The sequence below is a fragment of the Sesamum indicum genome, linkage group LG13 (genome assembly GCF_026168435.1).
Source record: "Sesamum indicum cultivar Baizhima isolate 11 linkage group LG13, ASM2616843v1, whole genome shotgun sequence".
Classification (NCBI taxonomy): Eukaryota; Viridiplantae; Streptophyta; class Magnoliopsida; order Lamiales; family Pedaliaceae; genus Sesamum; species Sesamum indicum.
The window spans coordinates 1,365,801-1,498,253 of record NC_142669.1 but is presented as its reverse complement, the minus strand read 5'-3'; the positions used below and the strand labels follow the sequence as shown (position 1 = coordinate 1,498,253).

The window sequence follows — 132,453 nt, the reverse complement described above, 5'->3', positions numbered from 1 at the left end:
CGAGGCGCGTCTTCAAGTGTTGCAAGATCGTCCGGTTCGTCACCTCGGTCTGTCCGTTCGCCTGAGGGTTCGCGACTGCCGTGAAGTGCTGTGCGATCTTTAGCTCCTTGCACCATTCCGTGATCTTTCTGCCTTGGAACTGTGTGCCATTATCGGATATCAATATTCGGGGTATACCGAATCTGCATATGATGTTTTTCCAAATAAAGTTGATGACTTCCTTCTCAGATATTTTGGCTACTGCTTCTGCTTCGACCCACTTGGAGAAATATTCGACCGCCACAATAATGAATTTCTTTTGAGATTGCACGGGTGAAAAGGGTCCTACGATGTCGATTCCCCACTGATCGAATGGACATGCTATTCTGATCGGTTCCATCGGGGTCGCGGGCTGATGTATTAAGGAGGCATACCTCTGGCAGCTTTCACATTTTCTCACTAAATTCTTCGAGTCTTCGACTAGGGTGGGCCAGAAATATCCTTGTCGCATCACTTTTTAAGCCAGCGATCTCGCACTTGAATGATTGCCACAACTTCCCTCATGTATTTCACGCATCACGTAAAGGGCTCTCTCTTCATCCAGGCATTTCAAGAGAGGGCCGTCCACTGTCCGTTTGTAGAGCTGGCCCTCCAACAACGTGAATCAAGCGGCTCGAAATTTGACTCTTTTCGCCGCCACTGGATCGCTAGGCAAGGTACCGTCCTCGAGGTACCTTACGATTTCGTTCATCCAAGACCCTGCCTCTGAGACGACCTGGACTTCCATTCTACTCGCAAGGGCCGACTGCTCGCGTACCAAGGCTGTGATTTTGCAATCTCGGATTCCATCCATTGCCGCTCCAAACTTCGACAGAGCATCCGCTTTGTCGTTCTCTACTTTGGGGACCTGCAAAACTGAGCATCTACCGAACTTCCCCATCAATCGTTGCATGATCTCTTTATATTGGGTCATTGTTCTCTCTCTCGTCTCGTATGTTCCTTCGATTTGCATAGCAATCAACTGTGAGTCGGTAAAAACTTCCAGATCTCGAGCACCTGCTTCATATGCCAGCTCCAGTCCCAATACCAATGCCTCATACTCCGCCTCATTGTTTGTCACCGGGAATGATAGGTGAGCGGCAACTTCGATCTCGACTCCCTCTGGTCCTTGGATCAATATGCCTGCTCCTCCATTATTCGCGTTAGAGGACCCATCGACATGCAGCATCCATTTCGAACAAAGGCTGTTCGACTATTCCGGGCTCTTTTTGATCGCTAACTCTATCATGAAACTGCTAGCACCTGCGCTTTCTGGGCTGTTCTGGGCTGATACTCAATATCGTACTGCCCCAATTCTACTGCCACTTAATCAATCTTCTGGAAGCTTCGGGACGCGACATCACGTGTTTAAGGGGGTGGTTCGTCAGCACCACCACTTTGTGCGATTGGAAATATGGTCGCATTTTTCGTGCTGTTACAACTAAGGCGAGAGCGAGTTTTTCCATCTCTGAATATCGTGATTCGGCCCCCTGGAGCATTTTACTGACATAGTAGACTGGATTTTGATTGCTAGCTTCTTCCCTTACCAACACCGAGCTGACCGCATTTTCGGACACCCCTAGATACAAAAACAATGTCTCCCCTTCCTTCGGGTTCGCGAGCAGTGGAGGCTTTGTGAGATATTCCTTCAACTCCTGTAAAGCCTGATCGCACTCCGGTGTCCACGTGAAGTTCTTAGGTTTCCTTAAGATTTTAAAAAACGGCAAGCTCCTATCTGCCGATCGAGATATAAATCTGCTTAAGGATGCGATCTTTCCCGTAAGCTTCTGCACCTCTTTGATCGAATTGGGCGACCTCGGACCCATTATGGCTTGAATCTTTTCTGGGTTCGCCTCTATTCCACGTCACTGATCATGTACCCCAGAAACTTTCCCCCGGTCACTCCAAAGGTACATTTGTCCGGATTGAGCTTCATTCCGTGCGACCTCATTATGCTGAACGTCTGAGAGAGATCTTCCAAGTGATCCTGCGACCTCCTGCTCTTCACTAGTATATCATCCACGTATACTTCCATAGTCTTTCCCAAGAGATCTCCGAACATTTGATTTACTAGCCGCTGATATGTGGCGCCCGCGTTCTTCAGCCCAAATGGCATCATGTTATAGCAATAGATCCCTTTTTTCGTGATAAACGAGGTCTTGTCTCGGTCTTCTTTCGCCATGTGGATTTGGTGATATCCTTGGTAAGCATCCATCATCGAGAACATTTCGAACCCGGCTGTGGAGTCGACCATCAAGTCAATTCTTGGCAAGGGATACGGATCCTTCAGGCAGGCTTTGTTCAAGTCTGTGAAATCAATGCACATACGCCATTTTCCCGAGGATTTGGGAACTAACACGACGTTTGAGAGCCAATCGGTATACTGAATCTCGGACACGTACCCGGCTCTTAACAGTTTTTCGACCTCTTGTCTGATTATCTCGTTCTTGTCATTTCCGAATGATCACTTTTTTTGCTGTACCGGTCGAACTTTCGGGTCGACGTTAAGGCGATGAACGATAACTCCGGGATCGATCCCTGTGAAGTCTGAGGGGCTCCACGCGAATACATCAACATTCTTCTTCAGAAATTCTATCATGGCCAGCTCCCCTTCCATGTTCGCCCCTATCTGGGTGGTTTTGTCATGCTCATCTGGGACTAGCTGCACCTTTTTGTATTCGCCACTGGGCTTCACTTGTTCTGCTTCGTATGGTCGGGGCTCTGCGTCCTCCCTGACCTTCCTCCTCTTCTGTCCGGGTTCTCCTCTGAGTGAGAGGTTGTAACATTTGCGCGCCTACCTCTGGTCGCTGACCAGTTCTCCTGTTCCATTCTCTGTTGGGAACTTCATCTTCATATGATTAGTGGAGATCACTGCCCTGAACAGATTTAAACCTGGTCTTCCTAGTATTACATTGTATGCGAAAGGTGTATCGACCACTAGGAACCTGACCATCAACGTTTTCCGCCTGGGTATTTCTCCCATTGACACTGGCAGCTCAATCGTTCACAACGAAGCGACCTCACTGCCTCCAAATCCCACCAAAGTGGTCCTCATCGGCTCGAGGCGGGCATTCTCCAAACCCATTTTATCGATCACATTCTTGAAGATGATATCAGCCGAACTCCCACTGTCGACCAATACCTTGTGGACTGTGAAGTTGGCGATGTCCAGTTTAACGACCATGGGATCGTTCATGTCCTCGATCTCCTTCGGTCTGTCTGAATCATCGAAAGAGATAGCCTCTTCTGTTTCTACTTTCAACACGAATTCTCTTTCTCGGTTCGAAACGGTTATTCGAGCACATCTCTTCCGCGTTCGGCTCGAATCTCCCACGGTCGGTCCTCCTGCGATCGTGTATATGACACCCTTGGTGGGTGCATTGTTTCCGGCCGTCGGGGCCCTGTCGGTTTTTGATGGGCCCGGGTTTCTATCCCGATCGCGGCTTCTCGATCTGCTTCTCCTCCCTTCCCCACCGATTTTACAATTTGGGGGCACGCAATCTTGAAAATACCCCTGCCTAACGAGCCTTTCGATCTCGTCCTTCAGCTGATAGCATTCCTCGGTATTGTGTCCCCTCTCCCGATGGAAACGGCAGTATTTGTTAGAAGTTTTCTTGGTGGGGGTGTACCTCGTATGTCTGGGCCACTTCAACACGTCAACATTCTCAACCATCATCAGGGCCTTCTCTCGCGACATGGCTAAAGGAGTGTAGTTGTGGTACTTCGGGATGTACTTGGGTTCCTTCCGCTTCTTCGTTTTAGGCTTGTCACTTCCTCCTCCCCTGCCCTCTTGAGGTCGCCTAGGGATGTAATCTCGCTCTCTTCGTTCTGAATCTTTCATTGCGTTCATCTCCTCTTCGTCGATATACTTCTGTGCTAATGCCATTAATTGTTCGACGTCCACGGGCGGGTCTCGCGCGAGGGCGGATGCGAAAGAACTCTTCCTGAGCCCGTGAATGAGGATGCTCACGAGCATGTCAATCCTTAACTCTTGCACCTCCAGGGTTTCGTTGTTGAACCGGCCCATGAAATTTTTCAAAGTTTCATCTTCTCTCTGCCGGATGTTGAATAGATGGGTGGCGGATCTCTTCTGCTTCTTCTTGCTCGCGAAGTGGAAGTTGAATTTTTGCACGAGCTACTCATAGGATTCAATGCTCCCTCGAGGCAGGTTTGTAAACCACTCCTGAGCTTTCCACGTGAGTGTGGTCGCAAATAGTTTCGCCATTATTGGGGCTGATTGTCCGTAGAGGTTCATCACCATTTCAAATGCCGCCACATGCTCCTGCGGATCTCTCATCCCATCATATCTCTTCAAGTCAGGTACTCTGAACCGTGGTTCAACTGTTTGAATCAGGATGTCGTTGCAGAAAGGAGAATTTTTGTTCTGTGAAACGATCTCCCCTCGCTTCTTCAACTCGTCGATCTGTTTGTTCAAGCTGTTTATCTGCTTACCCACACTTTCTACCTCCGCACGGGATATCACGGGCTCCCTTCTTTTCGTACGACCGTGGCTACTAGAGCCTGCATCAGATGACGCTGGTCGTTTGCTGCGATGCTCTTGTTCACCTTGCACTCTCGATTCTCTTAACGGCTCCACATTCTCGAATAACTGCCTCCTCGCCATTTCCTTGACCAAAGGGGTCGCAGTTCTTCTTTCATATTCTACAATCGCTTTTCGACTTGCCTCCTCTATCATCTTTTGCAACTCGTCAGGAGTTAGTTGAATGGTTGCTCCTGTTCCTTTTCTTGGTGTCTCTTCTTCCCCGGTGTTTCTCCTCGATGAACCTTTCATTATGCTAAGGAATTCTCAGATGTTCCCACAGACGGCGCCAACTGATCCGGGTCAAATTATTCGATCTCTTGAGACGATCTCACTGCAGATTGACTAACTCTTCCGAATCAAATTTTGGATCCCCTGAGAATGAAACACGAACCGTGAGCTCGTCGGGCACGTCCCCGACAATGACCCTCCGACGCTCAAGTTAGGTTGATCGAGTGAAATGTATGCGATCTCAAAGTTCGATCTCAATTAATGCATATCAGTTACCACATTTATGGCGTATCGGGGTCTATTTATAGAACACAGCTGTACGTCAAGTACTGGACCACGTGGCCTTATCTTATCGGCGTGTGTTCTGAACGAACGTCTGTCATTGTCCGGGTCTTCGATCAGTCTGTGCGATCCGGGTCGGGTCTTCCGCGACCCGCCCGCTATAAAACACGCGGATCCTGATCGCGTAATGAATAAAATACCCTTAATGAAGGTTAGTTTGGTCTTTTTCGCAGGGGTAACATGCGTATACCCATCACGATTCAAGAACAAGGTTTAGGCCCTGAATCCGAATCCGTAGAAAAAAATCAGGAAGTTACTTTAAATTCAAAGATTGTAAACCACTTACTTTTTAAATTCATAAATCACATTTGTTCATATTATTTCTTCTCTTGTATTTATTTTTGCAGATAAATAGTTTGTGTGAACACCGATCACCTAAACCAAAAGAGAACTAGAATTGATAAAATTTTAAAATACAGAACTAAATTATAAAAAATTAATTGGTACAGAATAAAAATTGCCACTTATTAAATAATAGGATTAGAATTGAATTTTTCCCATTCTGTTTGTGTGTGTTGGGGAGGGGGGGGGGTTCATGACTTGGTCCTTTTCAAATCATGTGGATATCAACAAAAATTCAATTAAATTAACCAAATTTTGAGAAGCTTGATCAGCTGAACAAGAAACATTAATTTGCAACATGAATGCCAAGAAAATATTCAGTAAAAACTAAATACTAAGTTTGACCACTACATTGCTGAAAATAATATAGACTAGTTGTATTGATCCGGCTCGATTTATATATGTGACCTTGATTGACGATTTCAATCTCGGCCACGTTACCTCCCCGGATCTATGATAGGCCTGGGAACAAAACAAATAAGTTAAGGTAGTCGAGTTCGTCCTTAACGATGACCCTCCGATACTTAAGTTAATTTGTGGTCAAAAGAAAATAATACAATCTCAAATTATAAATTAAATTAACAAAAGTAAAATTACCCCTTTCAGTGCGGCTTGAGGTATTTATAAGACCTAACTAGGTCTGACACTCCGACACATGCCATCTTCTTGACCTTGTATGCTTTGACTAGGCATTACCCGAACGTTCCAAGCGTCAGGGTCGGCTTATGGGTCGGGTCCGTATAACCTGACCCGACTACTAACACTCTGACCCGATTCGACCAGCGACTTCATCTTCGACCTTGGACGAAATCTCCATTCTACCCTTAAAGGAAGGTTTTTCTTGTATTTTTGGCAATGTCTGTATATAAAAAATTTAAAATAATTAAATATTATTTATTATTTCTTTTGTTGTGGAAAAAATTAATTATTATAAAAAAATAAAATAATTTTGAAAGAGAATATTTAGAGTACGTAGGAGAAAGAGAAAAAAATATTAACTAAAAATAAATAACTATTTTAAAAAATAAGTTTTATTACTTATAGATAAATAAAAAAAATGAAAGTTAGTGGATGAAAAAAGAGAAAAAAAATAGCTTACCAAAAATAAGAGAGACACCAAAGAGGTGCTCTCTCTTTAGTGTGTGTGGCACATCAGAATTTGTGTGCAATTAATTTAAAATATTAAGATATAATTATTATATTTTTAAATTATATATTTTAGTTAAATAAACAAAAAATACTAATAAATAGAGGTTGTGAGTAGTTAATTACAAAAAAGTAAGGAAGAAAAAACATGAAAGTTGAGAGGGAGAACAAAATGGAGTTTGAAGAAAAAAAAAACAGTTGAAATAATTAAAAAAATAAAAAAAGAGAGGGGCGCCAATTAGGTGCTCTCTCTTAATATAAAGGTATAGATAGACGCATTGACCTTTTTAATCCGACGGGACTAAATATTTAAGTATAAGACAATCGAACCCTAGAAATAAGTCAAATTACAATACAAATACAAAAAGGATGAGTCGAGCCAGCTCGCGAATTTGTTGAGCTGGCTCGACTAAAGCTTAGCTCCAGTTGAGTCTGCTCAAACTTAAGCTCCTTAATAAGTTGAGCTTGAGCCAACATGTTTCTTTTTGAAGCTTGCTAGCTTTTTTTACTTTTTATTTTTTTATAAATATTTTTATATATTTGATTACGCATATAATAGTATATAAGGTAATGAACAAAATATTTGTGATATATTAAAATTATATTCAAGCAATATCTCATATTAGTCTAATACCATCATAAAAAATATGGTAATTTTATCTCATAATATAGAAATATAGTAAAAATAATATGAAGTTATATATTTCTAATATTATATTAATTTCATGTAAACATATGCTTTTTAATTTTATAATAAATTATTATTATTATCATCATCATTTTAAATTATCTAACGGTTAAAGAAAATTAGAAATATATTTTTATTAGATGGAAAATAATTTGGCTTGCCAGCCTAACATAATTAATAAATATTCTAAAATAATTATTATTTTAACTATTAATAAAAAAATTAACAAGCTCGAGTTTGAGCTCAAAATCATAAGCTCTAGCTAAATTTTGTCAAGCTCGAGTCGATTTTGTCTTGTTTACACCCCTAAGTACCACTACAAAAAGATACACTTTTTGTAACGGATTGGACGAGCTGACGTTATTGAGGGGGTAATAAAAATATATTTATTTTGTAACGGCCATAACCGTTACTAACGTTGTTACAAATAGATGGTGTACGTAAAACTGTTATAATTTATTAGTTGTTACTAATTTGCTACGGTTTTTGTAACGGCTCGATTTTTTTTGTAACAGCTTTTAGGTAAAATAAGGAGCGGAAAAAAGCGCAGAAAAATATACAAAAAAACGGTATTACCAAAACTATGACAATTGGAATGAATTTTTTATCAGAGGCCATTACAAAGTCGTGACAAAATAACAGAACATGAAGAGTTTCAAAGGTCGTTACAAAAGCCGCTATAAAATAATTTAATCTCTAAAACGGCCAAACTAATAAGAAACTGTTACAATGACCATTCCAAATGATAGGCGAAAAGATAATAGAAAATGGTATTTGTAACGGCCAAACTATATATAACCGTTACAAAAAAAAGCCGTTACAAATTAATATTTTTGAAATCGAAATAAAAAAAATGGTGGAAATTCTAAATTCGATTAGCCGTTACAAATACTGTTACAAAGGTAAATTACACCGGCGATTACAGAAACAGTTACAAAAAATGAGCCATTTAAAAATTCAGATTGAAAAATATAATATCTTTACATCTGGCCATCCGATTCATATCAAATTTAAATGTATACAAGAAGATGTCCATTAAGTTATATCAGAGGGTATGGTTTTAAATCACATAGCCTGATTTAAAAATACACCGATTTGAATGATTACTATTAAGTTCCATGAACAATATATCGAATAAGGCTACAACTTAGCAAAATGGATTCTTTCATAAGTTTGATCATATCTGACGGTTGGATCATAATTTTGAAAATTCGATTAACCCATGCAGTTCAACACGGTAAGATGATAGTTACATCAATATAATAGTAACATTTATGAATATACAAATTTATTGCAAATTGCATACATGTATCAATATCATATAAAAATATTTATTCTTTTAATTTATTTTAATTATATTGTTCCACTATAATGGTACGTTTCCACAACACTAAATCGTCAAAAACGACAACTTATTGTTTTAAAATAATTAATTATTTTGGAATTCTCTTTATAACGATTTTTGTAATGACAATGAACAAAATGACGTCGTATCAATATATTGTAACGACTTTTTACACGACTATATTTTTATAATTCCTTTTGCAATGGCTTTTAAAATATCGTAACCTTCATTGTAACGGCTTTTGAAATGATCATTATATAAAAACCTTACTTGGCTGATTTTTTCCCTTCTTCTCCCTCTCCCTCTCATTCAAGCCGGCGCCTCATCCCCCCCACGTCTGCCCCCCACCAAAAACCCCATCCACCACCAGCCACTCATTCTCTCTCCTTCTCTCTCTCTCTCACTTCCTCCGCCTCCACTTTTCTCCTCTCTCCGCTTCGGTGTGGGATTGAATATTTTGGTTAATGATGGCACAGAGATGCCTTGGATTTTTTTTCTCCTCCCACTTTTTATTCTATAAATAGCTTATGAATGTGCTTGCTTAATTATTGGTTTGGATTTTGCATGGTCCTCTTCTCCTACAGGATCGAATAATAGAATATTGGGGATGTCCCTGTGATATACTAAAATGTGTTTATGCCCAAACCGTTCTTTCCTATAGGTGGTTAGTAGGAACGAGTGACTTGGGGGTCTCACTAAAATAACAAGTCTAAGTGACTCTTACTCTGCAAGCTTGAATATCAAGTAGCCTATGTTTGCGATATATGCTTATTGTAAGAGAAAAGTGTTAGTAAAATAATGTGGCTACCAACACCTAAGTATGCATTCAGCAAGATAAGGCGTATAGTTACTTGTTGATTCTAGCTAAGTAAGAATATATTTGCTAGAGCTTGCCAAGTAGTATTCTTAGCCTGTAAAAGTAGTTGTACACTTCTCCTTGCAGATCGAGTAGGTCGGTCATCATCCTCCTGCTATCAATAGGGTGAGTTTTCCTTCCTCCATGCTTGCTCCAAGACCTATGTAGCATACGCTTTGAGCTTGACTAGCAGATATTAGGCATGCGCCGGGGAGGCACATTGGAGGGCAGTCAAGACAATACTTAAGTACCTGAAAAGGACTAAAGATAGCTTCCAGTCGGACGATGATGATGACAAGTCTCAATCAGGTTCTGTATTCAAGCTGAATGGTGGTGTGGTTGCTTGAAAAAGTTCCAAGCAGGATACCACAGCGGATTCCACCATGGAAGTTGAATACATAGTGGCTTTGGAAGCAGCTAAGGGGCGGTTTGGATGAAAAACAACATCCAAAAGTTGGATGTAGTGCCTAGCATTGCTGAGCCCGTAGTTATCTCATGCGATAACAATGGGGGCGATAGCACAAGAAAAGGAACCAAGATCTCATCACCGTTCCAAACAAATCCTTAGACGCTACCATCTACATAGAGAGATGGTGAGCAGAGGTGACATCAGGATGGACTGAGTCGGCTCAGTTGAAAACACAAGGGATCCACTTACTAAGCCGATGTCGCAAATTGCCCATGCTCGGCATCTGGATAAGATGGGTTTCAGATCGACGGGTGATTGGCTTTAGGTCAAGTGGGAGATTGTTAGAATAGGTGACCTGAAAGTCAATTCGATTGGCATACTTGTAATCTATTCTGACAGTAACTCGATTTTATGTAATATTATTCAATGAATAAAATGAGTATTCTCTATTGGCTTTTCATTCATTGTACTCATTACATTTATATTTGTATTTATTTCAAACATCAGAACAAACGCCACAGACCATTTTAACAACCATGCAACAGTTGGACTGCGCATTGGATGGCGGTCATGAAGCCAGCTGTCTAGGTTTGGGTCTGAAATATTCCAAATTGAGGACCTCGAGAATGGCCATCAAGTGTCCTATGGAGACTTGCATTAAGAGTCACATTAATTTGATGGGTCTCGTGTTTCATCTACAACAGACGTGGGACATCTACGCGATCCTAATGGGTCGATAGGCTAGGTGTCGAATCGGCTGAACTGACTCGCGGGGATCGTTATATGAAAGCTTTGGAGGCTTGGTCGGTATACCACGAATTCCCTACTCCAATAGTACGGGAGTAGTCCTCAAACTTGAGTAATCATGGTAGTCACGAGCATGTGATGACTGTATCTTGGATTTGTACGAGAGATGATCGTGTCCCAAACATGGTCATCATAAGCCTTGTCCAGTACGGTCAAAGCATGTAGCGAGGACGGTGAGTTCCAAGAAGAGGATCCGTCCCTTGTCAAAATGTGACAGAGGAATCTCATATGCTTGGAGATGTGTTTACACTGTATAAACCTATGGCCAAAGTCATTGGCCGAATAAGAAAAAGAGGTTCCTATGTCGAGCAAGTTAGCGTAACGTGATCTCAAGTATTAAACATAGACGCCTAGTCCAAGATGGAAATCGATACCTAATTTCATGCCCTGATCTAAGGCTGTGAGACAATAGATGAAAGGACCGTACCCGTATAAACTCAAGAACCTAAAAGTTCACATGAATATTTGCCTAGTCTCTAGTACTATGGACAGTTGTAGACGGCCACCCATGGTGATGGGCTTTCTTAATCAAGGGTCGATCGAGAATTGTTAATGAAATTAGATTCAATTAATAATAGTATTTGATACTAGCTCAAGTCTAGTTGGAAGGTGAACCTAAAGAGTCACACACAAATCACCGAGAAGGAATGAGGAATTAATTGAGAATTAATTCTATAAGTAATTGGATTACTTATAAATGAGAGGGATCCAGTGGATGAAGTAGCCCAAGAATAAATTAATGACATTAATTTATATTGGCTTTGCCCTTATTATTGAATAAATTGGACTTATTAATAAAAGCTAATTGGACTCATATATTTAATTGGATTAAATATATGATGGGCTTAATTAGGTGGGCATTAATTAAATTGAATATAATTAAAATTATTGGACCTTGTATTTTATTTATTAAAATCGGTCCAAGCACCCCTTAATTAAATTGTTGGAAAATGCTAAGAAAGGAAATTATTAACAATTTTACTTTTGGAAAGTGCCATTTTAGTAATCTTTTATTTGGAATAAAGAATTTTATTACCTTATGGATGATATAATGAACCTAGATGCATTATAATACATCCATACAAGGTATATGTATATATATTAGTTATTTGGAATAACTAATGAATACATAGCACACAACACAAAATAATTTCCTCTTCCTAGCTCCCCATTCGGCCGCCCCCTCTCCAATACTCAGTTGGTGTGTTCTTTCTCCCTAATTTTTTTCTAGTAAAGAGGATTGAGTGATCCCAAATTTCAGTGTGGTATGCACACAACTTTAGAGGGTTTCTATGTTGAAGCCTTGCATGAATGGTATCAAATGAAGGAGGTTTAAAGTAAATCAAATCAAAGAGGTAATTCTTGATTTATGATTTATGTACCTCTCATTTTTTATTCAACCATTAGCCTCATTTAATTTTATTAACATTATTATTAACTACATTGAATGTCCGAAAACTCCAAGGGTGCACTCCTTGAAATTATGATTTTATTGCATTTTGTTTTAATTTACGTAATTTCATATTACTGCTTCTGCTTGCAAGTTCCCAAGTCGATCCACTTGCACTTTCTGGTGCCTTTCAAAAAGCACCTAAAATGTCATAAATACACCAAAAAACAAGCATCATATCACAAGAATATAGGGACATTAACAGAAAAATATATCATATAATTTGCCTAATCATTCGCCAAAGTGGATTCATGTCTTGACAATATTAACTCACAGGTCTCTCGAATTCTTCACGTATCAAATGTTGACTTTGAATGATTTCTGTGACGAATGTTTTAATTTTGCTTTCAAAGCTGTGGATTTTTCTTCATTTTCACTTGAGAGGATTTGGGACTTCTTGAATGCTCTCTTGCTTCTATCATCGATTGTCTCTTCAATTCTACGCGGGTCGAATTATTAGAGAACACCCCTATTTATAATGGTAGGTTCGGAAACTTTTTCATTTTAACTTGAGGTGACGCGATTTGATTGGCCCTTCACAAATTTGTTTGACATTTGCTTCCATATTTACAAGATGCGAATTTTCATTTTCAAATTGACTTGTACTTACTTGATTTGGAAGATATGATTCATTTGACGAGAATATGAAATTTGACACTTAGCATTATTTGATTGGCCAAAAAATAAATATTAATATCAATCAATTAACTATTTACATTAGGAATTAAATTTTGTTAAATTCCCAGAATATAAATAAAAATTAATATCTAATATATTATTTTCACGCGGCGCAATTTTATTGAACATAAATTTAATTCATCTACACGTGTCTTTAACTGATGTGCTAAGTGCTTCAAACTTGTAAGAGACCAAGTGGATGATCACAAAACCTAGCTATAGTACTCTGGACCCCAAAGAAAACGAAATAGACCACTACCAAGAATCGAAACTAAGAAAATACAACAACTCTATCTGACCCGCTAAACACAACAAATAACTGGGAAACAACACACAAAACGCATCAAGAAACAACTAAAAAGAAACCCTAGAAAAATCATGCAAACCCTAGTCTGAACTTATAAGGAAAAAAAACATAAACCATAAACTAGCTCCTAAACAAACAGGGGAAACACCAAAGAAGCCCAAGCTCTTGACCAGTAATGCCCCCCGCTCTTGTGGTCCGGCCCGAAACCTCCTCGGGTCTACGATGATTGAACATGAGATATCAGGAGGGTAAATTACATTTTTGATCCCATAATTGGACTTGTTTTCAATTTTGGTCTCACACGTAAATGTGCGAATCGGCCTGTGTGTGTGACCAAAATTGAAAATAGGTCCACTTATGGGACCAAAAATATAATTTATCCTTATTTTGATTGTATTGACTAACGGAGAGAGCAGCTGCCGTTATCAATTGGACGAAAATCTCTTAATGGTCCTCAAATTGAAAAAATAAATAAATAAATAAATAAATATGGGACTCAATGTGCGAATTGATCTGAGTGTAGGACCAAAATTGAAAATATGTCCACTTATGGGACTAAAAATATAATTTACCCTTATTTTGATTGTAGTGACCAACGAAGAGAGCAGTTACCGTTATCAATTGAACAGAAATCCCTCAATGGTCCTCAAATTGAAAAAAAAAACACAAATATGGAACTCAATATGCGAATTGACCTGAGTGTGGGATCAAAATTGAAAACAGGTCCACTTATGGGACAAAAAATATAATTTACTCTTATTTTGATTGTATTAACTAACAGAGAGAGCAACTGCCATTATCAATTGGACGGAAATTCCTCAATGGTCCTCAAATTGAAAAAAAAAAAACCACATATGAGATTCAATATGCGAATTCACCTAAGTGTGGGATAAAAATTAAAAACAAATCCATTTATGGGACCAAAAATATAATTTACCCGATATCAAGGCATAGGAAAAAACTAAAACTCTTATGCACGAGACCAAGTAGATTCCTACTCATTCCTATTGTACACTCATTTTTTATCCCAATCAAATAAACTCTAAATGAAAATAAACGAGCAATTTTTGGCGGATAAGCAAGAATATCAGATCCAATCATTAAAGAATAGGGTCTAAGTACGTATATATTGTTATTATTAAAATTATTACATATTATTTAATATGTATCATCACATGTAATTCTAACTACCACAAAATTATCGTGGATATTACTTTTTCTTGTGGTGTAAATGCAATTAGATGAACTTAATTTTAAGCAATCAATACCTTTCATGATAATCATTGACTGTAGTAAAAAAATTCGTTTTGATGGATGCAAGCCTTCCTATATACTTATCAGTACAAATTAAAGAGTTATCTTATTAGAATAAAATAATAGTATGATTATGATGTAGGCAAACATTTTAAATTAATTACGAATGAGTAGTCTATGTTGTTTATAAGTTTCACTGTTTTTTATTTAATTTAGATTTTTTTTAGGATAAAATTGTAAGACTCATACAAAGTTAGAGCGAATAATACTTTGCACAACGGGCTACTGATTGGGTCGCAAACCACATCATTTGGCATGATGAACGAGGTTATGTGTCCGTCAAAGTCCCTAGTCTGGGAGCTGATAATTTAGATAAGCATCTCACATTGGTTGCGAATGAGAAGTTTAAGGAGCCTTTTTATATGGGGTTTATATGAAACTAAAGCGGACAATGGGACACCGATCGCATTCCTAGAGGCATTGTTTATAATAGATGTATAACCATCATTGAAAAAAAGGAATGATAATGACACTAATAACAATATTAATTAATTTTATTAATGCCTTAGAAACTATATGCAAAAGTTACAAAAACATCTATTTTGTTATTATAATGATTTTTATAATTTGAAAAATAGTAATTATTAATGTGTAAAAACTTATTACCAACAATGAGTTGGAACAAAAATGTTATGCATAAGATTGTCATTAAAATATATTACTAACTAACAATAGTTATAACTTATACAAATTCTTGTCATGAAGAATTACTTTGAAAATTATTTTGTGATAAAAATAAAATTATTGTCGCTTAATATACCTATTTCGTGCTAATTTTTGAATCATCGTTTAATTTTTTGTTACCAAATGATTTTTCAAAAAAAAATCAACTTTTTTTTGCCTCAGGAAAAAAATGAATGAGATGGCATAAGTACTAAACTTTTTTTTCAAGATAGAAATGCATGGTTATTTTATATGTTTACACTAATATTAATAAACTGATAAATAAATTAATTTAATTAATAAAGACATAGTACAATATACTAATATTAAATAGGGAAAAATAATGCCGTCCTTTTCTAAGAATTTGATGTAATTACATGTAAACTTCTTGTTGTTTGAAAGGTTATATCTAGCACTTAGTAAGAATAAACTGAATCTGCTCATATTGGCAAAAAAAAATAAATAAATATGTATATTTACAGCTGATTGATTATTACAGGTCAAACAAATATTTTCTATTATCAAACTACACCTTATACATTTTCACATATTAACGCCATGAGAAGATGAAATTATCCTTTACGATAAACACAAATGAGATAAATATTTATTATAATAAACTTATATTAAGTGAAATCAATATCCATATGTCTAACGGGACTCGAAACTTATTCATAAAATTTCAACTATACCCAATAAATTAAAACATCAAGAGTGTATATATACAACACTTAATTATGCTTCTTTGGCAGCCAAGTAATGAACCTCATCTACTTTATATATATCATAATATATAATAATAGTAATAATCACTGTGCCATCATAGTTGTGATTCTATCTTGCAGAGACAGCAAAGATGCATCCTCAAACAAATAAAATTAAATAAATATACATGTATATATAGGGAAAAAAAAATTTAGTGCGTTAAGTATGTCCAATTTTAGTTTTAATCCTATAAGTATATTCATTCTTTATTAACTCCAAAAACTTGCAAAATTGATTAGATTTAGTCCGTTTGAGGGTTTTCTACTTTTTTTTGGGCCAAAATTTTAAATTTACCCGAAACTTGCCAATGTGTAAATCAGTTGGTCCAATTTTCGGCCAATTAACCACATATCATGCCACATGGGAGGGTACGTGGCTTGTATGCTGACTTGACAGACCCTTCTCTCTACAAAACTAAATTCATTTAAAAAATCCAAAAATAATGATTAGGAAAAAAAATGAGCTTATTACCTTGTAATCTTAACAGAAATGGAACCTCCTTCGTGAATTTTGATTAGTTCAAAAAGTTCGAACCATTGCTTCCTTTCCGCAGTAGCAAAAAAGTGGTCCTTCGATGGAAAAAGACATTGGAGCCGAGAGATAAGGGGGAGAAATGGATTTGTGCAAGCTTGGAGAGAAGAAAATATATTGTTGGTTAGAAAAAGTATTTTGGAGGGAAAAGTCAACTTTTTTCCCTCCAAAAGATGGCCAACTTGTCTTTCACATCATGATTTTAGCCACATAGGATTATAAATCAACAAAAGCGCATCTAGGTGTCCAGTCATATCACTTTTTCAAGTGCAAATTATAAATTCAATCCATCGGAGGACTAAATGTAATCAATTTTGCAAGATACTGGAGTTAATAAAAAATAGGCATACTTATAAGACTAAAACTCAAATTAGACATACTTAACGGACTAAAAAAATATTTTTTCCATATATATATATACTTTGTTTGGTTCATAATTGCAATTAATAAATTATCACTTTGTCACCTAATTAGCAGTTTGATCTAATTAATTACAAGTACTCTCTGCTGTTTTTCACAACATTGATACTTCCAATCAGTGCCGTACGTAAAGTTTAATGGCTTCATACAAAACGACTCTCCGTTTTCTATTTATTTTTTTATCTCAAATTTTGCATATATCGCTGTCAAAAAGAGAATATCAGCCAGAGCAATATTAATATTATCGACAATTATATGTATTAAGTGATAATAATTTTTTAATTTTATAGTAACAACTCTTGTGTATTTTAATAATTAATAATAATAATTAATGACAAAAAGTTGCAAGTAAAACTATCACCAGAAATAATTCGTCAGGTAAATATCGACAATAAATAGATCTAATTGTCGTATATTTATATTGGGATTAAATGCAATTTTGGTCCTCTAACTATAGCCAAATCTCATTTTAGTCCTTTAACTTGTTAGAGTTTGGATTTGGTCCTCTATGTATTTTAATTGCTCAATTTTGGGACTTTTTTTGCCGGAAAAGTATCCAATTCGCCGGAAAATCAATCCATTTTTGCACTACTTTCACCGCCACCTTCTTTCTAAAAATCTACCACCGTCACTCAAAATTGCCGAGAGCTACATATATCGTTCAACTCTCAACTCAAGATGAACAAAACCCCTTAATCAATTTTAGGTTTCGATCACCATAAAAACTGGGCTTTCACCTTCACCGCCGCAGCCTCTTCGTGTCAATTCGCCGCGGTCCGTATGAACGGCGATCGCGGACTACCACAGTTCGACTCGCCTCTTCCTTGTGAGTCTAACGAGATAAGTCCCAGCCATTTTCATTAACGTGGTGCGGAGATCCAAGGATTTGAAGTTCACTGTCATCTTTTCCAGCGGATTGGATATTTTTCGGCAAAAAAATGTCCTAAAATAGAGCAATTAAAATACATAGAGAACCAAATTCAAGCCCTAATAAGTTAAAGAACTAAAACAGGATTTGACTATAATTAGAGGACCAAAATTGCATTTAATCCTTTATATTGTCATTGAATTATAAATATAGCAATTAGTAATATATGCATAGTAACAATTCAACAACAACAAACAGAGTTCTCACTAAATTGTCGATCTTTGTAAAAATGCCTCATTGATTGTTTGTAGTTAAAACTTATACAAAACACGTAATGTAAAAACTTTCGTAATACTTTATTTTAAACTATAACCCTACAAAAAATTTAAAAAAAAAAAGCATATTTTGTGATAAAAAAATGATAATTTTAATATTGTTACTAATTATATCTATTAAATGGCAAAAAAATTATTTTACGACCATTTCATAATTTTAGCATTGGCCATTTCTTTACTTTGTAAAGATTGTTACCAGTTAAGAAACAGTGATAGAAAATTTGTCTATAAAATTATCACTAAAAATAATTAGTTAATTATATGAATACATGAATGACCTATTGACAATAAATAATTATTGTGTAAGCAATTATTTATAATGATAAATTTGTTTAAAATTTTGTCACTAATAATTATATCGTGACAAATTAGATCAATTAAATTACTGTCAACATATATATTTAATTTTTGCAATAATTTGGTTACTAAAGTTAAATGCAATTAGGACATATAATACACATAATTATTCCCAATTCTAACCAATTCCGTGCACGTACGTACACCTAAACATTTCTGTATTCCCAACCACTTCGTCAAAGTATACGATCAAAACCACAGGTTCAGTACAGTAATTAACAATCACATTATATATATATATATCCTGCAGGCCCTCTTGTCTGAATCAGTTTGAGCTGGAAACATAGGAAGAATATATAGTCAGCAGAAACCTGAAGAGGGTTTTGTGTTGATTTTTGTCTTAGAAATGGAGAAAGTAGGGTATAATTGTAGGATTCTGACATTGGTTATTACTGTAATAGGTGTGGTGCTGCTGGTTGGCAGTTGTTGCGCTGATTTAGAGATGGATTTCTACGCAGAATCGTGTCCGAAAGCTGAGCAGATCGTGTATGACTATGTCAATCACCACATCCCTAATGCTCCTTCTCTTGCAGCTTCCCTCATAAGAATGCATTTCCATGATTGCTTTGTTAGGGTATGTTAGTGGGGTTAAATGCATTTTAATCCCCTGTGTTATATGAAATGAGAAAATACCCCCGTAGTGAAAAAGGAATTACCGAGTTACATCTGTGTTTCAAAAAATGAAGCGAATTATCACCTCTTAATGATTTACATAGGGTGTAATTTGCTTCTTTTTTCGAAATACAGGAGATGATTTACTATTTTATTTTTCACAGAGGGCTTTTTTCTGATTTCTAATATTACAAGGGGTAAACTTGCAATTTCCCCCTAATTTATGTCGATTTGTGTCCATGATGTTACGTATTTGTATTTTATTTATTTATTTTTGTTTATTGGAAACTTGACATATAGGGATGTGATGCATCGGTGCTGCTGGACTTCACGCCAGCCACCAAAAACCAGACGGAAAAGGTTGCGACCCCTAATCAAACGGTCAGGGGGTTCGACTTTATCAACAGGGTGAAGAACCTGCTGGAGGACGAATGCCCTGGCGTCGTCTCCTGCGCCGATATCATCACATTGATTGCAAGAGATGCCATTGTTGCAATTGTGAGCAAATTCCAATAAAGAAAAGAAAAAAACCCACTATATGAATTCCTAATTAATTCTTTAAACTATTTTGAATATTTAATATCATATATACCTTAGTATATAATTATTTTTTCCTAATTCGGTTATTAATTATTTATTTAAATATATAGGGAGGTCCTTTCTGGAGAGTGCCGACAGGGCGTAGAGATGGGGTGATATCAAATGCTTCAGAAGCATTAGACCAAATTCCAGCTCCATCCAGTGACTTCTCCACCCTCTACGCACATTTTGCTAATAAGGGTCTTAATCTAAAAGACCTTGTTTTGTTATCTGGTGAGCTCAATATTAATAGCAACTATTCTGAACCTTTTATATATATATATATATATATATATATATCACAATGTCAAAGTTTATTAAATATAATCAACAATATATATGTTTTGTCATAAATCTATATGAAAAATATTAGGGATAATTACATTCCCCTCCTTAAAGATTTGGTGTAATTACACGTAAACCTCTGTGATTTGAAAAACTACATCTAGTACACCTGAGGTTTGCTTATGTCTAACAAATAAGTCACCCCATTAGTCAAAATTCACTAAATTTGTTGATATTAACAGCAAAAATTGAATGAAAATTGATATTTACCATCAATTGGTTTATTACTGATTTATTGTAGGCCAAATAATTTTTTTGGATTAAACTACCCTTATAACGGTGAAATATACCTCCGCACATGCATTAACGCGTGAATACATATCAGGGTAATTTGGTCATAAGAAGAATTATTTGACCAGTAATAAATCAGTTGGGCTTAAATATAGATTTTTTTTTTCAATTTTTTTTCTTAACATCAACAAATTCGGTGAATTTCGTCCAACGAAGGGACTTATTTGTTAGATGAAAGCAAACCTTAAGGATACTAGATATAATTTCTCAAACAACAGAGGTCTACGTATCATTACACCAAATTTCAAAGAAGGGAAGTGTAATTATCCCAAAATATTATTAGTTGCAAAGTAAAGCTTAGCTTTATAATTATCAGAAAGTACCTCCAATTTAATATATTATAAACATTTTCTGATATTTTTCTTAAGGGGAAATATTATTTTCGTATTAGATCCAATTCAATTTCATCCTATTAGTTACGATATTCTGATTAGTGCCCCATAAATTACAAAAGAGAATTTTATTTTTAGTTATTTCATCAGATTCTATTAATATTTTGATGAATAATAGTCATTAACTTTTTAGCCACTTCCAGTCATGTGCTAATTAGCACTTTTAGTCCCATCAATTACGAGATTTTCATTAATAATCTCATAAATTATTAAAAAACTCACTCTTAATAATTTTATCAGATTCTGTTAGTATTTTCGATAATGGTCATGTACTTTACGCGTGCATTTTCTATCAAAATACTAACAAAATCTTATGAAAGAACTAAAAATAATAATCTTTTGTAACTTATAAAATCATTAATGATAATCCCATAACCAATGAAATAAAAATTATATTAACTCTAAAATATGGGATGAAAAATAAAACTTTCCATTTTCTTAATAGTTATAAAAATGACAACCAATTGGCATTACAAGTAAAGAAGAATTCATTTTTGTCCAATCGTACAACAGAAGTGCGTTCGAAAAAGCTCGAACAAGTTTTAGTAGAATCAATCATGAGCTGATCAAAATAATCTGATATTTTTATGCATATTTTATTATTTTTTTCATTAACATAGACTCGTCTAAGCTTGAACGCAAAGTAAAATTATTTTCACGTTGGATTTGTTACATTTAACAAAAGTATTGGAGCCAAATAAAATAAGCTCTCCATTGATTGATTTTCAATTGAGTTGATCGAGCAATTTGATTTATTTATTTATTTTATTTTATTTTTTTCGATACTAAGAAAAAGTGTTCATTTTTTAATCTAGATATATAGCATTGTAATATATCAAAATATAATATTAATTTTTTTAGGTGCTCATACTATTGGTATTTCGCATTGCCCGTCGTTCGCAAACCGTCTCTACAATTTCACGGGCGTGGGGGACGGGGATCCGTCGCTAGACAGTGAGTATGCAGCCAATCTCAAAGCCAAGAAATGCAAATCCATCAATTCCACGACGAAAGTGGAGATGGATCCAGGAAGTTTTAGGACGTTCGACCTTAGCTACTACACACTTGTGCTTAAGCGAAGGGGTTTATTCGAGTCCGATGCAGCACTGCTGACTGACCCCAGAACGAGATCAATTATTACTCAACTCGTGCAGGGATCTATCGAGAATTTCTATCAAGAATTTGCAAGTTCGATGGAGAAAATGGGTAAAATTGAGGTTAAAACTGGTAGTTTTGGTGAAATTCGGAAACATTGTGCTGTCGTAAATTAATTATTAGGAGTATTTGGTTTAATTTTTCAAGATTGTCAGTTTCTAATTTCTGGGTGGAAAAATGTGTTTTTGTTTTTAAATTATATTTTGCATGAAAATGAAAATGTGTTGGGATATATATTTCCACTAATTGAGTGAAACTTGATAGTCTGTTTGTTTTAGGGTTTTTTCGTGGTGTTATATTGATGCATTATTTTTGAGAAAAGGTAAATTTTATAGATGTGAATAAAGATATAATATAACAGTGCTCAAGTGCTAGTTTCTCTCTCGACAGGCCAAGAGATACGCCATAATCTATAAAGTGCACTAGTACTTACAGAACTCGACAAGTTAATACTAAGAATACGTAATCTGACATCCTCAATAATGACACTAGCGACTATAGTCGGAGATCTCTCAATGTTCTTGAATCGTTTCAAGTTGCGCTCCCTCCAAATGTGGTAAACACAAGCACCAAGTAATGCACGATAGGCCACATTAATGATGTGTTTTCCTCTCTATTTCCTAGTGGCCCATTCGATGTCGGTGAGCCACTCTCTGTTAGGCCAAATAAAACGTACATTGATACATAATTAATATATATGTATAGGGTGATTAGCAATTTACCCCTCCGTGATATTAAAAAAATGAGCATATTATTCCCCTATGAAAAAAATATAGCAATTTAGCCCCCTGTACTTTTTAAACTGAAGCAATTTATCTCCTTATACAGGGAGGTAAATTGCTTCAATTTAAAAAGCATAGGGTGGTAAATAGTTGTATTTTAAAAAACAGAGAGGTAAATAGTTATTTATTTTTTTATAAGGGGGTAATTTTCTCATTTGCGATATCACAAGGGGGTTGTTTGTATTTTTTCCTATATGTATACATATTTAAACTGATGATGTATTTATATATGTAAAAAGAAAAATAATGATTCAGGTGAGAGCAAACAAATTATGAACCCATTTGGCACGCATAAGCTTCCCATATAGCTTCAATTGGAGCCTTTTGCAGGTTACTATACTAATTATTTTCAATGAATAAATATGTCGTGTCTATGATTAATTCAATCATTCATATTTGCAGCATTTTTTTCTGTTGTTAATTAAATAAAGCTGAGTAATTAATTATTATAAAGAATAAATTACGAGAATTACAACATTTAAATACGGTTAATTGTCATAGTTAATAACAAATAGCTGTAGTAAATAATTATTAACCACGAACACACAATGGTTGTTGGCCGTGATTTATGCGAGAGTGGCTAAAACATTTGCCATGACAAATAATTTTTTCATGGTGGAAAAATTATATTTAACCGTAGTTAATAGTAGTCGTTTACCGTGGTTTTCAGCCATAGAGGATGAATATGACTCAACTTTTGCATAGTTAATTACCAAAACACACAACAACAAAATATCAAAATTATCACTAAAAATATGAAAAAAACGCAAGCAACCTCCTTGTGATATCGCAAATGAGCAAATTACCCCCTTATGAAAAAACAAATAGCGATTTACCTCCCTATATTTTTTAAAATACAACAATTTACCCCCATATTATTTTTAAAATGAAGCAATTTTACCTCCCTGTATAAGGAGCTAAATTGCTTCATTTTAAAAAGTACAAGGGGGTAAATTGCTATATCTTTTTCATAGGGGGTTAAAGAGCTCATTTTCAATATCACAGGGGTATAAATTGCTATTCACCTCTAAAAATATATAATAAGTTACGATAAGTTTGATTTGGTCATTATATAATTATTAGTGATATTGCTTAGTTGTGTATAAAACTGTCACTATATACCAACAATTCAACAAAAAATTTTATTTTTTGTTGTAACTATATATGTATTACTAATTATTTATAATGATAATTTTATGAATAAATTTTCTCACTATTTCTTGGTAATTAATAATAACTTTCTCGAAAATAATTGCCATTAGCCAAAAATTCAAATTTTAACTATTACATGACACAGATAAATAAAATTGAATGACTGAAAAGTAAGTATATTTCGAATTCAAATGCCTCCATTAATCAAAAATTATTTTGGATTAATTTGCTCGTCAGACATTCTTATCACCATAATACAATTTTGCTTTGTGTTGTATGTAGTGAGTTGTGTTTTGTGTGTTATTGTTGTTAGGAGTGATAAAAAAAATTAAAATTGCATGAATTGAATCGAATTGAGCCATTTCTTTTAGGATTAAAGACAATTTTCGTCCCCTAACTTCAGGCCATTCTCGTTTTGTTTCCTAAGTTACTAGGATTTCATTTTGATCCCGTAAAACTGAAAACATCTCAATTTTAGTACAAATTTGATCGAAAAATTGAGTCACTTGTCGGAAAAAATCACATGCCAGGCATTATGATTGTTCCTTTTATTTATTTTCCAAACTGTAATTCTAAATTTAAAATAAAACCGCACGTTTCGTTTTTTGTCTTTGTTCCTTTTGACATCTTGTCCAATGGTCGCTACACGGGATGAGTGTAAATATCAAAGTGTTTATGATAGTTTTTAAATCCAAGATGCAGTTTAAGATTTTGTTATCCTGATCATTACTATACTTTTTGGAGAGCATCGAATGGAATTTTTATTAGTAAATATGATGGAATAGGTGATGAAGAGATTGATTGTTTTTTATTCGTTAATTTTTATCAAAGTAATATTGAATTGCTGAATACGGTAAAATTCATTAATTTAGCATTGTGTTTTTGTTGTGCTTACCACTTACATTAAATAGGATTTCAATACCACAACAAAATGCTGATAGACCGAAAGCTTAAACCCGTAGAATTGGGTTGCGCAAAAATTTGCTAGCTATAGAACCAACTCTTAAGGGTCAGTTTGAAATATTTTAAATCGAGGATCTCGAGACAGGGCTCCGAATGTCCTACAGAAACTTGCACTAAGTATTACAGTCGTACTTCATTGGGAGGAGTTGACAGGATAGTCGACTAATTGAACAAACTCGTAAAAAACATCATATGGAAGCCTTGAGGAGTCGGTATGACTGGGATTCCCGATTCCGATAGCAGGAGATTAATTTTCAAACTTAAGGAATCATGACAGTCACATGCATACAAAGACTATATCTTGCACATAACAAACGGTGGCTATATCGTGTGGCATACTCATTATAAGTCTTATCCAATGCAATTGGGGTATGTGGCGAGCATGATGGATTCCAAGATAGAATTTGTCCCCTATCAGTATTGTGACAAGTATGTCTATACGCTCTGAGACCTATTTATGCCTTCAAAATCTGTGGCCATAGTGATTGAATGAATGTAATTAGTTTCTCTATTCAATCAATAGGGTAAATGAGAACTCAAGTTATAAGTATAGATGCCTAGTCTAGAATGGTAGTCGATGCTCAATTCCGTACCCTACATTAAGGTTGGGAGATGGTTGATAGAAGGACCGTACTATAATTTAATTAATTGTGTTGGTCATACATACCTAAATCTAGCTGAGGGTGAATCTGAAGAATCACACACTTTCCACTAAAACGGGATGGAATTAATTTTGAATTAATTTTAGAAGAGTTGAATTAATTTAATTGGGTTAAATTAATTATTATTGGTTGTTGGTTTGAATTTGTATATGAATAAATATTATTTTTAGTATTTTTTATTTTTTATTTTGTGTTAACATTGAGTGCTCTGTTTCTACTACAGATTCATTTGGTGTATCAGATATCGTTGCAGTTAGAACTTGACATTTAAAGACTTTTACTTGTATTATATCTGGAACTATTGTGTATTTAACTTTAATTATTTTAAAACTTTTTACGCTTTGTTATTTAAAACATTAGCTATTTATATTCTTAAATTGTAGTATTTGACTTTAATTATTCTAATTTTTTTTTTTGTCTATGAAAGAGTTTTAACTATGTATATTCTTTCTTTTGGTAATCTCAACGTCTTATTTTTGTTATAAATGCTAAAATTGTACTTTTAATTTTGATCTTGAAAATAGCAATTAAAACCGTCAATAACAATTCAATCTTAAAATAGCTTTAAAAAAAATCAAAACCACACCGTCATCACCCCTAATTGCTATTTGTTTTGTGCGTTGCCTTGTACTGTGTCTAATCTTATAGCGGAGGCCCATTTTTATAGGCATAAGCAAGATTTTAGGTAGTTTTGGACCACTTTTATTGGGCTTGAATATCATAAACTTAATATGGATCCGCAACTAATAGACAGTACTTGAACGTATTTTGGCCCAATTACGGAATCTAATATAAAGAAAACTTACAATTATCAAAGAGCTCTCAGTAGTGAGGTCATGAGTGTTCCTCTCTCTAGAAAGTTTTCTCTCTAGAGTGCCTCAACATTGTCTTGCTCTATCACGATTTTCCTTCAATCTTCTGCAAATTCTGGTCCGATTATTCACTTCTCCTTGTGTTGCTCATCAATTTCACCGAACAATTCTGAGTTACGAAGAATTTTAGCCGTCTGAAAAGCCTCTACAGTCGGCTGTTTCTACCAGCAAAATCTGCTCCTGCTGTAAATTCTCTGTTACTGCTGCAGATTCTCCATTGCTGCTGGTGGACTTTCCTGCAGATTTCAGCACTAATGCGCAGTTTCCAGTCCCTCTCCGGCCACAATCAGACGGTGATTCCACTTTTGTTTGGTCAGAAATTTAAATTTTGAATTTTTGAAATTCGAATTTCAACCACATTGGTTGTGCCTGCTGCTGTTTTTCTTCAAAATTCTGTTACCTGCGCACCTTCCACCATCATCACAAACTGTAATCGGTGGTAGATAGGCCTGAATTTCTGAATTTTCTGGTGAACGGAGTATTCAAATTTTGAAATTTGAGTGTGTTGCGAAACTGCCTACTGCTGCCATTACTCTTCATCATTTCTGCAGCTGTTTGTGCATCAGTTTCTGCAGCCGTTTCTGCTGTCGTCCCTCTGCCTGTTATGGCCAAGACCAACAAGGTACGAAAACCGGCTGCCGGCCTGCCCTCCGACCACCCGTCGGTCAAAACCGCAACAGTCAAAGCAGGTGCTACTGCCCGTCTGACGGGTGAGCACCAACCTGACAACAAGAAGCATAAGAAAGTCGACACTGTTACTACCGGCCAACCGTCCGGCCAGTCATTGACAGCATCCGCCAAAACGGCTGAAACACAACAACAGTCGCTTAGCCAATCGGCCGTCCAACAACTTGATCCCACAAATACCGGTAAGGCTACATTTGGTGACTTCATATCTTCCTTGGATGGTACCCCCTCCTTCTCTAAGATTGATGCTCCAACGCCCACTGCCTCCTTGCCGAAAGGGAAGCAACCGAATAACGATAATGCAGCTGAGAATTCGGGCAAGGAACATACCTCATTTGCGGGGCTATTTAGCACCAACCGTAGACTCACCGACGAAAACAAACTCAGCAAGTTTGAGCTTGACGATGGCCCTCTCACCTTGGAGCCCAATGACATGCTTGATGTTTGAAGCAAGCTGGGGTTTTGCCTCGTCGGCTATATTGCCGGCAAATTCCCAGGACTAAAGGCGATCCGTGCACTGTCCCAATCTTGGGGATCAAGTTTCCAACAGCACGAGAGCGGTTGGTTAATCTTTCGCTTTGCCCGTGAGGAGGATAGGCAACGAATTTTGTCCGGGGGACCTTATTTCATATATGGACGTCCCCTCCTTCTCAAACACATGCTGGATTGTTTTGAGTTTAAAGAAGATGATATTAGCCTAACACCGGTTTGGGCCACCCTCCCATCACTCCCCCAGCGCACCCAAATGCGCTTGGCAAGATAGGCTCAAAAATTGGCAACCCCATTGCCATGGATTCTCTTACGCTGAAGATGGAAAGGGTGTCGTATGCCAGAATACTGGTAGAAGTTGATGCTTCAAAAAAGCTTATTGACCAGGTGGAGTTCGTCATGCCAAACGGCATAACACGAAAACAATCGGTTGCCTATGAGTTCACCCCCAAATTTTGCACTGAATGCAACAGATTTGGCCACCTTAAAGAGACATGCCAGGGCATACACCCATCGGCCGCGACTGCTGCAGCTGCCCCTACTACTGCACCGGCCGTGACTGCTGCAGCTGCCCCTTCTACTGCACCGACCGTGACTGCTGCGACTGCCCCCGCTACTGCATGGACTATGGTCCAAAGGAGGAAAAAGGGCAAATCAACTGATGTAACAACCAAGCCGGCAGTGGAGGTCCCCCAACCAAATCCACTGGCCATCATGGCGAACAAGGAACGGACTATCACGAATGGAACACATTCATCCAAACTTCAGGATAATGAGGCTACCACACTGACAGAGTCTGATAACTCATCGACCAATTCCCCGAGGACCAATTTCATGCCGGGGATCAATTCCAATGAGCCTGTACGGGTGTTCAGTAAACCGGTGAAGCAGACAGGAGGGGAGTCTCCCCTTCGATCCTCATGAAGATTGGCTTTTAGAACGTGAGGGGATTCAATCGACCCCTCAAACACAATGGGATTGCCCACCTCATAAGCATAACCGGCTCTGTCTCTTGGGCATTTTGGAGACAAAGCTTGCAGCATCTAAGATTCAGGCATTTCTTAGTTGATCATTTCCGGGATGGTGCCAAGCCAACAACTTTGACACCATTGCCGGTGGACGCATCTTGGTGATTTGGAACCCGGCAGTTATCGACCTTCAACCGGAGGATATCTCACCGCAAGTTATCCACTGCCGTGCCACGAATAAGTCCTCTCAACTCTCCTTCTATATATCGTTTTGTTATGGGCTATATTCTGTTGTCAATAGAAGGAGTATGTGGGAGAAACTTACAGAATTGGGACAAATGATAAGCATTCCGTGGCTCATTATGGGAGACTTCAACTGTGTGAAATCTCCTGAGGAAAAGCAACTTGGAGTGACGCCAACTTGGTACGAACTCAAGGATTTCGTGGACTGCTGTGTAGCACTTGGACTGCTTGACGTCCCCACAACGGGTTGCTATTACACATGGTATTCCAATAACGAAAGCAACCCCGTGTGGTGTAAACTTAATCGGGTCCTTCACAACAACGAATGGCTTGAGGCCGGTTTACATTGCGGCGCCCACTTCAACCCATCGGGATGCCTATCCGACCACTCCCCAGGTATTGTCACTATCTTTGATCATACTCCCACTAAACCAAAACCGTTCCGGTTTTTCAATATGTGGGCAGAACACCCGGAATTCTTATCCACTGTGGAGCAACGATGGAACTTGATGTGGAGGGAACGCCACAATTCATTCTTTGCAAGAGGCTGAAAGCACTTAAAGCTGAACTGAAAGCTTTCAACATGCAGCACTACAGCCACATTTCCACTAGGGCCAAAGAGGCTGACCTTGCACTGCAAGATGCTCAGAACCAGCTTGAAAACAACCCAAGAAATGTAAGGCTTCGGGAATCTTTGGGAGATGTTAGAAGGAAGGCCGTTTTCCTTGCCGAGGCTGAACGGAACTTCTTCTACCAAAAAGCCAAGATTCACTACCTCAAAGAGGGGGATCGAAATACGAAATTCTTCCACGATATGGTGAAAAGGAATGCTGCTAGAAACTCCATCACGGCAGTTACTAGAGCTGACGGGACGATCATTACGTCTGCCGATGCAATTGCCCAAGAGTTCGTTGATTACTATACAACACTCTTGGGCACCGAGTCTCACATCATCCCAGTTGATGATGGAGTGTTCGATTATGGCCCCAAACTTTCCTCCGAGCTTACTGATGAACTTTGCAGGGAAGTCACAGCAATGGAGGTCAAGGACGCAATATTCAACATAAACGACAACAAGGCACCCGGCCCCGATGGATATTCCTCATGTTTCTTCAAGAAAGCATGGAATGTGGTGGGTGACCAAGTATGCAGGGCCGTTCTGGATTTCTTTAGGAATGGACGGATGCTACGGCAACTGAACCACACCGTCATTGCTCTCGTGCCCAAATCAGAGCATTCCTCTTCCGTTGCTGACTACCGACCGATTTCGTGCTGCAATGTCATATACAAAGCCATAACGAAAATTATATCGGACAGACTTGCACCTGCATTGGAGCACCTAATCGACCATTGCCAATCTGCGTTTATTGGAGGTCGCAACATCACCGACAATATCTTCTTGGCGCAAGAAATGGTGCGGCAGTACTCGAGGAAACGGATTTCACCTCGATGTACTATCAACATCGATCTTCGCAAGGCATATGACTCGATCTCGTGGACATTTCTCTCCCGAGTACTTCACGGGTATGGTTTTCCCCCTATGTTTATCGCCTGGATAATGGAGTGCGTCTGCACCTCATCATTTTCTGTATCTTTGAATGGTTCCCTACACGGATTCTTCCCGGCGAAGAAAGGCCTACGGCAAGGGGACCCGATGTCGCCGGCCCTCTTCCTACTTAGCATGGAATACTTGTCCCGCATGATCAAGAGGAAGACTTCCAACTCAGACTTCAACTATCACCCGAAATGTGAAAAGTTGAAAATCACTCACCTCCTCTTTGTAGACGACTTGATGCTTTTCTCTCGAGGAGACCTTCCATCTATCCACATCCTGATGGAATGCCTGAAAGTTTTTAGGGACGCATCCGGCCTTTCCGTTAACACCTCCAAATCGTGCATTTTTACGGTAGGCATTCGGAATGAAGAACTTGATGAAATCCTTGCTAGGACAGCGTTTGTGAGAGGTGAGATGCCAATCCAATACCTTGGCATTCCATTAGTGGCACAACGACTTTCAGTCAACAACTACTCACCGCTTGTGGACCAAATTGCCAAATGCATTTCGAAGTGGAAGTTGAAATCATTATCTTACGCAGGCCGACTGGAACTCGTCCGTTCGGTTATTCAGGGCGTGGAGTGTTTCTGGCTCCAAGTTTTTCCTCTTCCAGCGGTGGTCATCGAGAAAATTCACCGTCTTTGTAGGAATTTCCTATGGAATTCTAGGAGGGCGCCGGTCGCTTGGGAGGAAATCTGCCATCCCAAGGAAGAAGGGGACTCGGTATTCCGCACATACAGTCTTGGAACGTGGCTCTACTTGCTCGTGTATTATGGAACATTCACCGCAAGGCAGACACGTTGTGGGTACAGTGGGTCAACGGTGTCTACCTCAGAGATGCATCAATCTGGGACTGGGAACCGAAGAAGGGGGATTCTCCACTCCTTCAACGGCTTACCGAAATCCGCAACAGGATGATCACCGAATTTGGGTCTTCAGAGGCAGCGATTGAGCAGATGACGAGATGGTCCACCCTAAAGGGACTCCAGACGTCGAAAGCCTATGAGTACTTCAGGCCAAAACTTGCGAGGCAGCCTTGGAAAGCAGCTATTTGGAAGGCTTTCATCCCGCCGAAGTACTCGTTCATCATGTGGCTTGGTCTGCGCAACAGATTGGCTACACGGGACAGACTCGAGTTCCTCCATGAGGAGGACTTATGTTCACTTTGCATCAACACCAAGGAATCGGCCAAACACCATTTCTTTGAGTGCCCGTTTAGCAACTATGTTTGGTCACATATCCGAGTATGGCTTGGGATCAACCGACGTATGTCCACCTTGCACAGTGCGGTGAAATGGCTCAAGAAGGAGAAAACCGGATCCTCCGTTCATAACAAAGCACGACACCTAGCTTTGTCATGCACAGTCTACACCCTTTGGCGGCATCGTAACGAATTCATATTTGAGGGTGCAGTACCCAATCCCAAGGGCCTTATTATTTCCATGAAGATCACTGTCTATAGGCTCCTCTTGTCACTTTTCCCGCACGGTTTAATTGCTCTTTAAACTTTAGTGTGGGTCATTTTGTATCTCTCCGGGTATGCCCGGAGTACCTTGTAAATATTACTGGATGAATGAAAACTTACAATTCACCCAAAAAAAAACTTACAATTATCTTTAGTTGATTTATTAAAATGCATAAAGCACAAAGTTCGTATGAACATTTATGAGAATTTGTCATCTCGGACATATGTAAAACTCAAATTTATTATGAACTTTAATTTATAACTTAATTATTAGCCAATTAATTTTGGGGTCAGCATATATAACTTAAAAATTATGGTAAGTCAATATTATCTGTCATGACCAATAATATTGTGACATGCTACAGAAACATGGATTGTTCCTTATATGACAAATGACCATGGCTTAAAACCATGGTGAATAACTATTTTCTACCATAGTCAAATGAAATCAATGTGGAAACTTAAATTTTGACTACGACTAATCAATATTTGCCATGATTTAAGCTTTGGCTAAAATATTTTTTTTCATAATTCTTAATTATGGTTAATGTTATGGTCTCGCCTGCAAAAATAATAACTACCCATCGTTGAGCAACTGTGGTTTTATTGGTATTGATGTTGTGTAAAAAATAACAAATATAATAACATAATAAAACATTAATTATTTTATTTATGTTTAAATATAATGAGAATAATTACAATCCTCGGTATGCCACAAGTTTATTACTAGTGCAAGAGTTGTCTCATTACATAGAAAATCCAACCTCTCAAATGAGCTAAGGAATGGAGGTATATATACTATTATTTTATTAAAGGCAAGTAGTGGAGTTTTATGATTGGCTGTTGTACCTTTGCACCGCGTTAAATATGATAGGGATTAAAGGTAATTTTAATTTTCTAATTTTAGACAATTTTCATTTTAGTCCCGTAACTTACTAAGGTTGACATATATCCCTCGTATAAATTGTTTGTTTGTTAACACCCTCCCACAAATACACACATATATAATTGCAAATTTTATTAGAAAACGTGAAATTATAAATGAAATGAAGGTGTCATTAACTTAGTCCAATCTATCTATATTATCTCTTCCTCTTAATATATATATATATATATATATATATATTAGGCATAAATATATATCAACATGGGTAGGAACATATATTTGTAACTTGAATTGCATGGAAAAAAAATTAATAATTAATACATAACGCAAATAAAGGAAAGCAATCAGTTAGCCCTCTGCAATTATTTTTCGAATCCCCTTTCTAACATACGCTGCATACTTGATCCCAAAGGGTAGGTAGGCAACTACCCCTTCCAATGCCTTTCCAATTTTCTTCTTTTAGGGGTTTTTCTTCTGTTCTTTCTTATTTTTTCTCTTATTGGTTGATTTTGGCTTGTTGGACCGATTGCATTTTCAATCCAAATATACTTCTTAGCCCTCTGCAGGAGCATATTAAAGGTTGTTGGAGGCTTGCCGGTGATTGATTCTTGAAACTTTTTCTTGTGCAAATTTTGTTGGAGGATGTTAGCAAACAGCTCGTGATTTATATGAGGGGATCTCTATCACTGGTTCCCAAAACCTGTATGCATATTATCTTATTCCTTCTTCCCATTGAACTACTATGAACAGGTATGGTGTAGCCTTCGGGTATTTCTTGTTGATTGAAAAGTGATGCAAAATCATTATGACAGCTTCTCATAGCTCTCAATAGTATGTGCAGACAGCTGGTTGAACCACGCCATGGATTTTCCTGCTAATATAGTGCAAAAGACTTTGCAGTATCCAACATCACTTAGGTTTAGCAAGTTTGCCTTGGCTACTAACTTGTCGAAGTGGTCCTTTGAGTCTCCTGTGCTACTTTGTTCACTTAGGTTTGGGATACGAACTCCTTGGCAAAGAGCTTTTGCTAGTATCGTCATTCAGAAATAGCTCTTTCTGGTAAGGGTGATGGCCAAATGTGAAAGGGGGTTTATGCAAAGCAGTTTTGGGAAACCCTACCCAGCTCGCCTAGTTGATTCGCTCAAACAGTTGATTGAGCCACAAAGTGGGCCTGGTGAAACACAAAACCAAATGGAGAGTAAAATCGTTTTTTTTTTAAAAGAATCGAATGACCCAAGAGGTCCAATCAGGAACCCGCTTGAACCAGACCTAGGTCAGTCCAACTAGTTGGGTTGTAAAGTGGCATAAACTGAGCATAAAAGTCTCTAATTTTTTATTCTATCTTTGTCAACTAAACACTCCAAACTCAATACTCTCTCCCTTTCTCCCTCTCCTCTCCCTCTGAATTTCTATTTCTCTCATTCTCGCTTTCTCTATTCCTTAACCTTGTCACTTCTTTAGTTGCTGACTGGCAATACAACACCATAACACAGTTACTCTCTTTCACTCTTCTTCCTTGCTTGTTGATAAATCAGTTTGGAACTTTGGTACGATTGTAGAGCAATCAAGGTTTGAGGAAATTGGTGAAATTTTATCATTGGGCTTTGGTGAATTTGTATGGACTAGCAGAAATAATAATACAAATTATCTGATAACACTTTAAATGGCATAAATAATGTTAAATTGTTGAAGCTCGCTGTTCATCGAAACTTTTTCATATAGGTGTGATACTTGATCGGTTGAACTTTTGAAGAATAGTTTTAAGAGGTTGAGGATTATATGCAGATTCCTTACTAGTAATTCTATGAATTATCATGTATATACAGTATGCACAATTACACACAGACACAACACACTATTTCTGAATTGTTTATTCGATTTGTGATTTAAAAATCTCTTTCTTAATTTTTATTTCTTTTGCCTAACTTAGCAAATTAATATATTAGTCTTATTATAGTATTATTAGTTAAATTTAATAGTTCTTTTTTACTACAGAAACAAAATGTCTTCTTTTTTTTTTTTGGGTGAAATGGAAGTTTCATTCACTCAAGAATATTTACAGTGTACTCCAGGCATACCCGGAGAGATACAAAAGCCCACGCTAAAGATTAAGAAACAATCAAATCGTGTGGGAAAAGCGTCCAAAGGATCCTATACAATGTAACCTTGACTAAATTAATAAGCCTATCGGGACAGGCCGTTGAGCCCTCGAAGATGACGTCGTTGCGCTGCCTCCAAAATGTGTACACCGTGCATGCCAAAGCGAGGTGACGCGCTTTGTTCTGCACGGAGGAACCTATTTTCTCCTTCTTATGCCACTTGACCGCACTTTGAAGGGTTGACATAGTTCGGTTAATGCCAAGCCACTATCGGATGCGTGACCAAACGAAGTTGCTGAACGAGCACTCAAAGAAAAGGTGCTTGGCCGATTCCTTGGTGTTGATGCATAGTGAGCACAAATCCTCCTCTTGGAGGAACCCAAGTATGTCCCTCGTAGCTAGTCTACCGCGCAAGCCAAGCCACAAGATAAATGAGTACTTCGACGGGATAAAAGCCTTCCAAATAGCCGCTTTCCAAGGCTGCCTTGCAAGTTTCGGCCTGAAGTACCCATAAGCTTTCAACGTTTGGAGACCATTTACGCTAGACCATCTCGTCATTTGTTCAATCGCTGCCTCTGAAGATCCAAATTCAGTGACCACCCTGTTGCGGATTTCGGCAAGCCGTTGAAGGAGTGGAGAATCCCCCTTCTTCGGTTGCCAGTCCCAGATTGATGCATCTCTAAGGTAGACACCGTTGACCCACTACACCCACAACGTGTCTGCCTTGCGATGGATGTTCCATAATACACGAGCAAGTAGAGCCACGTTCCAAAACTGTATGTGCCGAATACAGACTCCACCTTCTTCCTTGGGATGGCAGATTTCCTCCCAAGCGACCGGTGCTCTCCTAGAGTTCCATAGAAAACTCCTGCAAAGTCGGTAGATTTTCTCGATGACCGCCGCTGGAAGTGGGAAAACTTGGAGCCAGTAGCACTCCACCCCCTGAATAACTGAGCGAATAAGTTCCAATCGGCCTGCATAAGATAAGAATTTGCCCGTCCACTTCGAAATGCAGTTGGCAATTTGATCCACAAGCGGTGAGTAGTTGGTGACCGAAAGCCGCTGTGTCGCTAGTGGAATGCCAAGGTATCTGACCGGCATCTCACCTCTCGCAAATTTCGTCCGAGCGAGAATCCCGTCAAGCTCCTCATTTTGAATGCCTGCTGTGAAAATGCTTGACTTAGAGGTATTGACGGTGAGGCCGGATGTGTCCCTGAACTCTTGGAGACATTCCATCAAGATGTGGATAGATGGAAGGTCGCCACAGGAGAAAAGCATGAGGTCGTCGGCAAAGAGGAGGTGCGTCATTTTCAACTTCTCGCACTTGGGGTGAAAGTTGAAGTCCAAAGTAGATGTTTTCCTCTTGACCAGTCGGGAGAAATATTCCATGCTAAGAAGGAAGAGGGTCGGCGATATCGGGTCACCTTGCCTTAGGCCTTTCTTCCCCGAAAAAAACCCGTGAAGGGAGCCGTTCAAAGCCACTGAAAAAGAAGAATTGCAAACGCATTCCATAGTCCAAACTATAAACAGTGGGGGAAAACCATACCCGTGAAGCACTCGAGCGAGAATTGTTCATGAGACCGAATCGAACGCCTTGCGTAGATCCACGTTGATAGTACATCGAGGTGAAATCCGCTTCCTCGAGTACTGTTGCACCATTTCTTGGGCCAAGAAGATATTGTCTATGATATTACGGCCTCCAACAAACGCAGCTTGGTATCGGTCAATCAAGTGCTCCAAAGCGGGCGCGAGCCGGTCTGAGATGATTTTCGTGATGGCCTTATAGATGACATTGCAGCACGAAATCGACCGGTAATCCGCAACAGAGGTGGAATGATTTGATTTCGGCACAAGGGTAATGATGGTGTGGTTGAGTTGCCGTAGCATTCGCCCACTCCTAAAGAAATCCAAGACGGCCCTGCAAACTTGATCACCCACAATGTTCCATGCTTTCTTGAAAAAGCACGAGGAATATCCATCTGGACCGGGAGCCTTGTTGTCACTAATATGGAAGATGGCCTCCTTGACCTCCAACGGCGTGACTGCCCGACAAAGGTCCGCGGTATGCTCGGGGGAGATTATGGGGCCCCATTCAAACACACCATCATCGACAGGGAGGGTGTGAGCCTCGGTGCCCAACAGTGATGTAGTAATCAACGAACTCTTGGGCAATGTCCTCGGAAGCAGTGATAACAGTCCCATCCGCCCTAGTGACTGCCCCGATGGAATTCCTAGTGGTATTCCTCTTCACCATGTCGTGGAAGAACTTGGTGTTGCGGTCCCCCTCTTTAAGATAATGGATCTTGGCCTTCTGGTAGAAGAAGTGCCGTTCGGCCTCGGCAAGAAAAACGGCCTTCTTCCTAAGATCACCTAAAGAGTCCCGTAGCGCCACATCTCCCGGATTGGATTCAAGTTGATTCTGAGCAACTTGCAGGGTAAGTTCAGCCTCTTTGGCCCTGGCGGAGATGTGGTTGTAGTGTTGTATGTTGAATGCCTTAAGCGCGCCTTTAAGTGCTTTCAGTCTCCTACAAAGGCTGAATTGCGGCGTTCCCTCCATGCTCAAATTCCATCTAGCTTCGACAGTAGCTAAGAAATCCAGATGATCTGCCCACATATTGAAAAAGCGAAATGGTTTTGGCTTAGTTGGTGCAGGATCAAAAATAGAAACAATACCCGGAGAGTGGTCAGAAAGGCATCCCGGTGGATTGAAATGGGCACTGCAATGCAAACTGGCCTCGAGCCATTCATTGTTCTAAAGGACCCGGTCGAGCTTGCACCATACGGGGTTGCTTTCATTGTTGGAATACCATGTGTAGTAGCAGCCCGTAGTGGGAATGTCGAGTAATCCAAGTGTTGTACAGCAGTCCACAAAATCCTTAAGCTCATACCAAGTTGGGGCCACTCCAAGCTGCTTCTCGTCGGGAGATTTAATACAGTTGAAATCACCCATAATAAGCCATGGCCCATACTCAGTGATTGACCCAAATCAGAAAGTTTCTCCCACATGCTCCTTCTATTAACAACAGAATAAAGACCATATGTAAATAAAATATAGAAGGAGAGTTGAGAGAGCTTATTCGTGGCTCGGCAGTGAATCACTTGGGGCGATATGTCCACCGGATGTATGTTAATGATTGCCGGGTCCCAAACCAGAAGGATGAGTCTGCCGGCGATGGTGTCAAAATTGTTGGCTTGGCACCACCCCGGGAATGAGCGGTTGAGAATCTTCTGGATGGATGACGCTGCAAGCTTTGTCTCCAAAATGCCCAAGAGGCAAAGCCGATTATTCTTAATGAGGTGGGCGACCCCATTGTGTTTGAGAGGTCGGTTAAAGCCCCTCACATTCCAAAAACCGATCTTCATGGTGATAGAGGGGGAGATTCCCCTCCTGCCTGCTTTTCCGGATGGCTATAAGTCCCTACAATCCCATCAGTTTTTATCCTCGGCATATCATATTGAGTGGCCGTCGGGGAGTCGGTGGATGAGCTTCCTGAATAAGTTGGTGAAGGAACCACTTTATCTTTAAGCTTGAGTGGTTGTGGTGCCTTCATGTTTAGCCGTCCCTATTCCACCTTGCCGGCCGGTGGAGAAGTCGGTCGCTGTGCCTCCATTGTCGGCTTAGCTACAGTAGCTGTGGCTTTGCCCTTGTTCATCTTATTCACGACCGTCCATTCACCAGGCTTGGTCTTTGCTGCCTCTGCAGGCTTAACAGGTGCAGCAACGGGGGTGGCAGCGGCCGGGACGGCTGCGGGGGGAACGGCCGATAGACCTTGGCAAGTCTCTTGCAAGTGCCCAAATCTGTTGCAGGCTGTACAAAACTTGGGGGTGAATTCGTAAACCACCGGCTGTTTCTGAGTTATGCCATTTGGCATAACAAACTCCACTTGCTCGATTAGCTTTTTTGATGCATCCACTTCAACCAGGATTCTGGCGTACGAGACTCGTTCCATTTTCATCGTGAGGGAATCCATGACAATGGGGGTGCCAATCCTGGAGCCAATCTTCCCTAGAGCATTCGGATGCCAACACTCAAGGGGCAGCGATGGAAGTGTGGCCCAAACCGGCATAAGGCTGATATCATCTTCTTTAAATTCAAAGCAATCCGGCATGTGCTTCAAAAGTAGGGGCCGTCCATACACGAAATAGGGACCACCGGCTAGTACTCGCTGCCTATCTTCCTCACGGGCAAAACGAAAGATTAACCACCCACTCTCATGCTGCTGGAAGCTTGCTCCCCAAGAGTGAGAAAGCGTTCGGATTACTTTCAGTCCGGGGAACGTAGCCGACGAGGCAGAATCCCAATTTAGCCCGGACATCAAGTAGGTCATCGGACCCCAACGTGAGGGAGCCATCATCCACCGCAAATTTTATGAGCTTATGTTTATCGGTTAGCTTGCGGTTGGCGCTGAAAAGACCCGCAAAAGAGACCGATTTCTTTCCGGCATTCTCAGTCACCGGTAGTTTTTCCTCCGGTCGGTTGTTGGTTGCGCTTGCTGCAACATTTTTTGTGGCGTGGGAGGGAGTGGCTTCCATGTCAGAAATGAATTTATTGAAAGCCAAAAAACTGACCTTGCCGGCAGCGGTGGTGGTGCTCTGTTTGGTGGCCGGTTTGATGGCAGCAGTTTGCACGGGCTCGTCGGCCGTCGGTGGCTGGCCGGCAGTGGAAGTTTCAGCATGTTGCTTTGCCTTCTTTGACTTAGCCATTACAGAATTTCCAAAAAAAAAATGGAATGAGTAGCAGTGGTAGCAGCAGTGGCAGTCTGCTGCAGGCCCAAAAATGGAAAGTTGTGCAGGCAGGCAGCAGGCAACAGGCAACAGGTAGGGAAGCTGCAGTCTGCACAGCTTGTTTGCAGATTCTGCAACACCCAAATACAGAAATCCCTCACCTACCTCCTGTAGGCTGCTCTTGGCCGGAAAAGATGGAGAAGAACGGCCAGCAACAACAGGTAGATGTTGATGCAGTAAAATGACGGCGAAACAGAAAGTTTTTTTCAGCAGAACACTCTCCAAACAGCAAGGAACGTGATGCAACTGCTTGGAGAGGGAAAACACGGCTGGTTTAGCTTCAAGCGAATGGGAGAGGCTTACCAGGCGGCAAAACGACCTCAAAACCTCAAAAACAATCGGTAGAAACGACGAGCACCACAAGGGGAGGATTTTGGTCGGAGCAAACCTCGCAGAAACATGAAGGAAAGTCGAAAAAGAGCGATCCAAGGTGAGGCACTCTAGAGAGAGAACTTTCTAGAGAGAGAAATCTCTTAACCTCACTACTACTGAGAGCTCTTTCTTAGAACCAAAATGTCTTTGATAAGACAAAATATGGATACAAGTAATTCCACTCCTATCTCTACTCCATCATAAAGGGCAAGACAAATATAATGTGGAATAACGTTGTTGAAAGACTAATTGATGGAAAGAAAGCAATTTGTTTCGTGTATTGTGGAAAGGTGTCAATAGGTGGTGGCATAAATAGAATAGAACAACATTTGTAAGGAAGTAAGGAAAGATTAGAGTATATACTAAAGTGCCTTCGGACGTGAGATTTAAGATGGTGCTATCTTTAAGGAGATTGTTGAAAAGAAAAAAGAAAGATAAGAAAACTATGTTACTAATAATCCCTATCGTTCTCATGCCATAGAAAGGGATAACATTGCCAAATATGATGATATGAAAAAAATAGAAAGACAAGAAATCAGGAGAGAAAGTGCACAACCTGGTGTAGGAAAAGGAAAAACACATATTAGCTACAAGCAATCAAGCAAAGTTGGTGACCGTTTTTGCTCCAAGAACTACCCTAGGATCTCAACCTACTATAAAAAGTGTCCTTGTAAGTCAGGAAGCAGTTAAAAAAACTCATATGAAAATAGCCAAATTCTTCTATGATACATGCATTTTATTAATGATTGCAATTCTAGATACTTTCAACGTATGTATGATGGTGCACTTGCAATAGAGCCAGGGTATAAAGTTCCCACTTACTATGAACTTCGGCTTTCTCTCTTGAAGATGCCAAGAAGGAAGTTCAATTGTTGATAACATTAGGAGTATTTGGGCACAATGTGGATGAACAATTATTGTGATGGTTGGACCGATAATAGTGATCGAATATTGATTAATTTTCTTATATATTGTCCTCATGAAAAAAATTTCTGAAAATCTGTTGATGCTTCTGATATTGTGAAAGACGCACGAGCACTTTTTTAACTTATGTCAAGAAGTTATTGAGTGGGTTGGTCCAACTAATGTGGTACATATGTTCATCGATCATGGAGTTAACTATGTCACAGCGGGACAAAAGATACAAGATCATTATAAATCTATTAGTTGGTCTCCTTGTGTTGCTCATTGCTTGAATTTGATTATTAAAGATATAGCAAAATTAGATCATGTTGTTGAAGTTGTGAGTAAAGCATCTCAAGTTACTAGATTTGTACATAATTATATATTGGTTGCCTTAGTTGAGAAAAAGAAAGGATTGGACATAAATACTTTGTCCACGTGAGACAGGGGTTGGTAATACTTTTACTGTGCTGTATAATGTTTATCATCACATGCATGATTTGAAGGCTTTAATTACTTGTAAAAAGTTTGTTGATATTCAAAACGCGCAAGAGAGAAGAAGACAAAAGAAGTTATTGCAATTGTGTTGGATAATTGTTAGAATCTATAAGTCTTTGGTGCGCCTTTTAAAAAAAGCCTTCAATAGGATGTGTATGAAGGGATATATCGACCAAGCAACGGTAGTTAAGGAATTCCATACATGCTGCAACTTATTGGTTTAATCCAGCTTTTCAATATGATCAAACATTATTTTGCCAAAATCAGAGGTCATGAATGGCCTTTACAAGAAATCACCACCAAATGAATAGGTAGCAAGTCAAAGTTGTTACATGAGACTAGCTAGATTGTTTCGAGATAGATTAGAGAATTTTGGACAAAAACTTGCTCTTCAGACTAGCAAGAATACTGAACCTGGTAATCTCTCTTTTTTTTTCGCTCTATCTAAGTTAATTATTTTTTTCTTTTATTTTTGATTGATTATTTATACATTATTTTTTCACATAGACGAATGGTGGAAATTGTTTGGTGGAAGTGCACCAAATCTTCAACAATTGACAATTCGAATTCTTGGCCAAACAAGTACCTTATGAGGATGTGAGAGAAACTGGAGTGTTTTTTAATGCATACACACAAAAAAGAGGATCTAATTGGAGTATCAAAGGCTAAATGATTTGGTTTATATTCACTATAACTTGAAGTTGAAAAATAGGTAACAATATTAGATCATTAAATTTTTATGATGCTTCTTTTTTCATTATGTAATTGCCAAGTTTGATATTCTAACTTTATAAAAATTTTAGGTGGTTTATGAAAGCTGAAAGTTATGATCCTATCGATTATGAAAGTATTGATAAAGTAGATTTTTGGATTGGTGATGATGAGGAAGAGCCATTTCTCAATTATGAAGACATTGACAAAAAGTTTTATGTACAATTAGATCCTCTAGGAATGGAAAGGCAACATCATCATTGTCGAGAAGGTTTGCATACATTATTTATGAGAAAATGAGTGTTAAAGTATAAGAAATATTTTAAAATTGACACGTTACACTCATTTGTTATATAAATACAGATGGAGCTGATTGTATTAAAGATATTGAGGATGTAGAGAATCTGGAGATTGATAATTGTTAAAAATTTTTGTGGCCCATCACCAAATTTAAGGTAGGCCCCAGGCCCATCATCCTATCTCACTTAGATGGCTTCTTTATTACCAAATCTGCTAGACCCATTTAAACTAACCCAACCTAAGGACCCTACCCAACCCAGCTCACCAACCTAACCCGACCTGGTCCCTTAAAAACCCCTAAACCTACCCTGAAATGGACTCCACCACCCAAATCCTCCTCCTTCTACTGTATATCTACCGTATAAATTCCCCCTTTTGATCTAAAAATACATAAAAATCTTTGAAGCAAAAATAACCAAGTGTTTTCTTGAGATTTTTGTGATATTACTAAGTGGTTGGTCGATATTCCTAAGTGGTTGATTCTTTGTGAATGATCCTAGGGATTTTCTTGGTGAAAATTTTGGAGCAACCGTGAGAGTGGTTGCCAGCCTTTTGTGGCCGCGTCTTGCCTCTCCGGATCTCGGCTCTCTGAGTTGTTCTACTGCTTTCTTTACTTTTATTGTAATATTATTTCATTATTGTATAATTCTTTTGTAAAGTGGTCTGTATTATTAAGTGTTTGAAAAACCCACAAAAATCTATAATAGTTGAAATAGGATTTTTTCTTGGGCTTCTCCTGAAGGGATAAATTCCCAGCAATGATGATATAGACTTTTCAGCATTTGAGAAATTTAACCTGGGGAACAACTTGCACGATGTTTCCGTTAGAGTTCGAGAGGGTAGTAGCAATTCTTATGGCGGTTTTCTTTAAAATTGTGCATGGTTAAGAAGCAACTAAAGAAAATGTATTGTGCATGGTTATCTTTTTATGATTTGGATATTAGAATAATTAGTTTGCTAAGTTCAATTAGTGTTGGACGCTTATCAACTTTTTGATGTTTTGAAACTTGTATTTCGGGTTTGGCTTGACTTTTATTATTTGAATTTTCTGTAATTTTTGTGCTACATTTGTTGTATTAGACTATTACATCTCTATTTTGTGTTATTTAATTATATGCATATATGTTATTGAAAATATTAATTGCAAAGAGAAAAATACTTAAAAGATAAGATTTTTAAGTATATTTATATTATTTAATATTTAAAGTTAATTTTTATATATTTTATAATTATTTTAACATATATATATATAATATATATATATAACGTCATTGGTTCGACCAATTGGACCAATAGTTGAACTAGTGACCCGTGGCCCACTAAATATTTCAATTTGATAATCGGTTCAAATTTTAAAACACTGGCGCAAAGGGCTTTCTCTTTGATTTTGTGGGGCCAGCTCCTTACGCACTTCACTTGTTTCATTTATTTGCTCTTCCCTAGCTCTCATCTTATTGCGGCGACGTATTGCTGTGCGTGAAGCCTGGCTACTACCCCCTCATTTTTCCACTAATATGTCTTGGGGGTTGTCCTCTATCTATTCATTATCCTCATGTACCAAGGGGATACCTCCTCCTCAGCAAGGAGAATGGCCAAGACTTGAACTATACTGACTCTTTCAGCATCACAAGAGGAGGCATCTGTATTATCTTTTGAAGTGCCTCTTAGGGCATTTGGACCATGGGGGATTGAATGCTGGAGGTGGTAAATCACTTGCTTCCGCCCCCAACTCCTACCGTTTTCTCCACTCCTGGGGTGGATCCGTCCCTAACTCCTGCCTCTGCCTCTACTCCTGGTATAGATCGTAATTGATGTTTCCAATGGGGAGAGTCCCTCCCTCACGACGTTGTTGTCCTTCTTGTCCGGCATCCTCATTCTCCCCAACATCTCTTGCTCTAAATCGTGTTTGCATTCTCAATGGAAGGCAATTGAAGTTGTGTAAAATTAGCGAACACATAGCATAATAAAATATTAATTTTTATTTATGTTTGAATATAATAGAAAGGAAAAAATGTAAGCAACCCCTTGTGATATTGCAAATGAGTAAATTACCCCTTATGAAAAAAGAAATAGTGATTTATCTCCCTATATTTTTTAAAATACAACAGTTTACTCCCCTATGATTTTTAAAATGAAGCAATTTACCTCGAAAATAAATTATTATATTTTTTTCATTAATGATAATGTGCTTATTTTCAATATCACGAAAATAAATTACTATATATTGCTATTCTATCAAAGACAACCACGATTTTGTTATTTTAACAATAATAATTAATTATAACAAAAAAAAAATGTTATTTCTCCTAATCACACTAGAAATTATTTTGAGTATTTTTATAAATCTACCTTAAAAATGATCATTTTAGTTATATGGTTACGCCAATGATTTCAAATAGTCATTTTCCTAAAGTTTTTGGCTTTTTAAAAGGAGCAAGATTCGGTTAAAATAATAAGAATTCAGTACTATTGAATGACAAATGTCAATGCACTATAATAAAAACAATAATAACAGTAATAAATATATATGATATTATTGAAAGTTATTACTAATAATATATATATAAATTGATATTAATTTTTGGGAAAACAACATTTCTCGTCCTATAATTTAAGGCCTTTTCACTTTTAGTCCAATTGGTTCCAAATTCTCACTTTTAGTCCCATAACTTCTAAAAGAATAGCATTTTTGGTCCCATGACACATTTTCATTAAATATTTTAATGAAAAATAGCACGTGGCGTATAGAGCCTCTACACTTTTGGTCCCATATATTTTTAGATTTGCACTTTTGGTCCTATAACTTTCTTTTTGGTTCGATATACTTAATGGCCACGCAACCTATTCCGTTAAACATCTAGCGAAAAGGTGTCATGGGACCAAAAGTGCTACTTTTTTAAAGTTATGGGACCAAAAGTGAGAATTTTGTAAGTAATGTGATCAAAAGTGGAAAGCTATAAGTTACAGGACGAAAAATATTATTTTTCCTTAATTTTCTTTTTGTTAAATACAAGTTTAAACATTAGATGATGATAACAAATATATCTAAATTAATAATTATTAATAATTAGTGAAGTATGTAAAATGACAATCAACAACAACATATATACACTCACAATTCTAATTGTCATCATTCATTCCCCACTGTAAGAATTTTATACACTATATTTTTTTCATTAATTATTAATAAATGATAAATTTTATTAAAATTTTAAAGGTTGGTATTCGGACAAACATATAAATTCTTGTTCTATAATAATACTAAAAGATTGGAATAATATTCATTTTGTAATTATCAATTAATGGTCAATTTTGGAGTGTCAATTGATAGGATCTTAAGTAGACCCATTATGTATTAAAATTCAATCCAAATCCAACCAAGGAACAGACTGAGCCCAAGCCTGATTGTCCTAATCTTGAACCCTTAGTCATAATCATACCAGCCCATTGCCCCTAAAACCCTAGCATAAGATGGAGAAAGCCTAGCTCGTGAATCAGAAGTAGAAACCCGTCTGTATATGTGCCTGTGCGTGTACGTGTACATATATATCTGTGACTCTCTCTCTCTCTCTCTCTCTCTCTCTATATATATATATATATATATACGAGAACACATTCTGCATTCAACACTCTGTGGTGGATGCTTATGTAGTGTTTGATGAAATGCCCACGCTCACAGTTTCTTGTTATATTTCTCTTGGTTTCTCTTTTCTATACTTTCTTGGGGTTTTCCGTTGTGGGTATGTCTTTTGGTAGCTTGTTTGCTGAAGGTTGTTTTACTTAATATATATATGAATGTGTGCAGTGATGATGCAAATTATGTGGACTAGAGTTTCTGATCTAGTAGTTGAAGACTAACCCTTGGCTGTCTGAGCACACACCACTTACCCCTACTTCCTGTCCTTTCTTCTACCTAAGAAGCAGCCCTTTTCAGATTTCCTTTACTTGATCACTTTGATGCAATGTTATTTTCAAGTTACTCGTTATGTTTTGGGTTATGCTTTTTCGAATCGTATTGGGCTTGTGATGAGAAGAAAATTATCTTAGCGGATTTCAGTGAGATAACTATATCAATGATCTGATTGTTACACACACTGAAGCCCACTTCATTTTATTTGATTAAACTTGAATGTTATTTCTGTGTTTTGTTATTTTTGTATGCAATGATGAGATGAGGCACCACTGGGAGATTTCAGGGTAGTGGGTTAAGGTCTTGTGCTTCTTTGATCCTGTCTTTCTTGGATGGTTTCAAGTGAAATATGTTGCTTCTTGGTTGTGAACTCCCTCTATTAATGGGTGAGGGATTGTTCATGCTCCTAAGCATATATTTAACATGTCAGTTTTAGACAGCGTGCTGTCGACTTTATTGCATCGTTCTACCTTTCTGATGCAACATTCCACAACCCCTATCCTTACATTTAATAGGGGTTGGCGATGCCTCTCATATAAATTTTGTATCTACATCATAGTATTATAGGGTTAAATGCAATTTACCTTGTGATATATAAAATGAGCAAATATCCCCTATAAATAAAGAATTAGTCAATTACCGTTTTAAAAAATTAAATGATTTATATGTGCTTCAATCACCAATAGTCTCATGTGGACATGAATCCACATGGGCCGCATGAAAATTTTCTTGGGTTTAATGTAATTTAAACAATTTGATATTTTAAATGAGTAAATTCTTTTTTATAGAAAATAAAAAGAATACTAAATTGTTTGTATATTTTTTTTTTAAAATAGAGCAATTTATCTTCCTATTTAAGTAGATAATTATATTATTTTAAAAAATGCAGAAAATTATTTTGCTATTTTATTTTTTATAGAATAGTAATTTGCAATATCACAGTGATTGCATGCATCTTTGCCAAACTTTCTTTTAAATTCACCGTAGCTGGTAGACCATGTGGCTATAAATTCATACAGGTGGCATCGATTTTTCCTTTTCTAATTGATGAAAATTTGTGTATAATATAATGGCTGATAACTCATGTGGATAAAATTGATGGAAGAACATCAAAATTCTTGCATAAGCCACATGGGTTTGAGTTTATATGGGCGGCGTCAATATTTTTCATTATATTTTGGATTGAAAATTGGATGTCAGGCAACAAGTGAGAGCATGATCATGTGTAATCCAATAACTGAATAATTCATGTGGTAGAGTGCTACATTTGCCCTGCCACCCCCTTCATGGTAGAGTGCTACACTTTTTTATCTTTCTATATTTTAAAAAATACAGTCGAACGAAATTTACTTGAGAATAAATGTTTTTACCCGAATAATCTGTCTAGCTCTATGCAAGTTATACAGAAAGAGATGGGAATGGAAAACCAAAACATACTTGGAAAATCGTCGCGAGGAGAAGAGATGGGAGGGAGTGTTCAGTTGCATGTCCCATCTTGAAGAGGGCGAATGGCACTAACGAGACCTTCGCCAATTAGGATATGTGTTTGGGCTATGTTTCCTCGATTTTACATTGTAGCATTCTGCCTAATGGTGTTTCTCTAGCTAAATATTTATTGGAAAGATTTCACTGGAGACGGAATTTCACTATGAACGATGATGTCCTAAGGTAACGAATTCTGTAAGATCGAGTTTCATTTTTCAAGAAGTATAGCACAGAATGCATTCTGCTGTTTTATCCTTGACTGTTAATCGTACATGTTTCTGAAGAACTTGAAACGCCCTCATCACAACTTACCATACATAATTTACAAATGCTATATGCCTGGCGAATTTGATCATAGTAACTCAGTCGGTCATATAAAATGATCAAAGAATTAAATTTTGCATTTTAAATCTATGTGGATCGATTTTGATGACAAGCAAAAGGGGGTGTGAACATGAAAATCCTGATGCCCCCACATAGCAAAATAATCTATATAGCCTCTAATTAATTTCAACACTGAAAAAAAAAAATAAAAACGACCAATATATGCACCTCAAAATATCTCTGTGCAGCTAAAGAACAGAGATTCATAGGTTCACTTCCAAACCATCGTATCCACCAGTCCTATGAATTCCTTACTAACATTTCCAGCTAAGTAGCTTTATGTACCGTTATTTTGCCTCACCTTGTCATTACCTTGTAAAAAAAGTTGTTTGGGAAAAAAGAAGAGAAGCCAACATTGACAGGAGGACATTATCCTGCATTGCTAAAAGAAATCATCTCTTCAGTTCTCTGATATTCTTCGATTGTGGATAACCAGGCTTTTCTATGATAGACTTGGGAATTCAATGATCAATCGATAAGATTTTGTTTTTGAAAGGCACAAGACATTATTTCCTGCTGGAGAGATAAAGACCAGATATGATGGCAACCCCTGCAACTGTAACTCCAATAGTAGCAAGAATCTTGCGCACTGGAACAGTATCCTTTTGGGATGGTATGGTAAGAAGTTGCTTCACCTGTAAGAGTATATAAACATCAACACATGAAACTTGCAATATGGATGCAATGGCTGCGAGTATTTTAAGAATAGACAACCGCTGCTTGAAAAAGCAATTATGATTCGATTACGGGTTTGCTGGTCTTAAAATATACAGCGCATATGTTAACCAAGTTTATTTGGACTAAATGCATTTCAACTCCCCATTCTCGAGTCCTGAGAGTGACGCTATCGTGTAATTCAAGAAAGTGACGCTATCAGCTTCGTTTAAAACTTGACCATGATACTTCAAAATAACCAAATCTTCGTGAGGAATAACATAAAATCCTTACCTCAACAGGCTGTTTCCAGTACTTTTGGATTCCTGGTAGGTGCCCCTTCCCCACAACAGCTACCACTGAATTATACTCTCTGGCAGTCCTTAACAATGTGGCCGACATATATCTAAACAAAACGAATTTAAAATAAGCAACTAAATACAATAAGGATGAGAAGTCTAGAATAAAAGACAAAAAAGTTTAAAGAATTAATCATAACTGAAGCTAAAGCTGCTAAATAAATAACAGGAGTAAACTTCAAACAGATGCACCATGACAACTGCACAACTATAAACCTTTTGTACACGGGGGTCACTGAATATTAGAAAGAAATCAAAATTAGTAAATGTCATATCGTGTCAACCAAGGAACTTCAATATATGAGTTGGAGAAGATGACCATGGGCTTGCAGATGGAAAGAGATGGAACAAAGGACCATATCAAGAAAGAGAGGGATACAATGGAAAAGATGAGCAGAATTTGAAAGCAAACACATATAAACATGTTGAGAGTAGATTCAGCAATTCCTGGGTGCTATAATCTGCCAAAGAAACAAACAAGAATAAGAGGGGCTAAAAGATGTATCACCAAGGCGAGTTTAGAATGATCCCCTACCCATCCCCTGCTCCCATGCATATTACCCTCCACAAGACTGAACTTCCATTGATGTCACTAAGGAGAATGTGAGTGTGCGCGCATAAAAGAAAGGGAGAACGAGAGATGTTATCCTGGAGAAGCATAATGAATTTGGACAGAGTAAGAAACGAAGAAAAATAACCTCATGAAAGACATGTCTCAAGAAGCAGCTGAAAGAACAGGAATGATGTGATCTCATTCTACTACTAACCATGTCTTGGGACCATTATAAATAGGAGAGATTTCATCACATCATGCTTCAAGAATGCTCTTGCCACCTATGGAGAAGCCTAGGATGAAAATGAGATGGCCATCTTAGTGAGTTCCACTGATGTTACTAAGGAGAATGTGTTTATGCACGCGTAAAAGACAGGAAGAAAGAGAATCTTATCCTGGAAAAACATAATGAATTTTGGACACACTAAGAAACAAAGAAAAATAACCTCATGAAAGTACGTGTCACTAGAGCAGCTGAAAGAACAGGAATGATTGGATCAATTATTCCAATACTAACCAGGTCTTCGGACCATTATAAATAAGAGAGGTTTCATGAATCATGCTTCAAGAATACACTTGCCACCTATGGAGAAGTCTAGGATGAAAATAAGATGACCATCTCAGAAGTTCTCTTCATTTACTTCATCTCTGCATCGAGAGAAGTAAGCCTGCTCAAGCCGAAGGACACACCTATCTTTCGACATGCATGGGCCAATGCTATAAGCTTTTATGAGTGCTACGACAAACTTGATTGTGAGATCCAACGGCAAAAGAAGCTATATAGATGCATGGTTGGCTTCAGCTCACTGCACTAATTTTTCCAGTCATCTATTTAGAAATATCAAATACATATATAAGTTTCAGGTGTTGCCTGTAATATCCTCACTATTCTTACATCATGCATAAGCTTATCCAAGAAGTAAGAAGTTACCCAAGTTCAACAATGACATAGTAAACATTCCAACAGCAGTCACCATGAGAGTAATTCATCTAAGTGCATGTGACTGAAGAGTGGAGCTAAATAACTTGCCTTGCTTCAAGCACTCAAACAAAATAAGCTAAAATGATAAGTGAAGAATAAACTCAATATAAGAACACTAACTGATCACGCTCATGCACAAGGGTTTCCATAAGAGTCGGAAACTGCTTGCTCATCTCCTGAATTACAAGAGTCAACATGTCAATGTCATCCATTTCCTTCAGCTGCACAAAGGCCCAAAAAACCTATTATTGCTCCAGTAACATCAAAAGACCTGAGTGCGTCGAAGATAAAGCAGATAAGATCTCTCTGACAAGGTAAGGAAGTATACCGTTTTAGTGAGGGCTTCAGGACTTGGCAAGAAAACTGCTTGAAACATTAAGGAATACAATAATTTTGTTTTGTGCCAAAGAGGCATTTTAGCCCATGTTCTACGCAATGTAATCTGCAAAGTTGACCAAAAACTCAAGTTAGAAAGGCAGCACAGTAAATCGCTATATAACTTATTCATGTGATACTAAATTGGAATGCAGACAAGGGAAGAATGAAGGTAGTATAAGAATACAAATGAAAACTTCTTCAAAATTTAAACTTAACAGAGATTCTCTTAACTTCTCAAAATTTAAACTTTAAAGAGATTCTCTCCTAAGGGCAAGAGAAAGGAATGATGCAATTTTTCAGTGCTTAATTAAGTGAAAAAATAATTAAAGTATGGACATTGAAGCTAGATGCATCACAAAGACAGATGACAAAGCTAATTTGGTAATAAAAGATTGAAAAAACATAATATGGTTAACATGGGCATCAAATGCATTTGCAATATGGAAAAGAAGTAAAATAGTCACATCAATCCGTCTTCCAGGAAAAGGGAAGCTAAGCAGCAACGTATTTATTCCAAAGATCATCACAAGTAACCAAGGATTTCTGTTATATGGTTAGGTGAATAAACACCAACTGAACTAGCTTACTTGGACAGGTCGATCACCAAGTATAACTTTAGCCCCATATTTCGTTGCTTCTTCATATGCCACACGAAACTCTGCCCCAGGCAGAACTTCAAGCTTACTAGCAACCTAGTGAAAGCCAGATTGCAAATGAGACAATCCAGTTGTAAAATTCGTTTGAAATATTTATTCAAGAAGCCCCAAGAAAGCTTAGATTGTAAGACAACCAGCAAAGCTGCCAAAACAGTCATACCTTCGCAAGAAACCAGCTGTAAAGTATCCCAAAAGGATTGTGATTTTTCTTCCACATCTCCACCATTTCTCCAATGGTTGGCACCTGCTCAACCAAGCTTACTCATCAGTTCAATCTCCAAATTCCAACTCAAGAACATGTTGAAGTTACATAAGTGAGAGTGAAACAAAATCTTGTGTAAGGAACATCAGCACACAGTTTTCAGAGCATGAAATGGTTAGCGATAACATACTTTCTGAATAAATACCCTTACACAATGTGTAGCAAGAATAGAAAAGCTTTTTGCCTGTTGCTTTAACCGTTTTAAGGTTTATAAGGAAGAAGCTGAAGGTCCTTAAGCATATATGGTTACGATGAAAAAACCATCTACGGTTACCCTATGATCTAAAGAGCAAAATAGATGTCAATGGTCTCATATCTGAGTCAATCAATGTAATTTCCAAACCATAAATGATTTCCCAAAAAACAACCTAGATATTGAAATTAGTTGATTCCTTTTGTTGCCACCTCCCACTTCCCAATCCCCACCTGGACAAAATCTCACATACTTCAAGACTTTAAATTTTTAATTCAGCTTAAGGGAAACTAGAAAGCACGGAAGCATATGGGATGCTAAGAAGCTAGTACCTTCTACCATGGAGTACACAAGAAATTACTTCTTACACAAGCGCAAAGATAGAATGCACTTGAGGAACAATGCTCCAGTTGTAACATGCTGAGTCTTATAGCTTGTACAAAAGTTATAAGGTTTAGTTAGAGCACTCAGAATTCTAATCAAGGTGTACTATTGTCATATGGGTAATAACTTGATTAGAAGTACAAAAGCAACGAATAACTAGTGAGATTTAAAATCAGTGAAGCGCATGTAATCCTATGATAGACTGTGAACACTTTATTAGAACTTGACGGGAGGAAACACGAAAATTTTTAAATCCCCTTAGAAAGAAAAAGCTATAGCAAATCTTCCACTATGAATCATCTGATGTCAGAAAATACTTTTAAACTTTAAACAACTTAAGTACATTAATATCATAACAAATGACAGGATTCATGTAGCAAGACATCTCCAGGTAATACATTGCCCTTCTTTTGCTTTTAACCCTTCCGTACATGGTGCATCATGATGAAGATGAGGCTGTCATATAAAGAGTACGAAACATATTGTATGATTCACAATCTTCAATTATGAGCATCTGATGTTGGAATATACTTTTAAATTTAAACAACTAGAATGCAATTAGACACACAATAAATGACAGGATTCATGCAGCAACACATCTCCATGTAAACTTGTGGAGTTATGATACTGGAATATTTTGCTTTTCTTTCGCTTTCACCCTTTTGGGCAATTGTGGATAATGATGAAGACAAGGTTGTCATATAATGGATAGGAAGCTCCAAACCCCAGCATGACAACTAGCCAAAGGATTTCATGGAATACACTTGGAACACTAGTTTCCCTGAGGCAAGTAATATGAGCAAAATTGGCGGGGGTAAAAGAAGGAAAGTCGAGCAAGCAGAATGGTTGTAAGCTAACAGCAACTATGGCAGACATTTGCTATTAATCAAGAGTGGTGTTTTAAATTCCACGGTTATGGAGCAAATCTTGGAAGGACCTCCCTGTCTTGTGATTGATATTGCACTTTCTAACCATCAATTAAACGCCTTTAATTTCCATATATAAGATTTAAGAATTCTACATTTACAAATTAACAGATATCATGTAGGTGGTTTCAATTTTTTCCCCAACCACTGGCCCTCAAAAAACCACCAAAGCTAGCATTCACATCCAGTATCCTGGATTCTAAACTGATTTTATGAAGTATCACTTTTACTTAGAACCAAAAAGTTTACAAGAACAGGAAGCATCGATGCTCTTGTCAAATTGATATCCTACAACCAAAGTTCTACAGATGTTGAACTTTTACATCTAGAAGCAACCAAGAAACGAGAAGAATTAGTGGCCCTATGGCTACAATTCCGCCGTTTGCCTCTACTCATTGCTAAAATTAACTTGATATCAGAAGTTCCATCCAAAAGGAAACAAATGTAAAGAATATTCTGAGTATACCTTCAAATTTTGGGGCGTAAGAACAGCAATACGACCGGAGCATAATTCCAAGAAAACAACCTGCGGTGAAAAGATGCTATAATATTTGCAGCATTTGAATGAAAAAGAGATAAATGGATAGATGATGGCCCAAAGAAATCACCTACAGTACAGTAAAAAGAGTACTAGCATATCATACTTCAATCTATCGAGCAAGTATTCCAATTTTCAAAAGAGAAGCACCTGCGGTTTCAAGAAATCAATAACTGCTTGTACTTCTCTGCAAGACTCCTACAAATCGAAAAACAAATAAAATAAGCACTCATATATTAATCCCAACGCCTACTAATTTCCATTATTAAGAACCTCACGGTAACGCAGTCCAATAAAAACCAACAAAACATGAGCAATTGAAAACAAAAATATACAAACAATAATCAAATTACCGTAGAAACGTGAGCGGTCCCGACCAAGTAGACATCACACTCGCCCCCCTCGGCAGCCGAGTCGCAGGTGAGCTTCACCGTACTTCTTGAAAACTCCGGAGGCAAAACTTTCCTCTCATGAAAACTGTTACCATCATTTCCTTCATTTCCACCCTCATTTTCAGAAAAATTCTCAGAATTTTCGCCGGAGATCTGATCTCCTTCCGGTACGTGCACAAAATCATCGATTCCGGTGGTCGCCGCGGGAGACGAGGGGTCCATCACGCGGCGGCGACGAGAGTGTACAGAAGCAGGAGATCCGAACGGCGGACTGAGGCGGAGGAAGCGTTTCGGGTTGGTGATTTTGGGGCTAGCGGTTAAGAGAACCAGGCAGTGCTGTGCCGAGTTGAGACGGCTCAGTCGGTGCATGTGTGGTGGTTTTGGATTTTAGGATGAGCAAGTAAACAAAAATCCATTTGCGGATTTAGGGGGCGTTTGGCGGCTCATTTACTTTTTTATTTTTATAATAATAATAATAATAAGAATAATAGAAATTAAAAATTAATTGATTAACAAAAATAAGGTAACTCATAGACCTTGTCCACGACTTTAAAAAAATTAAATTAATGGGAAGTCGTGTTCATATCCAACGATTCCATGTTGTGGATGCAATCCATGACTTCAATTATTTAAATAGTAGATTGCATTCACGAATCCGGTTAATTTATTTATTTATATTATTTTAAAAAAATTATTATTATTAGCTATTAATTAATAATTATAAATTTAAAATATTTTACTAATTGTTATCAATAATAAAGTTATAAATGTTATAATCATTACAAAGGGTCGATCCCACAATTGCGTCGGTGACATTAACGTGCAACCGACTTAATTATGTTGCAGAAACTTAACTGTTCACAATCATGATATGGACTACATGATGGAAATGGAATTAGGGAAATGTTATATCCTGGCACATATGGTTGATTAATGTCAAATTTAAGGCCAAGATCAATATGTGAAGGATAAACTTTTGTTGACATGGTATGTATGGAGCTTATTGAAATCAATTATCTTATTGTGGAGGTTGAGGCACAAGTGATTTTAAAGTATATACACATAGCAGGACCAGCTATATCATCCCCAGCATTATCACGTTCAATTCTTCGCCTATAGGATGTGGTTGGGGCATTCTTGGATGACGTTGCATTTTGTTGTGGTTGTGTGATGAACTCAACAAGATCTTGAAAGGTGTTCTCGAATTGGTCTAACAATTGATTGTACCCTTTCATATCCTATGGTCTACGACGACAACTTAATTGAAGGGATTGCAGTTGTTCAGCTTGAAAAATATAGAATATAATGAATTTTAATGCAAAAAGAAAACGTGTTTAACATAAAGTATGTTTTGTATTATATACATACCATAGTTTGCAACACGGGTGTATCTCCAAGTTGATACCCACTTTCCACACACTTGTCAGTAGATGATGATACGAGATGATGTGTTATATTGTTGTGCCGTTCTCATACCCACGTTCTGTATCTCTTCCGTTGCAAATAAAAAAACGATTGTTGAATGAGAGCACAAAACCTTCCAGCGGTCAAGTGGTGCATATGTGATCAAATATGCTTTCTGGACATTCAAATTATGTATTGAGGGGTTCAAAATTCTGTTGCAAAGTCTTTAGTGTAGATAAAACTCATTTATACACAAAGTACAAGCCAAATACTCATTGCAACTACCATGGATGGGAATCAACAAGGTATTCCTTCTTGCATTTGTATTTGTGATGAAGAATCCTATTTATCTTGGAAATTATTTCTTCAAATACTAAGCAAACATATTATAAGAGGATGGTCCGAGACATGCCTTATTTCTGAACATCATCTCGGTCTCGTTAGAGCAGTAGCCGAAATTTTCATCTTTGTATCAACTCATGGAGTCGCCGATATTGCTTACGGCACGTGTAATCTAATTTCAACAATCATTAAAAGAATGTCCAGTTGAAAGATTTTTGTTGGAGAGCTAGCTCTAAATATCTAATTAGAAAGTTCAATCAAACTATAGAGAAGAAAAAGGGTTACAGGCTAGAAGGTCTTGTATACTTAGACCAGATCAAAAATGAACAGTGGGTTGCTTCTCATGATGGCGGGCAGCAATGTGTAATCTAACAACCAACATATCAAAATGCGTTAATAGAGTTCTAAAAGGGGTTCGTCACCTGACTGTGATTAACATTTGCCCATTTTATCCATTATTTTCATTAGAGGATTGTTTGGAGTAGTGTAATGGTAAACAACAACCAACTATGGACGGACTACGCATACAAGTTTTTCAAATGTTGGTCCGGAGAAAGTCTTGAGCATGCGATCACGAATACCATCAATTTAAACAGTCCGTCTTTATTGTTACAAAGTGCCACCATGGACATGGATTAAATACCCACATTGTCAGAATTGCTAACCGAAAAGGTTCATGTGACAAATGAAGTCAATTTGGGATCTCTTGCTCTCACACTGAACAATTATGTGTTGCATATATGATTAGCGTCTTATCAATGGTTAAGGATTATTATGATTTGACCGCTAATAGAAGGACATATTCTAAGTCCTTCCAACATTTGATGACGTAAGATTATTGAGATATCCCAAACTTTGAGTTGGTCCAAGATACACTCTTTGTATTTCTAAGCGGCCTGGTTGAAGCCAGACCACAAATGCATCAAAGACAAGAATACCAAGAATGTCAAGATTTTTCAAATGTGTCAGGGTGGAGTAGTTGACCACAAATAATTTTTGCAATAATTATTTTTTTAATTGATATATTTTCACTTTATTATTGTTTATAATTTAAAAAAATATTTAAATTTATAATTAAATAATTATATGTATAATAATAGATATATCTAGAAAAGAAAAAAAACAAAGAAAATGTCGGAATCGTGGATGTGATGCACTACTCTGCATTTATTTTTTTTAAAAAAATCTGAAGTCGTGAACAAGATCCAAAACTTGCAATATTTATGTTATGACTTTTAAAAATATTATATATTTGTTATTTCTTTTGTAATATTAAAATAAATAAGCCAACGTTTGACTAACTTTATTTGTAAGAACTCGGGAGTCTCAACGGGGGTTATTTGCACGAGTATCTACCCAAAGTTAAAAATAATATTTTTGTTATCATTTAAATTGATTAAATTAAATGCTAAAATTTATTTTATTCCTCATTTTTGCAAAACAGGTAAAAGTACCTTTGTATTTTAGCAATAGGCTAAAAACTACTTTTATTTTGATAAATTCAGCGTAAAACTCCATTCTGTTAGAAATTAACGAAAAGTGGAGGCACGCGCCCTTGGTGAGTTTCAGCTTGATTTTTTTAGTTTTAACCCTTTTTTGTTATTTTTGACTAAAATGCCCCTTATTGTATATATATAAGACTTAGTCAAATTAATTTATTTTTAGTAGTTTTATTTATATTTTTCTCCATCCTAAGAAATAATTAATTTTGTTCTTTGATATATTTGATGTATATGCCCCAAGGAAATCCGGCTCAAGGAAGAGTAAACAAGCCGAGGGCCCCTCATAGTCAATCCAACAGCTCATGGGGGGTAACTACCCAAGATGTTCGTGGATCTAGCCCAAGAACGTAACCCAACTGGTGATGACTGGCCCAAGATCCATGTTTAAACGTCCCCACTTGGCATACGCCCGTATCGCCAAAGTATACATCCTAGCCAAATGGAAGGCACGTGGCAAGGAAAGTTCCCTCAAAGCCTCAAACTCCTTCATAGAGAGGACTCCCTACGAATTAGGAGTCCTCGTCAGCGAATGATTCCCTCAATGTGGAGATTGACTTGCATCAACAAGATCGACAAAGGATAAGAACAGATTGTGGCTTATCCAAACAACTTTTATCTGTTTCATCCTAGAATAGATCGCACGTGCAGATTCTTACCAAAGGGGACACCTCCCTATAACTACAGGTTTGATCTCCAAGCAGAGGATACCTTCTAGATCTGAACTCTTGCTGTAAATTTTTACTTTGCATTCTCTTTGCACTCTGAACACAATTTTCTTTTACGAATTCGTTCAGAATACTTTGATTTTCAATTACGATTTATTTTTTTTTAATATTTTCTCTTAAATTCGATACTAACTTGAGCGTCCAAATGCTAATGTGTTGTTTTGCAGGTTTCATTTCTCAAGTTCTTTTATCTGTTGACCTAAGTCCAACACTGAAGTCCAAAATTTATTGGACCCATGCTATTTTTGAACGCATCAATATCTATTTAAATATCAACTACCAATATATATAATTAATATTTAATTTAAATTATTTTTTATATGTATTTGAAATAAAAATTTAATATTTTCTTTAAAAATTTAATGTCGCCCCCCATTTTGGTTTGGGCGCTCAGTGTTCTAAACCAAATTTGGACAACACCACCTTTGCTGAGGTAGCAGGAGGTCGGGAGGGGAGGTAGGCGGTGGTGACCTGTGAGATAAAGGTGGTGCGGATAGGGCGATCGAGGGATGGGGAAAGAGAGGTAGGTAGTGGTTACACAAGGGTCGTGGGAGCAGGCAACAATTGCGGATGGGGTGGGGGGAGGGGTTTAATTTTTTATTTTTTTAAATGAGGCGTTGTGGCACGTCGTTCCTACATGCATAATAACGAGTTAAATACAGTTATCACGCTTAAAGTATTAATCCCACATTAATTACCCCAAAAGTATTAAAACCTTCAAAAAGAATCAAGATCTTTAATTTTTAAATTGGCCCGTTTTATTTTAATAATACATTTGTCAAACCACGTAAAAAAAAAATAAATTTATACATACTTATAATTACCATATGTATAAATATATATTAATTGTATACTTTAGTTCATCAACTCTTTGATTTTATTAATTGTATATTTTTTAAGTAAATATATATGCATGTATAAAATTTAATTTTAATTTGATTTGACAAAAAAATAAAATTAAAATAAAATGAAAATAAGAAGTGCTTGAAAAAAAAATAAAAGTACAATAAAAAAAAGTTTCAACAAAGGGTGATTTTTCTATTTTAGAATTCTCTTTAATTTTTTTTCACAGAAATTAATTTTTGTATGGGTAGAATGGACTTTTGAAACTTAAAAATTAAATGGGGGGGGGGGGGAGAGGGTTGAAGGATTTAATACTTTAGGGGTAATTGATATGGGGTGGATACTTCAGGGGTGGTAACTGTTTTTGACCCTATAATAAATTTACAGCAAGAGTTCAAGGAAGAGTAAACAAGCCGAAGGCCCCTCATAGTCAATCCAACAGCCCATGCGGGGTAACTACCCAAGATGTTCATGGATCTAGCCCAAGAACGTAACCCAACTGGTGATGACTGGCCCAAGACCCATGTTTAAATGTCCCCACTTAGCATACGCCCGTACCGCCAAAGTATACATCCTAGCCAAATGGAAGGCACGTGGCAAGGAAAGTTCCCTCAAGGCCTCAAACTCCTGGTTAGGGAGGAATCCCTGCGAATTAGGAGTCCTCGTCAGCGAAGGATTCTCTCGACGTGGAGATTGACTTGCACCAACAACATTGACAAAGGAAAGAACAGATTGTGGCTTATCCAAACAACTTTTATTTGTTTCATCCTAGAATAGATCGCACTTGCAGATTCCTACTAAAGGGGACACCTCCCTATAACTACAGGTTTGATCCCCAAGCAGGGGATACCTCCCTATAACTACAGGTTTGATCTCCAAGCAGGGGATACCTTCTAGATCTGGACTCTTGCTGTAAATTTTTATTTTGCATTCTCTTTGCACTCTGAACACAATTTTCTTTTACGAATTCGTTGAGAATACTTTGATTTTTAATTACAATTTACTTTTTATGATTATTTTCTCTTAAATTTGATATTAACTTGAGCGTCGAAGTGCTAATGTGTTGTTTTGCAGGTTTCATTTCTCAAGTTCTTTTATCTGTTGACCTAAGTCCAACACTGAAGTCCAAAACTTATTGGACCCCTGCTATTTTTGCACGCATCAATATCTATTTAAATATCAACTACCAATATATATATATTTAATTAATATTTAATTTAAATTCTTTTTTTATAATTTAATATTTTCTTTAAAAATTTAATGTCGCCCCCCATTTTGGTTTGGGCGCTCAGTGTTCTAAACCAAATTTCGACAACACCACCTTTGCTGACGTAGCAGGGGGTCAGGAGGGGAGGTAGGCGTTGGTGACGGTGAGACAAAGGTCGTACGGATAGGGCGATCGAGGGATGGGGAAAGAGAGGTAGGCAGTGGTTACACGAGGGTGGTGGGAGCAGGCAGCATTTGCGGATGGGGTGGGGGGAGGGGTTTAATTTTTTATTTTTTTTTAAATGAGGCGTTGTGGCACGTCGTTTCTACATGTATAATAACGAGTTAAATACAGTTATCAAGCTTAAAGTATTAATCCCACATTAATTATCCCTAAAGTATTAAAACCTTCAAAAAGAATCAAGATCTTTAATTTTTAAATTGGCCCGTTTTATTTTAGTTTTACTTTTGTTAAACTACGTAAAAAAAATAAATTTATACATACTTATAATTACCATATGTATAAATATATATTAATTGTATACTTTAGTTCATCAACTCTTTGATTTTATTAATTGTATATTTTTTAAGTAAATATATAAATATATATGCATGTATAAAATTTAATTTTAATTAGATTTGACAAACAATTAAAATTAAAAATAAATGATCTCCATGTACTTTAGGATTACGAAAATAAGAAGTGCTTGAAAAAAAAATGAAAGTACAATAAAAAAAGAATTTCAACAAAGGGTGATTTTTCTATTTTAGAATTCTCTTTAATTTTTTTTCACAGAAATTAATTTTTGTATGGGTAAAATGAACCTTTGAAACTTAAAAATTAAATGGGGGGGGGGGGAGGAGAGGGTTGAAGGTTTTAATACATTAGGGGTAATTGAAATGGGGTGGATACTTCAGGGATGGTAACTGTTTTTGACCCTATAATAAATTTACAGCAAGAGTTCAAGTAAGAGTAAACAAGCCGAGGGCCCCTCATAGTCAATCCAACAGCCCATGGGGGGTAACTACCCAAGATGTTCATGGATCTAGCCCAAGAACGTAACCCAACTGGTGATGACTGGCCCAAGACCCATGTTTAAATGTCCCCACTTAGCATACGCCCGTACCGCCAAAGTATACATCCTAGCCAAATGGAAGGCACGTGGCAAGGAAAGTTCCCTCAAGGCCTCAAACTCCTAGTTAGGGAGGACTCCCTGCGAATTAGGAGTCCTCGTCAGTGAAGGATTCCCTCCACGTGGAGATTGACTTGCACCAACAACATTGACAAAGGAAAAAACAGATTGTGGCTTATCCAAAAAACTATTATCTGTTTCATCCTAGAATAGATCGCACGTGCAGATTCCTACCAAAGGGGACACCTCCCTATAACTACAGGTTTGATCCCCAAGCAGGGGATACCTCCCTATAACTACAGGTTTGATCTCCAAGCAGGGGATACCTTCTAGATCTGAACTCTTGCTGTAAATTTTTACTTTGCATTATCTTTGCACTCTGAACACAATTTTCTTTTACGAATTCGTCCAGAATACTTTGATTTTTAGTTACGAATTATTTTTTATGATTATTTTCTCTTAAATTCGGTATTAACTTGAGCGTCGAAGTGCTAATGTGTTGTTTTGCAGGTTTCATTTCTCAAGTTCTTTTATCTGTTGACCTAAGTCCAACACTGAAGTCCAAAACTTATTGAACCCCTGCTATTTATGCACGCATCAATATCTATTTAAATATCAACTACCAATATATATAATTAATATTTAATTTTAATTATTTTTTTATAATTTAATATTTTCTTTAAAAATTTAATGTCGCCCCCCATTTTGGTTTGGGCTCTCAGTGTTCTAAACCAAATTTGGACAACACCACCTTTGCTGAGGTAGCAGGGGGTCGGGAGGGGAGGTAGGCGGTGGTGACGGTGAGACAAAGGTCGTGCGGATAGGGCAATCGAGGGATGGGGAAAGAGAGGTAGGCAGTGGTTACACGAGGGTGGTGGGAGCAAGCAACAATTGCGGTGGGGGGAGGGGTTTAATTTTTTATTTTTTTTTAAATAACGCGTTGTGGCACATCGTTTCTACATGTATAATAACGAGTTAAATACAGTTATCACGCTTAAAGTATTAATCCCACATTAATTATTCCAAAAGTATTAAAACCTTCAAAAAGAATCAAGATCTTTAATTTTTAAATTGGCCCGTTTTATTTTAGTTTTACTTTTGTCAAACCACGTAAAAAAAAATAAATTTATACATACTTATAATTACCATATGTATAAATATATATTAATTGTATACTTTAGTTCATCAACTCTTTGATTTTATTAATTCTATATTTTTTAAGTAAATATATAAATATAGATGAATGTATAAAATTTAATTTTAATTTGATTTGACAAACAATTAAAATTAAAATAAAATAATCGCCAAGTACTTTAGGATTACGAAAATACGAAGTGCTTAAAAAAAAATGAAACTACAATAAAAAAAAAATTTCAACAAAGGGTGATTTTTCTATTTTAGAATTCTCTTTAATTTTTTTTCACAGAAATTAATTTTTGTATGGGTAAAATGAACCTTTGAAACTTAAAAATTAAATGGGGGAAGGGGGGAGGGGGAAGAGAGGGTTGAAGGTTTTAATACTTTAGGGGTAATTGATATGGGGTGGATACTTCAGGGATGGTAACTGTTTTTGACCCTATAATAAATTTACAGCAAGAGTTCAAGTAAGAGTAAACAAGCCGAGGGCCCCTCATAGTCAATCCAACAGCCCATGGGGGGTAACTACCCAAGATGTTCATGGATCCAGCCCAAGAACGTAACACAACTGGTGATGACTGGCCAAGACCCAAGTTTAAATGTCCCCACTTAGCATACGCCCGTACCGCCAAAGTATACATCCCAGTCAAATGGAAAGCATGTGGCAAGGAATGTTCCCTCAAGGCCTCAAACTCCTGGTTAGGGAAGACTCCTTGCGAATTAGGAGTCCTCGTCAGCGAAGGATTCCCTCAACGTGGAGATTGACTTGCACCAACAACATTGACAAAGGAAAGAACAGATTGTGACTTATCCAAACAACTTTTATCTGTTTCATCCTAGAATAGATCGCACGTACAGATTCCTACCAAAGGGGACACCTCCCTATAACTACAGGTTTGATCCCCAAGCAGGGGATACCTCCCTATAACTACAGGTTTGATCTCCAAGCAGGGGATACCTTCTAGATCTGAACTCTTGCTGTAAATTTTTACTTTGCATTCTCTTTGCACTCTGGACACAATTTTCTTTTACCAATTCGTTCAGAATACTTTGATTTTTAATTACTATTTATGTTTTATGATTATTTTCTCTTAAATTCGATATTAACTTGAGCGTCGAAGTGCTAATGTGTTGTTTTGCAGGTTTCGTTTATCAAGTTCTTTTCTCTGTTGACCTAAGTCCAACACTGAAGTCCAAAACTTATTGGACCCCTGCTATTTTTGCACGCATCAATATCTATTTAAATATCAACTACCAATATATATATAAATAATATTTAATTTAAATTATTTTTTTATATGTATTTAAAATAAAAATTTAATAATTTCTTTAAAAATTTAATGTCGCCCCCCATTTTGGTTTGGGCGCTCAGTGTTCGAAACCAAATTTGGACAACACCACTTTTGCTGACGTAGCAGGGGGTTGGGAGGGGAGGTAGGCGGTGGTGACCGGTGAGACAAAGGTCGTGCGGATAGGGCGATCGAGGGATGGGGTAAGAGAGGTAGGCAGTGGTTACACGAGGGTGGTGGGAGCAGGCAGCAATTGCAGATGGGGTGGGGGGAGGGGTTTAATTTTTTATTTTTTTTTAAATGAGGCGTTGTGGCACGTCGTTCCTACATGCATAATAACGAGTTAAATACAGTTATCACGCTTAAAGTATTTATCCCACATTAATTACCCCTAAAGTATTAAAACCTTCAAAAAGAATCAAAATCTTTAATTTTTAAATTGGCCCATTTTATTTTAGTTTTACTTTTGTCAAACTACGTAAAAAAAAAATAAATTTATACATACTTATAATTACCATATGTATAAATATATATTAATTGTATACTTTAGTTTATCAACTCTTTGATTTTATTTATTGTATATTTTTTTAAGTAAATATATAAATATATATGCATGTATAAAATTTAATTTTAATTTGGTTTGACAAACAATTAAAATTAAAATAAAATGATCTCCAAGTACTTTAGGATTACGAAAATAAGAAGTGCTTGAAAAAAAAATGAAAGTACAATAACAAAAAAGTTTCAACAAAGGGTGATTTTTCTATTTTAGAATTCTCTTTAATTTTTTTTCACAGAAATTAATTTTTGTATGGGTAAAATGGACCTTTGAAACTTAAAAATTAAATGAGGCGGGGGAGGGTTGAAGGTTTTAACACTTTTGGGGTAATTGATATAGGGTTGGATACTTTAGGGGTGGTAACTGTTTTTAACCCTATAATAAATAATCTTTCACATTTTAAAATATATTATAAATAAAAGTAAAATATATAAATCAATACATTACATTATAAAATTAAGAAAAAAATAATTTATCACTTAATGTAAAATTTAAAAAATTAAATAAATTAGTTATTTTATCATGAAGAAAAATTGGTGCGACGGTGTCATTAAACCGCCTTTTGTGAGTATGGAGGGATTTCTCTTTTTATATTAGTACAGGTAATATATTTATTTTATAATTTATAATTATTCATATAATAAAATTTCAAATTTGTTGAACCTAGGCCATTGAAATTTTATAAATTTAAAATCTAATGATTGAGATGAACTTATTAGATTCTAAAACTCATTTATTTAAAAAAAAAATCCAATGGTTATTAAAATAAGACTTAATATATAAGAGTTAAGGGTATAACAATTATTTTATACAAGAAAAACTAACTCCATTAAGTGTATTTAATGACTAAAGCAGATGGATGAGTGAGTTATGTTTAAAAAAATAGGAGTTTTTAGTTTACTTGTAAAACACATGGGCGATTTATGCGATTTGACCTAATAAAATTTATTTCAATAAAAAGTTATAAACAATTCATTACCAACTTGAATATTTTATTATAAAATTGTACATATTGAGCTCCCCCCCTATCAATTTTGACTTTTACTGCTACTTAACTTAATATTTTTTTTCTACAACTTATTCCCACCACAAAGTACAAGCCAGTGCAAACGCCCATTAAATCTTATAAAATAATATTTTTTTAAAATTATAAAATATAAAATATTATTTTTTATCCGGTAGCTTATAATATATTACTAATAATAAATTTATAATTAAGATTTTAAAAAAAATAAATAAGCCCAAATAAATTAGAGGTTCTTTACCTTATATTTATCATTCCAAAACAAAATTCTTTTGTCAGTCATTGTTGCATTAAATTTTGAAATCAATTTTTTGCAAAACAATTTTTGTTATTTAATTATAATAAATGAATTATTGTACAATTTATTCAAAATTTTAGAAAATCAAAGATCAAAAATAAAAATTTTGAATTTTGACCATATTGACAAGAGGTCTTCACTTCAAGTCTCATTTTCTAATTAGTTAAATATGATATGGAAATATTTGATAATTAATAATATACTACTAAAATTAAGGATTTAGAAAAGCCAAAGTTGGAATAGAGCATAACAAAAAGGAACTTTTTATCCAAAAATAGAAATTCAGTAAATTTGTAACAATTCAAAATATTATAAAAGCAATCAATTGTCATAAGGCCATAACATATCTCAAATTCAAAAAAAAAAAAAAAAAAAAATTGGTATCTACTAAAATCTTCCCCAAATTCCTTTCCATCCATTTCATATACTTTCCTGATATCGAGTTCGAGCAGATTATTGTTGTAAATCATGAAAAGTTACAAGGATAAAATTTGATTAATAAATTTATTTTTGTTTAAATAAAACTATAAAATGTGATGAGTTATAATATACAGTATATGATGAATTCATAATATGTGGTGATTTTCAATAACGTTCGGTCATCATTTAGTCTATAGAGTCAATCGAATATGTGTCAATCACTGAAATTGTGTCTTATTTGAGTGAAAATAACGTGTTTACTTTGATTTTTGGTAAAGTGGTACGTAAATTCGGAGCTAATCATAAATGGCAACTTTACATAAAGTTGAGCTTTATTTTTTTGGAGGTGATAGCGGAAAGATTGACTAATAAGTCACCTTACTGCCAACTCTACACCGTAAGATTTTCATCTCATATGACTCCTCGTTCAATTTTTTGGGATTCATTGAATTCTTTTCCATATCTGAGAATCTCCTCCCTTCTTCCACTCCGTCTAGAGGAGTAATTAGCTCTGATTTAGTCACGTTTTCATGTTCTAATTGAACACTTTACATTTTTTATTTTCTCAAAAGAGAATTATCAAACATATGCGAATCTGAACACAATCCTATAATAAGATGAAGAACCCCCTCATTCTTCAAGTTTGAATTTGTTCATTCGGAACTTAGATTCTTCTACTTCATTTTTTGGAGCAAGATGATGTGTTCATTCGAATAAAAAGTAACCCTTTAATTTAAAACCTCAAAACCTATTATAAGCTTACTTTCCAATTGAACATATGTATTCAACATTAGTATTCCACTGGAGTCCACTTATCCTTGACAAACAACAATCCACTTCCAATGGTTAGTTTCTGGCATTTCATGAACTCAACACCAAAACTTTTTGAACTTCAGACACTTTTCATCCCTTTTGCCAGATCAGATTAACCTAAGGTTGAGCAAGGAAAATACTGATTTCATCTCAATTTTATCCCGATAACATCATAAAAAATACACGAAATTCTTATGGGCAACGGGTGGGTATTTGTAATTATGAAAATAAGAGACGAGGACTATATAATCACCCATAAAGCAAAGGAGGTAGTGCCCAATCATTAGACGTTTCCTTGGAACGTTGCATTCCTAAAGACTGTTTCAAATCTTAAAGAGCCAAGAAATTCTCAAAGAGTCTTGAGACTCAGAATTCCGAGATGATAACCAATCTTCACATATGAAATTCGTACATAAATCCACATGAATGAAAGGGTCTCATATCCTGAGATTCACTGAGAAATCTACACATCTGCAATGGTGCATCAAAGGGTGTGCTCCTAAAACTTTAACAAGTCCCTGAAGTAAATAAGAGTAATCCCACACAACTGCAGTGAAAGGTATTGTATTAACACAACAAACACCTCAATTGAGTTCCAGTCGAGTTCATATTTCATTCCGTGAGTATAAACTCACCCAACGGCTCAATCCAATCGCATAAATGATAATTGGCTATGAAAAATGTTCAACAAGCAAGGAATCAACCACATATCGTGTAAATGATAATTGGCTGTGGAAATGCTCAACAAGCAACGAATCAGCCACATATCACACTAAATGATATTTGGCTATCTTGAAGGACAACTAAGATGAAAAAATATGGTAAAAATGGAAGTTGAGATAAAAAACAACAGGTATCAACTCAGAGAATGGGTTCAATTGCAAGGAGCAAGGTTCTATTCTGAACTATAATACACTATTAAAGTACAATGACGAAATTTTCGATGACTTCAAAGGATAAAAGTAATCAGTTTAGCTGAAGTTTAATACTTGTATCGGTAGACCCTTTTTACGCTTCTAAGACTGAAGTAAATGTTACTCATCTGAAAAGCAGCAACTGCAGGTGATCAAGGAACCACAAATTACTCTCATTGAGCTCAAAGAAAGAAGAAACATTTTTTTTTAAAAAAGAAAAAAGTAAGGAAAAAAGAAAGAAAAGAAAGCATGTTCCCCTTACTAGCGCACATCAGCCGCATCCGAAGAATTGTTCCAAGGATGTCGCTGTGAAAACATTGGAGGCAGGTCGTTCAAGCTTGACGGGTGAGATGTGAAGCTGATATTTGATGAATCTCTAGAGAAAGATAAAGAAGATGATCAATTCAAACGAATCATTATAGACCAATATTCCAAACGAAGAGGTCAAAGAATGACAACATCTAGAGCTAGGAAGCTACAAGCTGCCCCAAACTCTCTGATATAAGTATATCATGCTTTCAAAAAAAGTGCATTTTGTTAACTATGCTATTTTCTTACGCAAAACCCTCCTTTGGAAACAACTTACAAGACATATTTTAAATAATCAATTCCTAAGAATGGCATTGGAAATAGAATACACCAAACTGAAGCCTAAAACCATAATTGGTGCAGATAATGTGAAACTAGCAAGTCTTTTGAGAAAATCAGAACGTGTTTCTAGTAGATAATTGTCAGCAGCAAGTTGCAATAACAAGATATCAATCATGGAAAACATTTTTTTGACGAATACAAACACTTAGGTTAGATTGACAAGTTGATCACCTATAGCTTTGTATCACATGATCATTTTAACAACACAGATCCAAAAACATATTGCAAAATAGAGAGCACATTTAATATGCATATTATAAATGCATACAAGTACTTTCTTGCTAGAAGCAGGTGAAATATAGTACTATAGTAGACTGCAGAAACCTAAAACGTACTCTGGTATAAAATTCAAATAAGTGATGGAAAGCTGCCTTAGACAAATATTTGAAAATCCACTATTGATGACAACATATACATGCATCGGATGATATTTTACCATGTTGGTTAGAAGCATCTCCATTTATCTTGGGAGCTAAGTGCACTTCTTTTACAGGCATTTTTTTTAAGTCGAAAGGAGCCTTGAGATTCAAACATAAGCGAGATACAAGAATAGCAAAAACATACACAAGTCATGTTACAAGTCATTACTGAAGTAAGTTATTTCGACCTCATATACTAAACTGGCAGATTCAAGTAGATGGTTTGAATCATCAATAGATAATTTCCAAAAGTAAATTTTAAGTTATTTTTCACAATTTGACAAGTGACTGTAAAGGTTTAGCTAACATAATGTACCATGAGAAAGTATCTCCTAAATCCTAGACATGCATGAATGCACTTCATGGATTTCCCCCACCAATTTCATTATGTGAGCAAACAAATACCAAATTCAACTTAGTGAAACAGTGCTAGGATATTGATCGAAAATAGTTGGTACGTACGGCTAACTGGGTAATAATTTCAGGATTGGAGTCTATGTGCCAATCTGGTTCGAGTTGTCTCACAAAAGATGTCCGTCCATTCTCCGTGCTGCAGAAAAGAACCTGCAGGCTCATTTAGTCAAGGGTAAGCAGTTGAAAAAAGGTCAAAAGGTGGCCGATTCTTAGATAAACTTCCCCAAGATATATATTGCAATTTTTTTAACAGCAATTGAGACAGTCACATGCAGCATGTTATTTTTCCTCAAGTATAATGGCCACACATAACACCATTTAACACCAGAGGTTTCTTAAAGGTAATCCCTGATCCAACCAATATAGAATGTTAGGTCATTAATCATTATCATGGCAATAAAAGCATGTAAAAAGAATGAAATAGAAGCCTTAATATTGAGAGCTATTTCCTTAATTCAATTAATCAGACATGAGCTCACAATTTTCCTAAGATAGATTGCAGAAACAAAGAAGCGACCAATTGAAATGAGAAAACATCACTTACTCAAAATGGTACTGAACCTAACATATAGATTGTGGAGGCTATCGCTTGGGCTTTTGGTGCCAAAGGCTAATATCATGAAAAAGTTCACAACCAGAGAAGGAAAAACAAGGATCGCGTACATGTATTTAGGTTTACGGAGAGAAAGAAAAGAACAGATTCAATTATCATTGAAAGTGATAATTAACAAATGAACCAGTACTCCTAATTGTACTTGAACAAAGAAATTCAAGTTCGCATCTCCCGAGATAGAGTATCCAGAAAATTTATTAAATAAAATACTTAGAGTTGAGAATTACCTTATCTTTGACTAAGCCACCAGATGTAAAAACACCAGCATCTTCCAAAGCTGTAAGAACTTTCTTCTGCATGAATTCATCAAGCCTATTAGTGATCTTGAAGCAATGGCACATACGGAAATAACAAAGTTCTATTAACTACTAGAAATCATAAAGGCCTCAGTACAACAAATGCATGACATACTCCAAAGTCTTGAGTCCTAAGATGTTCTTGCCCACCCATTTACATACTCGTTTGCAAGTGCTAATTGATTTAAAGGGTATATGTAAATAATTAGGTTAGATTCCTAGCCTTGTGAATGTAATTACACACCAACCAACATACCTTGAAGCAAACCTGCTGATAAGGAGCTACATAAGCATTATAACTTTTGAGTGCATAAAATTCCCCAATTTAAAATTTTAACCTTAGAAAATGGTCCATAGTCCACTCATGTTCATCTTTGCAGATAAAACCACAAGATAGGTCTTTTATTACACCAATATCCCTTAATCTTGTCAACATAGTCTACTCCCACCAGTTCAATTCCATAGGTTGGCATGTTATAATACACTATTTGGAAGATTTGTAAGTCAAGCATGAGAATTGTTCAGCACGAATGCATATACCTCTATATGCATCGCATGCTCCTCTGTCTAAAATAGATTGCTGTTGTTTCATTTTTGGATGTCCCATAATAAGAGTCCATCTCTGGAGATGAAAGTCCTTTTACAAAAACTACAGTTTCAATTAAATAATAATGTGACACCATACTACTCTCAATTACTACTTAAGCAACAATAAAGTACGTTCATAAAATTTACACTTTTTAATCTTCATAGAACTCCGGGCCAGTTCAATTGGACGAGAATTTGTAGGAAGGAGGAAGTATCATAGTCTTTTACATTTATCGTAAGAATAGAAATAAAGCACCAGAAAGCACAAGAAAGGAGAATATTCGCAATGTGATTAAGATGACTCACTGCATCAACCAACTGACAGCTATTAACAGTACTAATGCATAAATTACTTCAAGCAAAAGTTTATTAGCTAGGCGTGTTCCTTTGGCAAAGTTAACAGAGACATTTAATAAAAAGAAAGATATCAACATCAACTATATTTGACATGTTATCAATACCGTAAATTAGCAACAAACATATCAAGGACTGTTTTGGAAAGATCATAATAGAAGATAAAATATCTTTTGAAAGGGACAATAGGCAACCAACAATATTTGATCTCTCGAGTTAAATAATGTTACACGTCACATAAAAGCTTTTCCCATCATGCAGATTAATCCTCCTCAATCGGAAAAGGAAGAAAAAATATTTCATGGGCGACTATAAGCATTTCCATTTACAAACTTTACTATTCCGGTTTCACTCCACAAAATTGACTACATAGTCATACATGTGAAGAAATTAATTGATGTACACGATAAAGGAAACTGGTTAAACATCCCTAAGTGAAACCTAGAAATAGAACTCTTAATGTTGCTAAATTTTGTGACAGGCAGAAGAATACACCTAAATCTGGGGATTGCTATGCATATGCCAAGTAGGATTAGGTGTCAAATAATAACAAAACAGGGCATACGCAAAAGTAGAAGCATCTTTAACTTTTGGGAGCTTACAATTCCTTAACTTACCTCTCCTCCAAATAAGAATACATGACTTAGTAAAAACTAAGTTCTGATAATATGTTCCTGACGCAAGGTCTAGGTTGCAGTATACCTATTCCGATATTGTTTCAGTTTAAATATTTGAATATTGAGAAGATAAAGATTGCCTTCACTTTAGATATTTTCTTCTTTTCTGTTTTCACGATTGTTAGAAGGACGTCCTGTATATCTGCTGCAGCAACATTGGACATCCAAATGACAGGATACTTAAAAGGTTTTAGTAACAACTGGCAGCGTAACTTTCATTTAGCAAGTGAATCCTAGAAATGAAACTATAAGAAGATCAAGATTATGTAACAAAGTAGCTCAAGCAAGACTAAATCCGGGTTAAGGATCTTATGCGTATGCACAGGTTCAACAAATAGTATTAGTGTCAAAAAGAATGGCACATGTGAGTAAATATACACTTCCAAAAGTGTTGGCAGCTAACAGCACCCTCGTCAACTACTCCCTCCCAATATGCATCATTTAGTAATTGTAATATTAATTGAATTTTATGGCCACTCTCATTTGGATTTTAGTTTATCAATTTTCCTATAGATTGAACATAAAGTTTCAAACATGTTATAATAAATGCCTTTGTTTTGATCTTTCCCCATGGGCAATGTAGGAAAGTACTATGATATATATATTGAGATATGAAGTCTAACTTTGCTGCAGCTGATATGACGTTGTTCATCTCATTGATAAGGGTGGAAGATATAAGGTCCAAACCAGAAAGACAATACTGGATACTGGACACAGGTATCATGCTACATCATTGTGTTCGCATGCACGGAGGTACCTGCAAATGGATATTTGGCAGAATGGGCTACTCACTGCTACCTATATTCATAACGTGGACAACAGTGTGTTTTATACATTCAAGATATGTCATACATATTGGCAGATCATCTTTACTAGCTTAAAGAACCACACAGAGAAGTCTTTTTGTAAGAGATATATCAGTTTGGGAAACCATATTGAAGTCTATGAAGGTTCTATATAAATTTTCTTTCTGTTGTCTAGTTGATGAGTTGAAAATGAGTAAGAGGAATATTTGTGGAAGCCATACACTAGAACTGACAGACAAGGTGAATAACAAATATATGCCTAAAACATAGACTTCAATACATATCCTTAAGAGTTTCAAAATTTGGCAAAACCCAATATTCAAATAACCCATTAATTAAAGAGTAAATGTAGAACTACAGATTTGGAAATAAACCACCAAGATTTATAACATAGCATTTACTCTGAACCACCACGAAGTTCAACATAACTTCACAAATCTATTGAAATTCTAAATTAACTTATGACTTATTATAGAAAAAATGTTAAAGTTAGAATTCACAAAATGCCCTCTGTCCTGTAGAACACAACCAATCCTTCTGACAAGCAATCAGGTGCATCTTATCCTCAATCCAAGACCAGAACACTAATACTTCACCATAAGATATCGCTAAAGAGCATTATCTAGAGACAAAAAAGTTTTCTATATATGGTTGTTCACATTCTCTACCCTGAGACCTTAGTACTGTTGCAAAGACTAAAACAAATCCAAGATAGATGAATAAAGATGTATTGGTTAATAATCATGACAAACCAAAAAGATGGCTTTATACCAGACAATTGGAAGTAGGTGAAAGAATTAAAAGCCAAAATAACCAACATATTCACTTGCAGAATTCTTAAGCTATATATCAAGCATATATAAGGAAAGTAGATAACAAAGAGGAATTCCATCATAGGAAAAAGTAAATGGACATCAAACTAGGATAGGCAAAAGTCAGTGCTCTACTTCGCTTTCATCATCCAGCACCCTTTCCATCAGATAAAGATCACAGAACTTTGTGATCTCAAGCAGCACCTCTAGAACAGATGACCTGACAGTTGCTTGCTTCTGGCATAAAGTCATTAAACCACGAATATCAGTGATTTTTCTAATCGTTCATATATCAAGTAATGGAAAATGAAGGTAACAACCTGCAGCTCCTCTGCACTGCTCTCCTCAAGGATGACACCAAGCAACCGACATGTTACCTGCAACACATCAAACCTTCAACACCACATTGAGGCAAGCGGTATGAATTTTCCGCAGCAACAAACATCAAAATCAAAAGTATTAGGTTGCAAATCTTGAGGACAAACTCATGATGTAGAAAACTGGACGAGAAAACAAAACAAAGATATACATTGTAGTTTTACATATGTAATGGATGAGCCAAAGGCATTTTTTACTTTTTACCTTCCACATTTTCTGGTGGCAACTATAGTTATGAACATTTTAGACCTTACCCGGTAGGGTTGGTGCAAAGTGCATCAGAAAGAGGCATAAAGCTCATTAACATCAAAGAACATAAAGTACGAGAGCCGCTACGCACAACCACCTCTTTATTCAGTATATCTCTGCAGAACGGGGAAATTCAGCACATAGATACTCCACATCCAATGTTTCAGACTCCAGGAATGAGCCACTTTTAGTTACTAATAGGTTAATAGTTCACTCTTAACTGCATCATAGCCCAAAACACTATGAAGCGATGTGAAATAATTTGGCATATGTATGTGTCAAAAAGCTTATTATGTGTTTTCCTATTAGGACTGGTGTACTTAGGGGCTGAAACTGGTTATTCCTTACCTGGGGACCAAATTGGTTATTGGGCGGTGAAAATTGTAACAGGTGTACCTGAGGCTATTCCTGTAATAAGATCACCTTTGGTAGAATCATTGCGTGGAGGTGCTAGTGTGGGACAATCCACCTTGACTCGTTTTTATAGTTTACACACTACTGCTGTATTTATGTTAATGCACTTTCCAATGATACGTAAACAAGGTATTTCTGGTCCTTTATAAAGAAGATATATAATAGATACAAAAAGATGGCCAATCAAACCTATTTTATTTCTCGATTCAATAGAAGCTCAAAGAGGTGAATAGGGTCCCAAAAATAACGAGAGATATGGAAAAGCATGTCCAATTACACCTATTCCTAATCCTAAATGGAATGGAACGACGTAGGGATCCATATGTAAACATAGTACCTATTTAGATACGCTCGAATGACCCCTTGAGAATGTATATAATCCTATTCCGGCCCGGTCCGGTATGGAATGAACTGTTGATTCATTTAGAGATCTAATTGAGAATTCTCCAATTTTTGCACATTTCCTCCGAAGAATATAAACTAGAATTATATACTTGGATATCAAGCTATCTCACAATTTTATATTATTTTTATTCTTTATGATCGCAATGAAAGAATCTCCTTTTCTTCACCTATTCATTTTAGTAACCTAACCAGAATTAATTATCTTCATTCTTTTCTCTAGTTTTTCTTAGTGCAGCTTACCATAAAAGGCTATAGGTTCTCGTCTATTGGGATGGGCTATACAAGGTTCATAACTACTCTTACTATAGAAACTTGCCTCAGCAATGCCTTAGTTTGTGTCAAAATTGTAGATAAGTAAAGAGAGAATCACAAAAAGAGGATTCACGTGGCTAGGCTATATCGTCTATGTCCAAGAGACAAATGTCTAAAGAGCTAAATTATTCAAAGAGCTAAATAGTGGAAATCGAAGAAGTCACCCAAAATCAAATCATATATTGTTGTGATTTTTTTGTGCTTTTACAATTATTTGAAGAACCAAACAATGACCAACATGAATTCATGGAAGTTGATCTATTTCACAAAGAAACGCTTGAAGACAGATCAACAAGTATTTAAAATATTACCTTCCTTCCTTCGCTCAACCTTTGCCTAACAATTTGGCCAAGAGTTGGCTGCAGTTGGATAAAAAGAATATTAATCTATGTTGCTTCAAACATTGCGCATAATAATAAAAATGGAGGAAAACATCTACCTTCACAGGCTGAAAGAACTCATCGATCACATTCTGGGTTCTAGAATCTTCTGAAGGATCGCTAACCCCAGAGGATGAAGCATTAACACTTTCATGACTACTGCCACCAGAATTACTACTCGTTGGAGCTTGCCTTTTTGGTTGCCTTCTTTGAGGCCCACTTGGTGTTCTCAATATTCTCCAAGTAAAAACTACTGCAAATGCTAGCCCAGCTATGGCCCCAACAGATCGTGAATCCTGCAGTGCGTTCAATGTAACTTGTTACATCATTTGGTAGAGCATTTTCATCCTTTTGTTCGTGAAGGAATGATTGCATAAGTAAGTACCGACACAATATCATTGGTTAAAAGTTAATAATTAGTGTACAGCTCATAGTTTTCAGTTTTGTGGAGCCTGTGAGGTATCCTACAAAAGATCGCTAGAGAAATCACTTCCTCAGAAGGCTTCATCTTAAATTTCAATGTTAGACATACCAAAAAACGAATCACTCTTAATAACATCAATCTTCTGTAGTGATAATAAATAATGTACTGCAAGTATGGGCAAGCATGCCCTATTGAACGTGGTCAAAACTCAGGATTCTACAGATATCATCTGCAAAATCACATGTCCATCGAGCATCTTATAATAGTAAAATTGCTGCTCCTACCGCAGATGGTTTTGGAAAATCATTTTGAAGACATAACCAAATCATACAATTTTATTTTGGTGGTAGCATTTGAAGCTACTTTACTGATAAGCCAACAAGGACATGTCTTGGGCTAGTATCGGTTATTTGACTATTGTGAAAGGATTCATGCATCATTGTGTTCACATATTTCAGATCCCACAGCTTTGAGTTTGAAAGTGTCACAGAGTAAGGAACAAAGATCTTTCATATTCCACTTCTTGAGGTTGGAAATCCTGGAATGTCTTTTCCGAATTAAGAAGAGAAAAACTAATGACCTCTTTGCATAATCCATATTAGCAAACTTGTCAGGAGTTTCAAAAATAGAGACAACTTTGAGGGCCATAAAAAAGGAATCATCGTCCTGAAGGTCTTGACTGACCACCTATTTCAACAACGGAAAAAGTTCTCTAAGATCCAAGCATGGCCTACAACATAACTCGCAAGCCAAATGCTAGCCGAAAGGCAACATGCCCTTCTCTGTGAAATTAGATGGTTCATATTTTGGTGCATGTAGCACTGACTTATACAAACATTTTCTCCTGCTTCTTAAATTGTCTCCTGTTAATCTGCAAACTTGTCTGCCCAAAGAAAAAGGATTCTGTTGCTGCCTTGCCTAACTGCTCATACCGCTTCTTTGACAAGATTTGACCTTTTAAGATATAGAGAAGCATATGTATCCAGACAGCAAACATTTACACTGGCAACAATCAATTGTCAGCACTGGTGACTACTTTATCTCCATCTCTAAGTCTCTTTAGTCCTAAGATAATTGTTAATGATCCAATAATCCTAAAAGTTCAGAACTTCTCCTTTGGCAGTTAGCATCTTAATTTTCTGTTGCTCATTGCACAAAACTACAGCTAGCATATCTTTTTTTCTTGGCAATTCTTTTCACTGACCAAGAAAGGCAAAGAGAAAGAGAAAAAGGAAAACACTCTGCAAGTATCTATATTTACCAAGACGTGATCTCATTTTCTGAAGTATCACATCAAAAAAGTATCCAAGAGCTATTTTGTCGTGCCTTTTTCTTCCACACATCAAAGAGTCTCTAATTCTCATAATGAAAGAAGGGTTGTTAGAATTTAAATGGAACACGAATAATCTACAACCCGGATCAGAAAATTAGACAAGAATCCTAGAAAACTCAAATGCACAGCTAAACCCTGCGCCCCGTTTTTCAAGAAACAAGAATTAGAGTAACAATTCGTCCGACCACAAAGAGAAAATCGCAGAAGATAAAAGATTGCTAATAGCACAAAAATCACCCAAAAGGGAACATGCACGGCCATCAGCCAAACTCTAAATTAAAAAAGTAAAAAAACAGAAAAGAACAAACAGAGAGAATCAGAACGAACCAGGTTGCGGAAGAGATTGGAAAACTTGAGGGTGAGAAAAGCTCCGACACGCTTGACCAACTGCAGAAAGTCTTCCTTGGAATTATCAGCCATCTGAGTTTTACAAAAAAATCTTTCTGCTTTATCTGTACCAATCGAACAAAACCGATCGAGACCCCTTTTGTCGACACTAAAATTCAAGCTCTGGGCTCTTGCATTTGCTGCAGAAAAGTTCAATTAAGGTGCGAAAACGATTAGCGGATCGAGGAGACAGATAAAGAAGAGAGGTAAACAGAAGGGGAAAGATGAAAAATTCCGTTTCTATATATATATATATGTGTATATATGCATACATGTGTACTCGGAGTTTGTTCCCTGTGACTGTCCAAATACACAACCAAAAAAACTCCACCTGCTTGAGTAGATGCGACTTGATTTTGCCTTTTAACCAAATCCCCCTTAATTATACGCATTAGCACTTTGCCCCCTTAAGTTATGGGAAATTTATTTTAGTCCCCAAATTTTTGTTTTAACTTTAAAATAGTCCATATCTTTTCATCTCACTTCAGATTAGTCCCTCCAATGGATGACTTTCCCATATTGCCCTTATAAAACTCTTTTTCGTTTTTTTCTTTTTTATTTTTCAGAAAATCATTTTGTCATTTATTTTTTAATTATAATTTGGTTCTTCTATTTATAAACTTAAGAAAATATAATCATTTTAATTGAAATAATTTATCATAGATCAAATACTCAGATAATAACTTAATTAATGACATACTAATGTAATGATTGTGAAATTAATGAAATTATTTAAATTTACAAATAAAAAATATTTGAATAAATAATTTGGAGAAAAAAGTTCGAATAAAATAATCGAACGAAAATTTTCAAGTAAATTGATTTTTTGCCAAAAAAAAAAAAAGGGACAAAATTAAACTTTACCCAAGAAACTATCCCTTTGTTAGGTTCCATTTTTAATGTGTTTTTGAAAGAAAGAGATGGAAAAATAAAAATACACTAGTGAAAAAACCATGTGTATTGGGTAATTTAAAATTTATTTAATTAAATAAAAGAATAAAAAATAAAAAATAATGTAATAATTTTAAATATACATGAGTAAAAAATAATTGGTGGAACAAATTGATTAAAGATACATTTATCTTATTAAATAAATAAATATATTAGAGAGTATTTTAGTTAATCTTTATTATGACAACCAAAAGTAGTTAATTCAGGAGGTTGAGTCTCGATAAATGGTATTAGTGATTTAAGCCCACTTGATACGTGTGTATAATTAAAATTTTAATATATTTATTTAACCAAACTGAAAAAGAATAAAGATAAAATAAATAATTGATCGAAACTAATAAAATGAATTAACTTTAAATGTATATGAGTAAAAGAATTAGTACAGTTAATTAACAAAAAAATTATTATTTCTAGAATAAATAAATATTATTAGGGGTATTTTAGGTAATTCATATTTTATCGATCATGGTATTATTCTTACGAGTCTCCCCTTAATAAATAGTATAGATAAATAGATGGATATGTGTGTTCGCGTATTTTCTAGAACTTTTAGTATATTTGATTTTGTGCTTTATATTAGTATAAGATAAATTAAATGTGTCAAAACACATTTAACTATGTGTTTTGTAATATATAGACAAACATTCAAAAGTATCTTTTCGTTTATTTTCTAATAATGGGAAGCTAAAATAAACAAAGCATATAATTTTTTTTAAAAGAAAAATTTTCATCTAAAGAAGTATTTGGAAAAAAGAAAGACGCAAGCAACCCTTTGTGATATCGTAAATGAGCAAATTACCCCCTTATAAAAAAATAAATAGCGATTTACATCCCTATACTTTTTAAAATACAGCAATTTACTCCCCTATGATTTTTAAAATAAAGCAATTTACCTCCCTTAAGGAGGTAAATTACTTCATTTTAAAAAATACAGGAGGGTAAATTGCTATATTTTTTTTCATAGGGAGGGTAATGTGCTCATTTTTAACATCATTTGGGGGTAAATTGCTATTCACCCATTGAAAAAATACTAAAACTTTGAATTTGTGATTTGAACTCAATAAATAAAAAATGACTAACTTAAAATAAATGAACAATAACCTTAGTAATTGAATTTAACATTTTATATTACCTTTCAAAATTAATGTAAACCTTTTATTATAATAAAATAAAAATTATTGCTATATTTTTCAAACTCAACTTTGTCATCTAACAGCTGCTTCAATTTAAATTAATTTCTTTCTATTGTTAAGTTCAAATAAAATACTTAAAGCTCAGTATTCTTACTTTAAGTTTTTTTTAAAAAGAAATTGATAAAATTGGAAAATAGGTTATATTTTCTTAGTTTACGGGGTAAAAGTATAATTTTGTAGTTTAAGAGTGAAGGTGGCGGGGTGAAATTCGACTTCTGTAGGTATATTTTTTTTCAATAAGAAATAATCAATTATATGACTGAGTAAAACTTACACTACAAAAATATCGAATTTAGTAGACCTGTATATAAAATTGCCATGTCCCTTCTAAGGTATACAACTTATACGTTAAATTTTAGACTATAGTGAATTTAAAAGAGTTGTACGTCTTTTTTAGTACATCATTATTAAGATTTTTTTACACTTTTGTGCAAGGTTAGATCGAAAAGTGAAAGTTTGATCTGATCGAAAAATTATACTTATACGTTGAGTTCAAATTACCACATTATTGAAGATCATTTAAAATAATTGGGAGTTTAATATATAAAAATAGAGAAGTTTATAAATAACCTACACAAAAATATATGTTGGCATAAAAATGAGGATTAACGAGTGACAAATAAGCCATTAAAACATACTCAAATAAGAGAAGAATAATATAGAAAAACTCTCAATTATGAAACTGAAAGAAAATTATAATAGCTGTATCTATAAATTGGTACAAATTATACTAAAAAAATATGAATTGCTATCATAATACAAAATTTAATACATTTTTTAAAAACTCACACATTGTTATCAAGTTTTTTTTTAACAAAAACCACCTAGAGGTGGGGGAGCTTTTTAGAATCCCCAATCCTTTTATAGTAAAATACATAAAATAGTTACAGCGGGGAGAGCTACGTCCCTAGATTTTTAGAAAAGCCATAAACAAAGAGTACTACTCCCTTACAAACCGAGCAACGTTAAACAAGAAGTACTACTCTCTTACGACAAAAGACATGAACAAGTGTATAGAAAAATTATAGCGAGTCAAAAAGCTTTTTGTTATCCCACCACATCGTGGATCGCACAGCACCAGCAAATAAATCTGTACAAAAGAACCAAGCCAGAATGTATAATGTTCCAAAAGGATAAATAAATGAACATTAGTATTAGCGCGGATATCATGTTTGTATGGGTGGTAACCGTTGAACCTGTGAAAGGGGTTCATAAAACCTGCAAAAGATACAACAGCAAACAACCAGATAAACGAGCAGAAGTGACAAAACCAGAAGGTATCTAGACAAACATTGGCCACAACGTCAACCATATGAATGAGTAACCTCCAAGGAATCCATACAGGTACAATCAAATAAACTGTACAGAAAAAACTTAGATAGGACAACAAGTATCTTCAAAGAACCAATCAGTAATGAAATACCCCTAATTTCATGAAAGTATTTTAACTGAAATTAGAGGTACAAGTTGATTGCGAATGATAGAGAATAATGTTTGCTGAATACATTCTTGTTAATAATTTATATAAAATGTTGAATAAGACAAAAAATTAGAAGTTTGTGTACTTTTTTTTGGGTTAATTACACCCACATCCCCTTTAAAAATGCTAAATGACACTTCTTCCTCAGAGAAGTTTTGAAATTACAATTACACCCCATCTAAAATTCTAGATTTGCACCTTACTCACTTCACTACAAGAAAACAGGGTATTAGAGATGAAAAATTCCGTCTATGAAACTATGATTTTCATCTATTAAAATAAATAGAGACGAAAAAATCCGTCGCCACACTCTTTAGCTGAAGCCCAGTGGCTAAATATTATAGAAAAAAATATTCCGTCTTAAATTCCGAGACCGAACATTTCCGTCTCTGATTCTGTCGAAAAACAACAACAAAGTTTTAGAGTAATCTGTCTCTACTTTTCGTATAGAAAAAGTCCCTAATTCCGTCTCTAATTTGTCTATCAAGGTAAAGTTTTTGTTTGTTAATTCTATCTCTAAATCCAAAAATGTCCCGTCTCTATTCCGTCTGTAAATCCTTACAAACTTCTGTCTCTGATTCTGTATCTAAAGTCGCAAAATTTTCTGTCTCTATTTTTTTTTTGCTTTTTTTGACAGGTTTTCTAATTTCTATACCTAAATTAATATTTTGTTCGTTATACTATCAAATACATTCAATCAATAAGAAAATCTGAATTTTCCAAACCAACAACAATAAATAATAACAAAAAAGATACTCATAATACAACAAACAATAATATAATTGATGTCATTGTATCGTCCAAACACTACCAAATAATATCAATGTCTGCACTCTCAAACCAACAAAAGTAAGCCAAGATGCAACCCAAATCAACATAAACTAAGTCATAAACAACCAACAGAAAAAAGAAACTAATGATCTTCCCTAGAATGTTATTGTTCGTACTATCCAGACCCACCAGCAAATTGATGGTTAGTGTGGCCCACATCTTGAAGTAATTTACGAACCAATTCTTGTAGGTCTGCATCCCTGTTTCGAGCCTCTTCCTCCCTCTTTCGAGCTTCTTCAAGAGCAGTTTCAAGCAATTTTCTATTTTCTTCTTCTCGTTTTGAAAATTTTTCTTCCATCTTTGTAGCATTAGAGCGCATATCCTCCACAACCTTTGTTAACTCTCTAAACTTCTCCTCAGATGCTCTAAGAGTAGAACTAACTGAACTTGCACTTGTAGATGACAAGCTACTTCCAAATCCATATAAACGTCCTTTAGAAGGACCTCTAGTTATATCATACCAAGTTGAGAGATCGAATGAAGATTGGGAAGAAACATCAATACAACCCATTTTTGCAAGGTTTTCTTCCTGTGCAAATGCATTAGACACAAATGAACATTTATGCAAAAAAAGTCTAATAAAATTTCTCAATATATATACTAACCAATATTTAAATACCAAATGACAAATTATACTTACACTAATTCTTTTGGATTTGTTGTCAATGAACTCCCTAACTCCTTTGTTTTTTCGATGGCATCTTTGAAATACCTCAAGATTAGTTACTTCGCTACCAAGTTCTTTTTTCTATAGTTTACAAAGCAATATTAGTTCAAATGTCAAAAAATTGTATAAAAGATATCTAAAAACTTTATATTTAAAACTTATAATTTTATGCCTATGTGCCCTTACAAGAATAGAACCACCAGTGTGTTTTGTGATCGAACCATCTTTTTCAGTCAAACAATTTTTCGGGCAGTTCGATATTTTCCTACATAATCTTCTGAGGCCCAATACTTCTAAACTAACTCATTTCATAATTGATTATTCAACCAATAAGGACTTCTGTCAATCATGTCACTCATCTCTGGTTTTCTACCTAACTGTTTCTGAGCATCATTCAATGCCTTTTGCTTAACTTTGTACATCATCTCTTTAAATCGATCATTTGCATTTTTCATTCCACACCTTCCTCATTTCCTTGTTAGTTAGATTATCCCAACAGTACATCAGCTATCACATTTCAAAATAATCAATCACATTAAATAATTACAAAATTATGTCTACGTAATTTAGCAATTAATAAATTAGATTAAGTATAAATAGTATATATTACCTTGAAGTTCTCGCATAGGAAATCTTTAGATGCTTTTGGCACTGCGAGCCATCTTGACCATGCCTCAGTGAAAATGTCATTAATATCATTTGTGAGGTTTCGTGTAAAACCACTTTCAAATAAATCTATTTTGATAGAATAAATTTAAAAAATATATAAAACTAAGAAATAGAGCTAACATCATTTATGAATATATTAAGCTCATTTTTTAGAAGCTTTGAAACTACCGATCATTGACTACTATCACTTTTATCCTTTTACTTGGATGGTCTGGGATTTGAGCTCTATTATTGGGTCCCCCTTGACGTCCATGCTATACAATATCTTCACTTTGTCCGGTATTTTGTTCATTTTAAGATCTTGAAGGTGTTGTTTCACTAACTTATAACAATAGTAAAAAATAATAATAGAAATTGTCTAATGCATAAGAAAGAATATAAAAACGATAAATGTGAAAAATTGTCTTACTTGCATTTCACTATTCGAACCCCTTGGAAGAATACGAGATGAAATACTTTGTCCACGCACCACTTCACTAGGATTAGAACTTGGATTATCCTCAAGTTATGGTAAGTGATCTCCCACTAACTCCTCGTTCTGATCTCGAAGGCGCAAACTTGTACCCCGCCCCACCCTCGCCCATATCCACCGGTTCGTCCTCTAGCCACCACCCCGTGTCAAAGAGAAATAAAAAACTATTAAGTACTTAGAATGAGAGAACTATGATGAACAAGGCTAATATGAAATGCATGTAAAAAACAATAGAATAAAATAATTAAATAAATAAAATTACACGAATAATAACATTTTAATTAGTTAAATGTAAAATATGTCCAAATCATTTTTCATGGATTACAATAAATGGAGTTTTAATATTCAATATTAGAACTATTCAATTATTAGTGTCCATATCCTCATCAGTTTCATTTGAATCATATTCTTCTTCTTGCTCATCATCTTCTGGCTAGAATTCTTCTTCTCCTTCCCAATGATCTTCATCCTCTATTATGACTTTATTGAAATCTACGCCATGTTGAAAGCCCTCAAATTCATTTGCATCTACTTCTTCTACCACACCATTCAAAATAATATTGATCTCATCTCGATCAGTTTCAATCAAAATATGATGTGGATCAGATGCATCATCATCTTGAAAAGCAATATGAACTCTTTGCTAAATATTCTCTTCTTGTCCTTCAGCTGACGGGCGTCAAATTTATCTGTAGTTTTTACTTTGCATACTGCCCATCAATCACTCCTCTCTCTTCTGGTGCTCGGAAAGTTTATGAAGTAGACTTATTGAGCTTGGGAAGCCAATATAAAAGAGTCATTTGATTTTAGTTTCAATTTAAGGTTAATTACCACAAGACTTCATGTGTGCCATTTAAGCCCTTTATTAGAAGTATCGTACCAATGACACTTGAACAAGACAACCCCACATCTTATCCCGTAATAATCCAACTCTATAACTTCTTTTAGAATTCCATAATAATCCACTTCATATTCATTGTAGGTACTCCCCAAAACACATACACTATAGTTTGATGTTGCTTTAGAATGCCCATACTCCAAAGTGTGGAATTTGCATCCATCCATAAAGTACCCTTTATAGCAAGACACATGTCGACTGGGGCCATGAGCCAACTTTCTTATGAAGTCGTCAACTTCGTTACAGGTATCTCGAATCTATGAAAAAAATAATACTTGATAAGATAACATAATTTTGATTTGCTAATATTTACATAGTTGAAAGTAATCTATTACTTACATGAGCAAGTAGTCACTGAGAAAAATCTATGTCCCGCAATGTTTCAAGTTCTATGTCAGTTATTCTTGGAAATTGTTTTTCCTATTTCCTTTATCAAATTTCCTGCAAAAGTTGTGATGATCATATGTCAATTATAAACACAAGTCAATCAAAATATTTGTGAGGACATAATGCACGAGTTACATCACTCACTGCAGGACTGGATCGATCTTATCATAATTCATCAAGACATATCTGTGTGCAGCCTTCATCTCATTGTCATCGAGATATCTAACTGCAATTCTAAAACTAAGTGGTCGTCTAGGATGTTTAGAAAATAGACTTTCGCAAGAATCTACCATTCATGCATCATCATTCCATGGCAACTGATTCAATTGGCATACTACATGTGGTTCAAAATATGAAGAGCAAAATCTTAAGATTTGTTCAATCCTATACGCCTCAACAATTGATGCTTCTACTCGAGCTCGATTTCCAACATTTTTCTTCAAATGGTATGGAAACCTAAATTTTGTTAAACTTTTAATGTACACAAGATAACTTATATTTTCTAATTATGTAAGATAATTGAACTTAGAAAAATTACCAAATGGATACATCCTTCAATACTGTACAGGTCCACCAATCTTAGCTTCATACGTATGGGGAATTGGTAGGTGTTCCATGAATCAAAGAATCTTGGGGGGAAAATCTTCTCAAGCTTACACAATATATCAACAATGTTCTTTTCAAGTTTTTGCATGCGCTCCACACACAATACAGTTGCACATAGATTCCTAAAAAAACTGTTGAGTTCTAATTAGTGCTTCCCAAATAGGTTTTGGTAGTAGATCTCTAAATAAAATTGGGAGTAATTTTTGCATGAACACATGACAGTCATGACTCTTCATTTCATAAAATTTGCATTCTTCTTCATTCACACAACGAGCAATGTTTGAGGAATACCCATCAGATAACTTTAATGATTTTACCCAAGAGCACAATTTTTTCTTCTATGCTTTACTTAAAGTATATGGTGCCTTGGGTTTGTAGATTTTTTCATTTGCACCATCAAATAAATGCATCTCAATACGGCTACAATACAACTTCAAATCTTTTACAGATCTGACATTATCTTTTGTTTTATTTTTAACATCTATAATGGTGTTAAAGATATTATCAAAGATGTTGTTTTCAATATGCATCACATCCAGATTTGTCGGATAAGATTTGTGTGCCAATGTGATAACTCCCAAAATATGCTCTTTTTAACCTAATTATGTGTCTTGCCAAATCTGTCAATTGGGTGTACCACCTGGTGGTTTTTCAAAGGTGGTGTCAGGAAGCTCATCCACGTTTTGTCACATGTCTTTTCTAGTTAATCATATAGGTGGAGAATCATTTTCATATTTTCCTTTCGAAAACTTGTAACATTGTCTTCTATAGGGATGGTCAGGAGGCAAATTTGACGATGACAATCAAATCAACATGCCTTCCTTCCATAATGAATTCTGAAAGATTTTCTCCTTTCCATACAATAAGGACATGCCAACAACCCATAAGTGCTCCATCCAAATAACATCACATTTGTAGGGAAATCACTGATCATTCATAAAAGAGCAGCTCTCATGTTGAAAATTTTGTTTTTTGCACACGTCATAAGCTTGCACCACAATTGTCCATAATATTTTCAACTCGTCTATTAATGGGTATAAATATACATCAACATTTATTTTCCAGGACTTTTTGGGCCTAGTATAACCATATTCCTGAACAAGAAAGGATTTTGCATGCATATCCATGGGGGAAGATTATATACATCACTAATCATAGGCCAACAACTGTAAGGAGTACTGGAATCCCTAAGTGAACTGAAACCATCTGTGCATAACCTAAGACGTGCATTACGTGCATTCGAGGCAAATGATGGATGAGTGCGATCGAAATGTTTCCATGCCTCTCCATGAGATGGAAGTGCCATACTTTTCTTGCTGCAATGTTTATTTGCATTCCATGTCATGTGCTCACAGGTGTAGTTAGATGCATATAGCCTTTTGCGCCTAGGTATCAAAGGCAAAGAATGCAACACCTTGTAAAGTACTTTTTTCCATAACCTTGGCTTGATTGGTGTATATGAAGGATGATAAGATATAGGGCATTCTTGGCGGTACTTGTTCTATTTGTAATACAATATGCAATTGTTTACACAAGAATTAATTTTTTTGTAACCTAGACCAAGTTTACCTAGGTGATTTTTGGTTATGTAGAACTTCTGGCGATTTTTCATCTTCAGGCAACATGCTTTTGATTGTTGACACAAGTCGATCATAGTAAGCTTCAGGTAAATTGTACTCTAATTTGATACTTAATAATTGGGCCATAATATAGAGTTTTGTGTGATTTTTGCAGCCATCTCATAATGGTTCGTCAGCATCTCTTAATAAGTTAAAAAACTTTTATACTTCTGGATTAGGCAGTTGTTCATCACATGTGAAGTTTGAGCTAAACTTAAGGCCTATTGCATCCATCACCATTGTTTTATAATGAGACGTTTCTACCTGAGGAGCAGTTGAAGAACCCACCATATCATCTCTTATGTTCAAGGATTCACCATCGCATACCAGATGTTAACCTCAAGTAAATCCATTTTTTACTCTATGTAAATGCGCATCACTACAATTAAAAAATTTTTTGTTGCTGCATTTAGAGCATAGACATTTGATTTGTCCATTATTCAAAAATCATGGGATATCAAAGGCAAAGTTTAAGAACTCCTGATCAACCCTTGTTGCGAATTCATCTAAAAGAAATCCATTATCATTCAAGCGCCTCCACATCCAACTACTGTCAATATTTATGATTGATATACATTTACTTGACAGAAATAATTTAACTAGGTAGGGAAGAACTAAATTTGGAAGTTGTTCCAAATATAAGCTACAAAATTTTACTGGACAACTTATTGATATGCTCTAAAACAAAGGAGAACATATCATTGAATAGTTAATATGAAAGGAGGCAGTAAACCTAAGCATATCAAAAATCATACTAGCTAATGCAAATTATCCAATCAATAACATGATTAAGCCATTCAATCTACAAAACTCAATATGCTCAAATAATTGATGTAATATTCAATATAAGCATAAATAAAGAAAAGAATAGGATAAGTTATCAAATAGAAAAAAATTAACAGATACTTACAGATAAGAACAATTTGTTCTTTAGCAACTCTTTCCTTGAGAATGCCTACAATGTTATATCTTAGAATAACTAGAATCTACAACATGTGAAAAAGATTTTACTTACTTATTCACATATTTAATAGAAAAGAGGATTGAGTAAAGAAAATAGAAAAGAACGAACAAATGAGAGATAGAGAAATAAAGCTAAATAAAAAAATATAGTTAAAGGAGAATGGGATTTATGTAGTTTGTTGTCTGATATCTTAATTAGCCATTAGTTTGAGGACTAAGGTTTTTGATCTACTGATATAAGAAAAGAAGAACTACCATTCAATCAAATAAAGAAGTATTTACCATCACGCTTGGGCATATCTTGCCGAAGGTGTTATCCCCATCCTAGAGTGGGTTTGTCCTGAGACGATTGTTGAGTGATAATGTTCTTTGGCGCAAGAATTGGTTCACTCATTGGAGTTTCGCCGGTTGGAGGCGAATGTAATCTTTAAACTTGATATGGCCAAGGCATATGATCGAGTCAACTGGGAGTTCCTTTTTCAAGTCTTGCGACTAAAGGGCTTCACGTGGCGCTAGATTGACTTGGTGGTTAATGATGTCTCAAACTGTTGGTTCTCGGTCCTAGTAAATGGAGAGCATGCTGGATTCTTTCATTCAACACGCACTTTATGGCAGGGGATCCTTGATCCCCGGTGTTATTTGTGCTTGCTGCTGATTACATATGTCAGGGACTGGATAGACTTTTTGTGAGCACATTTGACGATGTATTACCAATCATCAGGTGGAGTTCGAGTATCCCACCTAGCATATGCCGATGATATGATGATCTTTGCTAACCTCTGCAGGCAACACATGGGGTTACTCCGTGATTTTCTCCATGCATATGAGCGAGTGTTGGGATAGTTGATAAATAGAGCAAAGAGTTCTTTCATTCTGAGCCGGCAGGTGTCGTCGTCACAGTTGCAGGAGGTACAACACGTTATGGGTTACCAGCTGAAATATCTCCCAATCACATACTTGGGAGTCCCTCTATACAAGGGCAATAGGAAGGCATGTTTGTTTGGTTCGTTCATCTCTAGATTACGTGACATGCTACAAGGGTGGGCGATGACGAATCTATTCCACGGAGGGAGGCTGGCCTTGATTCTAAGTGTGTTGCAGGCTACGCCCTTACATTTGCTTCAAGTAATTCATCCATCTAAGTCTGTCTTGATAACCATTGAGTGCATATTCAATGGATTCTTTTCGGGCTCGTACAATGGCCGCCGGTATATTCATTGGTCTGCATGGGATAAGATGTGTAGCCCAGTAGCAGAAGGTGGTTTGGGTATTCGAAGTTTGGCGGAGTATGTTCGGGCTTTTTCCATGAAGCTTTGGTGGCGATTTCGACTAAAATCATCCTTGTGGTCGGATTTCTTGCATGACTGCTATTGTAGTACCCTTCACCCTAGTCATGTGCCATATAAGCGCAACCAGTTTTCTTTTTAGCATTGCCTGTTTCGCATTAGGGATGTGGCGGAACCTCTCATCTTCTGGACGTTGGGCTAGGGGTTAGGGTCTTTCTAGCATGATAATTGGTTCGGTGAGAAGCCTTTAGCCCAGTTCGTTCGCGGGGCTCCCGACACTGTGGAACCGACATGCTATTGGCATGAGGGAGAATGGAATGTCCCCAGAATCTTCATGATAGTCCCGCCACAGATCGCATAGGTTATTTGCCAAATTCCTATTGCAGCGGGATAGAGGGACAAAATTGTGTAGACCTCGGCGAGTAATGGAACGTTTTCCACCACATCGGCTTGGGAGACTATTCGAGTAGCGTCCCCTCGGCAAAAGTATTTTACAGATATATGGAACCTTTCCTTGCGGCCAACGGTGTCTGTCTTTTTATGGTGGCTTTTCCAGGACTAGATCCTAGTGGATACATGCATGAAGTGAAAGGGCTTTTGTTTTCCATCAAAATGCCAATGTTGAGAGGCAGAGGAGAGCATCTCTCATCTGTTTGTAGAAGGTGCAGTAGTTTGGGATGTGTGGCAGTACTTTGCTAATGTCTTTGGGCTTCGACTTTATGAAACGGGGGACCTGCTTCGTATGGTGCACTTCTGGTGATACTCCACTCCGTTTCACTCAAATTTGTATATCCGCACTTTGGTACCATTTATGATCCTTTGGTCTACTTGGATGCAGCGGAATGCTTCAAACTATCATGGGGTACAATTTACGCCACGGGCATCATAATGGAGGTTCAGCGCCATCTTCACACACTATATGCTGCACAAAGCATGACGAGTATACAGTGGAAGGGTGACTTGCACCGGGCGTTGGCTATGGGTTTCTGCTTCAGGCCGATGGTGCCTCAGGCACCCAGAGTGGTGCGTTGGAGTACCCCCTCTCCGGGGTGGTTCAAGCTTAATTTCGATAGGTCCTCGTTCAGGAACCCAGGGCCAGCAGCAGCGGCAGACGTTATTCGGGATGCAGTTGGACAAGTGCATCTAGCATACCAGTTTGCTTTGGGCACAACCACTAGTGTGGTTTCAGAGCTTACTACTGTCTGGCGTGGTTTAGAGCTAGCTCGAGCAAATCTACAAGTAATATAACAGAGATGAATATAAAGGTTGATTATAGATGGAAACAAGGTTTAAAAAACTAATTAATGAATAAAGTAATTACTATTAAGCAAATGGAGTTAATGTTTCAAGAAAATGAAATTAAGATATATTAAAATATAGCTTTTCCTCTATGCTACACAAACAACCTATATTTGCAGTGCACGAAAAGTGTGCATAAATCCTAGCTTTGGAAATAGAAGATTTGTGCAATATTTATTTTCATAGCAAGTTGCATAATTTATTTTATTTTTATTTTACTATGATGTTGTAAGTAATGTTGCTTTGTAAACTTGGCTTCTTCACAGGTTCCAAGGGCATCAAGCTTTCAAAAACTTTGAGTGGATTGAGAGATGTTTCATCTTCCAGAGAACAATAAGTCCTCTATCTATTTCCCAATTTGTTTTTTAACTTGTAATATGTGACCGACAAATCAGTAAGTTAGCCCATGTCATCTATGATAGAGAATAATCTTGTTTAGTATAGCGCTAATATAATGAATAAAGTAAAATTCATTTGGTCATTTTTCTGTGTATTTACTAATGACTTTGTATGGATATCAGGAACCAAGCCCACAAACCATCAAAACCAACAAAATTGGGTCACGCAGATGATAGTGAGCATTGAACTAACATTCGAGGAATGATCTTAACGCTGGAAATCGAGAACCCCGTGACTAGGCATCAAAAGCCTTTACTGAGATTTTCAGTTATTTGTGCATCCATATGATGGGTGTATTGGTTCATTAACGATAGACGTGTGGCATCTATACATTATTAATGGGTGGTTGACAAAAGTTTATCAAGCTGACTAAACTGACTTGGAAGGAGTTGTCATATCAAATCCCATGACATGATTGGTATAACTTGAACTCTTCAACTCCAATAATACATTATTTAGTCTATAAACTTGAAGGTCCATAATAGCCACATGCATTGGGCAACTGTGTATCCAAACGTACTGGGCCAGTGAGGACTTCCAGCAGGAGTCCTCGAAGAATAAGGCAAACCGGGCAACGAATCCCATGGCATCCTTAACTGTGTATCAGGAGGAGTCTTCCTCAGTCGGTATGCACAAAAGAAAGTTGGTAAGTAAATACGATGCTTTATTATTATTTTTTAAATACGATGCTAACTATTTTTTTCTTCTACAGGAGATAAAGCTCGATCAGCCGCTCAAGTAGATGAAATTATTCGAGCGGCGCTACAAGAAAAAAGAGGACGGCGGAGGTGGCGGTAAGTACCTAAATTATCAATATCATTTTTTTAACAATTAATTTTTCATTAAAAGTACTAACAATTTTGTTTATTTGGAAGAAGACGTTCCATAAGCCACTGGATGACTGTCAACCTTTGTACCATGACCGAGGACCATGATGCCCCTACCGAATTGGAGGTTTTGGTGGTGATGACGGAACAACAAATGTGGCTGGCTACAGTCAGGGCAAGAACAAGGGCTGACTATTCAATCTTGGTTATGAGGCCACATCTCCAGCCGCATATTCACATCACCATCCCGATACCACCACCGCTATCACCAAACCCGACCATCTCCAACAGACCCCCCCTGCCTCAAATCAGGACGATATGGACGTCGCTGACTAGGAGGGTTTAGATTAGGTTTTAAATTGTTTTTCATTTTTGTACTTTAATTAAGAAAAAATATTTATTACATTCCATTATTTCATATTTATTCAATTAAATAAATTTATAAATACAATTAATGAAATATTCATTAAATTAATATAATTATGTATGAAAATTTATAAAAATGTATAAATTTATTTATTTATTCAAATTTTGTTAAATATATTAATAAATTATTAAATATAAATAAATTATAAAATTCAAAATTAGGAACAAGTTTCGTAATAGTACAGAAAATGTTACAAATTTAAATACATAACCATTCCAAATACTGTTTCTAAAATCGTTCTAAACGCGTGTTCCTAAACTGGATGGACTGTTCCAAATACCATTGCTTCAACCATTTCAAACTAGTATTCCTATTTAGTAGCTAACAAATACCATTGCCATTTTAATTTCTAAAACGTGTTTCAAACTAAGAAAAGCGTTCGTAATACCATTACTAAAACTGTTCTACAAACGTGTTCCTAATTAAGACTAATCGTTCCTAAACCAGTTGCAGTGTGCAGTTTCAAAATCCATTCCTAGATTTATCATCAATACAAATAAAAATAGTTCTAAAATTTAGGCACGAGTATTACAATGTCCGTTCCAAAAGCTCCCCAACAAAATTAATTCAACCATTCCAAAACCCACCCCAAACCATTCCAATTCCAAAAATAAAATAATTTGGACAAATTCAAAATTAGGAAGGGTTTTCAATGACTGTTACAATTCGCATCCCAAATAGGAATGATTTTGCCATAACCGTTCCTAATCTTTTGTAACGTCGTCTGTCAGGACGGATTTCGAACCGTTCATAAATTTGCTCTAAATAAGTTCTGTATCTTGGAAACCATTCAAACACAAAAAAAATCGTTCCAAAATCCGCCCCAAATCTTGCCTTTTTTTGTAGTGATATTTTAATGATAAGAAACATATATTCTTGATTGGTGGGTGTTAAACGAGATCCATATTATTGTGCACACCTGATAAATATGCCCCACTTATTGTCCCAACTATGGCCATAACAAAATATGGATACTTACTGTGTGAATAACACCACGAGCACACATGTATGGCTAAAATATATTATTACACCATATATGTACATAACATGTCATTGTGTAGAAAACGTGTCATAGTGTGTGTGCCCTTATGTTACATTACAAACAAAGAAAACCAAAACTGAAAACAAAGAACAAACATATAAACTACGTTAGGGATAGCATAACATACAAGCAGAGACATATGACATCACAGGAAAACTCTAGCTTAGTAATTGGAAATATAATAATAGTTAATCTATTTCTTCTCATGGCCGGTTCGACCACTCATTATACATAGAGCAAATCATCTGCCAAGTAGTCCAGCGGTATTGGTCTTAATAGTTGAGGCGTAGTTCCCATGCGTCTCCTCACTGCCGTCACTTGCATCCCATCTCAAGTTCTAAAGGATTATCAAGCATTTTATCTTGTAAGAAGTTATATACAAGGCGACATGTTTGGATTATCCTATTTCTGGATTTTTATAGGCTAAAATGACTGGTTAAGTAGTATTCCCGATCGGACTTTTAGAAATTCTAAAGCTCTCTCTATGACGTTAGGTGCCGAGGACTGTTTCAACTTAAAGAGATCTTCTCGGATTTGAGGCCTCCCTGCACTAGAATCCCATTTGCATAGGTGGTAGCGAATATTACTGTATGGTTTCAAGAAGCCGTCAGCATTTGCATAACTGTTGTCATATAAATAGTAGTTGCCCGTTATAACACGAAGACACATTTAGATAAGCATGAAGTCACTTATTAATAATACACAATAAAAGTTTTCGTTAATTGTTCATCATACTGTAGGATAAATATCTAATGTGGTTATATTATACTAGTATATGTGTTTGCTCCTATGGCACTTGAGGAACAATCACAACCTCAAAGTACTCCTACACCCTTACGCACCATCAGAAGTCCAATTATAATATTTTGGCATAAACCTTCGGATACCCAAGTGATAACTGACATCATTGGGTGTTTTAAACTTTGTGTTTTATCATTCTCGGCAAGGTACCTAACTTTGTCTCCATCTATATGTCCATGCTGACCTTTCGCCCATTCTATGAAAGTTTTAAGCTCATCTTCAAACTCCGGTGCAAGACTTACCCTCCTTGGAAAGTTCTTATTATGCATCCATCTCCGCAACTCCCGTAACATGATGACATATATATCGCTGTATTCACACGGATATATATATATATATATATAAAATTAATTTTCTAATTTGACAATCTACAAATTTATAAATATTACGCTACACTGTTTAGGAGAATACATATAATTAACATAAAATAAGATTAATAATAAATCATAAAATTAAAATAAGTAAATTATAATTAATTTAATTAAACATAATAAAGTATTAAATTAGTCTTTGTTACTTGATCAACCAACTTAAGTTATGATCAGCACTAGTTGATGGTTCAAATTCGAGTAGTAATATACAAACTATTCAAATAGTGTCTTAGTAAGAATTTCTACAACAAATGAAATGAAATAAAAACAACTTGCACATATATATAAGTATTTTTGTAGTTGCTTCTGTAACGGCTTTTTGAGCTCTTAATGTAGCCTTTGAAAACTAACCGTTAGGAAATATACCCATTATTTTGTAACGGCTTTTGTAAAGGTTATTACAAAAAACTGTCTCTAATGTCATGGTTTTTGTAACACCGCCTTTTTGTATATTTTCCCGCTATTTTTTCCATTGGCATTGTAGTGGCTCCTTATTTTATCAAAAAGCCGTTACAAAAATAATGAGCCATTAAAAAATCATAGCTAATTAGTAACGACCAATAAACTGTAACGGTTTTAGGCACACCGAAAACTTGTAACGGCTACTATAACAGTTCTGGCAGTTAAAAGTAAATACATTTTTACTACCCCATAAATGACATCAACATTTTCAATCCGTTATAAAAACATTAGAAGGCCATGTGTATACGACCGTTACAAATTCCGGCATTTTTTATAGTGAACTCATAAGAATTCATTTATCAAACCCCTTATATCTTTATAACTATCATTCTTAATAATATCACTAATTTGATTATCACGAAAATCTCTTTTTCTTTTTAATAACCAAAAAAATTTTACACATGAATATTTCTAAAATTTTTTAAATATTATTTTTGAATATTTATTATGAATTTTCTAACTATAGAATTTAATTAAACATCAATAGATATAATTATGCATTTGGTCAATAGACCCAATGAAGTTTAGTAAATTAACTATATTAATGATTAAATCTAATGAATCTAGTAACTTAATTAACCAACTATTATATTTTTATGTTAAATGGGATATTTAATTCAGCACCAATTTCAATAGTCAAACTCATAATTTTTTTTATTAAATATTACATCAGACAATATAAACTACATTGAGTATATAGAGTAATTAAATAATATAATTATATAAATTAAAATCTAAATTTTAATACTTGTTATCGTTTCCGCAAATTTTGTTTGTGTAAAAATATGTGAATTCGTGTGTAGAATGTGTATGAGAGTTTTGTGAGTGGCTTTCATTTGTTTCATATATATATATGTGTGTGTATATATATATATTATAGGAAAAATGATAGATTTGATCTCGTAGGATAGGGTAGTTCTCACTTTCAGTCCCTTACTTTTCGAGGCCAACAGTTGTAGTCCCACGGGTTTTTAAAATTAACACATTTAGTGCCGATTCATCTCTAAATTACTTGCTAATAGCCTGCTCTCAAAAAATGGTATTAGAGCCTAGGTTCATTGAAGGAATATATTATTACATTATATTTTGATATTATTTATCCACTAATAGAGGAGACTCTTTGAGAGAAAATAGCATCGAACGAAAGTTCGAGTTACATTGAAAATAGGGGATATTTCCAAATTCTGGAAATACAAAGAAGCAAATTTCTCATAAAAATTCTTAACAAGTGTTACAACAGTCCCAAGAGGATTAGTCCAAAACTTCTCACGCTAGAAGAAGAACAAGAATGACTGAGAAATTTTAAAGTTCGACACGTACTACTAGGAAATGCAGTGAGGTGTCTACACTCCACTAAACTCCATGGTAGAATCCCAGCCAAGAGAAGCAGAAAGGGTAAATTCTTGCATAATATAGTTCTAAAATTATGATTAAAGGAACTGACTGTAAAGAACTCGAGCCGGATATACATCGAAAATCTCCCAAGATCTGAGAGGGATACAAAAAGTAGTTCAAGACTATAGATATAGGTTAATTCACATACTTATGAAAATAGAATCTTTAAGCCAGAAGGTGGACGAGGTTCTTAAGATCCTTCCTGACCATAGAAGGACCTTATAGATTTGAAGACAGAAATTGCAAATCTGAAGAGAAACTGAAAGGAGAGCCCTAAGACGTCAAAATCCAGAAAAGAGCGAATCAGGAACGCCGTTGGAATAGTACCTCTTCTACATCAGAAGGGGAAGGCCATGGAGATTCCAAAGCAGAAGTCCAGACAAGATCTGATAATTGCATCTATAAAATCTATAAAATAATGGAGGTAACAGGAGCAGATCTATCAGATCTACGAGAATTGGTATAATCCTTCTCCCAACTCAGGATTGCGGACTTAGTCAATATCCAAACCAATGATATCACTCCAGCACTACCACCGCCGGAGGGAAGTACATGTTCTAATGATCCTCCACAGGATCATCCAATGAAAGAAAGTACGAATTTCCACACTAATGCCACTCCAATGTTTGTGGGAACCAGGCTAAAGCAAAATTCAAGAAGAAATAAAAAAAGAGTGCCTGAAAATACACCTTGGGCAAGGACCATGCTCCAGCCCGTACATCCATACAGCACTATACTTAACCTGTATATTATTAATTTTTAAAATACCGAGAAGTTTAGACGAATGGGTTGCAACTATCAAGATAGCAGTCACTACCCTAGAGCTTGACAAGGAAAACTTCATTAAACTTGTTGAGTTGAGCTTGGAGGGATCTGTGAAGATTGGATGGGATAACACCCCAAAAGATATCAAAGCCAACATCTTTGCCAGAGATTTGAAAGGCGCGATAGCGGACCGTCTAGGAAGGCTTATCAAGATACGCTTCATCAGAGATGGATACTTCGAAGGAAGTAGAGCAGAAAAGGCTAGAGAATCTGCACAGGCTCTCTTCAGCCTTTAACTAAGAACTATTTGCGCAGTAGATGAATATATCTTTTGGTTTCACAAGTATTTCTTCTAGAGTGGAGTAGCAACGAAAGTAGCAGCTCCAATGTTCTTTGCAAAAATATGCAGTTCATTGAGGGAAATGTTGATCCACTCATACAAAGTACCTGAAAGACAACTAGATTTAGTTGCAAGGAGAATGTCTTTCCTGAAAGACAAATTGAAAGATTGGTGTTACCAAGCATCTATCCAAAAAATATGAAAAGACTGAGAGGTAAGATCAAACGAACTCCTCTCTGTTGTGATAGCAATGATTTTCCAACTATTATAGGAGAATCAAGCGAGCCAAGGAATAGGAGTAAGCGAAATAGTGACTCCTACCCCAGGAGTTCTAGAATTCCCGACGGAGATCATGGTGGTCCAAGTCGAAAGCTAGAACGTACAAATCTGGACACAAAATAGGACCAACAAGGGCTTCATCCCAAGAATCTAGACGAACAGATGCAAGATCCACCAAAAGAACCACTACAAGAAGAACTTTCAGACAGGCTCATACCCGAGCCAATGAAAGTTTCAAAGACTACAATTTCTGGATTTGCGGAGCAAGAGGACATATATTTCCCAACTGCCCACAGAAATGTGGTGAAGTGAGAAAATTTGAAGCCACGGATGATATTCTAGACATAGTCTACTATGTCGATTTGGTACCTATCTACCAATTCGAAGATCTTCCATGAGACGAGAGTGTCCATGAGGAGGAAATAGAGTCTGATTTGGATGGATTTTCAACTGATTCATAATAATTACAATGACGGAGATAGGCTTCAAACTTCTAAAAGTCTGTCAGGATTCTTTTCTAAAATAACGGTGTAAAAAAAAACCATGGAAAGAATCATGCGACAAGATTCCAACCTCAGCCCATACGATGGATTTAGGATTGGAGAATTGGGAAGGTCCTGAACTAGATAGGACTAAACCAAAGAATGCATCACATAATCGACAAAGTAAGTTCAGGTGAGTTTGCTATACCTATGAAACTTACTGGTAATGTAATGCAAATGCAACTGCTTCCTAAAGAAGAAATTCTTGAAGAATTAAGTAGCTTAGAGAAGAAGTAGCTATTACTATGAAATGGATCCATATAGGAACTATTGAAGTAATAATAAAAGATACTTTTAAGGAAGGAAATTCAAAAATACATTTATCGATAATGGATAGAAGAATCAATAACCTAAGAAATGGTTGTTTTGGAACAATGATAGGCAATTTGTATGCAGGAAAATTAATGTTTGACATTCATCCTAGGATTGCATACAACCTAGCAGACCAAGATTTCAGTAGAGTTTTAACCCTTCATCAAGATTTTAAGAGAAAAGATCTAATAAAAGAAGGTAACAGACCTTATTCTATAACTTATAGAATAGATTATTCCCTTTTACAGACGCATCAATTCAGATTTATTTCTTAGGAAAGAGTATATTAAGATTCTTAGAATTTTCAAGGAATTCGCCAAGGTAATGACACCAAATCCTATTTAGATACCTAGAATAGATGATGTTGGTATCATCATAAAAGATCACCCAGTTTTAGATTGAACACTTAGCTCTAGAACTGATTTTGGTAGTTGAATGTCTTTTTCGGAAGATAGGATTACAGGCTACAAAAGAAAGGAGAAAGAGTTATTAAAAGCTTTAACTCCTCAAAAGATTAGGTTAGATAACGTAAAACTTAGATGCCCTGAAAGATGAAAAGAAATACAAGTTATATTTGACATCACTAAGAAATTTTTTTTTTTCCCTTGCGATGACTTATATCATTTGTAGCAGCTTGTTGTTGGGAAATATGAAGGCATGTTAGAAATAGCAGGCCATAAAATTCTAGTTGAAGGTGTTGTAGAGCGAGAAATGGGTGTATGATTTTGGGGTTAAGTTTCCTCGAAGATCATAAACCATAGAGAAGAAAAGGTAATGGGATGAAATTCAGTTTTGATGGTGTTACCATAAGGATTGAATGACGAGTCCCTTTTCTATATATATATCTATTGGTATGTTGTACGATCAATATAAGACAAAACATTTTGCAACTTATATTGATTCAGGATCAGGAATTTGTACGGTAAACTTGGAGTTTTCCCTACAGAAGCAAGGAAAATCTTACCCGTTATTGTAGGAAGGGATTTTTCACAAAAAATCCTAATACTCAATAAGGGAATACGAGAAGCCAAGATCATGATTGTAGGATCATTTGGATTGCCCTGGTTTAGGGTAAAAACACCTCCTATTTACTTTCACGATACAGGTGCCGATATCTTGCTAGGTAAGAATTTCATTCAAACATTTGCAAGATCTATGCATGATAATCAAAGGAATCTATTAATCTTTATTATTAACTGTGGTAGTGAGATATAGGTGTTGCGAAGAGAAAAGGCATTTAACAGGATAATGCCTATAAATTTTCGCAGCAAACGTGGTGATTTTGATGAAAAATGCAGGATAAGAGAAAATTTGGTGCGGTTATTTTGTTTTTCAGGCAACAGGGACTCATAGATAGCGATAGCTTCTATAAGAAATCCGAGGAGGAAATTAGGAACCTTAAGGAAGCATTACTGAAAATGAAATTGCTAGATATCAGCGAGGAAAGCAGGCTTTCTCTTGAAAATATCAAGAGGCTCATCCGGAGGAGCTTTAATGAAAACCCTCTAGCATGGTGGGATAGGAATTGAAGCTACTCTGAAGGTCAAGTAAGAATGAAAGTACGAGTACATTCGATACAAAACTATCCAGATGAACATGGAAGACAAGAAAGATATGCAGATGATTAACAAAGAGCATATCAGTCTTGGACTCATTTAGCCTAGAATCTCTACCTACAGCAGCCTTGGATTTCTGGTTTGAAACCATGGTGAGATAAAGAGAGGTAAACCCAGGTTGGTAAAAACTATCAAGGTATAAATAAAATATTAGAATTTGATGGTTATTACATTTTTAGCAAAGAACACTTAATTGATTGCATTAAAGGAGCAAAAGTGTTTTCTAAATTCGATTGCAAATCTAAGATTAAGAGGGAGAGTTAATCCAAAAACTTTACTGCATTCTCCACACCACAGGGACAATATATCTGGAATGTGCCTCTAATGGGTTTAGCAAATGCACCCCAGATATTCAAACGAAAAATGGATAATCTTTTTTTAAAGATTATTTTGAATTCATGTTTGTGTAAATTGACGACATACTGATTGCATCTAAAAATATGAAAGATCATATTAAAAATGTTGAAATATTTTCTGATGCATGCAATAAAGAAAGTTTAGTACTTTTTGAAAAGAAAGCTACTATTGCTGTCAATAAAATTGTATTTTTAGGAGCTCTTATTGATGAAACAGGAATTGATTTACAGGACCATATCCTGTAGAAAATCTGCAATCTTCCAGACGTACTCAAGGACAATAAGCATTTGCAGAGCTTATTGGGAGTTATTAATTTTGTAGGTATCTTCATTAAGGATCTTACAAAATACGGAAAGGATTTCGACCACTTTTGAAAGAAACGGAAAGTTCAAAGTGAAAATGGAAAGAAATTCACACAGAAAGGATTCGTGAGCTGAAGCAAGTTTGCAGTAACATGCCAAAGCTTACTATACGACAAGACGGGGATGAATTGGTAGTCTACACAAACACCAATGACTATAAATGGGCAGCAGTCCTCATGAAGAAAACAACTACAGGGGAAAAACCTTATAAATATACACGAGGGTTGTTCTCATAACAACAAGCTAAAGTTTGACACATTAACGAGAAAGAATTCTTTGCGGTTTGGAAGGCTTTTAAGAAATGGCTTTATTTTTAGTTGTTAAAGAATTTACTTTAAAGGTTGATAATACTAATGTTAGGGCTTTCCCAAAAAAATAAATTAGAATCAAAGATAGAGAAAGCTTGTATTATCAGATGGCAAGCTGAATGCCAATATTATTATTATAATATTATCGTTATAAAATCTCATGAAAATATTCTTGCAGATTTTCTGACGAGAGATGGAGGCATCTAAAGCAAACTCCATCATGCTGAGACTCAAGCACCTCCGGAAAAACCTCGAGGAGATTGACAGGAAGTTCGGGCAACTAGCGGCGAATGCCCAAGTTACTGAAAAATCCAAAGAGTTGATCTAGATGCAGTCTAGGTTGCAATAAGGAGTTCCTTATTAGCATCCATATCGCTATGGAACGACTTATGAGAACTAATTCGGAAGGCATCACCATCAGGTATGACTCACAACTTGAGGGAGCGTGGCCCTAAACATGCCTTTAGAGTATAGGACTCTAGACTTGTAGTGTCGGATTTGAGTACCGATTGCACAAGGCCATCACCAGACTCTGGTCAAATGGCAACAATTGAGTCACAAGAAATGTCAATTCCTGTAGATTCAAGTCAACACAGCACCTCTGGGGTAAAGGAGGGGGAGATTAGCCTTAGGCCAATGATGGACACTTCTAAGGTTACTATTAACGAGTTGATATCTTCTTCGGCTTGGCAGGACTATCAGTGCATGTGGGAAAAATTAATTTCTCGCAAAAGAGTGAATCGAGGCAAGACCATTACCAAAAAATCCAGAAAATATCATAGAGTTTGGATGTTAGAAGGGTCAAACCTAGAAGATGTTCGAGAATGGTATAATTTTGGAGCTCTTGTTTCAATTCATACTATGTCACCAAGTTTTTCAAAAATCTCAAAACTTCTGGAGTGGATTAGTGGGGCGGTCTTTGATTCGTGGTAAAATAACCCCCATCTAAAGAGAGGCGATGTTCTGGAGATAAAATTCATATCAGTTGCTCTAGAAACTATAGGAAAGGGGTCTCATTTAGCATTCCATTTTATGAAACTGCAGAGGCCAGATATGGTGGATTTCAAAAAAATCAAAGCTGCCTTATGAGAAGCTCCCCTTGTATCAGCCATTAATGAAGACAGTATCTCTACCAGAAGAGCTTGGGGATTATGGGTCTGTCTCACGGAGATGGACAAAGTTAAGTATTCGTTCAAAATTTTCTCCAACCAAGTGAATGGATCAATCCTGTTAAATTCCATGATGGGAAAAAGCATTGAGTTCGTAGAAAGCTTATTTGAAAAGAAGAGAATGCTAATTTGGGAGAATAAGCTGCCGGCGACCGAAGCAACAAGAATGAAAATGTGCAACATGTTGCATGTTGGGTAATGGTATAACCATTTATGCCCTTGCTGTGAAAAATAAGAAAAGCCCTTGTTCGGGACAAAAATTCAGGTCACACAAAATAAACCCGAACCAGACCAGGATAAGAGAATTTTTTTTTTTTACAAAAAGAAGTAAAAATTAAAGGATGTAAATGATCAAGGATAAGACTGTCGGCAGAAGACGACAAAAGCCATCAGTCAGCAAAGTAAGGTAGACACATGGAAATCACATGGCCAGCAAGCCATTATGAGCAACAGTTGGAAAGGACGTGGGAATGACGAACGCAGTGATGTCATTCAAAAGAGACACGAGGATGACAAATGCAATGACATCATGAAAAAATAAATTTGGGGTTCGAATTTGAAGTCTGCGGACGCCTATAAATAAGAATGCAATGAAGCAGATGGGGATTATCAGAAAACCTTCTCCAACTCTTCAAAGTATTAGAATTTTGAGTCTTTTCAATCTTTTGTAGTGTTTTAATCTTTCAGTTTATGGGGGTTTCCCCAACAAGTCAAGCCGTCTATAATATGAGAGGCTAAACAGTTGTTTCCTCCAATAGAGGAATAATATCTATATAATATTTCCTATATTTCTTCAATAAAAGTAAGGCTTCTGTTCAACTTGTTTGTCCAAAATTCTATTAAGTCTCTATATTGGAGTCCCTTTTTCGCCCTAAGATAGAAAATGAAATAGGGGTTGTGCTAGTTGTTGATGAAGGAGCTAAGTGCCTGCGAACCATCTGCTGCGGTAGTGTTGTTGGAGGAAGTCGGTAAAATCGAGAACTTGAAATACCTGGAAGTGAAGCGGTCAAAGAAAGGTATGCATTTATGGGGTCTTAATTTATTTCGAAAGCATGTTGAACCTATTTCTAAGCATAAGGGGTAGATTATCTAATAATAGCAAAAGGATTTGATTAAAGGACTATTACTGTTAAAATCTGAAAACTAGGGGACCATAAGTGTCGACTAGGAAAAGCATGGGACTAGAAGTGATAACGGCCTTATCTAATGGGACTAAAAATGCAATTTTGCCTATATTATATTATTATTTAGTTATTTATTTTCCTATTTTTATTTTCATTTATTTAATTTAAACTCTTATCAGAATACCCATTACCTTATACTCAATTTCTTAATTAATATAATTTTCTCTCAAATATTATAATGGACTCTAATTTGCTCCATTCAAGTTTTAATATATTCGAGTTTGAATTATAATTTGTTATAATAAAATCTAAATTTTCTCAATAGTTACTAATTAGTCTCTCAATTATGTGTAAAATCCTACAGACATCACACTAATTGCTGAGGGAGTCCCCAACATAATTTCTAAGTCAAAATATTATATTGAGCAACTTATTTCTTTGTAATTATGTTGAGAAGTTTATAAGGAATTGATAATAAAGGAGAATTAGACTAAACTTAGGACTCTTGGGAATTATTATAAATTGGAGAAAGAGAAGAAAGTGAGGAGTTCTTTTGGCTGTAAAAATCAAAGATTCACATCAAAGCACGAAGAGAAGAGAAGGAGATGAGTGGATGAGTAGATCCGGCACAGGAGCGACAAATTGTTCATGCCCGATTTCCGACTCCATGAGTTTTTGTATCATCTTTCTTCTTTGTATTTTATCTAGTTAGTATGAACTACTTTAATTTTTGCTAGGTCTTTCAGAAAACCTAATTGAGACAATGTTTTAACACTTTATCAAATTAATCTACAACTTTGCTTTTTATATATCCATGTGTTATTGTATTTGTTTCTATAATTTGAGAGTCTAATCAACTCTTAAATTTAATTAATTATATTGATGAACCGAAAGGGAATTTGACATAGTAGAAAAGATAATTCATGATGTGAATTGAACGATATGTAGACATACATAGACATGATTCATTTGGTTACACATGTTTTTCATAGATCTTAATGCATTATGATCATGAGTTTTAGATTGGAAGAACCCACTATTTCCTTCATAATAATAGGTTTGATATAGCTTAAGAGAGTATATTAAAATTAACTTGGGAAAAAACTCAATGCATGAAAACATTGCTTGCTAGATTAATTTGTGATTTCTACATTCATTGGATCAGTTAGATGGACCAATTGCCTTAGGATCTTCCTCATCTTTGAATCTTCTCCAACACGTTCATTTAATTTTTTTTATTTAGTAATTTTTTTTTGTAGGGTTAATCTTTCACTTAATTCACGGTCGTTCAAATAAATGTAAATCAGTCATAGTTTTGGAAATTATTTCATTTACATCACGATGGCAATGATATTAATTATACTACTTGATAGCTAGTGCACTTGCTAGTGATACTTACATATTTCAGCAATCAGTGATGATTTTCAATTCAAATCATTTTTCAAAGACAACTTTCAAAGTTATCACACATTCGACTATCGTGATGAAACACTGTGGTATTGCGCTAGGAACATTTCTGAGCCACCAAATTAACCATTAAGTCCAAACATACATATATATTGAAACTAAACATTATTCACATGAATCTGGAAGTTGGTGTTACTTTCTCCTCCTGGAATTAAATCTCCACAACTCATGCATCAAGCAGTGTTCTTTAATCCTGAATAAATTATTAAAGACTGTTCTCAATAGTTGTGTACCGCTTTCTCAATACATAACCGATTTTCGTTGTTAAGCCTAAACCATACACAACATTGAGTCCCATCCACTGAGCAACACGCCCATGCAACTTACGATAATGACGTAGGGGATGCCAAATATCTAAGCTTTCTCATCAATCTACCATGACTGGGTTTGAATAGCATAACCTTCTACATAGGAATCTAATTCCCTTCATGGAGAATTTTGTTAAAATTTCGTATTTTAGTGTTTTGTAACATCTTTAATTCATTCAAAATGAATAAGATGTTGCACACTATACACGTGGAACACAACCTCACTCCGACTGATTCCTGAACTCGTTACTGACCTAGTCATACTCCGCACGAGCTCATCATAATGTATATTCTAATTTCATGAAGTTCCAGACCTAGCTTGCACTCCATGTCGAATCACATACGACTACAAGCTAACAATTTCAGACAATGTTTGCAATAACCTATACTAATCTTGCACAAATTAGGCTCCCACTAGTCCCTTGACGTATGCAGGATTATCTTACGAATTTAAGTACTTTGGAGGGCAAAGGTCTGTAATGAAATTCAGGCAAAGTTGGTTTAGTGAAAAAATAATCGAACAAAGTCCAATTAAGTTAAATTTTTCCATTATCAGAGACCGTTCAACCATGGTCCTTCTAGAAAGAATTCCACTAAATGAGAATTAAATTCTCATTTAGATACTCAAGAACTCCCACTTAAAAAATACATCATGTCGATCCAATCGAACGGTTATAATTTTCCCACCAGTTTGGTTGTTCACTTTAATTCTAGTTAACTTGAAAATTTCAAAGATCCTTGACTTGTGAATCCCATATTGGTCTTGTGTTGTTAGTAACCTATAGATGTTTTATTGGTTCTAATCCAAATAGATTACTGGGAAGCTTACTTTTTCCTACAAAGTGCTTTATGGTCTTTCTGTTTCTCAGAACTGATTTGAAGTTAGTAAATCCAAATTGTCTATTTCTAGACTTTTTGAATTTTTCAATCTTTCCTTACCTTAAACAAGGTGAAAAATTGACCTACCAAAGCCATGGGTTTTTTGATTATCCATCTTCTTAATCATTTGTTTGAGTATTCATAACCTAATTATGGGATAGTGTTAATTTATGTATGAACTGAGTAGACAAGAACACCCATTCTTTGTCAAAACTAAATTTATTGATCTAACATGTGTAATCGAAAAATTATCCAACAATAAATTGAGACATAATTTGACTATGCTAGGTTTATAAACACAATCATAACATGATTTTCTACGTGTAACTAGTTTCTAGCCTTTACAACAACAACTCTGCTATCGCTAAGCCTTCACACGATCTATTTCACTTTTCTACTCCTTACCACTACCTGCAAACCATTCACAGATTATGACTAATTGGTATCCAATACTGAAGAGTAAAACAATAATCATTTAATAGTCAATTCAAATGTACCTTCATTAGAGAGGAGCTTAGGACACTTCGTCTTCTAATGCACTTTTTCCCAACAAAAGATGCAAACATCATTTAGATTCCTTAATTGTTGAACCCTCTTCCTCTTTCCATTATCCTTGCCCTGCAGTGTAACAACAACAATAGTTGAAGTGCTAGTAGCAGCTAACCCTGTCTCCACCCTTTTCCTCTTCCCACATCTGGCACCCTTGGTTTTTACTTTAGAAGTCGAAGACTCTTCTACTTCTACTGCCAGTGTAGATTTTTCAATCATTACTCGTACTGGACCAGCATATTTATCACTTCATGTTGCAGTTGACTATAAATAGGACCAAGGAGGGAGGAAGACAGTGAAGGATCACGTCTATGTACGTACTTTTTTCAACATCATCTTGGAGGTCTTTAAGTTTCTCCACGAGGGATAGCATCACACTCCATGCTCCTATACAGACGATACTCTTGCACCGTATCCTACATGCAAGTATGGGATCGTATAAACTTGCTGCATTCGATGCATACTGGAACCAGCATCATCCAACCTTTCATATTGCTTTTAGATCTCATTAGTCATTGATTCCATTACGTTTTTGCGTACCTACAGATGGTAAGCATGCAACTTCCCGAACACCACCAAACATTGTCAACCCTTGAGATAAGGTCCGAGGAAGATCCTTATCCAAAATGTAAGTTTGGTTTTCAAAATTTAAGACTATCTTGAGATTTCACAGCCAGTTGTTGCAGTTGGTTCCATTAAATTTGTTAGCCTCAAATGTTGGAGTTAGTGGATTCTCAGATAATATATAATTAAATAGGAAAATATTTTGTAGATTATAGTAATAGTAAGTTTAAGTTAAGACTTGATTTTTAGTCATTAGTCCTTTTGACTGTTTCTGTAAAAGTCATTACTCTCATATGTGGTTTTAAGGAAGGCCCTTTCTTAGTGAGCTTGGGGCCCATAAGCGCCATTCTCCATGCCCCGCTTTTATGATTCATATGGAAAAAGACATTGTCAAATGTAACATATACCTTTCTCATTCTATGCGATCCCTATGATATTTTGCTCATCTCTTCACATGATCCTATCCACTCCAAGTCAATCATGTTGCTTGGCTTTAGGCTCAAGCCATCAACCAAATCATACCTCAACTGTCTTCCCCACAATTTCTGAGCTAGGAAAACATGAGTGTATTCTTTTGTTCACAATAAGAGTACAACTTTCTTCCATTCCACGAATCGTGAGACCATGTTAGGCGGAAGTAGTTTCCTGAATACATTTTATGGATGGAAAGCTTGGATTACTCTATTTGATTTATATCCTTTTTGGGCCTAATATTCACTTTTATAAACCAAAGGAGAGTTTGTTTAGGTTTTAAGACTGAGATCTCATCACTTTATGTATTTTGCATGTGATAAATATCCAATATTTAAATAAGCATTCATAAAAGTAAATGCACCACACACAAAAAATAAAGCTTAGCACGCCCCTGTTGTATCTTATATGATCTACTGAGTCCGCAGTAGGTCTGTCGTCAATTTACAAGATTTTTAACCTATTTACAAATCATGGGCCATGTAATACCTCTTCATCTTAGTGGACTCTCCATCGTGGGCTCCATCCTACGGCCTTCTTCTCCATAGATCCTCCGTGAGCCAACCTATGGCTTCCTCAATGGGCTTCCATCGGGTTAGGTATGCTCCTTCCAGTTTATTTACAAAAATAAAATAAACCTCCCCACCTATCTACTCTAATTAAAATTTTAAAAAGTAAGAAACTTCAAACAAAAGTTGGAAGGAGTAAAAAAATAGAGCAAAAAACACACTTTTTAATAACACGGCTAAAAGTGAGAGAGTAGAGAAATAAGAGGCGTGCAAACATCAAGTCAATGGAATTTAAACCATACACAAGGTCAATGGGCTTGATGAACATCATTTTATTAATCTAATTAACAAATAACATAATCCTGTTTCATATAATAGAAACCATATATTATTAAATTAAATAACATGCGATATCATCACATAAACACAATTAAAAGATAGATAAATCCATACATTCAATCTACTCAAAAAAACTTTCTTTTAATTTGGAAATTACTTTCCAATAAGTATAGGGAAACTTTGTTAGAAATGGTGACAAAAAATCCAATTGGATTGGCAGTTTTGAAAATCATTTAGCAATCTTTATGAATGTGATATTATCTTGATGAAAGTAGTAAACATTCATCTGTGGCACGTATGTTTTTTGTGCTTACTATTTACGTTGAACGGTGTTTTAACATCACAGCAAATGCCACAAACCAATTGAATAACCCATTTAATTGGGCAGTGCATTGGATGGCAGCTATGAAACCAAGTTCTGAGTGTTGGTCTGAAACGTTCCAAGTCGAGGACCTCGAGACTGGCATTGAGAGATCTATAGAGACTTGTACTAAGTATTGCAGTCATTGGATGAGTGCCATGTTTCATCAGCGATAGACATGGGATGTCTATGCAATTTTAGTGGATTAGCTGACAAGGTTGTTAGCTGATTGATCTCACTCGCGGGAATCGTCATATGGAAGCCTTGGAGGCTTGGTCGGTATAACTTGAATTCCCGGCTCCGAAAGTATAGGATTAGTCCTTGGACTTGAGGAATCATGGCAGTCGCATGTATATGATGGCTACATCTTGGATTTGGCGAGAGATGACTGTGTCTTCGATATGGTTATTATAAGTCTTTTCCAGTGTATTCGGATTATGTATTGAGGAATGTGGATTTCAAGATAGAATCCATCTCCTATCAGTATATGATGGATATATCTTCTATGCACTTTGAGGTGGTTTAGACTCTCTAAGTCTATAGTCATAGTGATTGGTTGAATAGGAAATGGTTTTCTTTGTCGATTAATAGAGTAAACGCATCTCAAGTATTTAGCATAGTTGACTGGTCCAGGAAGAGAACCGACACCCAATTCCATGCCCTAAACTAAGGCTACGAGATGGTCAATGGAAGGACCGTACCTGTATGGAACTTGAGAGCCTAAATGTTCACCCCAACATTTACCTAGTCTCTAGTGCCATGGACCATTGCTAGACGGCCACGATAGTGACGGGCGTTTTCAAATTAATGGTTACTGGAAAATAATTAATTAAATTAGATTTAATTAATTATTTGTGTTGGACATAATTTCCAAGTCTAGCTAAGGATGAACCTAAAGAGTCACACACAAATCGCTATGGAATTGGTGGAATTAATTTGGAATTAATTCGAGAAGAAATGAATTAATTTAATTGGATTAAATTAATTCAAGGAGAGTATATATAAATAATTGGATCATTTATTTAATAATCCATTTGATGGATGGCTCAAGAATTAATTAATTGGATTAATTAATTTTGATCTTAACATCTTTAAATTAGTTGGATTAATTTAATTGGTTTGGCTTAATTGATTGATTGTATCAATTAATTAGAGTTTGGGCTTAAATTTATTTAATTGGACTAAATAAATCTTTGGACTTAGTTGGGCTAAAATTAATTTAATTAATTATTGTCCAATGGACTTTGGTTGGGCTTGGTTTAATTTGATTAAATCGAGCCCGGTGTATATTTGAAGTCTAAGCCCATTTCAGGGTGGTTGGAGCAAGTTAAGGAGAAGTTGAAACTCCTCACCATGATGAAGATAATGGAGTGGTTATTTTCATCATCATTGAAGGTTATGTGCATGTGTGTGTATAGGTTGTCTTGAAGGCAAACTTGGCGGTTATTGAATTTTGAATTCAATTGTATGTGATAAACAAAAACTACACGCATATCATGAATAACCATAAGCTTAGCCACGAAATTTTGCTCCCTTTTCTCTACAAAGATATTCTCTTTTTTGTTCTATATTGAAATGGATTCAATTTAGAACATAAAACAATCCAAAAGCACTAATTAATAATATTTGTTTGGAGTTATTTTTTCTTCTAGTTCTTTGTTCTATCTAGCAATAGAACAAGAACTATATCTCTTCCTTAGTGTGGTGTGGACAAACTAGAGGGTTTCTAATTTGAATCCTAAAGTGAACGGGAGAACGTAAAGGGAACAATGCACGTTGCTGCTCAACTATAGAAACAAAAGGTAAGATTTCAATTTTGTTTCTATGTTTTTGTTTCATCCTCTAGCCACTTATCTAGCATTGTTATTTGTTTATTATTATACTTTTGACAAATGCAGAATACCTGAAAATTTCAAAGGGAACACCCCTTTGAACCGATTTTAATATTTTTTTTATTTCAGGCTTCTGCCACGTTCCCAGGCGATACCGATTGTTTTCAAGTTTAATTTTGAAAAAATTCAATTTAACCAAAATAAAAAATTTCAGAAAATGAAGAAAAATATAAAAAATCCAATTTTTCAAAGAAAGAACTTGGACAAGACAACCTACTGACTGCCAACGGCAGGTAGGTCTCTCCCAGGAAGCAGGTGCGTGAGCACAAGTGTCGTGCCTACGTGGGCGGGCGAGCGCTCGCAAGGGCTGCTGATAGTGACGGTTGTTGCCTGTGCATAAATTTTTAATTTTTTTTTCTGCAAAAAATTGAAACCAAGAACAACACATAACATGGAGAATTTGACAAAACTTTTTTCATCAGAGATGCAAGAAGAAGAGACACCAAGCCCCTAGGTCAAAAGACATAGTCATGTAAATTCAACTCAACTAATCTCCACAACACATGCACAAACGTGTACACTATCAACCATGTGGGACTCTTCCAACGAGTCTATTTGACCACACTTGTTTTTCAAAAGAGGAACCTTTCGACGTGGTCTTCTTCAAAATTGGGTATGATTTGAATGACCAAGCTTGTTTTAACTTGTCAATAAATTAAATCAAGTCTAACACTTAATCTCTTGAGTTTATTATTTAATCCAATTACATAAAATATTAAACATAAAGCCAATGTGAATATTTAATATAATTAAATACACATGAGCCTAAATGTAATTAATTAATAAATCTAATTTATCAATCAAGCCTAAAACGATAATTAGTCCAAACTATTTATTTCTGGCCCATCTCTACTAATTAATGAATCCAATGTATTAATTAGAGAAATCCATCTACTAAATAATTCGTCCAACTAATTAATTAATCAAAGTCTCGTTTAAATTGACCCAATCAATTTAAAAAGCTCAGTCAAAAATCAAATTAATTTAATTAGTCAAATTTTGAACTATCCGCCCAATGAATTATCTATTAATAAATAATCTAATCATTCATGCTCTCAAAAAATTAATTTAAGCCAATTAAAGTATTTGATGTCTTTCAAAATTAATTCTATTCATTTTTTGTGATTTGTGTGTGACTCTTTAGGTTCACCCTCATGACGACATGAGTGTGTGACCAACTCAATTGATTGAATCTAATCTTGTTAATTATTTTTTATTATCTCATAACCAGAAATGATCGGTAGCATAGGCGGCCATCTAGCAATAGTCCATGGTACTTGAGACTGGATGAATAATGACATGAAAATTTAGTCTCCAAGTTCTATACAAGTGTGGTCTTACTGTCAACCATCTCCCGATCTTAGTCTGGAAATGAAATTGACTGTCAGTTCCTATATTTGACTTGGTATCTATGCTCCATACTCAAAATATATTTACTCTAGTGATTGGATTCGTAAATTCCTTCCCACTCAATCAAGCGTTATGACCATAGATTACAGAGTTTAAACTGTCCCGGAGTGTATAGGAGATCTCCCTGTAACATACTGACAAGTGACAAATTGTTTCTTGGAATCACCATCCTTGCTACATACTCCAATTATACTGGACAAGATTTTTAATGACCATATCTAAAGATATAATCACTTCTTGCCAAATCCAAGATATAGTCTTTGTATGCACTCGATTGTCATTATTCCTGAAGGCCGATGAGTAATCTCGTACTATCGAAAATAAGACTTGTAGTCCTACCGACCAAGCCTACAAGGATTTCATATGAAGATTCCCACAAGTTAGTTAATTACCTAGCCAACTAACCCACTAAAATTGTATTGACGACTTATGTCTCCTGCAGATGAAACACGACACTACAATACTTAGTACCAGTCTCTATAAGACTCTCGATGCCTTGTCTCGAGGTCATTGACTTAAAATATTTTAAACCAACCCTTAAAAGTAGTCTCATATCCTTCGACCTATGCTCAGCCAACTCCATTGGTTAAACTATTCTATCCGTAGGCATTTATTCTGACGTTGAAACCTCGTTCAATTTTAGCAGTAAACACAACAAACACTTTTTCCATTAATGAATACTTACTTTATTAATGATTATATAACTTTGATAAATATTGAAGAATGATAACCAGTGTAATTGGCTTACTTGTCACTTATTCTGAAATTGGTGTGATATCACCATGTTTTTCCATATCCCTATGCTAGACTTCCACAACTATTTATATGTGAAATTACTTCTCTTGTATATAGGCACTAATGTGGGTTGATTATATGGATGTTTCTGTAAGATGTGACCATCTATCCTATTACCAGTTACGAACACGTTGTTTATTGTGTTGATGATTAGTACTTATGAACTTTTGTATATTACTTTAGTTAATTGGTAAGGCTGCTCCTGCCCTTTTCTTTATTTACTGGGAATGTTATTCTCTTTAGTGCTTGATGTAACATAGTTGAATTTTTTGTATGTCATTTAGGATGAGGTCAACTAGGAGAATACTGGCTTTGATCGCTGCATAGAAAATTATGCTTGAGATTGTCGTTGCTTTTACCCTTTTTTCTTTATGTAATTCAATATCTCAACGGTAGAAGCATTACTTAAACACGTGTTCATCCTTGGTGATACACACTTAAATCTAAGATTCTTCACCTAGTTAGGAACCTACATAGATTAATGGCCATTAGTGATGAGTCGTGTCTACGAAACCTATGCATGGATCGTCATGCATTTGATCTTTGTGATATCTTTTGGAACATTTCGGTGGGGTTTCTAGGATTAAACATGTAACCATCTCAAAACAAGTGGTCTTGTTTGTAATTTTTATTTCCCACCACAAAAATAATTGTGTTGTCAAACATGAGTTCATAAAATTTGCCCCGACAATGACCACGCATTTTCATGATGTGCTCAATAGCATTTTAAAAATGCATACCATTTTCTTGCAAATCCGGCTCCAATCATAGCAGACTTTCCCAACCTTAGCTGGAGATGGTCTAAGGTAACTTTTCTCTTATAATAATAAATGATTAGTTCTAGCTTGATACATGAAGGTTCCAACCGTTGCATGCTTTTAAAAATGTAATGTTGTCATTTATGGGAATTGTTGTAAGATTGTTTAGGTGCTCAAGATGGAACATTCACTGACGTTAGAGTCCTGAAGAAAAAAAAGGTCCTTTTCGCACCTGGAATGGTCAAGTAGCCATCAATGTCCTTGGGTATGCAATCTAAACACGCAATTTATATATGTCCTCACCTGTTGGGAAAGTAATGGAGATGATAGCCGTGTTTTACACGAGGCGATCCACAGACCCAATGGTCTCTAAGTGCCTTTAGGTATGCCACATGTACTGGTATAATATTACCACATTACATAATTATCTTGAAGTATAATGAACAATTAACGAAAACTTTTATTTTGTATTATTAATAAGTGACTTCATGCTTATCTAAATGTGTCTTTGTGTTATAACGGCAACTACTATTTATGTGACAATGGTTATGCAAATGTTGAAGTCTTCTTGAAACCATAAAGCGGTATTCGCTACCACCTATGCAAATGGGATTCTGGTACAGGGGGGGCGTCGAAATCGAGAAGAGCTTTTTAACTTGAATTATCATCGACACCTAATGTCATAGAGAGAGCTTTAGAATTTCTAAAAGTCCGATGGGGAATACTACTTAGCCAGTCATTTTAGCCTGTTAAAGTCCAAAAGTAGGATAACCCAAGCATGTCGCCTTCTATATAACTTCTTTCAAAATGAAATGCTTGATTATCCTTTAGAAGTTGAGATGGGATGCAAGTGACGGCGGTGTGGAAACGTATGCGAATTGCATGTCGACTATTGAGACCAGTACTGCTGGACTACTTGGCAGATGATTTGGCTAGCTTATGAATAATGAGTGGTTTAACCGGCCATGAGAAGAAATAGATTAACTATTATTGTATTTACAATTACTAAGCTAGAGTTTTCCCGTGATGTCATATGTCTCTACTTGTATGTTATGCTATCCCTGACGTAGTTTATATGTTTGTTATTTGTTTGCAATTGTGGTTTTTTCTTTTTTTGTAACATAACATAAGGGCACACACATGATGACACGATTTCTACACAATGGCATGTCATGTGCATATATGGTGTAATAATATATTTTGGCCATACATGTGTGCTCGTAGTGTTATTCACACAATAAATATCCATATTTTGTTATAGCCATATTTGTGGCAATAAATAGGGCATATTTATTAGATGTACAAAATAGCATAGATCTTGTTTAACACCCACAAATCAACAATTTACTATGAATATATGTTTCTTATCATCAATATATCACTAGAAAAAAAGGTAGGATTTGGGGCGAGTTTGGAACGTTTTTCTTTGTGTTTGAAATGGTTTTCGGGACACAGAACTTATTTAGAGCGAATTTTAGAACGGTTCGAAACCCGTCCTGACAGACAATGTCATAAAAGTTTAAGAACGATTACCGTTCCTATTTAGGACGGGAATTTAACAGTCATCGAAAACCCTTCCTAATTTTGAATTTGGAATGGTCTGGGATGGGTTTTGGAACGACTGAATTAATTTTGTCGGGGAACTTTTGCAATGGACATTGTAATACTCGTGCCTAAATTTAGAACTATTTTTACTTATATTGGTGATAAATCTATGAATTGGTTTTGGAACAGCACACTGCCACGTTTGTAGAATTGTTTTAGTAATGGTATTAGAAATGATTTTCTTAGTTTGTAACACATATTAGAAATTGGAATAGCAATAGTCTTTGGAACTGTTAGCTACTAATTAGGAACACTTGTTTGAAATGGTTGTAGCAATGGTATTTGGCACGGTCCATCCAATTTAGGCACATGCGTATAGAAAGATTTTAGTAAAGGTATTTGGAATGGTTATGTATTTAAATTTGTAAGATTTTCTGTAATATTACTAAACCCGTCCTAATTTTTGAATTTTATAATTTATTAATATAATTAATAAATTTTGAATAAATAAATAAATTTATACATTTTAATAAATTTTCATATATAATTAAATTAATTTATGAATCTTCAATTAATTGTATTTATGAATTTAATTAATTGAATAAATATAAAATAATGGAATGTTATAAATATTATGAAATATGAATAATTAAGAAAAAATATTATATTAATATGAGAAATTATTTAAGTACAAAAACCAAAAAAAATATAAAACCTAATCTAACCCTCTTGGTCAGTGATGTCCATATCGTCTTGATTCAAGACAGGGGGGTTTGTCGGAGACGGTGCTGTGATTATGGTGGAGGTCCGAATCTCCCTCATCATGGTCATCATGTCGGGCATCATGAGCTCGAGATGACTGATGCGCTCCTTCATGGCTGGATTTGGTGATAACGGTGGTGGTGACGGTGGGAGTGGCAATGGTGATGTGAATATGCGGTTGGAGACGTGGGCCTCAGAACAAAGATTGAATACTCAGACCTTGTTCTTACCCCCAACTACGACCAGCTATATCTGCTGCTTCGTCAACACCACCGAAGCCTCCGATTCGGCGGTGGCATCATGGTCCTCAGCCGTGGACTGAGGCTGACGATCCTCCAATAGCTCTTAGAACGTCTCTTGCCAAACAAATAAAATATTAGTACTTTTAACGAAGAATTAAATATTAAAAAAATAATAGTAATAATTTAGATACTTACCGCCATCTCTGCCGTCCTGTTTTTTCCTGTAGCACCGCTTAGATAATTCCATCTGATTGGGCAGCTGATCGAGTTTTGTCTCCTGTAGAAGAAAAAAATAGTTAGCATCGTATTAAAAAAATATTGATAAAGCATAATATTTACTTACCAACTTCCTCTTGTGCATGCTGACTGAGAAAGACCCCTCCCGAACACAGTTGAGGATGCTGTGGGGTTCGCCGCCCGATTTGCCTTATTTTTCGAGGACTCCTACTGTAAGTTCTCGTTGGCCCAGTACGTCTAGATATACAGTTGTCCAATGCATGAGGCTTTATGGACTAAATAATGTATTATTGGAGTTGAAGAGTTCAAGTCATACCAATCATGTATGGGCTTTGATATGACAACTCCTTCCAAGTCAGTTTAGTCGCCTTGATAAACTTTTGTCAACCGCCCATTAATAATGTATAGATGCCACACGTATATCGTTAATGAACCAATACACCCATCATATAGATGCACTAATTAGTGCAAATCTCAGTAGAACCCTTGTTGCCAAGTCACGGGGTTCTCGATTTCGAACGTTCAAGATCATTCCTCGAAAGTTGGTTTCATGGTCACTACCATCTACGTGAGCAATTTTGTTGGTTTTGATGGTTTCTGCGCTTGGTTCGTGATATCCATAGGAAGCCACAAGTAAATATGCAGAAGAATGAGCAAATGAATTTTACTTTATTCATTATATTAGCGCTATGCTAAACAAGATTGTCCTCTACCATAGATGACATGGGCTGATTTATTGCTTTGTCATTCACATATTCTAATAATGAGATAGTTAAAAAAATTGGGAAATACATAGAGGAATTATTGTTCTTTGGAAGATGAAACATCTCTCAATCCACTCAAAGTCGGTTGTCGCAAGCTTGATGCGCTCAGAACCTGTGTACAAGCCAAGTTTACAAAGAAACATTACTTACAACATCATAGTAAAATGAAAATAAATTAACTATGCAACTTGCTTTGAAAATAAATGTTGCACAAATCTTCTATTTTCAAAGCTAGGATTTATGCACATTTTTCGTGCACTGGAAATATAGGTTGTTTGCGTAGCATAGAGGAAAAGCTATATTTTAATATATCTTAATTCCATTTGCTTCATATTAATTAATTTATTCATTAATTAGTTTTTTAAAACTTGTGTCCATCTAAGTAATCAACCCTCATATTCATCTCTATTTTATTACTTGTAGATTTATTTAATTCCAGACATGGATAACATAGATTAGAACAAGTGTATAATTTCTACACTCTGCTAAGTTTATTCTGATAGGAAGTAATACTATGCAAATACAATCATTAGTCACAAAAAATGAACAAATAAACTATGTGCGAACAATCAGAAGAAAATATGCTCTTTATCGGAGTGAAAGCATATATTACTTCTAGGATAAAACAACTTTACATGATTAATATTTTGTGCTTTCAGCCTTCCAACAACAAGATGCTCTAGGACCATTTTCTTTTTGGTCAATTGGATCATCCTTTCTTCGGTTTCCTTTCGCGCTATGAGTTTATATATATTAGATGCATATTAAAAGTGTTAAAAGTTATTGAAGCAAAGCTGTGAACATGAAAAGTGTCCGATATATATGATCTACAATGAGTATAATGTTATTCGTTTGACCAAGGCAATGAGCTCACGACCATGCATGCATATCCGCGTGAGATTTCAATTCTACAATTTTTTGGATGCTCGATTAAATGATGCCAATACAAGTTATCCGAATGAACAAGCCAAAGAGACGTGATTAATTGAAGAATATATTGATAGTTGTGCATGTCAGAGAAAAGTGTGGATATTATAAATATTCAACAGACAAAACCACAGTTCTGCACAGATTTTCAACATTTTTACCTTATTCTCTAAGAACATTTTTACCTAATTAATATTTTACTTTGAAGTAAAAATAGTTTAGACTTGACAAATAAAAGAAAAGTTACAGTATGAGATAGATAAATCAGTTATAGATAAATCAACTCCATCCGATACAAATAAAAGAAGGAATCAAAGACATACATGTGACAAGCAACATGGTAATAAAGTGTAAAATATCCCAACTAATACAATTGTTTTGTAGCTGATAAAGTTTATTAACAAGATTGGGGCCCCGAAACAAAAGAAAAGGTGAAAGTGTCTATTCAAACACAAATTTGACAAATACCTTTTTGTTCTTATTATTGTGGTATTTATTTATAGAATGAATCAAGTTTATCAAGTACAACATGAGTTCTTATTATCGAGGCACACAGACATAGATTGGGGATTTTGAGAAAAACAAAATAGAGGTTTAATAAGATACAAAAAATTGTAGATTGAAGCCGAACGAAGATGGGAAGTAGAGTAAATCGATGTTGTGACATTGTCTAGTTCACTTTGTTTATTAATAAATACAGTTCTTCTGTAACAAAATAATATCATTGAAAAAATATAGAATGAAGTTGTTTTTGTTGGAAGTCTTGCTACGAGGTAAAATTCATAGTAAAAAATAGCTTTTGTTATAGATTGTTTTGTGCAGCACAATAGTTGGTAGTAAACAACATATTTTATTTTGGATTGTGTATCATATTATCACATGATAGATCCATGGACATCATATGATAGTCTCCATGTCAACAACATTACTTTTATGTACATGGGACGCAAATCAATTGCACTATACCGAGTAATTTGGTAACTATGGTCCATAGTATGTGACCTAGGATGGATTCTTATCCACATGTGTCTTTTACAACTATCGATATAATTATACATCAGTATTCAATTACAGGCCACAAGTATGCCACAGTTGTCGGGGAAGGTCATGCACGCTATAGACAAACGCAATATCTGTGAAGTTGTGATTGAGTATCGGATTATTAATATATGATATGGTATTATATTCTACTTAGGACATAATTGCACACGTCGACATGTGTATGTTCGGACACATGTATATGTGACTATGTGATCACATGTGCCATAGGTCTCCTATGCACACCTACCATTTTCAACTACATAGGCCCACAAGTGCACATGAACGTGTCACAATGTAGGTGTCATGCTACATGTGCGCGATTATAGAACAACTATTAACATGTAATGATATGCGCCCCAGAGTTGTTCAAGCACACAACATGCACAGATGTTGTACAACGCAATATATGATGTGTTGCCCCAACACTGGAATTGGGTGCTCTAGTTACAATAACTTGTAGATCATGACTTGTTGCTCTGTCCAGGCTCGTTAGATCCAATGATCTACAAAATGTTCATATGGTTGTTGGTCTACCAAATTAGTGGTTGTATAATGGTGAGCAAGAATGGACAAATGATCATGACTATGAAATTTAGGTGGTAGTAAGGATCATCCATCAATGGAGAGTCATAATGTTCCAACTTAATTACAATCATGTCAATTACAATGATTGACTTGTGCCAAATACACCCATCAATAATCATTATGAACATATAGTTTATGTTTTTAAACTCATTTCGAAGCCATAATCCCACAAGGGTACACATTAAATATATGATATGGCCATATGGTATGCTTATCACCCTCTTATGTCCATATTAGGGAAATATGGGCATATTCTCACCTAACAATTTGCATATAGAAAATCTATGCAATCGTAACATTCCTTACAAAACAAATATGCGAGACACAATTCATATGCACTTTAGGGATATACATATGTTCATAATACTCACATGATTTTCATATATATAATTATATAAATCTCCCATAAGGGAATTGTATAATATTGCATTGTAATATTCACACATAATATTGCATAAATTACTATATAATTGTTAGAAATGATGACAAGAAAGCCAATTGGATTGACGGTTTTAGAAACTATTTAGCAATCTTTATGAACGTGATATTATCTTGATGAATGTAGTAAGCATTCATCTGTGGCATCGTGTGTTTGTTGTGCTTACTATTTACATTGAACGGTGTTTTAACGTCACAACAAATACCCATAGAGGAATTGAGTAACCCATGTAGTTGGGCTGCGCATTGGATGACAACTTTGAAACTACTTCTGAGGGTTCGTCTGAAACGCAATGGAGGCAAACTTGGCGGTTATTGAATTTTAAATTCAATTGTATGTAATATACAAAAACTACATACATATCATGCATAACCAACAACAAAATCCATGAAATATTGCTCCCTTTTTTCTCTCCAAAAATGTTCTCCTTTTGTTCTATATTGATTTGGATTCAATTTAGAATATAAAACATTTCGAAAACACTAATCAATAGTGTTTGTTTGGAGTTATTTTTTCTTCTAGTTCTTTGCTCTCTCTAGCAATAGAACAAGAACTATATCTTTTCCTTAGCGTGGTGTAGACAAATTAAAGGGGTTCTAATTTGGATCTAGAAGTGAACGGGAGAACATAAAGAGAATAATGCATGTTGCTGCTCAACTATAGAAAGAAAAGGTAAGGTTTCAATTTTTCCATGTTTTTGTTTTATCCTCTTGCCACTTGTCTTGCATTGTTATTTGTTTATTATTATACTTTTGAAAAAAAGCGAACGCTTGAGAATTTCAAAGTGAACATCCCTTTGAACCGTTTTAAATAATTTTTTATTTAACGCTTCTGTCGCGATCCCTGACTATATCGATTCTTGCAATAATATATTATAATGGTGACCCTGTAGTACGAGTAAAAACTAACATAGTTATTCATTAAAGTGTAGACCCTATAAGGTCAATAATATCTATATGGACAATCCATAATGCATAGTGGTCACCATCTTGGTGTAATGAATGCATGTATCTACATTCTTACCATGTTGTTGACGTGAATTATCCTCAAAATTATGAAAGTGAGAATTATATTATGGTTAATAGCTATAGTAGCAAAAAACTATAGTTCTTACATATATTAACATTAAATGCAATATATTCATGTGTCACATAGGTAATTTAAGGCAAGATGGACCGGCCCGGGAATGCGCGAGCGAAAGTGCGGGAAAAGATAAAGCGATAAAACGCACATAATCAACGACCAACCAAGGGGTGCACGCTTGGTGTTCCCGGGTATTCTATGTAGTATGTGGATCAAAGAAAATAAAACAACACATTCAACATACAAGGCTATCAATAAGGAATAAAAGAGAGATACGATATTTTAATGAGACTTCACCCCTTTCATTTTTCGTTTCAACCAGCATTGCATGTACGACCCCTTGTTCACCCTAGGCTCCAATGTAGGAGCCCTCTAGAGATGATCCATACCACACCATGGCAAGATGACTTTGTTCTCTTGGCTAGAAGAAAACAAAGTCGATTGACAGAAATGAACGAACAGAACTACACTATTAGTTGCTTTATTATCTTCATGAAAATTCCATACATCTCTACATGTTGATCCTAGATCAATGAGAGTTAGATAATTAAAGGAATCAGAAGGAAAGCTAGAGAAAGAGTGAGACTGAGTGTTATTGCTTGGAGAAGGGTGGAGTGTGTGTTCTTCACACTTTTCACTACGTATGCTTTATATGGAAGGTGGAAATGTGTCTAGATATATTCCACCTACCTACGAGACATCCTCTTCCTATATGGTATGATCAACTCATGCCATATAGAGAAGGGCTCCAACTTTGGTCAATACACTTTCCAAAAGTGCAATTTAACCAACCCTGTTCCAATAATAGAAGTCAACTCCCTTTGCTAGGAGACCTTAATTTAGTGGACCAAGAATCAAATTAAAATAAGTCCATGGCCCATTGAATTTAATTAAATTCAATTTAACAAAATTCGAACTAAATTAAGCCCAATGTCATTTAATTCGATTAGAGATATAAGTCCAATTCTCTCTACTTGATAAATTCAATTTATTAATTAAGACAAACTCAATTAAATTAATCCAATTAATTTAATCTTGGACTATCCATCCAATGAATCATCCCATATGTAAATAATACAATTATTTACATCTTTCGAAATTAATTCCAAATTAATTCATTCTCCTTCCAGAATGATTTGTGTGTGACTTTTTACGTTCACCTTTCAGCTAAACTTGGCTAGTGTCCAACGCTACTGATTAATTAAATATAATCTAATTAATCATTCTTAGTCAAATATTGATCAAGAGAGCCCATTACAATGGGTGGCCGTCCAGCAAAATTTTATGTTACTAGAGATTAGTTGAATATCCGTGTAAATATTTAGGCTCTCAATTCCGTACGGGTACACTCATTTCGTCTGTCGTCTCCCAACCTCAGTCTAGGACATGGGATTTGGTATGGGTTCCAATCCTCGACTAGGCATCTATGCTTTAATGCTCGAATAGGAAAATAATTTCTATTCAATCAACCACTCTAGCTATAGATTTTGTGAGGTGTAAACACGTCTCCAAGTGCATAGGAGATACCATTGTTGTTAGTGAAAGAATCGGTATGGCCTGAGAATGCGATGGAACGTGAAATAAAAATTTTAAAAACCGGTTCAAAGTGGTGTTCCTTTTGAAATTTCCGGACGTTCGGTGTTGGTCAAAAGCATAATAATAACCATGCAAACATGCTAGACATGTGGCTAGAGGATGAAATAAAAAGTACAGAAACATAATCTGAAACTTTACTTTTTGTTTCTTTGGAAATCTACAACGTGCGTGTGTTCCCTTTATGTTCTCCTGTTCCGTTCACTTGGAATTCAAACTAGAATTCCTCTAAGTTGTCTAGACCACAAAATGGAAAAGTAAAGTTCTTTTTCTATTGCTAGATAGAACAAAGAACCAAGGAGAAAAACAACTCCAAACACAACGCCATTGTTTAGTGCTTTTGGATTGTTTTTTGTGTTCTAATTTGAATCCTATTCAAATTAGAACCAAAAGGAGAATATTTTTTAGAGAAAAATGGAGAGAAAATTCGTGGCTTTTGTGGTGGTTATGATAGATATGTGTGTAGTTCTGTATATCACATACAATTGAATTCAAAATTCAATAACTACTAAGTTTGCCTCCAAGGCAACCTATCACATAACCTCCAACCATGATGAAATAACTCCTCCATCATGTTCGTTATGGTGAGGAGTTTCTACTTCTTCTTAACTTGCTCCAACCACCCTAATGGGCTTGGACTTCAAATATGCACCGGTCCATTGATTCATTAATCCAATTAAATAAATCTAAAACCAATTACTAATTAATTGATCCAATCAATTAATTAAGTCAAACTCAATAAATTAATCCAATTAATGTAAAGGTGTTAAGCCCAAAAAATTAATTAATTCTTGAGCTATCCCCCAAATGGATTGCTAAATAAATGATCCAATCATTTATATATATTCTCCTTGAATTAATTTAATTCAATTAAATTAATTCATTTATTCTTGAATTAATTTCAAATTAATTCCACCAATTTCATAGTGATTTTTGTGTTACGTTTTAGGTTCACCCTCAGCTATACATGGGCTTGTGTCCGACAACCTTATCAACCTTATCAACCTTATCAATTAACTATTAGTCAGTTCAACTGGCTTGACAACCTTATCAACCACCCACTAATATTCCATAGACGTCCAACATCTGTCGTCGATGAAACACGACACTCACCCAATGATTGAAATTTTAGTGCAAGTCTCAATAGGCTCTCGATGCCCAGTCTCAAGGTCCTCGACCCGGAACATTTCAAACCTAACCTTTAGAAATTGGTTTCATGGCCACCATCCAATGCGCAACCCAACTGCATAGGTTTTACAATTTGGTTTGTGGGCTTTGTTGTGATGTTAAGCCTATAAACATATCAGTGAGCACAACAAATACAATTGGCAGATGATGAATACTCACTTCATTCATAAACAATGCTACAACTACAGCAAAATTATCGGAACAGATTACATAAAGGCCAATCCAATTGGCTTTTTGGTAACCTATTCTAATAGTTAGGATAGATGACTAAAAAGCTTATACGATTGGCTTGGATGTGTTCTCTTCTGACAAATAATCGATATTATTTAATATTATTTTAAGCGATTAAAATGAATATTCTCTTATATGGCATTTACTTTGTTGTGCTCATTCTGTATGCTTGCATTAGCTTGAACATAAAAAGAAAGTCAACAGATCAATTGGTAACCGTGCAGTTGGGATGCAAATTGGATGATGGTCATGAAACCAACTACCAAAAGGTTAGGTTCGAAATGTACCAAGTTGAGGACCTCGGGAGCCCAATGGATACTTGCAGTAAGAGTTGCATTCAATTAGTGAATATCGAGTTTCATTGGTCACAGTCGTGGAACGTTAATGGGATCTTGGTGGGTTGATTGACTAGGTGTCAAATCAACTGAACTGACTCATGGGGATCATCATATAAAAGTCTTGAAATCTTGGTAGGTATGACTGTAATCCCTAGCCCTGATAGTACAGAAGTAGTCCTCAGACTTAAGGAATCACGACAGTCACGTGCATACGACGACTGTATCTTGAATGAGTGCGAGAGGTGATTGTGTCGCAGACATGATCATTATAAGCTTTGTCTAGTACAGTCGGAGTATCTAGCGAGAACGGTGAGTTTCAAGAAGAGGATCCATCCCCTATCAGTATTTGATAGAGGTATCTCCTATGCACCTGAAGACGCGCTTATGCCTTATAAATCTATAGCTGCAGTCGTTGATCGATCAAGAAAGGAGGTTGCTATGTTAATCAATTAAGCGTAGTGCAGTCTTAAATATTAAGGCATAGATGCCTAGTTCAAAATGGGAACCGAAATCAAACCTATACACAAACATGCATATAACCTTCAACCATCATAAAATAACCACTCCATTATCTTCATCATGGTGAGGAGTTTCAACTCTTAACTTGCTCCAACCTCCCTCAAATGGGCTTGGAATTCAAGTATGGACCGAGCTTGATTTAATGAAATTAAATTAAGCCCAACAAAAATGCATTGCATAATAATTAATTAAATTAATTTTAGCCCAACTAAGTCTAAAGATTCACCTAATTAAATTAAATAAATCTAAGCTCAAACTCTAATTAATTGACCAATCAATTAATTAAGCAAAACCAAATAAATTAATCCAATTAATTTAAAGGTGTTAAGCTCAAAATTAATTAATTCAATTAATTAATTCTTTAGCCATCCATCAAATAAATAATCCAGTTATATATATATTTTCTTCTTGAATTAATTTAATTCAATTAAATTAATTCGTTTCTTCTCGAATTAATTCCACCAATTCTATAGTGATTTGTGTGTGAATCTTTAGGTCACCCTCAGCTAGACTTGGGCATTGTTTCCACCACAAATAATTATTAAATATAATTTAATTAGTTATTTTCAAATAACTATTAATAAAAAATGCCCGTTACCATGGGTGGTCGTCTAGCAACGGTCCATGGTACTAGAGACTAGGTGAATGTTGGCGTGAAAATTTAGGCTCTCGAGTTTCATACGAATGCAGTCCTTCCATCGACCATCTCCTAACCTTAGTCTAGGACATGGAATTGGGCGGCGGTTCAATCCTGGACTAGGCAACTATGCTGAATACTTGAGATGCATTTACTGTATTAATTGATAAGGGAAACCATTTCCTGTCTGACCAATCGCTCTGACCATAGATTTAGAGAGTCTAAACCATCTCAAAGCGCATAGTAGATATATCTATCATATACTGATAGGGGACGAATTCTATTTTGAAATGCACCTTCGTCAATACATAATCCAACTACACCGGAAAAGACTAATAATGACAACATCAAAGACATAGTCATCTCTCGCCAGATCCAAGATATAGCCATCATATGCATGCGACTGCCATGATTCCTTAAGTCTAAGGACAAATCCTATACTATCAGAGTCAGGAATTGAAGTTATACCCAGCAAGCCTCCAAGGCTTACATTTGACGATTTTCATGGGTCAGTTCAATAAGTTAACAACCTTGTTAACTAATCCACTTTAATTGCATAGACATCCCATGTCTTTTACCGATGAAACAGGACACTCATCTAATGAATGCAATACTTGGTGCAAGTCTCTATAGGACTCTCGATGCCCAGTTTTGGGGTCCTCGACATGGAACATTTGAGACCAACCCTCAAAAGGTGGTTTCAAAGCTGTCATGTAATGCGCAACCCAACTATATCTGTTGGTCAATTGGTCTGTGGGCATTTTTCGTGACGTTAAAACACTGTTCAACGTAAATGGTAAGTACAACAAAGTATGGTGCCACAGATGAATGCTTACTAGATTCATCAAGATAATATGACATTCTTAAAATTGCTAAATGCTTCCCAAAACTACCAATCCAATTGACTTTCTGGTCACCATTTCTAAAAATCTCCAACTTGACCTAAAGCCAATTGCCCATGCACCTCAGACTTATCTGAGTGAACAATTTGCGATACCTGCTCGATCTCATGGGTCTACCATATTTTTTCTATCGAAACGATGTGGTCCAACCATACGTCACCTCTTCCTACAATTGTTCCAAATTGATGGTGGCGTCTAAGAAAACTTCTTGGATCTATGATGAGATCTCGGTCCTTTTGCTTGTGCGATTGCCTAGATTTTATCCTCAGGTAACTACTGGCTTGGCTATGCTAGGATGGACATTCAATCATTGGATGTGGTTTTTATCAAAAGCACTTCCTGGGCAACTATTAAAGTCACTATACATTTGACTTCCATGGTGAAATCCATTGTGGCATCCCGCTTGAAATCATTCCAAGCCACCACATCATCATTAAGTCTGAATGTACATTCAAATTGAAACTAGTCACCATTCACATATAACTGGAAGCTCGCCATAGCCTTACAGAATCAACTCTCCATCGACTTGCATCAAGAACGCTTCTTTAATCCTTATTCAGGTACTAAAGAGTAATCTTAACTGTTATGCAGTGCCTTCTCCATACACTCTCGATATCCATTGTTATGCTCGAAACACATACTGCTCTCAGTCTAGTGTATCGGACCACAAACCCATGTTGTCAATGACAAAAGACATAGGGATGTCAAACATCTTTCCATGCTCCTCATGAGTCCACGAAGACTGAGTCTTGAAAATCTTAACGCTATGATAAGGGAAGAAATCCAATTCCTTCATGGAGAATTGCATGAATAATGTTTGTGCTTAAGTGTTTCCCAACATCTTCAAATCATTCCAAATGAGTAAAACGTTCACACCTAAAACACTAGGAACACAACTAAGCTCCCACTGTCCTTCCAACTCATTTTCGACCTGAGTTATACCCTACATGACCCTGTCTCAATTAATATTCTAGATAAAGGAAGTTTCAAACCTAGTTTGTATTCCCTGTCGAATCTCATGGCTCCAAGCCATTCATGTAACCTGATGTCCTACATTGCTTCTCCTTATGTCTTTGGATCATAATCCAATTGATTGGTTAGACTCAGAAACCTGTACCTATTAGGTAACTAAGGTGTTCTAGTCATCCCTCACGAGGCTAGAATATAGTGAGTTAGTGGAAGTATTCGATTACAAATGATGTTTGATACATTTGTCTGAGGTGTCTCTCCACTTGATTCCTCAAGGAGCTACTCCTTACGTCATTTATCCAATGAAATTCAATTTCTCTTAGGATAATAAATAAACCTATACAAACCTAGTTTGCTTCCCACTAGTCCCTTAGTGTATACATGTGCTTGTGGAAACAGGCTTGCCATGCCACATGGGCCAAGGTAATTCAGTGAAAGAACAATTGAATCTAGTCCAACAAGGTTCGATCCCTCCTTTATCAGAGACACCATTCAATTGTGGCACTCCAAAGAAGGACTCCACTATGTGAGAATTCCATTCTCGTCAGATACTTCAAGAACCTCCACTAAATACACACTACCTCAATCTAGTTTGGTTCTCCACTTCAAATCTAATTCTCCGAACTTTCCAAACGATCCTTAGACTTGTGAACCCCTTTCTGGCTCTATGTATTCAACTCATAGATATCTAATTGGATCCAATCTAATAGAACATTGGCAAGCACACTTTTTCATACAAAGTGCTTTTCGGTCCTCATCTTGTTCAAGAAGGACTTGCAAGCTTGTAGACTCAACCTGTCTATTTCTAGACTCATTGAATTCACCAACTTCTTTATCCTAACTGGAGAAATGTGACCTACCTTTGCATGCCAGATCTGTGAGTTTATCTTGATTATCCATTCTACCATTTATTTTGAGCACTCATAATCCAATTACGAATAGTGTTTAAATCAAGAAAGATAATTCTTGATTTACGTTCTAGTACCTCTTGTTTCCATTCTACCCATAGCCCCGTTAATTTATTGTTGTTTATTTTATTAACTACATCGAACGTCCGGAAAATGCAAGGGTACACAATTATGGTTTTATTGCGATTACGTTTTAATTTAAAAAATTTATTATCGTCGATTCCGCATGCACGTTCTTAGGCCGATCCACTCGCACCTCGCGGTACCTTTCATAAACAAGTAAAAGAAAAACTACAGCAGCATTGCCGCTATTGCCGCACAGTGTGTGCGGTCGGGTGTGTGAGTAGGAAGCGGGCCAGCACATGCACGCGAGCATAACAAGCAGCGTGCGCGTGCTGTAGGCCGACAGTTGGGCCGTTTTCATCGTTTTTTCTGAAAATTTGATCTTTTGGACTTTTCTAAATTATTAATTATGCTATTTTAATTGTTTTTTGAAAAAAATTAGATTTCTTTCTAAAATTAAAATTGCATGATTAATTGGATTTATTATGTGCATTGGATACACATGATTTTTTGTCATCCTTTTATTGCAATTTTCGAACTTGCGTTTTGATCCTATAATTTATTTTATGATATTGGAAATCATGGTCTGGATTGTAGTATGTATGATTATTTGTTTGTTGATGGTCTCGTATGCCTTTTCTATATATTGTTTCTTGTTTTTTGCCTTAGAATAATAAGGCTTTCTATCCTCTCCACTATGTACTCCTCCCAACTACTGATCAGGAATTCTTTTTAAATTGTAATGAGAGTAGAATAGGTTTTTGGTGAGAATGTTTATTTTATTTTTATAAGGCAAGCCCATGGAGAAAGGAGGCAAACCTACGAAGAAAGGAGAACCAAGAAGAAGTTACAATACCAATTAGCATGTTAATGGGTAAATCAATTGTTTGTAATAGCATGGGGCCACCCTAAATAGACCTTAGACTCACTACAGGTTCAGTGGGTCGCATAGGTGGGCTCGTTGTCATCTAACAGGGGTATACTCGATTTTATTGCGCGCAATGTTTTCTTTATTGCTTTAACATTTGATGTTTATGCATGCAATATAATTATGTGATGAGGTCTCGGTCAAGCACTCAAACGTAAGGCTCACTTGGTTGGTCCAAGTTAAATATTAAGCCCAAAAATGGACTTGGATTATAATTTCCAAGCCTTTCATGTTGTATTGTACTGATGTACTACCATTAATTTAATGAAATTTATATTTACCGAAAAAATAAGATTGCCTTGATCGGTCCAAGACTTCCATCTGCAGTAATGTGATGAGGAAGCTACCACTCTTCAAGTGTGGTCTCCCGAATCATGCTGCACCATTATTGTGAACAACGCAGCACGTTCATGGTTTCCCTGTCTCATGAGGACAACCGCAAGATCTGTAGTATCATATTAGCTTCGATGATCAATGACATCCAAAGCAATATAATAGGCGAAGATATTCCCTCGATAATATTTTGCATGAAAGAGGTTTATGTTGTTCCTGATAGGCATATTACATATGCCACTACAAAAGAATTTTTTAGGACAAAGTCATGGAGTCAAGATGATATCCCTTATGGAGAAGCTTGAAGACCTCAAAGCTCGGCATGACAATGACGTGTACATCAATGTTATCCTCCAATCACTTCTTCCATCCTACGATCGGTTTATTATTAATTATAACAGAACGAACTTGAGAAGTCTATTCATGAGTTTATTAATATGTTGGTCTAACACGAGGCAAGGACCCAGATGTCTACGCCACAGTACTGATAGGAGAGGCTCCGACCTCCAAGCTGAAAGGCAAGACAGCCGGATGCTGGAAGAAGAAGAAGGGAAAGGGAAACATTGTCACAGCCACTACTAGTGCTCCAAGCTCCAGTTTTGCTCTAATGGAAAAGGGCAAGGAAAAGAGAAGAATGGCAGTTTATAGTAGTCGAGGGCAAATAGTGTCTGCATTCATTTTCGTGAAAAGGGGCATTGGATGAGGCAGTGCCCACAACTGCTCTCCAGCGCAAGTATATTTGTGATTGAAGTGAAAGTGATAACTTATTCAACTTCGTGGGTATTGGATATTGGCTATGGAGCTCACATCTGTAATGATTTGCAAGTGCTAGAAAGAAGCAGAAGGCAACGTAAGGACGAGATGGTCATAGGGCTTGGTGATGGCAAGGCCATTGCTGCGAAAGCCGTAGGATCTCTCAACTTAGCTATTAGTGATGATATTCGGATATAATTAAAGAACTGTTATTATATATCGAAAATGATCAAAAATATTATTTCTGTACGTGTTCGAGAAAATGACGGTTATGCAGTGTTGATCAATAAAAATAATTTTTATTTGGTGATTGATGATAACCTTCATCTGCTTCGTACATTAATAAATGGTCTTGACATTCTCCAACAGTCATATTGGATTATGACTGTGAAACACAAACAAAAATTAGATAATCATGACAACGCACAGATTTGGCATGCGAGGTTATGTCATATGTTTGTATAGAGGGTTAAGATGTTGGTAGAGTCAAGGAGTCTAGAGGTAGATGACTAGGATAAACTGCCAACTTGCAAATCCTGTCTTAAAGGGAAAATGACCAACAAACCTTTTGTTGGACAAAGTACGTTTGCAACTGGTCTATTAGACTTAATCCATATGAACGTTTCACGACCACCAAATACTCCAGCCAAAGGAGGATACTTATACTTCATATCCTTTACTAATCATCACTCGCGGTATGGTTATGTTTACCTTATGAGGTACAAGTTTGAGAACTTTGGAAGCTTAAACAAATTCAGACCTGAAGTAGAGAATCAAACTGGTTGTAAGATCAAAACCCTTCGGTCAAATCGAGGTGGGTAGTATTTAAGTGGTGAGTTCATGGATTACTTAAAAGAGAATGGAAATCGCTCTTAGTGGACTCGTCCTGTAACGCCGCAGCTTAATGGCGTGGCTAAACGGAGAAATCAAGCCCTGTTAACATGGTCCGATCCAGGATGAGTTTTATCGAATTGCCCCTATCCTTCTAGAGATATGCTCTTGAGACTGCGGCCAAGTTACTCAACATGGCGAGTCCAAAGATGAGCCCCAGATGCTATATGAGATGGCACGACAAGCCTGCATCCTACAAGTACTTGAGCGTGTGGGAGTAGCCCCGCATATGTCAAGAAGCTAGTGGGAGATAAACTAGAATCAAGGTCTAGTCTGTGCAGGTTTGTCGGATATCTGAA

General features: G+C 35.9%; 6 protein-coding genes, 3 non-coding genes and 1 pseudogene across 9 annotated transcripts; 5 read left to right on the top strand and 5 right to left on the bottom strand.

The window, feature by feature from the left end:
- Positions 1–3,022: 3,022 nt before the first annotated feature.
- Positions 3,023–4,045, bottom strand: LOC105162757 (uncharacterized). The gene has a single exon (XM_011080878.1). The coding sequence runs from the start codon at positions 4,043–4,045 to the stop codon at positions 3,023–3,025; it is 1,023 nt and encodes a 340-aa protein (XP_011079180.1).
- Positions 4,046–18,710: 14,665 nt separating this feature from the next.
- Positions 18,711–21,985, top strand: LOC105162642 (peroxidase 3-like). Its single transcript, XM_011080724.2, has 4 exons — positions 18,711–18,986; positions 19,325–19,522; positions 19,675–19,837; positions 21,493–21,985. Exons 1-4 carry the CDS (start codon positions 18,759–18,761, stop codon positions 21,900–21,902), a joined length of 999 nt encoding a protein of 332 aa, XP_011079026.1. The 5' UTR covers positions 18,711–18,758; the 3' UTR covers positions 21,903–21,985.
- A 9,088-nt stretch (positions 21,986–31,073) lies between these two features.
- On the top strand, positions 31,074–31,664 carry LOC148784354 (uncharacterized). The gene has a single exon (XM_088877149.1). It carries the CDS (start codon positions 31,074–31,076, stop codon positions 31,662–31,664), a length of 591 nt encoding a protein of 196 aa, XP_088733275.1.
- A 3,499-nt stretch (positions 31,665–35,163) lies between these two features.
- LOC105162756 (uncharacterized) lies at positions 35,164–37,559 on the bottom strand. The gene is made up of 5 exons (XM_011080877.2): positions 37,417–37,559; positions 36,861–37,326; positions 36,229–36,772; positions 35,705–36,090; positions 35,164–35,583 (listed from the first exon to the last, which is right to left on the bottom strand). Exons 1-5 carry the CDS (start codon positions 37,557–37,559, stop codon positions 35,164–35,166), a joined length of 1,959 nt encoding a protein of 652 aa, XP_011079179.1.
- An 8,414-nt stretch (positions 37,560–45,973) lies between these two features.
- Positions 45,974–46,059, top strand: LOC148784353 (small nucleolar RNA Z157/R69/R10). The gene has a single exon (XR_016063875.1). It is a non-coding gene; the product is annotated as a small nucleolar RNA Z157/R69/R10 (small nucleolar RNA).
- Positions 46,060–46,195: 136 nt separating this feature from the next.
- LOC148784352 (small nucleolar RNA R11/Z151) lies at positions 46,196–46,281 on the top strand. Its single transcript, XR_016063880.1, has one exon. It is a non-coding gene; the product is annotated as a small nucleolar RNA R11/Z151 (small nucleolar RNA).
- Positions 46,282–46,439: 158 nt separating this feature from the next.
- Positions 46,440–46,573, top strand: LOC148784351 (small nucleolar RNA snoR137). Its single transcript, XR_016063882.1, has one exon. It is a non-coding gene; the product is annotated as a small nucleolar RNA snoR137 (small nucleolar RNA).
- A 1,547-nt stretch (positions 46,574–48,120) lies between these two features.
- LOC105162641 (uncharacterized) lies at positions 48,121–54,651 on the bottom strand. The gene is made up of 9 exons (XM_011080723.3): positions 54,196–54,651; positions 53,993–54,040; positions 53,771–53,830; positions 51,700–51,783; positions 51,471–51,575; positions 50,834–50,947; positions 50,626–50,726; positions 48,906–49,017; positions 48,121–48,592 (listed from the first exon to the last, which is right to left on the bottom strand). The coding sequence occupies exons 1-9, from the start codon at positions 54,601–54,603 to the stop codon at positions 48,464–48,466; spliced, it is 1,161 nt and encodes a 386-aa protein (XP_011079025.1). The 5' UTR covers positions 54,604–54,651; the 3' UTR covers positions 48,121–48,463.
- A 13,112-nt stretch (positions 54,652–67,763) lies between these two features.
- On the bottom strand, positions 67,764–78,094 carry PEX22 (peroxin 22). Its single transcript, XM_011080722.3, has 10 exons — positions 78,028–78,094; positions 77,696–77,895; positions 75,671–75,907; positions 75,543–75,590; positions 73,794–73,850; positions 73,609–73,710; positions 70,168–70,233; positions 69,376–69,477; positions 68,106–68,219; positions 67,764–67,985 (listed from the first exon to the last, which is right to left on the bottom strand). The coding sequence occupies exons 2-9, from the start codon at positions 77,786–77,788 to the stop codon at positions 68,115–68,117; spliced, it is 810 nt and encodes a 269-aa protein (XP_011079024.1). The 5' UTR covers positions 77,789–77,895; positions 78,028–78,094; the 3' UTR covers positions 67,764–67,985; positions 68,106–68,114.
- A 6,285-nt stretch (positions 78,095–84,379) lies between these two features.
- LOC148784350 (uncharacterized) lies at positions 84,380–107,396 on the bottom strand (annotated as a pseudogene).
- Positions 107,397–132,453: the final 25,057 nt, after the last annotated feature.

Bases quoted from the DNA above. Each gene is read 5' to 3' on its own strand.
- LOC105162642 (XM_011080724.2), top strand. From the start codon at position 18,759: ATGGAGAAAGTAGGGTATAATTGTAGGATTCTGACATTGGTTATTACT. The intron at 18,987-19,324 runs GTATGTTAGTGG...CTTGACATATAG, and splicing joins TCCATGATTGCTTTGTTAGG to GGATGTGATGCATCGGTGCT. The intron at 19,523-19,674 runs GTGAGCAAATTC...TTAAATATATAG, and splicing joins GAGATGCCATTGTTGCAATT to GGAGGTCCTTTCTGGAGAGT.
- LOC105162641 (XM_011080723.3), bottom strand. From the start codon at position 54,603: ATGCACCGACTGAGCCGTCTCAACTCGGCACAGCACTGCCTGGTTCTC. The intron at 53,831-53,992 runs GTGCTTCTCTTT...TTTTCACCGCAG, and splicing joins TTGATTTCTTGAAACCGCAG to GTTGTTTTCTTGGAATTATG. The intron at 48,593-48,905 runs GTAAGGATTTTA...ATACTCTTACAG, and splicing joins ACTGGAAACAGCCTGTTGAG to GTGAAGCAACTTCTTACCAT.
- LOC105162756 (XM_011080877.2), bottom strand. From the start codon at position 37,559: ATGGGTGATTTCAACTGTATTAAATCTCCCGACGAGAAGCAGCTTGGA. The intron at 36,091-36,228 runs GTACTATCAACG...CTTCTTTTTCAG, and splicing joins GAAGCGGATTTCACCTCGAT to TGGCTTTGAACGGCTCCCTT. The intron at 35,584-35,704 runs GTCAGATACCTT...TATCTTATGCAG, and splicing joins TTGCGAGAGGTGAGATGCCG to GCCGATTGGAACTTATTCGC.
- PEX22 (XM_011080722.3), bottom strand. From the start codon at position 77,788: ATGGCTGATAATTCCAAGGAAGACTTTCTGCAGTTGGTCAAGCGTGTC. The intron at 75,908-77,695 runs GTTCGTTCTGAT...AACGCACTGCAG, and splicing joins CCAATCTCTTCCGCAACCTG to GATTCACGATCTGTTGGGGC. The intron at 69,478-70,167 runs GTAATTCTCAAC...ATGAGCCTGCAG, and splicing joins GTGGCTTAGTCAAAGATAAG to GTTCTTTTCTGCAGCACGGA.
- LOC105162757 (XM_011080878.1), bottom strand. From the start codon at position 4,045: ATGGGCCGGTTCAACAACGAAACCCTGGAGGTGCAAGAGTTAAGGATT.
- LOC148784354 (XM_088877149.1), top strand. From the start codon at position 31,074: ATGATCACCGAATTTGGGTCTTCAGAGGCAGCGATTGAGCAGATGACG.